The sequence below is a fragment of the Aotus nancymaae genome, unplaced genomic scaffold, assembly GCF_030222135.1.
Source record: "Aotus nancymaae isolate 86718 unplaced genomic scaffold, 86718_ANA_hifiasm-v0.15.2.pri h1tg000009l, whole genome shotgun sequence".
Classification (NCBI taxonomy): Eukaryota; Metazoa; Chordata; class Mammalia; order Primates; family Aotidae; genus Aotus; species Aotus nancymaae.
In genome coordinates, this window is record NW_026988420.1 from 6,520,248 (window position 1) to 6,633,450 (window position 113,203).

Sequence of the window (113,203 nt, forward strand, 5' to 3'; positions counted from 1 at the left end):
ACTCTCAGCCTGCAGAGGCTTCGCTGAGCTGCTGTGGGCTCCGCCCGGCTGCCATGTGAACTTCCCTGCAGTCCTGTTTATATGGGTGTAGTTAGAGCTGCTTCCGCAATGTTGGCCTGCCTCTGTAATCACGTAGTTTCTCTGTAATGGCGCGTTGCTGCAGCAACAGCAGGCTGCCTCAGTAATGGCGGACACCCCTCCCCCACAGAGCTGGACCGTCCCGGGTTCAGCTGTGTTTGCTGTGAAACTCTCAAAAGAGAGCGTTTCCAATTGCTGTTTTTTTGTTTTTGTTTTAGTGCAGGTGGGACCAGCCAGACCTGATCTCCTGGCTCCCTGCCTCAAAGCCTTTTATTTTTTCGTTGAAGGTCGGCTCTCTACCAGGTGACCTGGTCACCTGTTGAATAGGTGCCGGGATCTGTGTGTTTTCCCGTGCGGCGACCCACTGCGCCACTGAAACCACTGCTCTGAGATTCATGGCGCTTTTTTTGCCTGGGAATCTCCTGGCCTGGCTCCCTGTTTCAGCTCCCCTTGCTGGCTAAGTGGGAACACAGTTCCGTTTACTCTGCACCCGGAGCTGCTGCGCTGGGGCACAGGCAAAACAGCCGCGTTGGCCACACCAGCCACGCTGGCAACTCGTGGGGCTCCTCTGCCTGCAAATCTCCTGGTCTGTGGGCAATAAAAATCCATCTGGAAATGCGGCGTCCACTCACCCTCTGCACTTTCATTCGGAGCTGCAATCCTGAGCTGGATCTAACCGGCCATCTTGGAGCTCCCCGGATTTTAAGCATTCTGACAGCATTGATAAATGTTAAATTTCTAACATTCTGATACATATTTTATAATGCTCTGACTCACCAGGTGGATGGTCTTGACTTACGTTTAACTTCGTTGGATTCATTTCCCAAGTGTGAATCTGACTTTGGTTTTGGTTTCAAGGAAGGAAAGAATTTCCTCATCAGCTCTGATGTAGGAGGAGGACTTCTGCTCCTTCTAGATTTGCTCAAGTCTTCTCCCTTCTTGACTGGTGCAATCTTCCTTCTTAATGTTTTGTCCAGGATGCCTACTTCGTTATTAGGGTTGCATGTCTGCGGCGTCCCATAACTAGATTCATTCCCAAGAATAACATCATGATTACACAAATTCTCCTCAAGGTCAGTCCAAGTTCTTTCATCATTAAAGTCCATTTTACTCATACTTAGGGATGAGGAGCTTGAGGGCTCAGACACTTGATGTTTTCTGCTTTCTATGATAGACTCATCGCTACTGTAATCTTTATCAGACAAATCCAGATCAACATCTCTCCTTTTATCTTCTTGAGTCCCGGTGTCCCTAAAAGGCCCCTTACCATCACAGACTTGTGGGCTATCCTCTCTGCTGCTGAAGCCCCTTTCTCTATCTTCAGTCAATGGTTTTATGGTAACATCAAGCTGTTCCTCAGAGGCAGTGCTACTGTCACTGTTCATAACACCTTCATTGTCACCTGCAATCCATTCAGTTTGATTTTCAGAAGTGCTCTTTTGGAAGACTTTCCTACTGATTTTACAAGGCTGTTCCCTCGATTCATCAGCTGAGGACAATGAACGGTTTTGTTTGGGTGTGACCTCACACTCACTCTCCTTCTCACGTGCAGCGTGGGCCAAATCCTCACTGCGGTTACACTGACCGACGGGACCTGCCGGATTTGTCTTCTGCGGCACAGCTTTGACAGGGGTGGAAGACATCCGGTGACCTTTGCGGATCTCTTGATCCCTTTCTAAGATTTTCAGTACAAATGAAGAATTACTAGAAAATGATATTTCATCAGCAGCTTGTTCTAAAAACAAAAAATCATCCAACTCCAAATATTCCTTTTCCTTTTCTCGTTCCCAAGTCTCTAATATTTTCTGAAGAGAAACGTCAAGAGAAGATTCCGAGTCTTTCACAGTCTCCCTGACACAGCTCTTAGAAGCCAGGCGGCTGCCCAGCCCTGTTGAAAGAGGACGTCTGTCTTTATCTGGTGTCTCATTCCACCCTGTACAGCCAGTATCGCAAGGTTTTGGATGCTCAGGTACATTTTCTTTATTATTAGATGTAACTTTTTTTTTCAAATTTGATCTGGTCTCTAAATTGCCCATCACATTCCTTCACCGTCTGTATTTTCAATCCTGACAGAGAGAGATGTTTCCTGTTATTACACTTCAGCACTTTTGGCTTCTGACTGATGGTGACAGAACCCCTCCTGGTTCTAGCTTTGTTGTCCTTTTTAAGGGTAAGTTTCTCTGCACACGGTTCTTTATTTATGAGAGCAGTTTTCCACTGGAATTGCTGTCTATCCATTTTTTTTTTTTTTTTTTTTGAGATGGAGTCTCACTCTATCGTCCAGGCTGGAGTGCAGTGGCGCACTCTCTGCTAACTGCAACCTCCGACGCCCTGGTTCAATTGATTCTCCTGCCTCAGCCTCCCGAGGAACTGGGATTACAGGCATGTGCCACCATGCCCAGCTAATTTTTGTATTTTTAAGAGAGACGGGGTTTCACCATGTTGGCCAGGCTGGTCTCGAACTCCTGATCTTGTGATCCACCTGCCTCAGCCTCCCAAAGTGCTGGTATTACAGGCATGAGCCACCGCACCTGGCCTTTTGTCTATCCATTTTTAAATAGAGGCTGGTCCTCAGAAGTGCTCTGGTCAGTCACTAGTTTACTTCCTTTCCCTTTCTGAAACTTAGATTCAGCATTAGTAAATCTGGCTAAACCTTCTCCTCGTTTTAAAAATAGCTGTTTTGGTTTTGCTTAATTGGCAATGGGCCTTCTGCTTCTTAAAAGAATAATATTTGAATTAATTCTGGTATATCCAAGTCATCTCAAAGTTATTTTTAAAGCAAATTATAGATAAATCTCTAAAGCCTTAGAATGATTTAATCAACAGAGCACAATTGTTAACCCTCAGCTGTTTTTGCTTCAGTTCTTGCTCTTCCAACCGAATTTGTTCTTCTAAGTAGTCTTCAAAGGTCTGTTTCCTTTCTCTAATAGCAGCTTTAATGGGTCTAATTAGAAACACAAAGTTATTGAACATGCAAATCACAATGTGTAAATATGTTACACTTAGTGTGCCTGGTATGGAAACCCTAGACTACAGGGAGAAGTAACCTTTCCCAAAATCAGTGCCTCCCTTTAAGAAGCTAACTAAAGCCACAATCCTTTTCCACCCCTTAAATACAGGAGTATACAACACTCTTCACATGACTTTTGAGTTCTAAGAAAGCTTCTGAAGTCCATCTATTGACTACAGATTAACATATGGAATAGCATATTCATCAAATAACTTTAAAATTTATTTCAAAAATAGATCACTAAATATACATTTTTTTAAGAAAGGCCTTTAACAATGTGAGTAGAGCAATTATCAGAAAAGTCATTTTGTTCATATCATAACATACATTAAAAATATTGAAATATATTTTTAAATAATCAACCTATTTAAAAGATAAAATACTTTACCTTTGCCATATTTTAAAATTCTATAACTCATCTAATTTTGCAATCATAATTGATAAGTGACCAAATGGGAGATCCCAATACTTAATTTTTCCCTTCTCCAAAAATAGGATTTAACTATTTGAGAGAAGATTGATTTTATCCAGATGTTTCTCTTAAGTGAAAAAGCTTTGGCAACACAATGTCAAAGCAACTTTAACCAATGCATCTCCCCAACCTCCTTTGTTGTTGACAATACCTAAAAGGTTGTATCTTTCACCTTATATTTAAAAGCACAGTCAGGCAAAAACAAGAAACTATAGCTCTTTCAAACAAGGAAACTGTTCAATAACAAAGGCCAGCTATTGTATTAAATAGCATATTTCTCATTCCTTTCATTATGAACAATAGCTTTCTTCAATATTAGCCACTTCTGAGGAATCATCATCTCTCCCTGAATCTGTTCTATCATTTTCTCCCAATATGATAAAATACCTTCTCCTAAGATAAAAATTAGGAACAATTTTTCTCAAGAAAAACGATTCATATCTTAAAACATGAGAATTTTACAAGTTACTGTACTAAAAACTTTTTAAATTAAAAATAATGTATGTCAATGATTTTATGACACTCAAGGAATTCTTTAATACTTAAGAGAAACTACAAAACTCCAATTATGACACTTGAGGCCGGTTGTGGTGGATCAAACCTACAATCCCAGCACTCTGGGAGGCCTAGGAGGGAGAATTGCTTGAGGCCAGGAATTCGAGACTAGCCTGGCAGACATGTCCAAACCCCATCTCTACAAAATACAAAAATTAGCCAGGCATGTTGGTGCATGCCTGTAATCCCAGCTAGTTGGGAGGCTAAAAGACAAGAATCGCTGGAACCTGGGAAACAGAGGCTGCAGTAAGCTGAGATGGTGCCACTGCATTCCAACCTAGGAGACAGAGCAAGACCCTGTCTCAAATATTAAATTAAATTAAATTAAGACACTTGACATTTCTTCAAAAGGTTAACGTTATGAGAAAGAAAAAAAATGTGGGCTTTTCTGGTAATAAAAAGACTAAAGAGTTGCAAGAATCAAACAACTCATAACTTGACGGGATATGCATGAATTTAATTGGGTCCTTTAAAAACAAAGCACCTTTAAAAGACATTTTGGGATAATTTGGGGAATTCCAAAATAAACTTGAATATTAAGGAATTATTAATTTCCTTAGGTATGATAAAAGCATTGTGGTTATACAGATGAATGTCCTTATTTTTACTTGATGCATACTGAAATATTTGGAATGAAGTAACAAGATACCTTCATATTATTTTCAGTAAAATGGTTCAGCAAATTATACACAGAGGTAAAAATAAGGATATAAATGTAGATATATACACACATACATATATACATAAACTGACAAAGTAAATACAGCAAAATATTGACTGCTGAATCTAGGTGTTGGGTATATCAGTAATCAGGGCAGTGGTCTTTCAACTTTTCTGGATGTTTGAAATTTTCCAAAATAAAAGGCTAGGGAAGCATATTGTGTAAAAAAGAAAAACATATTTGAGCTTTCTACACCAAGGAATTAACTCTAAATTAGAAACAAGGCATTATGGCTGGGTGCAATGGCTCAAATCTGTAATCTCAGCACTTTGGGAAGCCAAGGCAGGCAGATCACTTGAGGCCAAGAGTTTGAGACCAGCCAGGCCAACATGGTGAAACCCCATCTCTACTAAAATTACACTAAATTATCTGGGCATGGTGGTGCATACCAGCTACTAAGGAGGCTGAGACATGAAAATCACTTGAACCCTGAAGGCAGAGGTTGCAGTGAGCCGAGATCATGCCACTGCACACCAGCCTGGGCCAAAGATTAAGATTCTGTCTCCAAAAAAAAAGCCACAGGGGACAAACACACACACACACACTCACAGAAAGGTCTGCTCTTATCTTAGGACAACTTCGTAGAGAAGTAGTTTGTTTCTCTCTTCTGTACGAGTTAAGTAGAGGAGAGAGAAACATAAGTCACTCACCTGTAGGATGGTTACTGTTTTCTTCTTTTGAATCATTTTTTTCCCACAGGTGCTTCTTGATACTGTGCCTCAGAAAATAAATTAGAAGAAGCACTTTTTGAAGTTAAGACAAAATCTTCATGAGCAGTTCTACAGAAGTTGCCTGGCTCATGGGATAAAATGTCAGAGGCGTATGTTTCTTCCTGGGCTGAGTCTGGGTAGATGTATAATGGGAAGCAACATGGGCTCTCTCTCTGGTGGTGGCATTTCCTGTATATCTGTGCTTCTGACTCTGATCATCAGGCAGTAAACTCAAAACTTACAATTAAGAAAAGCAACAGCCTGTAATCCCAGCACTTTGGGAGGCCGAGGCGGGTGGATCACGAGGTCAAGAGATCGAGACCATCCTGGTCAACATGGTGAAACCCCGTCTCTACTAAAAATACAAAAAATTAGCTGGGCATGGTGGCGTGTGCCTGTAGTCCCAGCTACTCAGGAGGCTGAGGCAGGAGAATTGCCTGAACCCAGGAGGCGGAGGTTGCGGTGAGCCAAGATCGCGCCATTGCACTCCAGCCTGGGTAACAAGAGCGAAACTCCGTCTCAAAAAAAAAAAAAAAAAGCAACAAAGCTGATGACTTACTTCAACATTTTCTCTTTTCTCCCCAGGAGTGACCCCACCCCACAAAAGCTTCTCCGCAGTGACAAAAGCATTTTTTCTCTTTATTAGGAAATGGTGTTTAACAAAATCATGATACATTTATTTATTTATTCATTCATTCATTTTTTGTTTGAGACAGTCTTGCTCTATCATCCAGACTGGAGCACAATGGCGCAATCTCAGCTCACTGTAACTTCCACTTCTTGGGTTCAAGCTATTCTCATGCCTCAGCCTCCTGAGTAGCTAGGATTACAGGCATGCACCACTATGCCTGGCTAATGTTTTTATATTTTTAGTAGAGATGTGATTTCACCATGTTGCCCAGGCTGGTCTCGAACCCCTGAGCTAAGGCAATCTGCCCACCTCGGCCTCCCAAAGTGTTAGAATTACAGGCATAAGCCACCACACCCAGCTAAAATCATGAAACTTTTAATTTCCAAAGTGACCTTCACATAGCTTTAAGTAAGAGTATATTTAGACACCGCTTCTGTGCAGTGTGGGTACTGCAGAGCTGCAGCTGCCCAACTCCGGTTCCACATGTGAGAACATGCAGGTGTCAACTCTGCAGCCCTGCAATCAGCACATCAGACCTGGAACATCCACCAGACAGTGATGCCAGTGACCTGAGCTGTTCTCTAGTTACCAAAAGCTGCCCTTTAGATTATCCTTAAAATTTTGGTATCATTGGTTGATGGAATTAAGGCTGACTTTTTCTTTATGCATGATCTCGGCTCACTATAACCAAACCTCCCTGGTTCAAGTAATTCTCCTGCCTCAGCCACATGAGTAGCTAGGACTACAGGTGCCCGCCACCATGCCCAGCTAATTTTTGTAATTTTAGTAGAGATGGAGTTTCACCATGTTGTCTAGGCTGGTGTCGAACTCCTGACCTCCAGTGATCCGCCACCTCAGCCTCCCTAAATGCTGGGATTACAGGCATGAGCCACTGCGCCCAGCCAAGAGTTGACACCTTTTCATTGCTGATCTGATGACAGCAGAATTTGCTCTATCCAGAGAGGACATATTAGGTGCAGTGGCTCACATCTATAATCCCAGCACTTTGGGACACTGAGTGGATCATTTGATTCCATTTGAATGTTAGCCAGGCATGGTGGCATGTACCTGCAGCCCTAGCTACTTGAGAGGCTGAGGCAGGAGGATCACTTGAGGCCAGGAGTTTAACGTTATGATCGCACCACTATACTCCAGCCTGGGTAATAGAGTGAAGTCCCCCAACTCTTAAAAAGAAAAAAGAGAGAGAGAGAGAACATAAGTGCTAGCCTGGCCAAGGGATGATCTCCAAGCCCATGTCATCCAGGCCAGAAAGGAGAATTCTAACAGGTTGGGAAGATGCACAGATGCATGGGTCTGGCCTTTAGGCAAACCCAAGAAAACCCACACCCTTTACCTGTAGGAAGAGTGAAGGAGTTCTTCACCAAGGCCTGAAACCTCAGATTTCTAGAATTAATTCAGTAAAGAAGTTTCTAACAACACTCTTGGGTGCCAAGAGACATTTTTTTAATCTCGGCATTTTAATACAGGTAAATCTATTGCTGGTACATTGGACTTACAACAAAAGATCCTGGAAACCTAATGAGTCTATACAACAAAGGGATTATCACATCCATTGCATTCTAGAATGCCTGACCAATGATGTTGAATAGACAGTAAAGGAGTTCCAGCTTGAATCTTTGATGTGATAATGGCAGAGCAACACCGTAACAGTTGTTACACCTGTATTTTTGCTGTCTTCAAAAATAATAATAATTACGTAGCAGTTGGATGGTTCTTCAAGAATTCTATAGGTTTTTATTACACATTTTTTTAGATGGGGTGACTCTATCACTCAGGCTGAAGGATAGTAGCACGATCACAACTCACTGTAGCCTCAACCTCTAGGTCACAAGTGGTCCTCCCACCTCAGTCTCCCAGCTAGCTGAGACCACAGGCATGTGCCCCACACCTGCCTAATTTTTGTATTTTTTTGTAGAGATGGGGTTTCGCCATGTTGCCCAGGTTGGTCTTGAACTCCTGGACTCAAGCGATCCACTTGCCTCAGCCTCCTAAAGTGCTGGGATTATAGGCATGAGTCACTGCACCTGGCCTCTCCATCATTTCTGTAGGATAGTTTTGATAGATATCAAATTCATGGTTACCAGTTTGTTTGTTTTCTTTCAGCACTTTATATCACTCCACTGCCTTCTGGATTCCATGGTAATAGATTGGCTGTTAATCTTATGCAAGGTCCTTTGTATGTAGTGATCATTCTGTCTAGCTGCTTTTAAGCTTCTCTGTCTTTGGTTTTCAACCATTTGATTATTAATATAATGCTATTGTGGACTCTGAATTTATAATACTTAAAGTTCATGGAGCTTCTTGGAAGTGTTACATTACGTCTTTTATCAAAGCTTCTTGGAAGTGTTACATTACGTCTTTTATCAAATTGGAGACTTTGGAGCCACTGTTTCTTCAGATACTCTTCCAGCCCCTTTTACCCTCTTATTTCTTTCTGGGACTCCCATTATGCATATGCTGGTACACTTGATGGTGTCCAGAAATCTTTTGGACTTTGATCTTTATTCTTTTACTTTATGCTCCTCAGATTTAATAATTTCAATTGTTTTATCTTCCTTCTTTTACCTGCTTAAATCTACTGTTGAGCATCACTTGTGAATTTTTCATTTCAGTTATTGTACTTTTGTTCTTTTTCTTTTCTTTTTTCAGAGACAAAGTGTTGCTCTGTCGCCTAGGCTGGAGTACGGGAGTGCAATCATAGCTCACTGCAGCCGTGAACTCCTGGGCTCAAGGGATCCTCCTGCCTTAGCCTCCTGAGTAGCTAGGACCACAGGCATGCACCACCATGCCCAGTTAATTTTGTAATTTTTCTGTAGAGATGGGGTCTCGCTATGTTGCCAAGGCAAACTCTTGGCCTCAAGCGATCCTCCCACCTTGGCCTCCCAAGGCGCTGCGTTTACAGGCATGAGCCACCATGCCTCATCCTATTGTGCTTTTTAACTACACAATTTCCCTTTGCTTCTTTTTAGTTCCAAAGTTTCTGTTTGGTTCCTTTTATAATTTCTATCTCTTTATTAATATTGTTTTTTAAATAACTTCATTTTAGATTCAGAGGGTACGCTGCAGGTTTGTTACCTAAGTATAATTCATGGTGCTGAGGTTTGGGGTATGATTGAGCCCCTCACCCAGGTACTGAGCATAGTACCCAATAGGTTTTCAACCCTTGCCCCCCCATCTAGTAGTCCCCAGTGTCTGTTGTTGCCATCTTTATGTCCATGAGTACCCAGTGTTTAGCTCCCACTTACAAATGACAACACGCAGTATTTGGTTTTTCTGTTCCTTCATTAACTCACTTAGTACAATGGCCTCCATTTGCATCCATATTGCTTTAAAGGACATGATTTCATTCTTTTTATGGCTTCAGAGTATCCCATATTGCATATGTACCACATTTTCTTTATCCAATCCATTGTTGATGGGCACCTAGGTTGATTCCGTGTCTTTATTGTGAATAGTGCTGTGACGAACATACTAGTGCATGTGTCTTTTTGGTAGAATGAGTTCTTTTCTTTTGGATGTGTGCCCAGTAATGGGATTCCTGGGTCGAATGGCAATTCTGTTTTCAGCTCTTTGAGAAATCTCCAAACTGCTTTCCACAGTGGTTGAACTAATTTACATTCTCACCCACAGTATATAAGCATTTCCTTTTCAATGCAGCCTTGCCAGCATCTGTTGTTTCTTGAGTTTTTAATAGTAACTGTCTGACTGGTGTAAGATGGTATCTCAATGTAGTTTTGATTTGCACTTCTCTGATGATTAGTGACGTTGAGCTTTTTTCATGTTTGTTGAACATTTGTACATCGTCTATTGCATATTCTCTATTTGTTGAGACATTGTTCTCCTGGTTCTCTTTCAGTTCTTTTTCTATATTTCCTTTCACTTTCTGTCCATGCTTAAGACAGTTTATGTAAAGTATTTGTCTAATAATTCCCATGTCTGTGCTTCCTCAGCTCAGGGACAGTTTCTGTTCATTTCTTTTTTTCCTCTGAATTGGCCATTTTTTTCATTTTTTGTTTTTTTGCATGCCTCATAATTTTTTGTTGAAGATTGGACATTTTGAGCATTATAATGTGGTAACTCTGGAAATCAGAGTCTCTCTCCTCCCCAGAATCTCTTGTTTCTTGGACAACCTTATAGTGTAGGTTGCAATGATGAAACTGGGTGAATTATCTTGTCCAAAAGCCCCTTGGTAATAAATTGTGGAGTCAGAATTCAACCCCATACCCTTTCCACTCTATTCTCTACTCTATCCTTTCTAGTCTCATTTTATTCAGTATCCTAAAAATCTGAATCTTCCCCATTGCTTTACTCCCATTTCAGTGAATCTCAAATCTGTATCTCCAGCCCCGCCTCTCTTGAATGGCAGATTAATATATTTCCAACTACTCACAAACACTATCACTAATTTCAAACTCAGGAAGGCTTAAAGTAAATTTATCTTACTCTCCTGTTTCCCCGATTTTCCCGAAATTTTCTTCTTTCTGTCCTTAGGAATCCCTTCCATTTCTCAGTTAAAGGACAGGACCATCCACCCACCTCTCCCGAGCTTTTGGATTTATCCTCACTGGCCAAATCCCTCCTGAAATATGAAACTGAAACAAACTCGTGAACCTTCGGGCTGATCTTGGAAGAGACACCCCCACCAGAGGCCGGGTGCCCCTCCCCACCTGGCGGACCGGATTTCAGGCGCGTTCTGGCGACCGTCCCCGCTAGGGACGCTGCGCTCGCCGGGTGCGGGGCGGGGTTCCGGCCGCAGGAGCCCCTGGGTCACGGAGAGCCCAGAATCCGGAAGCACCGAGAGCTAGCAGAGCCGAATCGGGGAGCGCCGGGAGCCTGCCGGATCCTCTGGCAGGTGCGTGGGCCCCGCGGGGTGGGGGGCCGCCAAGGGTCCCTGTAGTCCTGGCCAGGAAGTAGCCCGCGCGCCCTGCGCGGCGCCTTCTCCGCCCGTGGCTGCGCCCTCGTCCTGCGCGGCCCCTTCTCCGCCCGTGGCTGCGCCCTCGTCCTGCGCGGCCCCTTCTCCGCCCGTGGCTGCGCCCTCGACCTGCGCGTTGCCTTCTCCGCCCGTGGCTGCGCCCTTGTCCTGCGCGGCATTGGCGCTGTAGGCCTGACCCGGCTGTGGGGCGCGGGGTGGGCGCGGTGGTGCAGCCCGCGCCCTCGGGGACGGATGTCGCGATGGTTCCGCTCTGCCCCGCAGCGCACCCAGGTGACGAGAAACTGGGTGGGGTGGGGGGCGCCCACCGGAGCCAGCACTCACACCTGTGTCTGCGGACCCCTTGCCGTGCTCGAGAAAACGAGCGACTAGAAGTAGAAATCGGTGTTCCATGTTTCCAGAATGCCAAACGGCTTTCTTTCCTAAAGAAGGAAGGTGGTTTGGTGAATAATCGGGATTATCTGACCTTGCGAGTCACTGGGAACACAGTGATAGAAACAAAGTTGAAAACCTCTAACTCAGTTAAATAATTCCTGCAGGGAGGGCCGAATGATTCACCCAGGGATCGAGTTGGTAGATCTCGGCTTCTAGAAAACCAAGGCGCTGCTAAATATTCAAGCCCAAGCACTTTCGATTCTGGACTGCTGAATGACAATAATTATATGAAAATATCCAGGCATAGTGTTATGATAAAGTGGAAACTCGGTCTCAGTGTATGCGTCATTTGACTTGATCACTTATTAAATTAACATTTATTAGGTCCTGTCTGTGTGCGTAGAGCTGGTTAATGCCATGTAGGAATGGAATCAAAGTAGTACCTTTGTTGTTTAGGGGTTTAATAATCCCATTAGGAAGGTGCATTACTGATGTCATTTGAGTCCAAAACGCAAATAGTGTCAGAAGGCTTTCTGTAATCCTGGGCTTTAATTGATGCGTGAAATAGTTTTTAGTAAGCAACCTTTTATTGAATGCCCCCTGTATATCAAAAGTGATCGTCTGCGATGACTCATTTCGGAAGGCGAAGGCTCTAGAATCAAGACTGCCCAGAAAGGGACTCCTCGGGGTTTTCCGAGAGGAGGAAATGCTAGTGGGACAAAGACCTGTGAAGCAGGAAGCCACCTGATTCCACCTAGCCAATGATTTATAGATAGAGCAGCCAGGAGTTTGTGAGGCGACGTGTTGAGGGTGTCTTAGGAACTGGGGCTGTGCCCTGCTATCTTTGGATGAAAGACACTCCCTGAATGTTGTTTTGGGAAGAAGCTGGGAAGGGGGACAAGCTGGAGTGACCGTGCAGATTTGCCTTAGAGGATAACCAGCCCCTAGCCCGGTGTCTGCCACGGCTCATGTGTAAGTAATTGGTGCTGATGAAAATGTGAACTAACTCTGTGTTAGAGAACACTTTGAAACAAGGAAGAACTGGTGGCACATGTCGGTTAGGAAGCTGTTAACCCAGACGGGGCCTGGCATTTTAGAGAGTGTAGAGACGAATCTGTTGGAAAGACAGAAGTCAAGGCGTGACTTGACATTTCACAAAACCCAAAGTCTGCCTTTCCATAACTCCCATGCAGCCGCAGGTGCTAAGAACAGCCCAGAGATTTATATTTAAAGTGTTTGTACTCTGGCCCAGGCACCGCAGCTCACACCTGTAACCCCAGCACTCTGGGAGGCTGAGGCAGGAGGATCGCTTGAGCCCAGGACTTTGTAACCAGCCTGGGCAACATACTAGACCCTGTCTGTACAAAAATTAGCTGGGCATGGTGGTGCAGGCCTGTGGCCCCAGCTACTAAGGAGGCTGAGGTGAGAGGATCGCTGGGAGAGAGATCGAGGTTGCAGTGAACTGTGACAGTGACTGCACCACTGTACTCCAGCCTGGGAGACAGAGCCAGACCATTTCTCAAATAAAATAAAATGTGTATGCTTTGATTTCACAACTAAAATGGTTAAGATGGTAAATTTTACCTTCTGCACATTTTACCACAATTTTTTAAAGGCTAAAAAAAAATGTTTATACTTCTTGATTCAGTAATTCCACTTCTGACCATCTACTTTAAGAAAACAATGACAGAGATTTGGCCAAAAAATATATGTACAAACATTCTATTCCAAGTGTATTTCTAATAGTGAACACTTTTAAATAATAAAATATCTGATGACTTGGGGAAGGATGAAATCAATGCAAAGCTTATGTAACCACTAAAATTACCTTCAAAGCATATTTAGTGGCATGGGAAGCACGTCATTAAAAGCTAAATAAGCTGTGAAGATGAAAGTTCTGTTTTAAAAAAAGTTAAATAAGAGCAACTGTCTATAGCATTAAATATAGAATATTAATAATTTAGAAAATAGAATGATACAAGAAAGAATAATACCAGAAAAAAATATTAAAATACCAACAGTAGGGGCTGGGTGCGGCAGCTCACGCCTGTAATCCCAGCACTTTGGGAGGCAAAGGTGGATGGATAACTTGAGCTCAGAAGTTGGAGACCATCCTGGCCAACATGGTGAAACCTTGTCTCTACTAAAAGTACAAAAATTAGCTGGACGTTGCGGCACGTGCCTGTAGTCCCAGCTATTCAGAGGCTGAGGCATGAGATTGCTTGAACCTGGGAGGCAGAAGGTTGTGATGAGCTAAGATTGTGCCACTGCACTCCAGCCTGGGAAACAGAGCAAGACTGGCTCAAAAAACAAACAAAAACAGTAGCATGTTTTTTAAAAACAACTTTATTGACCATAATATGTACAACTATTATGTATCAAAAAAACGCTATTTAAAAAATGTATTGGGGTACAATTTACATACCATTAAATTTACTGATTTTAATTGTACAATTCAATAATTTATATATATTTTTTTTAATTGCATTTTAGGTTTTGGGGTACATGTGAAGAACATGCAGGATTGTTGCATAGGTACATACATGGCAATATGGTTTGCTGCCTTCCTCCCCATCACCTATATCTGGCATTTCTCCCCATGTTATACCTCCCCAACTCCTTACCCCCTGCTGTCCCTCCCCTAGTTTCCCCCACAACAGACCTCAGTGTGTGATGCTCCCCTCTCTGTGTCCATGTGTTTTCATTGTTCAACACCTGCCTATGAGTGAGAACATGCATGAGATAGGGTCCTTATCGCCCAGGCTAGAGTACAGTGGCATGATCACAGCTCACTGTAGCCTGGACCTCCCAGGCTCAAGTGATCCTCCCACATATGTCTCCTGGGTAGCAGGGACCACAGGTGCCACCACACCCAACTAATTTTTGTATTTTTTGTAGAGATAGGGTTTTGCCATGTTGGCCAGGCTAGTCTCAAACTCCTGGGCTCAAGTGATCCACTTGGCTTGGTCTCCCAAAGTGTTAGGGTTACAGGCATGAGCCACATTGTCTGGCCCAATTCAAAAATTTTTAATAATTTACCAAGTTGTGTACCATCATTACAGTCTAGTTTTGAACAATTTCCATCATTTTAGGTGTTTTGATTTTTTCTTCATAGTGATTAACTTTTAACACGAAAAAAATTGTTCAAACTTTGATTTGGTAGCTCTAGTTAAATATTATCTTCTAAGATGGTTGTAGGAGATGCAAACAAGGATTTGCAATGTAAGGATGTTTATCATAGCTTTTTATGATACCAAAAATTCAAAATGATTTAATTTTCCAACAATAAATCATTTACGGTTCCTATCTGATAGCCTCTATTAAAAATGTTTTCCAATAATATTTAATGACAAATTGCTAAAGATAAGATGCTGACTGATAATAGCAGGATAGGTATTATGTGTGTAGTGTGATTTCAATTTTGATTAAAAAATATATATAGTCTATGGCTGAGCATGGTGGCTCATACCTGTAATGCCAGCACTTTCGGAGGCCAAGGCATGTGGATCACTTGAGGTTGGCAGTTTGAGACCGACCTGGCCAACATGGTAAAACCCCATCTCTACTAAAAATACAAAAATTAGTCGGGCATGGTGGTGGGTGCCTGTAATTCCAGCTACTTGGGAGGCTGAAGCAGGAGAATCGCTTGAACCCAGGAGGCGGAGGTTGCAGTGAGCCAAGATTGTGCTACTGCACTCCAGCCTGGGTGACAAGAATGAAACTCTGTCTGAAAAAAAAAACAAAATATATATATACACATATATATACACACACATATATATACACACACACATATGTATAATAGTCTGTTATAAATAGACCTAGAAAAAAGCCCAGAAGAAAAACATAAAACAAGATGCTAACATAGCCCTAGGTTTTGAGATTTTTTTTTTTTTTTGCTGCTATACGGTTCTGTATTTTTCAGATTTTCAACAGTGACCATAAATCACTTTTCCAAGAAACACTTTTTAAACAGGTCAGAGGATTGACCACATCCAGGACCATCTGAAAGAAGTGGACTTGAGTAGCCACTCCATGTCAGCCAGCCTTGGCCAGCATAGGTGGGGGTGCAGTATCACACAGAGACTGCCCTGAAAAGTGTTTTGTCTTGTTTTTAATTGTCACAGATTACGACTAGCGTAGATTAACCTAAATAATATGGTGAAATCTCTTTTACAGTACCCCTCATTTCACCCTCCTGTCTACGCACAGATGCTAATTAGTGAATGTAAGAGGCAGTGAACGAATGAAACTTGTACATGCTGATGTTATGGAAAGGCAGAATTGCATCGAGAGACTTCAGTTTAACCCAACCTCAAACGAAAGACTAAAAAATATGAATCCCTAATGTGTTCATTCGTTGTGTCCTGGATGGGGGATACAGCATGGGGTGAGGAAGGGCTGGGGTCCCAGGGAGAGGGACTATAATATATAACAGCATGTGTCAAGACTTGGAGGACCAAGCTGTGAGTTTCTTCCTCCTGAAGAAAAGGCCAGCGTGGCCAGGAGGGAATGAGACAACCACTGGCCTTGAACCATGATAAGCAATTTGTATTTTATTTGAAATGTAATTTTTTAAAAATCAAGATTCCTCCAGGTACAGTGTGAAGAAGAGATTGAACACGGGTGCAACAGGAGTGGGAGCCAGTCAGGATGAGAGGGCATGGGCCAGGGTGGCAGCAGGAGGGACAAGTTCTATGGATTGGGGCTGTATCACCGGCTGTGATGGAAGAGATACAGCTGGCAGAAGGGGGCGGGGGGTGCAGCGACTCAAGAATAGCACCCAGTTGTTGTCTCCAGCTGAGAGGGCTGAAGAGGTCTAGGCTGAGGACCTGGCACCTCTGTGGTGCCCAGGAGACCCAGAAGTGAGGTGTCAGGGAGGCAGTGGCATTGTGTCCTCCATTGGAAGCCCAGGGAATGGGTACCGCCATCCAACACACACACAGCAAAGGTACTAGGTAGGGCAGGGCCTCCGGCCTGTAGGAGTGGGAAGTCCAAGGGCAGGCAGAGCAAAGGAGAAACGCGGAGCCCAACCGCGGTGCAGAGCGGTGGGCTTTTGGCGACTCCGCTTAGTCCCCGGACACGCGGAACCCACCGCAGAGAGCCTGACCAGCCTGCCCAAACTAACACAGGACCGAGAACGCGATCCCAAAACTTACACAGTACCCGGAACCGTGATCCGCAAACTAACACAGAACCCAGAACTGCGCTATCTCCAAACTAACACAGGACCCGGAACGCGATCCCAAAACTTACACAGGACCCGGAACTGCGATCCGCAAACTAACACAGAACCCAGAACTGCGCTGTCTCCAAACTAACACAGGACTCGGAATGCGATCCCCAAACTTACACAGGACCCAGAACTGCAATCCCAGACTGACATGGACCCGGAACCGCTATCGCCAAACTTACTCGGCACGTGAAACCGCGATCCCCAAACTAACATAGGACTTGGAACCGGTGTCGCCGAACGGCAGCTTACTTTGCAGGGAGCCTGTTAGACGTGACTCCTTGCTTTTTTTCGTTTTTTTTTGTTTTTTTTTTTTGTTTGTTTTGTTTTTTGAGACAGGGTCTTGCTTTGTCGCCCAGCCTGGAGTGCAATTGAGTGATCTCGGCTCACTGCAACCTCCACCTCCCGCGTTCGAGCAATTGTCCTTCCTCAGCCTCCTGAGTAGCTGGGAATACAGACACCTACCATTACACCCGGCTAATTTTTGTATTTTTAGTAGAGGCGGGGTTTCACCATGTTGGCCAGGGTGGTCTTGATCTCCTGACCTTGTGATCTGCCTGCCTCGGCCTCCCAAAGTGCTGGGATTACAGGCGTGAGTCACCGCGCCAGTCTCCTTGCTTTTAAAAATTGACAAATATCAGTCTGGGCAGCATGGCGAAAACCTGTCTCTACCAAAAATACAAAAAATTAACGGGGCATGGTGGCACCCGCATGTAATCCCAGCTACTCTACTCGAGAAGGAGGCTGAGGCAGGAGAATCGCTTGAACCCTGTGTTAGTCCAAACTGCACCATTTTGTAAGCTCCCGCTATTTTGCAGACCTTGGTCAAAGTGAAGCGTTTCTCGGTGGTTCGGGGGTTGAGAAGCATCCTTCCTAACCACCTTACCACAATTCCAACAAAGCCTTATCTAAAGAAACATCCCTATCATATCTCGCTGGGCAAAGGTCCAGGAACACCACGACGACATGCCGCCTATAAAAGGGCCAGAACCCCTATTCAGGGTTACAAATCAGTACAAATCATGGGAACATCTTATCAATATCCTGCCAGGCAACAAGCCATGCTGCCCAGACCCCTCTCGCTCGTAGCTGTAAGTACCCACCAGCCTGTAAGCAGCGGTGGCTGTGGCATTAGACTGGTCCCCTGTACGTTTTGGTTTTGTTGTTATTGTTTTGTTTTGTTTTTTTGAGACAGAGGCTCACTCTGTCACCAGGCTGGAGTGCAGTGGCTCTATCTCGGCTCACTGCAACCTCCGCCTGCCAGGTTCAACCGATTCTCCTGCCTCAGCTTCCCGAGTAGCTGGGACTACAGGTGCTGGCCACCACGCCCTGCTACTTTTTGTATTTTTAGTAGAGACAGGGTTTCACCATGTTGGCCAGGATGGTCTTGATGTCTTGACCTTGTGATCCACCAGCCTTGCCCTCCGAAAGTGCTGGGATTACAGACGTGAGCCTCCGCACCCGGCCTGTTTTGTTTTCTGAGACAGAGTCTTGTTCTGTGGCCAGGCTGGAGTGCAATGGCGCGATCTCAGCTTACTGCAACCTCCGCCTCCTGGGTTCAAGCGATTCTCCTGCCTCAGCCTCCCAAGTAGCTGGGATTATAGGCTCCCGCCACTGCACTCGGCTCATTTTTGTATTTTTGGTAGAGACGGGGTTTCACCATGTTGGCTAGGATGGTCTCCATCTCCTGACCTCGTGGATCCACCCACCTCGGCCTCCCAAAGTGCTGGGATTACAGGCATGAGCCACTGCGCCCGGCCTTTCTTTTTTTTTTTTTTTTTTTCCTTTGAGACAGGGTCTCACTTTGTTGCCCAGGCTGGAGTGCGGTGGCAGACCTCCCCTCACTGCAACCTCTGCCTTCCGGGTGTTAGGTTTCCAAGGGAAGGCAAGGGTTAAAGACACACACACACACACACACACACACACACACACAAGACAGAGAGAGAGAGTTAGTGCACACTGGACAGCAACTATCCAGCATAAAACCAGGAAATGCTGGACAGAAAGCCTGCATTTGCTGTCAAGCACTCTCATTTTCTCTCTCTCTCTCTCTCTCTCTCTCTCTCTGTGTGTGTGTGTGTGTGTGTGTGTGTGTATGTCTTTCTTTAACTCTTGCCTTCCCTTTGAAACCTAACACCCAGAAGGCAGCTATGAGTGGAGATCTGCCACAGCACTCCAGCCTGGGTGACAGAGTGAGACCCTGTCTCAAAGAAAAAAAAAAAGTAGGGGGAGGCCAGCCCAGTGGCTCACGCCTGCACCTGTAATCCCAGCATTCTGGGAGGCTGAGGCAGACGGATCACTTGAGATCTGGAGTTCGAGACCAGCCTGGCCAACATGACAAAACCCCATCTCTACTAAAAATACAAAAATGAGTCAGGCATGGTGGTGGGCACCTGTAATCTCAGCTACTTGGGAGGCTGAGGTAGGAGAATCACTTGAATCCAGGAAATGGAGGTTGCAGTGAGCTGAAATCACACCAGTGCACTCCAGCCTGGGCAACAGAGTGAGACTCTTTTCTCAAAAAAAAAAAAATATTGAAAAATAGTTACTGGAAATTAAACCGAATATTTCACCGTGTATTAGTTTATTGTTTAATACATGTTTCAGAGCAAAATATGCTAATTTTTCTTAGAAGTAATTCATTTCTGTATGTGAGAATGTATGTTACAGTAAAAGAATTAAATTAACCCAAACTGGGTGTGGTAGCTCACATCTGTAATCCTAGCATTTTGGGAGGCTGAGGCAGGCAGATTACTTGAGGTCAGAAGTTTGAGCCCAGCCTGGCCAACATTGTGAAACCTTGTCTCTACTAAAAGAACAAAAATTAGCCACATGTGGTGGTGCACGCCTGTAGTCCCAGCTACTTGGGAGGCTGAGGCAGGAGAATCGCTTGAACCGGGGAGGTGGAGGTTGCAGTGAGCCGAGATCGTGCCTCTCCACTCCAGCCTGGGTGACAATGTGAGATTCCATCTCCAAAAAAAAAAAAATACACAACAAAAAAAAACCCATTAAATTAACCCAACTGCAGAATATATATGTGTATCTACACACATACATATTCCATTTAAACACAGTTGTATATTTTTATTTCCAGTTGTTCAGTTTTTTCCCCAGAATGTCTTAACAGAAACCCATATAATGAGTCTTTTTTAATGCATAGGATTATATGTAAAATCCCATGGTTTCACTATCATATAATGTTAATTTTCAGTTTAGAAATAAATGCTTCCATGTTCTTGAGTCACACACTTGATCTGTAACTGAAATCTATCATGTTTTTATTAAGATGTATATTATGAGCCTATACAAAGGGGTTTTTGGTGTTGTAATATCAGCCATAAAAGCTAGAAATGATTCTTAAGCCAACAGACATATTGCAAGCTAGGATGTTATTCAACTTCACGATGTTCAATTTATAACATGATGACAATATCTTTCTTAAGATAAAATTTTCCCATGGTTTGCATGTATAATAATTCTAAATTCACTGTCAATTATGTTTACCTAAGAGAGAGTCCTTAAAACCTTTTTTCCCTACAGGATGATGATGGGAATCTTTGCAAATTGTATCTTCTGTTTGAAAGTGAAGTACTTACCTCGGCAGCAGAAGAAAAAGCTACAAGCTGACATTAAGGAAAATGGTGGAAGGTTTTCCTTTTCATTAAATCCTCAGGTATTTCCAAATCTCATAAACTACAGTATGATAAAACATTGTGCATTCAGGGAAGAGGGGTCATGGTTAGCAGAGGAAGCAGAGATTAGCAGCAGGAGGCACTGAGTGAGCTACTCCAAGTTCGTCAGGAGAGACTGTGACATGGCCTGTTGGAAGGCTGGGCCCCGAGAAGCAGAGGAGGCCCAGCCCAGCCGTGTCCTCTCTCTGTTCCCTGAACTGCAGGACAGTCCCACATGTCCTATGAAGCAGGATATTACTAGAGCACAGCCAAATATAAAAATAGAATTTCAGCCCAGCCAAATCTGTTCTTGAAGGGGAAAGTCATAGCTCACAGGATTTGCAAAAAGCGCACTGTCGTCACTCACCAGCGTGTCAACGCTGGAGTGATATACTGGTAAGCCAGGTTCCTGGGGGCAGAAAGAAAGACATGCAGTGCAGGCTCATCTTTGCAGCATAGCTTGTGCTGTCTGTTTTGTTCATTTAAAGGCTGCAGGAAGCCACCTTCCATCTCTTGAACTTGAAGGGGTGGCAGTTCAGATAATAGGATTTTACACCTGGATGAAATCTTGGAAATAATTCAGTCTAATCTCTTTTTTTTAAACCAGCTCACTGTAAGAACTAAAAATAGAAATCCAAAGACTCTAGGTGCCAGGTTGGCCTGCCCCTTCTCTAGACTTCAGCCCTGGGGCTTGGCCATGATGAGCCTCATCTGTTCTGTGCAGTGTGTTCAACTCCAGCTGAATACCAGAAGTGCAATGTCCCTGTTTCCTTCCAATTCAGGTAGAATCGTATATTCTTCCCTTACACAGCTTCCCATACTGAGCTGTCTCACCATCTCTGTGGACAGATGAGTAAATTGTGCCTGCTCCCCTTCTCAGTTTGTCTTCTGTGTGGAGAACTGCCAACATGGTTTCTCCTTTTTAGAAACTCGCATACTGTGAGTGCAACCTTGTGGAAGTCAGTGATGTACATAAACATTTGAAATGTGCATACCAGCTGCTGTAAAGAAGGAGGCAGCTCTAGATGTAATGGTGAGGAACGATCGTCAAGATAAATTCAGTGGAAAAGCCAGCACAGAAGAGGCTGAGTAGCACGGTGCCATGTGTCTATGCATAGTGTAGCTCTAGCAGGATACTTGAGGAGCAAGTGACAGCAGGTGCCTCTGGGGAGAGGAGCTAGGGACAACAGTGGGGAAGAAATTAACATGTCATTATTCTTTTATTTTCTAAATACTCTATGGTGTGAATTTATTAAAAACTAAATAAAATTATAAGCTGGGCATGGTGGCTTATGTGTGTAAACCCAGTACTTTGGGAGGCTACGGTGGGAGAATCACTTGAGGCCAGGAGTTCAAGACCGGCCTGATCAACATAGTGAGACCCCATCTCTACAAAAAAAACAAGATTTTTAAAAATTACAAAATAAATGAATAACCTTTGAACCCCCCTTTCTACTACTAAGAAAATAATTGAACAAGTGCACAAAGATGTGTACATGAGGATAATCATCACAGCATTGTTTACAATAATGAATTTAGAAATAACCTCTAGGGTTAATTAATTATGATATATTCATATCCATAGTCTATGATTTTTTACATGTTTATGTTACTAGAAACTGTGTTGTTTATAGAGGTTTTTAAGAAGTTTGAGAAAAATTATCGCAAACTACCTTAAAACAAGACTTTTTAAGAATGAAAATTTCAGATACAGATAACTTATTTAGATGTTTTTACTGATGTGTAATGTCTTGATTCTTTTTTTCTTAGTGCACACATGTAATCTTAGACAATGCTGATGTTCTGAGTCAGTACCAACTGAATTCTATCCAAAAGAACCATGTTCATATTGCAAACCCAGATTTTATATGGGAATCTATCAGAGAAAAGAGACTCTTGGATGTAAAGAATTATGATCCTAATAAGCCCCTGGATATCACACCATCTCCTGATCAGAAGGCAAGCAGTCCTGGTAGGTATTTCGTAGCAAGCTCTTGATGTATCATAGGTGCTATAGTACACACTTGGGTTTGTCAAAGATATTATAGACAGAGAATTGTCCAGAAATATGCAAAAACAATTAGACTTCTTATTACTTCAGAAAATGGACAGAAAAATGAAGGACAAAAGACGACTTTAGCAATAGAAATAGATTTCTTGGTATCCAGCCTAGTAGCATCAGATTCAAACTGGCCACAAAACATTGATCATCTCAGAAAACCTGATTGCGATTCTAACTAGGAGGAATGAAAAGCCTTTGTGTTAAACAATGATTACTATACTCTAATGACTGGAAATTCGATGACCAGCATTTTGCTAAAGAAATTCTTTCCAAACAAAAGATTGTCTCCTCAAAAGAAACATATTTTCTTTACAAACCAAGATTGTATTTTGGAATCTGTCCAAGAAGAAAGGCTTTCGACATGAGAAATGCACTCTTCCTGAGTCACATCAAAAAACAAACAGTTCTAATAAATATCAACTTACAGTAAGCACATGGTATGTGTTAGATATGTAATGACTTGGCAGGGCGGAGCCTCCTTAGACAATCATCCGGAAATGCTGCTGCAGTCATCAGACTTTCTCAATGTCCCAGCAAATGATAGTCACAACAGAAATAGGCAAAATAGTAGATTCCTTTCACATTGAAAACATATTGTATGACAGCCAGCATAATTTATTCAGATTCCAAATTACTACAAAATCCTGATGGTCTTTGGAATCTTGACAGTAATTAAAACTGGACAGAAGTCCTTGAATTAAGAATTATTCCTATATATCACAATACTATAGATAGTGTTACTGTTTCCCTGAATGAAAAATATGAAGAAAAGCTTGTGTACAGCCCTTGAGTTTCCGTCCTCTAAGCTAGAACATCTCCAGTTCCTTCACTTGTGATGTGCCAGCTCTCAGGAACTCATTCTGATCCTGTGCACTTCAAGAGGAAAGTGCCAATTGAAAATTGTATAACTATCAATGAGTTTCAAATAATAACAGACGAGAATTCTCCTGATATGCCTATTAAAATAGAATTAGAGTATGTTCTCACTATCTTATAATGTTGTACCTTCCTCTTACAATGTTACACCCTCCTCTTTTCCCACTGGGTTGTCCTTTGATCACCAAAATTATAACTAATTTAAAAATATATTTATGAATCTTAACAATTCCAGCACTTAGGTTAACTAATTATAAGCCTCTGGCAGTAAACAATTGTGCTGTTTGCGTTACTTCTAGAAGCAAAAACAGAAGATGTATGCCTGGACAGTGCTACAGAGGAGGAAGACACTATGGAACTCAATGAGTAATTTACTTCTTTCTGATTCCTAGGACTCTACAGAGTTTGCAAAATCTTGTGTAAACCTCAAGCACCGTATTAAAATTCTATTTGTAGACTTTTTTGTATTTTAATTTATTTTACATATCTAACTCTTTAGTGATTTTTTTATTTGAGACTTTTTACTTCAACTAGTATAGTGATCATTATTTTTTTCTTTTCTTTTCTTTTCTTTTTTAAGACGAGGTTTCACCATGTTGGTCAGGCTGGTCTTGAACTCCCGACCTCAGGTGATCCGCCCACCTTGGCATCCAAAGTGCTTGGATTACAGGCGTGAGCCACCATGCCCGGCCTAGTGATCATTATTTTTATCTTCTCAGTATTATGAGATTGGATGCAATTATTAGATTAACTGATTTTTAAGAAAATACAGTGATGATGAGATTTGGGTAGCCTCTCATCGTATTACTTTACTGAGCAATCTTTAGAGTTTGTTACTTTTGCCTGATATTTTCAAAAATGGAAATAACAACAGCCTTCCTCAAATGAAGTATGTAAGTCTAAAGTTCTGTATGGCTGCTTAAAGCATACCCAAAAGATCGGGTTAATTAGGCATCACATTTAGTCTTGTTATATTTGTTAATAATCATGTTTAAAGAGAAGAAAATCCAAAATGAAAACTACAGATTATGAGAAGTCTGACTCTTTTATTTTAGAGAGAATGGACTGTGGTCCGGAGAGGAGTGACGTAGCTCCTAAGAGTCAGACCTAAAGCGAACACAAGTAGCCCATCCCCAGAGTGTGGCCCACTTTTTTCTGCCTCTGCGTGTGCCGCGTGGACACCATCTTCCAGTGCAGAAGCTATGGCATTGGGCATCTGAGCTGGAGAAGTATGCAGAGGAGGCATCCAGCTCATTTCAAATGATCTTTTAACCATTTCTCCCTAAGGAGGCCTTAGGTACTTACCATGTATTTTGTAAGAAATCTATCATGTATTTTATAAGGATCTACAGAAAAAAAGTTATGAAATTCTAATTAGCCTAAAATCCATTTTAATGTTAAAATTTTAATTATACACTGTACAAATTTCAGGTTTTCTGCAGAGAATGTTGAAATTTCCCATCTTCCTCAAGATTTTGAAGTTGCAAAATATAACACCTTGGAGAAAGTAAGAATCTGATTTCTAGTTAGAAAAAAAAAAAAAAAACCTGTTTGAATGTCTTCTGAGTGTTTTTTTATTTGATCATTTTCTCATTGTTTTGAAAAATTGTGCATATCTCGAATATCATATATTCCTTAAAATATGAATCGATTTTAGTATTTGTTTATGACAAAATCTCACTATGTTGCTGGTCTTGAATTCCTGGGCTCAAGCCATCCTCCCTCCTTAGCCTATCAAAGTGCTAGGATTACAGGCCTGAGCCACTGCACCCAGACCCAATTCTTGCTAGTCAAGAAAATGCTTCTGTTTAGAACTTAATATCTAAATTTTTAGTATTTATATTATAAAAGTAATGCATGCTCATAGCAAAAATTTTAAACAGGACAAAATATCAATATGGTATTAAAAATAAAAGTCCTCTTCCCTGTTATCAACAGTTTCTTGTATTTGGAAAGGGAAGGTTTGACACTAAGTATGTACACTATTTTGCATTTCCATTCCTTTTGCATTACAAAGAAAAACAATTTTTTTTTTTATAAAGTCGTACAAACGAAAATCAACACTAGTGTCTGGTGTGGCGTCACTCACCTATGCTCCCAGATACTTAGGAGGTTGAAGCAGGGGGATCTCTTGAGCCCAGGAGTTTGAGGCCACCCTGGGCAACATGGCAAGACCTCTGTCTCTAAAATATATACACAGATATAAGTTGACGCTAGCCTTCAAAGTGATTTTTCATTTGTATTTTTAGATATGTTAATAAGACATAATTTGAAAATAACATTTCCCTCCTTGATAAGGAAAACATGAAAAATGGTATGGTATAAACATACACAGCTCTATCTATGGTAAAAATACAGGAGAGAAACATACCAAAATATTAATAATGATTGTATTGCTGTCATAGGATTTTAGGTGATTTTAATTTTCTTCTTGATACCTTTCTGTATTTTCTAAATTATATCTCTAAATGAACATATATTATTTTATAATTATAATCAACATTTTCAAATGGCAAATGTCATTTGATGTTTCAAGAGTTTAGCTTCTGAAAGTACATCCTCTTTTCCAGGTGGGAATGGCGGGAGGCCGGGAAGCCGTGGTGGTAGAGCTGCAGTGTTCACGGGACTCCAGGGACTGTCCTTTCCTGATATCCTCACACTTCCTCCTGGCTGATGGCATGCAGGTAATGCTGTTTAGATTGATTCCTATGTCCTTACTGACCTCTGTTCATGACTCATTTCAATAAACCAGGCATCCTGCCCACCTTTTTCTTCTTACCTGGTGTCCTAGCTCAGGCTGCTGTTCATAAATGCAACAGGCTGGGGAGCTTAAACAACAGACGTTTATTTCTCACAGTGCTAGAGACTGGAAGGCCAAGGCCAAAATGTGGCAGGGTTTATTTCTTCTGAGGTGAGGCCTCTCTCTTTGGCTTACAGATGGCTATCTGTGTCCTCGTCTCTTCGCTTGAGGATGGCAGTCATGTTGGATCAGGGCCTACCCCTGTGATCTCATTAATTAATCAAGTACCTCTTTAAAGGCTCTGTCTCCAAACACAGTCCCATTTTTGAGGTCCTGGGACTTAGGACTTCAGCATATGCATTTTGTAGGGGTACAGTTCATCCATAACACCTGGTAAATAATTTTGCAAAGGGGAAATGTGTTCCCTTTCGTAGTATGGGAGGTGAGGACCTCACCTCTGAGTAGATCAGCACTAGAAGGGAATGTTCTCTGGGTGCAGGGTGTATAGCGTTTCTGCTCTTGTTCCACATCACTTATGGGATATTTTCCTGACATTTACACCTCTGAAAGCATTCCACTGATACACTTCATTAAGCATCTGCTATGTATCAAGCAATCTACTAGGGCTGGCACTCAGCATTTAAAAAATGCTTCACATCTTGACTCTCAGAAATCACTGTCTAGAAAGAGCTAACCCTCATCATTGCAATCCACAGTGACAGTTCCAGTTCTGAATATGTATATGAGGTATTAAGGGCTCAAGGTTACAGAGCCCTGGGAACAACAAGGGAGGCTTTGCAGAGGCCGTGACCTTTGCCCTAGGTCAGTATCAGGTCAAGAGCACAGCTCCAATCTAAAACAATCATGAAACAAAAATAAATTCAGAATTAATGCCTGAAGTTTAAATAAACACCTACCAGGATCCTTTCTCAAGTAGATATTCAGAGTTACAGATCTTCCCTGGGGCCCCTGGCAGAGATAGAGTCTTCCTTTATTGCCCAGGCTGGAGTGCAGTGGCTCGATCTTGGCTCACTGCAACCCCCACTTCCCGGGTTCAAGTGATTCTGCTGTCTCAGCCTTCTGAGTAGCTGAGATTACAGGCACACGCCACCATGCCTGGCTAATTTTTGTGTGTTCACCACATTAGTCAGGCTGGTTTCGAACTCCTGACCTCATGATCCGCCTGCCTTGGCCTCCCAAAGTTCTGAGACTACAGGCGTGAGCCACCACACCCAGCCTACAAATCTGTCTTGGGCCAGGAAGCAGTCACTTCTCAGTGGGAGTGGCCCTCACAAAGGTCCACACAGGCTCCAGGAGCTTTTCCTTCTGTTCCCACTCTGGGTGTCAGCTCAGGTACAAGAGAAGGAGACTCACATCAGGTGGATGTGAGATCCACTTGACTTGGAAACCCTACCCCACGGAAGCCCATTGCTCTCATAACATTGTTTTGGGTTCCAGATGCCCTCAAGGGACATACACAATTATATGAGTCACTGCTCTCAGACAAGCCCAACGCTTGAGTTTCCCACCATCGAACCCTCAGTCTCAATGCAGTTTATCAATGAGAGGCCACAATTACATAAGCAATTTTGCCTGCTATTACAGCTGACATGCCATCTTTATCAGATTTCCATGGAAACAGAGCAAGAAAGCTAATCCATGGTCAGATATGTCCATAAAGGAGAAGGGTTTTTGTTAACTTTCTACCCCGAAATGTATACTGTACTTTGTGGAGGGTTTCGTTGTTTGGGTAAGGAGTAAGTAAAAATGCAGTGGAAAAACATGACAGAATGTGTTACTGTTTTCTTCATTGAGAAAAGAAACCGTAGCACTGTACAGACCAGGACATCCCTCAGGGTGCCTTCCTCCCTTAGCAAGCCTCAGTCTGCGTAGAGCACCCCTTGGGTGAGCCTGGTTTGCTGAGCAGAGCAGCCTTGATAGCAGTGAGCCTCAGCCAGCTGTTCTGCTGAAGAGGATTTTCCAGCTTGCCCTTCGGCTAAATAAAACCATTTCGATGGAAATCTTCCAAAATTATGTTAAACTCTACCTTCTTAAATGGAGTGACTTCAACAGGCACTTCTTTTTTCCAAGTTTCAGCGGCATCCCGCAGCCCCCCATCCGAGAGGGCGGCTTATCCTGAGTAGAGTGGCTTCCCAGGGGCCACACCCCCAAGCCAGGGGCTCAGCCAACACCTACAAGAACACCAGGGCTCCGAGTTGGGGCAAGTTCTCCCAGATTCTCTGGGGTTAATGTTAGGATCACTGCCCACTACAGGGCCAGGAGTTTCCCAGAAGAGCGGAAAGTGCTGCCTCCATAGATAGTTCGGGATGAGGGAGAAGCTGGGCCTTTCTTCAACACGTGGATGACCGAATAGCTTTCCGCTGTGATTTCATTTTTGCTGTGTGCCTGTCTCTAACGGTTCTTCCTTTCTGAAGTAGTTTTCTTTTCTTCCCCTCCCCTGATTTATTTTTCCCATTTCCAAAAAGCTGGAAAGCCAAATTTCAAAGCTAATTAGAATGGTTTGTGAACAGTCTGTAGGCTTGGAAGGAAGCTTTGAGTGACTCTCCAGTGAAACAAATGATCTTTTCTGTCTGCTGTGCTTTCTGAAGCTTTTTCCCCTTTACCTCCACGTTGTAGGCTTTTTTATTAAGAGTTTAGGCTGGGCACGATGGCTCACGCCTGTAATCCCAGCACTTAGGGAGGCCGAGGTAGGTGGATCAAAAGGTCAATAGACGGAGACCATCCTGGCTAACATGGTGAAACCCCGTCTCTACTAAAAATACAAACATTAGCTGGGCGTGGTGGCACACATCTGTAGTCCCAGCTACTCGGGAGACTGAGGCAGAAGAATCACTTGAACCTGGGAGGCGGAGTTGCAGTGAGCCAAGATGGCGCCATTGCACTCCAGCCTGGCAACAGAGTGAGACAACATCTCAAAAAAAAAAAAAAAAGAGTTTAAAATTTTAGTAATTCTGGCTGGGCACAGTGGCTTATGCCTGTAACCCCAGCACTTTGGGAGGCCAAGGCAGGCTGATTGCTTGAGGTCAGGAGTTATTCAAGCCAACATAGTTGAAACCCTGTTTCTACCAAAAAATACAAAAAAATTAGCCAGTCACGGTGGCACATGCCTGTAGTCCCAGCTACTGAGGAGTCTGAGGCAGGAGAATCACCTGAACCCTGGAGGTAGAGGTTGCAGTGAGCCAAGATCATGCCACTGCACTGCAGTCTGGGCGACAAAGAAAGACCTTGTCTCAAAAAAATAAATAAATAAATAAATAAAGGGAAAGAAAAAGAATTTAAAATTTAAGTAATACTTTGAAAAAAACTAATTTCTAAACTTCTTCATGTCAAGTAACTAATGCTTTATGTTCAATAAAGCTAGATATGTAAATAATTATCATACTTTTCCTATATACCGTAATTCACAGACTAGAAAACAGTTTGCTATAAAGAAAACCTCTGAAGATGCAAGTCAATACTATGAAAATTACGTTGAAGAACTGAAGAAGCAAGGATTTCTACTAAGAGAACATTTCACACCTGAAGCAACCCAATTAGCATCTGAACAATTGCAAGCAGTAAGATTGATTTATAATTTTTTGTTGTTATTGATTGAATATTTTTAATAGAAATTTCTCTATTACAAATAAAAAACGGCCAGGCCTGGTGGCTTGTATCCCAGCACTTTGAGAGGCCAAGGTGGGAGGATCACTTGAGGCCAGGAGTTCGAGACCAGCCTTGGCAACATAGAGAGACCCATTTCTTAGTTTTTTAGTTTTTAATTTTTGTAGAAATGGGTCTCTCTATGTTGCCAATGGTGGTGTGCCTGTAGTCTTAGCTACTCATGAAGCTGAGGCAGGAGGATCACTTAAATCCAGCAGTTTGAGGTTACAGTGAGGTATGATCATGCCACTGTATCCCAACCTGGGCGATACAGGAAGACTCTGTCTCAAATAAATAAATAAATGTCAGGAGGGAAGAGGAGTTCAGAAAAGGAAATGTGAACTCATGGGAAGGCATGGAAACTGAGTGGGGAATGCACTTTAGGATGAGCCATGAGATCTATTGCTTATTTCAGCAGCAGTCCCTCCCAGCTTTTGAGAGATCTCTTTACAACCTAGGCCATGAGTCAAGGGTCCTTAACCCTGATTGTGTGTGTTGAATGCCACGGACAGACCTAGAGCTTACAGGGTGAAGGAAAAAATAGAACAGGAAGAAAAGAGGGTAGGAGGGAATCAGAGAAGAGAGAATGGAGGAAGACAGAGAGAGGATCCAGCAGTTCCTGGCGATGACTCTCCTGGGCTGCAATCAATCATTTCTCCTCACACCTCTGTTGGCCTTCACACATGTTGACTTTTTGGTGGCGTTTCTGTTTTATTGTTGCAGTTGCTTTTGGAGGAATTCATGAATTCAAGCACTCTGAGCCAAGAGGTGAGCGATTTAGTAGAGATGATTTGGGCAGAGGCCCTGGGCCACCTGGAGCACACACTTCTCAAACCAGTGAACAGGATTAGCCTCAACGATGTAAGTCTGTGTCGCTGAACCGATGTGAGAAACCTGCCTCCTGGTTGATTGGCTTCAGTAATAACACTTGTGTTTGCATGCTGGTCTGACTGCTCTGAAATTCATTCCTGAATGTTCTTTCCTTGGACCCTGAAGAAAGGGACCACTAAGAGTACTAAGGAGAAAATAAGCGTCAGAGAAAACTAAACATCCCTGTCTGTAAAATGTGAGCCTCAAGATCCAATCAAAGGCAGGCTTCTGGTGCTGGCCAGCTAGGAGGACCGATCTTTTGTGCCAAGAAGTTTGCAGGAAGCTGGAGGGATATGGGTGGTCTTGGTCCTCAGATTTCCAGACCCCAGCCCACTTCCTCGTGACTCCACGGTCTCGCACCTTCTGACTGTCTCAGGAAAGGCAGGCATGCCTCCAGATCACCAGAAAATGTTCTTCCCTTCTTAAGTATAATTGCAACTGAAAGAGCAGGCAAACAAGATATCCCCAGTGGTACAACTTAAGCAACTGCATTGTTGTATTGAAATAAATAAGGACAATTTTCCTCCGTGGAATTAAGCTAATTTATCTCAAGGAGAAAATGGCTTCCTGGGGTAAAGCCCACGAAGTACTTGTGTAATTAGAAACATCTTTAGGAGATTTTTACCCCTGGTCTAATTCTGACATCTTCCTAAATTTCTCATGTGAAAAGCAAGTCTCTCGCAGTTGCATTAGTGTTTCTCTTTCTGTGTATATGTATGTAGATATGTCCACATATATATAGAAATATAAGACTCTGGTTCTTTCGTCTAGTAAAACCAAGCCCAGGTTTGCAATAATGCCTCATGGCATCATTGTCACAACTGAGATATGTCTCCAATAAAGATGGGCATTTGCTTTGTGATAGCTGTTCAGTAGAAAATGGATAGTTTTGACATGTCCAACAATCATTTTAGATATTTTTGTGCATGCTCCTTAATTTCTGTATCAAAATTTCATTTTAACAAGCATATATGATCTTCTGTTGAAAGGTAAGCAAGGCAGAGGGGGTTCTCCTTTTAGCGAAGGCAGCACTGAAAAACGGAGAAACAGCAGAGCAACTGCAAAAGATGATGACAGAGTTTTACAGACTGATACCTCACAAAGGCACAATGCCCAAAGAAGTGAACCTGGGACTACTGGCTAAGAAAGCAGACCTCTGCCAGGTAAACCTCTGAAACATAAAATTCAATTGATTATAAAGTATCTTGGGGGTGACGGTCTTTAAACATCTGATGAATAAGGTAACACTGAATCATGAAATTGTCTCCAGAGTTGTGCTAGAAAATAAATTGTTGAACCGTTTTAGAAAGCCCAGTGTCCTTATGAAAGTTACTTAAACCATATTTTCAAGTGTGAATATGTTGGCATGGTGACATAAATGCAGAAATAGGTTTAGAATTGCTATCTTCTGAAATAACTTTTCAGACCCTGGAATGAGTTAGGATCCGCTCTGCAGAAGAAATGGGAAACTGCCACTGACTTAAACAATGAGAACATTTATACCTCAGACAATAACAAATCCAGCTGTGGGCTGCCTGCTGGCCCAGGTCACCCCGAGACTCAGTGTGTCAGTGTTATCATCAGCGTCCCAGCCTCCTTCCATCCCTCAGTACTTCCTGTAGAGTGACAGCTCTGCTCTCGGCCCAGCTTCCTCATGATCCACAGATAGCTGCAGTAGTTCATAGCATCACATCTGTAATAGTTCTTTTTATGTCTCCTAGAGAAAACCCCTGGCTGACTCATATTTCTCTGGTCAGAATCAAGTCATGTGCACAAAGCAGTCACTGTCAAGGAGATTGGAGCCTCTGTGGCTGCTCAGAAATGGGCCATCTCTTCTGAGCTGCCAGGAGAGGAGCAGGCTCAGTGAGTAGAGGAAGGCGTCCACAGCAGCCAGCCCTGCCGTGGACGAGGCTGAAGTCACTCTTTGGGTCTGCATTGCCTCATCTGTGTATGCAGGGATTGGGACAAAGTCAGAGATCCATATCCTAGACTTCAGAGGAGTTTATAGACGTGAAATTTGGCATGTTTGGGAAATGATCGCTTTCAACAGATTCCTAGAGGAATCACTAATCCAAAATAAGGAAGGAACTGGTCAATGAGAAGATGTAAGACCCTTCCAAATTTGAAATCTGTGATTTACTTAACATCAAACATAAAGAATATCAGTGGGCCAGGTGTGGTGGCTCATGCCTATAATCCCAGCACTTTGGGAGGCCAAAGTAGGTGGATCACCTAAGGTCAGGAGTTCGAGACCAGCCTAGCCAACATGACCAAACCCATGTCTACTAAAAATACAAAAATTAGCCAGACATGGTGGTCAGGAGGCTGAGGCAGAAGAATCACTTGAGCCTGGGAGGCAGAGGTTGCAGTGAGCCGAGATCGTGCCACTGCATTCCAGCCTGGGCAACAAGAGCAAAACTCCATCTCAAAAAAAAAAAAAGATAATCTCAGTCATCAGTGTTGCTAAGAGGGAATGTATAGTGCCCATTCAAATATATTTTCTTTTTAATTTATATTTTGAATAGATAATACATCTGCACGATTCAAGAGGCAAAATTATGTTAAAAAGATATACTCAGAGAAATCCCTGTTCTACCCTACTCACTCCACCCTATTCCCCTCCCCAACTCCATAGGTAACTAATTTTATTCATTTCTTTTTGTCTTCAGAGTTCCGTTATACAAATACATGTATAAACATAAATTCTTTTTTTTTCTTTTCTGTCCTTGGGGCTGGAGTGCACTGGCATGATCTGGGCTCACTGCAGCCTCCACCTCCTGGGTTCAAGCGATTCTCCTGAGTCAGTCTCCTGAGTAGCTGGGATTACAGGCGCCCGCCACTATGCCCAGCTAACTTATGTATTTTTAGTAGAGATGGGGGTTTCACCATGCTGGCCAGGTGGGTCTCAAACTCCTGACCTCAAGTGATCCACCTGCCTCTGCCTCCCAAAGTGCTGGGAGTACAGTCGTGAGCCACTGTGCCCAACCTTATAAACATAAATTCTTATTCCCTTTGTAGAAAAAGACTATCTTTGCTGTTCTGCATCTTGCTTTTCTCCATGTGTCCTGGACACAGCTGCCCCTCGTTCTCGCATTCCACTGTGGGATGTGCCGCACTGCGGGATGTACCCTACTGCCAGGCCTTTGGATTCTCTTTGGATTTTGCTGCAACAAACAGTGCCCCAGTGAATAACCTTGTATGTTTGTCATTTTGCACTTATACAGGATTGTCTCTGGGATGGGGTCCGAGAAGTGCTGGCTTCAAGGGTAGATATTAGCTGATTCTCTCCTAAGCGCTGCACCCTTTTGCCCACCTACTCTCAAAGAACGAGTTTCTATTTCCCAGAGCCTTACCAAGAGCATGTTTGTCAAACTCTCATGCTTTTACTAACCTTAGGGATGAGACGTAACCCCTCAGTGCTGCGAGGTGGAGCACCTTTCCAGACGACTACGGGCCATTTGTTTCTCCTTCTGCAAACTGTCTGTTTTCTGTCCTTTGTTCTTTTGGGTCCTGCTGTTTTTCTTCATGATTTTTAAGGATTCTTCCTGTATTAGAGGGTAAGCCTCTGTGATATGAGTTGCAGATATTTTCCCGTTTGTCTTTTTACTTTGCTTACAGTGAGTTTTTTGTTATTAGTGGTGGTGGTTAACTTGTTTTATTTCTACCCTACTGAAGATTTTTGCTTTTATACAGAAAAATGCATCGATCTTTTATGGCTGGTAAGTTTGAGTTATAGTTAGAAAGGCCCTCCCCATACTACGATCATAAAGATGAGAGACAAGAATTGCTTGAACCCAGGAGGTGGAGGTTGCAGTGAGCCAGGATTGCACCATTGCACTCCAGCCTGGGCGACAGAGAGAGACTCCGTCTCAAAAAATCATAATAATAATAAGATGTGAAAGCAGCAAGTCCAGAGACTAAACATAACCCCCATCACTGGGGCTGCAGTTCCCTTCTCCAAGCTCCAGGATTTGGGAATAGACAAAGGAATACTTGAGTTTCCACTCAGGGAGGGAATCCATGCCTTATTCATCTATGTGTCTTTCTAACCTAATCCAGTGTCTGGCATAGCAAACACACCTACTGAATTGTTGAAGCAGAATTGGATGTGAAGTCTCGGGGTTCTGAGATCCTATTTGGTCACTGTCTGCTCCTCACCGTGGGGTCTGGAACAATCGATTAACATCGCAGAGAGTCACTTTGGTCATCTGTGCAATGAGGATAATAAAATCGACCTCAGTGTCATAGTGAGGAATAAATGAATAATGTATATGAAAACCCTTTATTAACAATTATGTGCTGTGCTGATGTACTCTACAACCACGATCATATATTTGCTATCAGTAAGGCAATTATATTAGCCTTTTTTTGCTTTTTGTTTTTGAGACAGAGTCTCGCTTTGTTGCCCAGGCTGGAGTTCAGTGGTGCGATCTCGGCTCACTGCAACCACGCACTCCTGGTTTCAAATGATTCTCATGCCTCAGCCTCCCAAGTATCTGGGATTACAGGCATGTGCCTCCATGCCTGGCTAATTTTTTATATTTTCAGTAGAGATGGGGTTTTGCCATGTTGGCCAGGCTGGTCTTGAATTCCTGTCCTCAACTGATCCTCCTACCTCAGCCTCCCAAAGTGCTAGGATTACAGGTATAAGCCACTGCACCCAGCTACATGAACTTTAATGCACCACTAATAGCAAATATTGATCAAAAGCTTTTGGAAAAGCTGAGTGCAGTGGTGGCTCATACCTGTGGTCCCAGCTACTCAGGAGGCTAAGGTAGGAGGATTGCTTGAACCTAGGAGGTTGAGGCTGCAATGAGCTATGGTCATGCCACTACACTCCAGCGTGGGTGAGATCAAGACCTGTCTCAAAAATAAATAAATAAATAAAGTAAAGCAAGCTTTGGGAGAAAATGGACTTTTCCCATCTTTTTGAGAAAGTGTTAATGTAATATAAATATGAATTTTGATATGTGGTAATTCTGATATCTATACATTATTTCCACCAACAGCTAATAAGAGACATGGTTAATGTCTGTGAAACTAATTTGTCCAAACCCAACCCACCATCCCTTGCCAAATACCGAGCTTTGAGATGCAAAATTGAGCATGTTGAAAAGAATACTGAAGAATTTCTCAAGGTTAGACAAGAGGTTTTGCAGAATAATCACAGGTAAGCCTAAAGGAAGTGTCTCAGGATCCATTACGATATAATGCTCTTTGAGACTCTGTTAGAGAGCTGATCACAGTAATTACCTGGATAATTTCATCTTGAGCAACAAGCCACAGTAGCAGTGGTATGCTGACAAATTACTTTCTTCTGTGTTCATAATAGTGCCTAGGGCAGTATTTTGTGCTTGAAAACACCCTCTGTATTCCACTCTGACTTCAAGGTTACCTAATCTTGTTGCAGATTAAATTTAAAATTTTTAATTCAAAAGGTGTTTGGGTTTGTATTTTGTAGGTTATTACAGAGAAAAAGCCACTTAAACTAAGATTTAAACATGCAGAAATATGTGTATGGTGTGTTCCAATGTGGCCTCTCTGTGTCAGGAAAAACTGCACCTGAAAGCCTGGAAAACATGTTCCTAAATACCAGTTACACTTGCGCCCTCACTCACTGTGCATACCTGGGGTCCTGTGTGATGTGCATTCTCCAGTAACACAAACATGATGGACCAGCTGTCCAGATGAGCCCTCACTGGGTGTGCGCACCCCTGAGGGTCACCGTGGCTGAGTCTGTGCCCAGCTTCTCGGTTCAGAAACTCCAGTGCATGTTTGTTCTCAAGCATGGGACTGACTCTTGTTGACCTGGTGGTTCGTTCCATTGCAGCAGTTCCTCTTCGTCAGCATGGCACAGCCCTTAGAACGAAGGGTGGTGAGTTGTAGCTGCACGTACCAGCTTATAAGAGCCAGTTGCCAACGTTTAAGAGATTTGGTGAACTGGTTGTTGAACAATTGGTAACTTGAAATTGGACATAGGGAGGATTTGCACCATGGAAATCAGCAAATGCTGCAAAGCAGGGCTGTGCAGGGGCATCGCTGCTGTTGTTTAGAGAGCTGGTTTTCCAGAGCCCCACTAAAACCACACCCGGCCACTCTTACCTTAGGGCCTGACTCAGACCCAACTAAAACTATGTTCTGCTTTCCTTGATCATCCTCAAAATCCACTCCCAAAACCACTTCACACCACTAAGATAGCTATGATTTATGTTTAATGGAAAATTATAAGCATTGATGAGGATGTAGAGAGACTCACACATTGCCAATAAGAGGGGAAAATGATGCAGCCTCTGTTTGATGATTCCTCAACAAATTAAACATATGATTTTGATAAGACCCACCAATTCCACTCCTAGTTCTATATTCAAAGGACTTGAAAGCAAGTACTCAAATAGGTACTTGTACATGAATATTCATAGCAACACTATTCAAAACAGCCAAAAAGTGGAAATAACCCAAATGTTCATCAACAGGGGAGTGGATAAACAAAACATGATAAATATATGTCATAGAATACTATTCAGCCATGAAAAAGGAATGAAGTAATGACACATATTACAAATGGGTGGACCTCAAAAATATTGTGCTGAGTAAAAGAAGCCTCATATTATATGATTCTATTTATATGAAATATCTAGAATAGGTAAATCCACAGAGACAGCAAATTGCCTGGTGCCATGAGAGGGAAGGATAGGGACTGATAGCCAAAAGGTATGGGGTTTTCTTTTGGGCAAATAAAAATTTTGGAACTGGAGGTGGTGATTACATGACATTTTCAGTGTTCTGTACTAAATGCCACTGAATTGTATACTTAATGGTTAATTTTATCTTTTTGAAATTTCACTTTAATTTTTAAAAAATCCGAGCCAGGTATGGTGGCTGATGCCTGTAATCCCAGCACTTTGGGAGGCCAAGGTGGGCAGATCACTTGAAGTCAGGAGTTGGAGACCAGCCTGGGCAACATGGTGAAACCCCATCTCTACTAAAAATACAAAAATTAGCCAGGCGTGGTGGCACACATCTGTGGTCCCAGTTACTCCGGGGACTGAGGCACAAGAATAGCTTGGACACAGGAGGTGAGGTTACAGTGAACCAGGATCATGCCACTGCACTCCAGCCTGGGAAACAGAGTGAGACTCCCTCAAGAACATTCATTCCCACCGACCTTCTCCAGACTTTGTTTTTATATGTAATCAAATTGGTTTGACTTTTCAGTTTGACCTTTGAGCCTCCCTTAGGCGTCCACTGATCTACACTAATTACGAGTCCAGTGACAAGGAAGGTAGAATCGGGAGGGGAATAAGCTTTTCCAGAAAGACGGGAAGAGCCACATCAAGCCCCCATGTGGCAGCTGCAGTTCAGCCCTCGAGGGCTACCTGAGCAAGCCCTTGGCGAGCCACCCCAGCCCCCAAATACAAAAGCAGTCACACAGCTAAAGTGGGCTTCTTCCTAAGGAAAGATCCTGCTGCTGTGAAAAGTTAGGTTTTCTTCATTTCATTTCACTAATCATGATTTCTTTATATTATTTTTTTCTAGTTATGAAACTCATGTTCTTTGCTGAAAGCGTAGAAAATATCTAAAAATATGAAGAAAATTAAAAAATTAAAAATCACTCAAAATCTCACCACCCAGAGACAACCCAGAGATAATATGACCACTGTTAACATTTGGGTGTCGAACATAACCTAGCCCAAATCATCCCAATGCTGCTCACCCTGGGAGGGGTACTGGTTAGCAAGCGCTGCGAAGGAAAAGTCCTGGTCTGGAATATTTGCTGAGCTCTGGGGAGCAAATACTCCCACCATAGCTAATGTCAAGGTACTGACCTGAGGCCGCTGGACGTGGGGTTGGGAAGATGTGCCCTTCCTCCCACCAGCGCTGCCCTCCGCCATACCCCAGTCTCCCCTGCCATTGCCCCACCTTAGCTACCCCCTCGGAACTAGTGTGGGGTCTCCCTGCCCCTCATCCCCACAATCCCGTGTTCTGTCAATTCTGCCTTCAGTGTCCTTCATCCGTTATCTCACTTCCATTCACTCTGCCGCCCTCTTTAGTCCAGGTCACCTTATCCCATCTACAGTGTCCTTCCAGATGTCCTCCACTCCTGCGGCATCCAACCCGTAACAACCAGTGAGGTCTTTAAATACACATTATATGGTGGCACTAATAAATGTCACCTCCCAACAGAGGTCTTTCTTGACAACACTCTCTTCAAACCTGATTGGTTTCTAAACACTTAAAATTAGGTATTTGCTAACTTTTTTTTTTTTGAAATGGAGTCTCGCCCTGTCACCAAGCTGGAATGCAGTGGCGCAATCTCAGCACACTGCAGCCTCCACCCCCTGGGTTCAAGTGATTCTCCTGCCTCAGCCACCCGAGTAGCTGGGACTACAGATATGCACCACCACGACCCGCTGATTTTTGTGTTTTTAGTAGAGGCGGGGTTTCACCATGTTGGCCAAGCTGGTCTTGAACTCCTGACCTCTGGTGATCCCCCTGCCTTGGCCTCCCAAAGTCCTGGGATTACAGCCCTGAGCCACTGCGAGAGGCTAGAAGTTGCATTCTTTTTTATTTATTTATTTTTAAGAGACATGGTCTTGCTCTGTCACCCAGAGCAAGAACAATATATTCTATGTATTATATATTTGACAAAATTGGGATCATACTATGTATAAAGTTTTGTAATCGACTTTTAAAGTTTATATTTTACTGTACACTTTACCACATATCCTTGTTTTTTTGAAGAATTTGATTTTTTTAAATAGCTGCATAATACTTCCAAGATAGGCTGTGTTGTGGCTCATTGAATCTGTTTCCTGATAATGGACATTTGGGCCCTTTTGGGATTTCTTCTGCTATAATGATTCTTTGTTTTGTTTTCAATTATGTAATCTAAAGGCTTTTCTTCTAATTCTTACAGTAAGAGCCTGGTGGATATCTTGCAGATATTTAGAGTTGGCAGAGTGAACGAAACCACAGAGTTTTTAAGCAGACTTGGCAATGTGAGGCCCTTGTTGCACGGTTCTCCTGTGCGAAACATTGTGGGAATCTTGTGTCGGTAAGAGTCGCCATCTTTATTTCTCAAAATTTTCAACCTCACAAATGTGAAATATTTTACTTTTTTCTTTCCTACTCTTTTCTCTTTTACATGAGTCTTTTCAGTTAAAATCAACTGGTTTACTGCATTCTGGAGAAGATTACACACTTTATAATTAAGTGTGTAATAATTTGTAATTGAGTGTGTAATTTAAATTATGTATTTATGGCTGGATGTGGTGGGTCACACCTGTAATCCTAGCACTCTGGGAGGCTGAGGCAAGAGGATCACTTCAGGCCAAGGGTTCAAGGCCAGCCTGGAAAACCTAGCAAGACCCCATCTCTATTTTTAAAAATTATGTATTTATTATTTTTAAATATAGTACATAGGTATAAATTGCTTCTTGAAGACCGTATCATATGAAGAAAGTGATTCTATATTCATGACTCTTCCATGTGTATCTAATCTCAGGATAGTCCAATATTTAAAGAGAAGAGTCCAGAAGTTAGAGTGTGCACCAGACAACATGAGTTATTTATTTGAAATATAACTGTAAGATTCTGTTTGCTTTGAATTACTACGTAATATTGGGGCTGAAACTGAAGTCACAGGAGCAGGAGAAGATATTATTAAATTTAGATTCTTTAAGTACTTAAAAGAAACTTAAGAAACATACAAGATCCATTAAAAAACAAAATCCATTAAAAAAAAAAGAAAAAAAAACAAAAATCCATTAAACTGCTACTGAGGGACCCAAAAGACAACTTGCATTAATCAGAGGATGCCGGTTTTTCTTGGATTAATCTGTGAATTTAGTGCTTTCATGATAAAATTACCAACAAGATTTTTATAAAGAAATGAAAAGCTGATTCTACAACACATAATTTTTTTAATTCTGAAATTACCAGAATAATTCTGGAAAAGAAGCCTAATGAGGGTGATACTAAAATTAAAAACACAGAAGATTTAGGATATGATACTAGTAGATCTTGTCTCTGTGGACGAAAGACAAGTCCTTCAATACTAGCTATAGAGATAAATGGGTGACCACAAGGAAAGAATATAAAGTTCAACGCTTACCTCATTTCTCATCCGTGTACTCTACACAGAACAAATATTTAAATATTTAGAATCAAACCATAAAAGTATACTAAATGAAAAATGGAAGAATCTTTTTAAAATAGTCCTTAAGTAGGGATGAGCTTTCTAAGTAGGACAAAAACCCAAAAGCCATTTTACTAAATTCATTCAATCTCCTAATACAAAATTCAAACAATAGATACTTACCTAATAAAAGGCAGAAATCCCCCTTTACCTGTGTTCCCAGAAACAACCATGGTGTCATCCCAATTGCAGAGTTCTCTGGAAGCCAGAAGTTCAGTAGGAACCTGCCAAAGTTGGGAGCAAGGGAGGATGCAGTCAGCATCGGGCTTACACCTTATCCTGCCCTTGTCTTTTCAGAGGGTTACTTTTGCCCAAAGTAGTGGAGGATCGTGGTGTGCAAAGAACAGACGTCGGAAACCTTGGAAGTGGGATTTATTTCAGTGATTCACTCAGGTACGTTTGATCCTTAATCACAGAACCGTTACTGAGTTTTCTTGCTGTGTGTTTTCTTCTGTCTTTTCTTGATGAGGGAGTTTCTCACCCAAAACACAGGCGTATCTGTTATAAATGACCTCAGTATGCCTGGAATACTATTTCATCTTCAACATCCTTGATAATGTTTAAATCTGCCTTTGGGCCAGACATGGTGGCTCACACTGTAATCCCACCTCTTTGGGAGGCCAGGGCAGGAGGATCGCTTGAGCCCAGGAATTTAACGCCAGTCTAGGCAACATAGTGAGACCTCACCTCTATAAAAAATTTTTGAAAATTACCTGTGCATAGTAGCATGAAAAGAACCCATAGTTGTAGCTATTAGGGAGGCTAAGACGGGATGATCACTCGAGTCCAGGAGTTCAAGGCTGGAGTGAGTTATGATTATGCCACTGCAGTCCAATGTGGGCAACACAGTGAGAAGAACTCCATGTACATCATCTGCCAACCTCATAATTGGTATTGTGACATCATTTTATGCAAGGAAACAGTCTCAGGGAGGTCAGGCAACTTGCTTAAGGTTGCAGAGCTAATTAAAAGATGAAGACTGAGTTCAGGCCCAGGATAAAGGATAATGAGCCAGGATATTTAAAAAGTTCCTACAAATCAATAAGAAAAAGACAAGCAACCCTAGAAGCAGATGGGCAAAAGGCATGAATGGAAACCTAATAGCAAAGAAAATGAGCTGGGGCCAGGCACAGTGGCTCATGCCTGTAATCCTAGCACTTTGGGAGGCTAAGGCGGGTAGACTGCTTGAGGTCAGGAGTTTGAGAGCAGCTCGGCCAAAGTGGCGAAACCCCATCTCTACTAAAAATATAAAAATTAGCTGGGCGTGGTGGTGCATACGTGTAGTCCCAGCTACTTGGGAGGCTGAAGTAGGAGAATCACTTGAACTGAGGAGGCGGAGATTGCAGTGAGCTGGGATCACACCGCTGCACTCCAGCCTGGGTGATAGAGCAAGACCCTGTCTCAGAAAATGAGCTGGGTGTAGTGGCAGACACATGTAGTCCCAGCTACTCAGGAGTTTGAGGCAGAAAGATCGCTTAAGTCCAGGAGTTTGAGATTAGCCTGGGCAACACAGCAAGACCCCATCTCTGAAAAAGACATTTTTTAATTAGCCAGGCATAGTGGTACACACCTGTAGTCCAAGCTACTCAGGAGGCTGAGGCAGGAGGATTACTTGAGTCCAGCAGTCCAAGGCTGCAGTGAGCTGTGTCTGCACCACTACATCCAGCTTGAGAGACAAAGCCGGACTCCAGCTCTTAAAAAAAAAAAAAGAAAAAAAAAGAAAAGAAAAAAAAACAGAGAGAGAGAGAGAGAGCTTTGTAATAACAGAATGCTGGAAATGATGCAGACGTCCGTTGACAGTGGAATGGATCCATAAATTTTGGTGGAGTCCTACATGAAGTCCTGTCCTAAAGTTTAAAGAAATAGACTGTGGCTACACATGTCAAATGGATGAGCCTTAGGACCTTAGTGGAGCAGAAGTTGCTATTGCGGCATAGCTTGGAGATACTGAGGGTCTGGTTCCACACTAATGCAATTAAGCGAGTATTGCAATAAAGTGAGTCACACACATTTTTTGGTTTCCCAATGAGTGTAAAAGGTTTACACTCTAGTCTATTAAGTGTGCAATAGCATTGTGTGTAAAAAAAACAAAAAAATAATGTACATACCTTAATTTTAAAATAATACTTTATTACTAAAAATGCTAATGGTCATCTGAGCCTTCAGTGAGCCGTTGTCTTTTTGCTGGTGGAAGGTCTTAGTGTTGATGGCTGCTGACTGATGAGGGCGGTGTTTGCTGAAAGCTGAGGTGGCTGTGGCAATTTCTTAAAATAAGACAACAATGAAGTTTGCCTCAGCAATTGACTCTTCCTTTCATGAAAGATTTATCTGTAGTATGTGATGCTATTTGATAGCATTTACCTGTACTAGAACTTCCTTGAAAATTGGAGTCAATTATCTCAAACACTGCTGCTGCTTTATCCACTAAGTTTATATAATATTCAAAATCCTTTGTTGTCATTTCAACAACATTCACAACATCTTCACCAGGAATAGATTTCATCTCAAGAAACCACTTTCTTCACTCATGCATAAGAAGCAACTCCTCATTCATTCAAGTTTGATCATGAGATTGCAGCAATTCAGTCCCCTCTTCAGGCTCCTCTGCTAACTCTAGTTCTCTTGCTGTTTCTACCACATGTACAGCGACCTCATCCGCTGAAGTTTGAACCCCTCAAAGTCACCCAGGATAGTTAGAGTAAACTTCTTCCAAACCCCTGTCAATGCTGATATGGCAACATCCTCCCATAACTCATCAAATGGTCTTAAGAGCAAGGAGAATGGCAAATCCTTTCCAGAAGGTTTTCAATTTCCTTTGTCCAGATCCATCAGAGGAATCACTGTCTATGGCAGCTATAGCCCTACAAAATGTATATATTTTTTAGAGTTGGGGCTTTCTCCATCCTTGTGCAGGTGAGAGTACAGTAAGATGCAACTGTAGCTCCCTGTAACCTCAAACTCCTGGACTCAAGTGATCATCCCACTTCAGATTCCTGGGATTACAGGCATGCCTGGCCAAAATGTATTTCTTTTTTTTTTTTTTTTTTTTTTTTTTTGAGATGGAGTTTCACTCTTGCCCAGGCTGGAGTGCAATGGCACGATCTCAGCTCACTGCAACCTCTGCCTCCCGGGTTCAAGTGATTCTTCTATCTCACCATCCTGAGTAGCTGGGATTACAAGCACATGCCACCACACCCAACTAATTTTTGTATTTTTAGTAGAGACAGGGTTTCATCATATTAGTCAGACTGGTCTCGAACTCCTGACCTCAGATGATCCACCCAACTCAGCCTCCCAAAGTGCTAGGATTACAGGCATGAGCCACTGCACCCAGCCCAAAATGTATTTCATTTTCTTGCAAGACTGCAGAGTCTTGCACTGTTGCCCAGGCTGTAGTGCAATGGCGCGATCTCATCTCACTGCAATCTCTGCCTTCTGGGTCCAAGCAATTCTCCTGCCTCAGCCTCCCAAGTAGCTGGGACTACAGGTATGCGCCACCATGCCCAGCTAATTTTTTTTGTAGTTTTAGTAGAGACAGGGTTTCACCATGTTGGCCAGGATGGTCTCGATCTCCTGACCTTGTGATCCACCCACCTTGGCCTCCCAAAGTGCTGGGATTACAGGCATGAGCCACCGCACCCAGCCCGTATTTCTTAAATAATAAGACTTGAAAGCTGAAATTAATCCTTGATCCCTGGCTGCAGGATGAAGTTGTGTTAGCAGGCATTAAAACAGCAAACTCGTTGTACCTCTCCATTAGAGCTCTTGGATGACTGGGCACTTTGTCAATGAGCAGTCATATTTTGAAAGGAAACTTTTTTGTTGAGCAGTAAATGTCTACATTGGGCTTAAAATTCAGCAAACCATTCTGTAAACAGATGTGCAGTCATCCAGATTTTGTTGTTCCATTTATAGAGCACAGACAGAGTAGTTTTAGCACAATTCTAAGGGCCCTGGGATTTTTTGAATGGCAAGTGAGCTCTGGCTTCAGCTTGTAGTCACCAGCTGCATTAGTCCCTCACAAGAGTCAGCCTGTCATCTGAAGCTTTGAAGCCAGCATTGACTCCTCTCTAGCTGTGGAAGTCCTAGATGGCATCTTCTTCCTAGAAGGCTGTTTGGTCTACATGGAAAATCTGTTGTTTGCTGAAGCCACCTGCATCAATACTCTTAGCTAGATCTTCTGAAAACTTGCTGCAGCTTCTACATCAGCACCTGCTAATTCCCCTTACATTTTTATGTTATGGAGACGACTTCTTTCCTTAAACTTCAGCCAACCTCTGCTGGCTTCAAGCCTTCCATGGTTTCCTTACCTCTCTGAGCCTTCATAGAATTAAACAGAGTTGGAGCCTTGCTCTGGATTAGGCTTGGCTTAAAAGAATATTGTGGCTGGTTTGATCTTCTATCCAGACCATTAAAATTTTCTTCATATCAGCAATAAGGCTGTTACACTTATCATTCCTGTGTTCCACTGGAGTAGCACTTTCAATTTCCTTCAAGAATTGTTTCTTTACATTCACCACTTGGATAACTGTTTGGCACAAGAGGCCTACCTTTCAACCTGTCTTGGTTTTCAACATGCCTTCCTCACTAAGCTTAATCATTTCTAGCTTTTGATTTAAAGTGAGAGACATGTGACCCTCTCTTTCACGTGAACACTTAGAGACCACTGTAGGGTTATTAACTGGCCTAATTTCAATATCATTGTATCTCAGGGAATAGGGAGGCCAGAGAAGAAGGAGCGAGCTGGGGAAACCACTGGTCAGTCAAGTAGTCAGAACACACAAAACATTTAACAAGCTCACCACCTTATATGGGTACAGTTCATTGCACCCCAAAACAATTGCAGTTGTAACATCACAGATCACTGACCACACATCACCATTACAGCTATAATAAAAATGAAAAGGTTTGAAACATTGTGAGAATTACCAAAATGTGACATAGAGACACAAAGGAAGCACATGCTGTTTAAAGAAGAAAAAATGGCACCAGTAGACCTGCTCTACACGGGGTTGCCGCAAACCATCAACTTGTTAAAAAAAAAAAAAACAGAAAAGCAATATCTGCAAAGTACAATAAAACAAGGTATGCCTGTATGTGCAAGGCTCAAAAACAAGCAAAAGTATACGTTACATTGTTGCGGGACATACATCTGTGCATTAATACTAGGAAAGAAAACAGGCCAGGCATTGCGGCTCAAGCCAGTAATCCCAACCCTTTGGGAGGCCAAGGCGGAAAAATTTCTTGAGGCCAAGAGTTCAAGACCAGCCTGGGCAACATAGTGAGACCCCATGGCTACAAAAATGTTTTTAAAATTAAGCCAGGCACAGTGGTGCACACCTGTAGTCCCAGCCTCAGGAGACTGAGGTGGGAGGATTGCTTGAGCCCAGGAGGTTGAGACTGCGGAGAGCTCTGATTGCACTGCTGCACTCCAGCCTGGGTGAAATAGTGCAAGAGCATGTCTCAAAAAAAAAAAAAAAAAAAGATGAAACTGTTATTTTAAAAAAGGGACACAGTAAAACCTCTCCCACCTACCCAGGGTCCCCTCTGTGGCTCCTTATGGAATAAATTCCACATGGGAAAAAAAAAGAGAAAATAATATACACAAAAATCAAGACAGTGATCAAATTACCTCTGGGTGGAAGAGGTGAGCTGTGGGGCAGCATAGAAGTTTTAGGGATGTTCTAGTTCTTAAGCTAAGCTGTAGCTATATGGATATTTATCTTATTATTCTTTAAATATGTATATTATAAATGCTTTTCCCTATGGACAGTATATCAAAGTAAAAATTTTTAGATGTGAATTGAGCCAGATAGCCATGGATTAAAGAGTAAATGAGCCAGAAGAGATGGTCACTGGCCTTCTCTGCCAGAGTGTGGTAAGCTAGGAAGGAGTAGAGAGAGTTCCAGGGAGAAGGCCAGGATGGGGCTTAATGAGAAGGAAGGAAGAATGCTTGAAAGTTGCAGGGAAAGGGCTCTCCAAAGGGGAGAGGGTTATACAAGGAATGGGGGACTTATATTTTTTCGGTGGGTGAAACAAAGAAAGATCATCTGGCCATACTTTTGCATTTTGAACTTGATCTCTAAAAAATAGAGATGCATCGGCCGGGCGCGGTGGCTCACGCCTATAATGCCAGCACTTTGGGAGGCCGAGGCGCGTGGATCATGAGATCAAGAGATTGAGACCATCCTGGCCAACATGGTGAAATCCTGTCTCTACTAAAACTACAAAAAAATTAGCTGGGCATGGTGGCGCGTGCCTGTAACCCCAGCTACTCAGGAGGCTGAGGCAGGAGAATTGCTTGAACCCAGGAGGCGGAGGTTGCAGTGAGCCGAGATCACGCCATTGCACTCCAGCCTGCATAACAAGAGCAAAACTCCGTCTAAAAAGAAAAAATAGAGATGCATCTCCAAAATGTTGTCCCCAAAGGTGTGTCCTAACCTGTGCTCCTAATAGCAAGAGTTGCCTTATTAAAGCTGCTGGCTCCCGAAGAAAGATAAAACATTTCTCATGTGGATATCATTTAAAGTGTTTGTTTTTCCATTCAGGAGGCTTTGTGGGAGCTCATCTTTCCCTTTGACCAGTTCTTACTCACTTGGTACTCCCGGTTCTTACTCCTTTCTGAGCTTTAGTGCAGAGAATTAAATCTACCTTTTCCTAATTAGTAAGGTGGTGATTTTTCCTTCTCTTTCACCACCCTGATATTTATGATAGCAAAATGTGTATGTGTTAGTAGCTAAGAATATTGAGGAGAACAGTAGAATTCATTTCCCTCTGGGAACGGTGCTTTGAGCACTGCCTAGCAAAACATAAGGGCAATATACATATTGGTCACATAGAAATGTGAAAGAGGCCAGGCATGATTGCTCATGCCTGTAATTGCAGCACTTTGGGAGGCTGAGGAGAGAGGATCACTTGAACCCAGGAGTTTGAGACAAGCCTGAGAAACATAGTCAGATCCCATCTTTGCAAAAAAATTTAAAAGTTAGCCAGGTACGGTGGTACGAGCCTGCAGTCCCAGCTACTCAGGAGGTTGAGATGGGAGGATCACTTGAGCTCAAGAGTTCGAGACTGCAATGAGCTATGATCGTCCCACTGCACTCTAGCCTGGGTAGCAGAGCAAGATTCTGTCTAAAAAAGAAAAAGAGAAGAAGAAGAAATATTAGATAAATAAGTGTATAATAAAGTTCTAAATTGAGTCTTTGGAGATATTTCAATAACAGGAAAATTTGGAACAGTTTACCAGAAAAGTCTTTCAATAATATTTCCTGTTTATGCAATAAAATGTTATTGACAGGTCACTGTAAGCTATAAATATGTGTTTATTTCCTTTCACATGCAGTACAAGTATCAAGTACTCACACCCGGGAGAGACAGATGGCACCAGACTCCTGCTCATTTGTGACGTAGCCCTCGGGAAGTGTATGGACTTACACAAGAAGGACTTTTCCTTAACTGAAGCACCACCAGGCTACGACAGTGTGCATGGAGTTTCACAAACAACCTCTGTCACCACAGACTTTGAGGTATTTTCATATCAAGGAACATGCAAAGAGGGTCTTGAATGCTCAAAGAAGAGCCTCAGATTTTTGCTCCTATTTTCATTAAATATGCTTGTTTAAATAATTATTATATATTTACCGTATGAATTCAACATATTCTAAACTAGCAAGCATGCTTTTATGAAAACATCTGCCAATACAGGCTTTTTGTTGCTGTTGTTACTCACCTACTGATTTCTGTTTTCTCTAGGATGATGAATTTGTTGTCTATAAAACCAATCAGGTTAAAATGAAATATATTATTAAATTTTCCATGCCTGGAGATCAAATAAAGGACTTTCATCCTGGTGATCATACTGAACTAGAGGAATACAGACCTGAGTTTTCAGATTTTTCAAAGGTTGAAGGTAGGACAATTTTCTTGAATGCTGTTTTATGTTATTATATGTATAGACTTCAAATGTTATATTTTCAATGGACTGTATATTTGCATTTGTTATGTCTATGACCTGATCCATAAGTGTTTCATTTTCTTTCAATCTCAGAATTGTTTCCCACAAATTTCTCTTAATGTGAACATCAGTGCCCTGCCTAATGTCAAAATAAAGCACTTAATTTTAAAATATAAATACAAATTTTTTTTGAGACAGGGTCTCACTTTGTCCCCCAGGCTGGAGTACTGTGGTATGATCAAAGCTCACTGCAGCCTCAAACTCCTGGGTTTAAATGATCCTTCTGACTCAGCCTCCCAAGTAGCTGGGACTGCCATATGTGACTTTTTTTTTTCTCACTATGTTGCCCAGGCTGGTCTCAAACTCCTGGCCTTAAGTGATCCTCCTGCCTTGGCATCCCAAAGTGCCAGGATTACAGATGTGAGCCACCATGCCCAGCCTTATTTCCTTTTTTATCTTGCATACATAAAAATCAGGATGTTTGAGAAACATTGAGCGATCTCAAAATTCCATGTGACTTCATTAACCCATTGCAGTTGAGCTTATCCTCTTCAGCAATAGTCAAGGCTAAAACCTGTGGAAACTTGCTAAGATGTCATGGTGCAGAAAGTATAATGGGGTGTGCAGCACAGACAGCAGACCCGCTGTCGAGTGAGGAAGCCCAGGGTTTGAGTGTCACCCTGCCACCCTGCAATTTTGAAACTGCAAGACGTTTTGCATTCCATCTTCTCTCCGATGGGAATGAGAGGCAGTACCCGCATGACAGAATTGCTGTAAGGGTTGAAGGGGAAATTGAAGGCTGAGTAAATTGTCACATGTGGTACATGTGTTAGCAGCAGTAGTGCACACATACGAGAGGGTGTTCACTTCTCAGATCATCACGAGCCCAAACAATTACAGTATTAATTAGTAGGACCGTAAAAACACATTAACACTTTTGGCCGGGCTCAAATTCTTTTTTATCAGAAATGCGTGAGTTCATGTGTGCTCAGAGGTGACTCCAATTTTTTCTCTGGGAGTCATTAAATGAAATATCTGGTAAGATGATATGTATTTATATTTCCTAACCTTATCTGTATGTTTGTACCACTTAGAATAGGATGTGAACGTTTTTCAACATGCTGTCGTAGGAGCTGACTCAGTCTTCTGTAGGTTGTTTCATGTCATGCCAGAATGCTTGTGTAGTACCATAAATGATAGTGACTGAGCCTTTCTACATTACAAACCAGGGAACGCAGACACCTGGATTCAGGCTTCAGCCACGTTCGAGACAGTCTGAAGACCTCCGTGTATTTGTGTGTATATTTAAATGTATGTCAAGTAATGCTAAGTTTTCAAGAGGACATGCCACAGTCTCTACATTAAAAAGGCAGAAGAGCACATGCCTGTAGTCCCAGCTACTCAAGAGGCTGAGGCAGGAGGATTACTTGAGCACAGGAGTTCAAAACCAGCCTGGGCAACATAGTGAGACCCCCATCTCTACCAAAAAAAAAAAAAAGCGAAAAGGAGAAAAAAAAACTAAGCAGAAGTGTCTTTAAAAAAAAAAAAAAAAAAAGGGCAGGCCAGGTATGGTGGCTCACACCTATAGTCCCAGCACTTTGGGAGGTCAAGGCAGGTAGATCCCTGAGTCCAGGAGTTCAAGACCAGCCTGGGCAACGTGGCTAAACCTCATCTCTACAAAAAAAACACCAAAACATTAGCTGGACATGGTGGTGTGTGCACCTGTAGTCCCAGCTGCTCAGAAGGCTGTGATGGGAGGATTATCTGAGCCAGAGAAGACGAGTCTACCATGAGCGGAGATTGTGCCACTGCACTCCCACTTGGGTGACAGAGTGAGATGCTGTCTCAAAAAAAAGGCAGAAGGCAACTCCCATTTTTCTCACGTGGGTTCACTTGCTTTTCAGAATTGGCTATTGAAAATCATAAAATGCTATTTGCCCATTTTCCCTAAAATATAATGCATGAAGGCATGGAGAGGAATAAAGATCAAAATTACAGAAAGTAGACAGGGATGGTTTTGAAAGCTAATGGTAACATTTTTAACATTTAGATTATCAGTTACCAGATGCCAAAACTTCCAGCAGCAGCACCAAGGCCGGCCTCCAGGATGCTTCTGGGAACTTGGTCCCTCTGGAGGATGTCCACATCAAGGGCAGAATCATAGACATTGTAGCCCAGGTATGTTGTTCGTGGCTGTATAATACTTAAACTACATGGATGTAAACCATAAATGAGAATCTGATTGCAGTTAGGTGAACTGAAGGAAACAGATACATTTCTAAATTCATTTATTCAAGAGGTATTCACTGCGCACTCCGTGCCAGGGACTATCTAGGCTCTAGTTATCCAGCAATGCACAATACAAGAGCTCTGCCCATGTGGAGCACACACCGCGTGGGGGAACAGGCAGTAAACATGATGAATGAGTGAAACACATCACATGTTAGATGGGGACAGGTGCTAAAGAGAAAGATGAAAGCAGGAGGGGATAGGAGCTGTGAAAGACGGGGCTTCGAACCTGTAAATAGAATGGCCAAGGAGGCCTCCCTGAGAAGGTGACGTCTGCATACAGACCTGAAGGAAGTGGGGGCTCACCTGTGTGGACATGGGGGGATGCTTATCCCAGGCAGCGGGAGCAGCACATGCCAAGGCCCTGAGGTAGGAGGCTGGTCTGGTCCAGGCAGGCCAAGGAGGCCACTGTGGCTGCAGTGCAGTGGAAAGGGGAGAGTGCGTGGGGACTGAGTCAGAGACGTGAGGGGCTCTCACATCAGGACACAGGTCATGCTGTCCTTGACTCTGAGTGAAATGGAAGCTTCTAGATGTTTGGCAGAGGAACAACAGGAATAGACCTATGTTTTAACAGGCTTACTCTGGCCACCATGTTGGGAACAGGAACAGGACCAGTTGGAAGAAATGTTAGGTCAAGTTCCCTGGAAAACAGATTCTGGATGGAATTCATCTTCAGGAAGCTTGTGGGACTGTGCCTGTGGGAACGACATCTGTGACGGAGTGAGGGAGGCAGGATGTGGCACAGGAGACAACAGAGTCCTCAGATGATCTTGGGGGAAGCTCTGGGCTAGAATGGTCCTTGAGAGAAGGTCTGAATGGGCAAGGGGGTTGGGCTTTATATCCCCACTGGGGCCAGGCCTGGGATGTGGGCTGCTCCGGGAGGGGTCAGAACCTTGGCTAAGGCTGTTTGTCTTTGGCTGAGGATGGTTCCTGGGGAGGGGCCCCACGGGTGACACTCCTAGCAGTCTCGGACCTGAAGGGGACACTGCGGGCCCAGCGTCACATCACATAGAGGAGACGATTGACAGAATTCAGTTAAGGGAGCTGGCGATGTGAAGAAGAACGTTTGCAGTGGGGGTGTAGGAAGTGATGGACTCTGCCAAGGCCAGAGCGCAGGGCTAACCAGATCGATGGGGATGGGACACGAGAGAAAGACAGTGGCCCAGATGACAGCAGGGTGTTTGCCCTGAACAACTAGAAGGATCATGTTTGCCCTTTCTAGAATGGGCAGAGTCACGGGAGGGCAGGTTGGAAGCCATCAGGAGTTTATCTTTGGCCAAGTAGGTCTTGTTGACTACCTAGGACCAGGGAGGAGACCCAGGCTGTACTTACAACTGGGGAGTCAGCAGCATTCAGGTAGTGTTTAAAGTCAGCCCAGATTGAACACCCAGAGAATCAGTAGAGAGAACAGAGACCAACATGGAGAGGTGTGGGCGCAGGCTGAGTCAGACATGGAGCCCAGGAGGGAGTGGCTGTGGAGACACGAGGCCAGCTGACCAGGGAGGGGAGGAAAGGCTGCTGTGGGTCTCGCGAATAACAACCCAGCCCTGACCTTTGGATTTACTGGTGAGATCGTTGGTGACCTTTGCCTTTTGATGGTGTGGTGGGGGTGAAAGGCTGATCACAGTGAGTTCAAGAGAGAATGGAAGGAAGAATTGGGAGACAGAGGAGAGAAGATGAGACAGCAGCTGAAGAGAAGTGGGATTGAGTGTTTTTCTCCTTTTAAGACACAAGACACCCCAGGATGCACCTCTGTCTCATCTTGGGCAGCTGGCCAGAACGGAATTCCAGGAATCCCGTTGGCAAGGGATTCTGTCTCCAGGAGGGTGCTGACCTGCTGATTTGGGGAGACTCCAATAGCTTATATTAACAAGGACTCCTTGAAAAATTGTGCCTGGCACCCTGCACACTCTAGGGGCAGCCCAGCTTGCAGCAAATCTAGGTGTGGACAATATTTTCAAAGAAGTTAGATTCTATTTTCATTTTGGTCTCTTCCCTGGATTCTTGATTACAGATTGTTAAATATTTTTGGCTTATTATTGTCACATGTTTAAAGTCTTACTGTTTATTATGCATCTGAGTAGTTTTTTCTTTATTTTCAAATATTTAAAGCCTCCTGCTTTTCCTGAGTGAAGGAGTGTGAGAAGAGTCTATTAGAAAGATGAATTAGATAATAGAAACCACAGAGAGGAGTGGAGAAGACTTGATTCTGGAAGAACCAAGGCCTGAAGAGATGAGGAGCTAGATGAGGGCTGTGTAGAGAGGGGAAAGCCACAGAGAGGTCCCCAGGAGGAAATACCAAGACCTGAGAGCCGATAGGATAGAAGGACTGTTCTGAAATCTTTTCCAGCCCACATGGCACTAAGGAGGCATCAAAGCCCACAACACAAAAGGGGTGATTTTCCAGCCATCTCAACAAAAGCCATATTGCCCCCACTAAGCCAGGGTTGGTAAGACTTCAGGTGACTTATATTCCAGTCGGACATGTATGAACCAAACTATGGGAATGGTGTATTTTATCACATGACACAGGCTCTCCATTGTAGAACGGAAGCCAGGGTTGGGAATTTGAGGGATGTGATACAAATGCAAGGCATTTCAAATAAATACGCAAGATCATTTTCACTCATCGTTGTTCCTGCAGATGTTGTCCATGTGGTCTCATCAGATGTATGGATTGTTTTCTTCTTCAGGTCATTGTTTTTCAGACATACACAAATAACAGTCATGTGCCCATTGAAGCAAAATATATCTTTCCTTTGGATGACAAGGCTGCTGTGTGTGGCTTTGAAGCCTTCATCAATGGGAAGCACATAGTTGGAGAGGTAAGGGGAGAAGATGCATCATGCCTGTGCTCTGCTTTCGAAGTCAGCTTCCATTTCCTGGAATCTTCATTTTCTGAGTCCCCGTGGCTATAAAGTTGAATAGCAGCCTTATAAAACGAGAATATTCTTTGAAGAACCAGTTCCTGCACAGTGAGCCTCCCTGAGACATCCCTCCCTGATGAATGATTTCTACCCCTCTCCATCCAATCTTCGTCGTCGGTGTCTTGTACATTCTTAGCCTTGGCACTGTAAGAGTGATTTCAATATGAAAAGTTTAAGAGGGCCAGGTGCAGTGGCTCGTGCCTGTAATCCCAGCAGTTTGGGAGGCTGAAGCAGGCAGATCACTTGAGGTCAGGAATTCAAGACCAGCCTGACTAACATGGTAAAATCCCAGCTCTACTAAAAATACAAAAATTAGCCAGGCATGGTGGCATATGCCTGTTAATCCCAGCTACTCAGGAGGCTGAGGCAGGAGAATCACTTGAGTCCAGGTGGCATAGGTTGCAGTGAGCCAAGATCATGCCACTATACTCCAGCCTGCGCAACAGAGTGAGACTTTGTCTCAGAAAAAAAGAAAAAAGTTTAAGAGAGACACATTGGAAAATTGGTGAAGCCCTTATTATATATTTTTGTAAAACCTGATCCCTGGAATCCTGTTACAAAAGTAAAGCTGAAATGAAAGCTATTACAACTTTCTAAAATCAAACAACAACAACAGCAACAAAACAGCTGATTAATTTTTTGTTTATTGTAAGGATTAGCCCACAGTTGCAATTATAAACTACAATTTACTAAATTTAAAGTAGTTATTATTTTTTTGTTCAACATAAACTCCCAACCAAAAAAAAAATTTTTCACTATTGATTTTGAAATATATTGGTCCCAACTTAAAGAGAATTCTCTTTAGTTGGCCTTTTCTGGTTCAGATTCTCATCAAATAAGTATATTTCAATGATCACTTTAAACAAGTTTCCATTCATCTTACTTAGACTTAGTTTTCAGTTTCTGCCTGGGTTTTAATAAACATTGATGTTGTTTTCTTTATTAAAGACTGAATTCACTCTTCATGTAAGGAATGATTGAAAAATCATCTTTTCCAGATTAAGGAGAAGGAAGAAGCCCAGCGAGAGTACCGAGAAGCCATGAGCCGGGGTGACGGCGCTTATCTGATGAGCCAGGATGCCCCGGTATGGCTTGGTGTGCGTGCTGCATGCATACACGAAAGGGAAAGAGTCCAAACGGGACTTGAAATACACAATTCATGCTAGAGGCTGAGATAATTTACACTGTTGTAGGCCCCAGAATTTCACTTGCTGTAAGTTAGAGGAAGCCATGCCAGTTAGACCCATTTGATTTATCTAAACAAAGGAAGAAATGGCCTCAGTAGTTCCAGACAAACAGGAAGAGAGCTAGGCCCATCATTGGGAACTGAGTCTCCCAGAAGGAATGACAGACAAAAATATAACATTTGAGGTATATAACTTTCATCTTCTGAAAAGAGTGTGATATATTGTCCAGGCACGGTGGCTCACACCTGTAATCCCAGCACTTTGGGAGGCCATGGCAGGAGGATCATCTGAGGTCAGGAGTTCAAGAAGAACCTGGCCAACATGGTGAAACCCCGTCTCTACTAAGAATACAAAAATTAGGCCGGTGTGGTGGCGAGCACCTATAATCCCAGCTACTGGGGAGCCTGTGGCAGGAGAATCGCTTGAACCCAGGAGGCAGAGGTTTCAGTAAGCCAAGATTGTGCTGTTGCATTCCATCCTGGGCAACAAGAGCAAAACTCCATCTCAAAAAAAAAAAAAGTGTGATATATTTACAGTTTTCCTGGACATAAGCTCACCTAGCAGATGGTCCAGTCATAAAGCAGGGAGACATTTCTGCCGGGTCCTGCGCAAGCCCAGCTCCTGTGCTTTTAGGTGATTAGCTCTAGCAGGGACGTGACGTGGACAGTGTGGAAGAGGGAACAGCTGGCAGGTCCACTAGACTACTTTCCTTAAATACCAGATGTTTCCACGAGGCCTCTGGCAGGTGCTAGATCGTGTGTAGTCAGCATCTAATTCTACTGCAGGTATTTTAGTTGTTTTTGCAGATGGGGCCGTATGTTTGAGTGTCACCTCTGAGGGTGACACATTGCCATGGTGTTTTGAAAATTTAATGTTTGCCGGGGCTATGGGCATGTTGAAGATTAGTATAGATCTAAGGGGTAAATTATTGCTTTTGACATCTAAGATATCCACTTTCAGGATGGGAATAAGCAATGAAGAGGTGATTATTGAACAGTTAACAATGTTAGTTCCATGTATGGCCAAACTATGTATAGAAGCCTGGGGTTCATTTGAGAGGCTGCCACTTAATACTGTCACGTTATCCTCCTATGTGAGTTGGTGAAATGTTTCCTCCTCAATACCTACACATTTCCCTAGGAATATGGTCACAAGAAAACAGTCTTCGCAAAAGATATTACCTATGGGTAAAGTCTGATCAGAACTATTGCTAACCCAAGCCTTCAGGTCTCCCAGAATGTATTGACATCTTGTGACTATAATGTTCTCATATCATAATATATGGTTTTCATGTGTTGTTATATAAATACCATATATGCTAGGTGCAGTGGCTCATACCTGTAATCCCAGCAGTTTGGGAGTCCAAGGTAGGAGGATCACTTGAGCCCAGGAGTTTGAGGCTGCAGTGAGCTGTGATCATACCACTACACACCAACCTGGGCAACAGAGCAAGATTCTGTCTCTAAACAAACAGATCTTAGCGTAGGAATCCCTCCATCTAAGCTTTGCCTGCCTTCCCCCAGGAAAGATCCATGGTTTCATTTTCCCATGGCAACCTGAACATATTTGTCTTATAACTCTTAATATACTATTTGTAAATATAGATGTCTAGCTTGTAATCCCCAATATTTAAGTGTGGAAGTAACAGAAAGGGATGGTTAATGGTAAAATAAAGAGAAAATGGCGGTGCCGAAACCAAGGATGAAGTCAGTGCCCTGCTGGGATGACTCATGTCCTCCCGATTGCCAGATTAAATGGCAGTGTTTCCAAGACCTCGATTTGTGTGACCATTTGATGATTTTCTCCTTTTCAAAACATCTAGACTGACTTATTACCATAAGCCTATACTATTTAGATAGCATACTGTCGAGTTTTGTTACTTTATCCAATCTGATAGTTTCTGCACTTTGTATTGTTTAGATCATTTTCATTTCATACAATGACTGATCTGGTGGGATTTATATCTACCATTTTGCTAGTTGTTTTCATTTGTACTATTTGTTCTTTGTTCCTTTCCCTCTCTTTTCCTGCCTTCTCTTGTGTTTGTTTTTAAATGATTCCATTGTATCTTCATTATTGGCTTATTAATTCTCTCTCTCTTTCTCTCTCTCTCTTTTTTTTTTCTTGAGACAGAGTCTCACTCTGTCACCCAGGATGGAGTGCAATGGTGTGATTTTGACTCACTGCAACCTCCACCTCCTCAGTTCAAGTGATTCTCCTGTCTCAGCCTCCCAAGTAGCTGGGACTACAGGCACATGCCACCACACCCAGCTAATTTTTGTATTTTTAGTAGAGATGGTGTTTCACCATGTTGGCCAGGCTGATCTCAAACTCCTGACCTCAAGTGATCCTCCTGCTTCTGCCTCCCAAAGTGCTGGGATTACAGGCGTAAGCCACCATGCCCAGCCAATTCTATCTCTCTTAAAATGTTTTTATTGATGGTGTGCTAGCTCATGCCTGTAATCTCAACAATTTGGGAAGCCGAGATAGATGGATCACTTGAGCCCAGGAGTTCAAGACCAGCTCGAGCAACATGGTGAAACCCTGGATCTACAAAAAATACAAAAATTAGCCGGATGTGGTGACATGTGCCTATAATCCCAGGTACTTCAGGAGCTGAGGTAGGAGAATCACTTGAGCCTGAGAGGTTGAGGCTGCAATGAGTTATAATGGCACCACTGTACTCCAGCCTGGGCAATAAAGTGAGATCCTGTCTCAAAAAATTAAAAAAAAAAAAGTTTTGATTGTTGCTGTAAAACAACGTGTTAAATATGTGTTAAATATGGTAGCCACTGATTACATGTAGCTATTTACATTTAAATATAAAATAAAATGTTTCACTTGGCCAGTGGCTATCTTATTACTTAGTGCATATATAGAACATTTTTATCATTGTAGAAAGTCACATTGGTCAGCACTGCTTTAGGGTTTACTGCTATATACATTTTAACTTACTACATTCAGCCTGCAACATTATACTACTTCATGTATAAGAACCTTACAATCAGTATACATTACATTACAACTAGTCTATTTTCGTTTTTTTCCAATACCCTTTGTGATATTGTTGCTGTGTATTTTATTTCTTCATATGTTATAAATCCTACAACGTGTCATTATATATTCAACTATCTTTTTTTAAAATTTTAAGTTCTGGGATGCATGTGCAAGACATGCAGGTTTGTTACATGGGTAAATATGTGCTGTGGTGGTTTGCTGTACCTATCAACCCATCATCTAGGTATTAAGTGCCACATGCATTAGCTATTTATCCTGATGCTCTCCCTTCCCCCTTCCATGTCTTTGCTATTGTGGATAGTACTGCACTGAACATACACATGCATGTATCTTTATAATAGAATGATTTATATTCCTTTGGCTATATACCCAGTAATGGGATTGGTGGGTCAAATGGTATTTCTGGCCAGGAATGGTGGCACATGCCTGTAATCCCAGCACTTTGAGGGGCCAAGGCAGGTGGATCACCTGAGGTCAGGAGTTCGAGACCAGCCTAACCAACATGTTGAAATCCCATCTCTACTCAATACAAAAATTAGCCGGGTGGTGGTGCATCCTTGTAATCCCAGCTACTTGAGAGGCTGAGGCAGGAGAATCACTTGAACCCAGGAGGCAGAGGTTGCAGTGAGCTGCGATTGTGCCATTGCACTCCAGCCTGGGCAGCAAAACTCTGTCTAAAACAAACAAAAAGGTCTTTGAGGACCACACTGTCTTCCACAATGGTCGACTAATTCACATTCCCACCAAGAGTGTAAAAGCATTCCTATTTCTCCACATTCATGCCAGCGTGTTTCTTGATTTTTTTTAATAGTCACCTTTCTGACTGGCATGAGAAGGTATCTGATTGTGGTTTTGATTTGTGTTTCTCTAATGATCAGTGATGATGAGCTTTTTTTCCATATGTTTGTTGGCCACATATATGTCTTCTTTTGAGAAGTGTCTGTTCATGTCCTTTGCCCACTTTTTAATGGGGTTGTTTGTTTTTTTCTATTAAGTTTGTTTTAGTTACTTGTAGATTCTTGATATTAGACCTTTGTCAGATTGCTAGACTGCAAAAATTTTCTCCCATTCTGTAGGTTGTCTGGTCACTCTGATGATAGTTGTTTTTGCTGTGTAGAAGCTCTTTCATTTAATTAGATCCCATTTGTCAATTTTTGCTTTTGTTGCAATTGCTTTTGATATTTTCATCATAAAATCTTTGACCATGCCTATGTCCTGAATGGTATTACCTAGATTTTCTTCTAGGGTTTTTATACTTTTTGGTTTTATATTTAAGCCTTTCCATCTCGAGTTAATTTTTATGTAAGTTTAAAGAAGGGGTTGTTTCAATTTTCTGTATATGGTTAGCCAGCACCTACAGGGAATCCTTTTCCCATTGCTTGTTTTTGCCAGGTTTGTGAAGATCAGATGGTTGTAGGTGTGCAGTCTTATTTCTGAGATTGTTATTTTGTTCCATTGGTCGATATGTCTGTTTCGTACCAGTAACATGCTGTTTTGATTACTGTAGCCTTGTAGTATAGTTTGAAGTCTGGTAGCATGATGCCTCCAGCTTTGTTCTTTTTGCTTAGGATTGTCTTGGCTATACAGGCTCTATTTTGGTTCCATATAAATTTTAAACTAGTTTTTTCTAATTCTGTGAAGAATGTCAGTGGTAGTTTAATGGGAATAGCATTGAAGCTATAAATTACTTTGGGCAGTATGGCCATTTTCACAATATTGATTCTTCCTATCCATGAGCATGGAATGTTTTTCCATTTGTTTGTGTCCTCTCTGATTTCCTTGAGCAGTGGTTTGTAGTTCTCCTTGAAGAGGTCCTTCACTTCCCTTGTTAGCTGTATTCCTAGGTATTATATTCCCTTTGTAGCAACTGTGAATGGGAGTTGATTCATGATTTGGCTCTCTACTTGTCTGTTGTTGGTGTATAGGAATGCTTGTGAATTTTGCACATCGATTTTTGTATCCTGAGACTTCGCTGAAGTTGCTTATCATAAGCTTAAGAAGCCTTTGGGCTGAGACGATGGGGTTTTCTAGATATAGGATCTTATCATCTGCAAACAGAAACAGTTTGACTTCCTCTCTCTTTCTATTTCAATAATCTTTATTTCTTTATCTTGCCTGACTCTCCTGGCCAGAACTTCCAATACTGTGTTGAATTGGAGTGATGAGAGAAAGCATCCTTGTCTTGTGCTGGTTTTCAAGGGGAATGCTTCCAGCTTTTGCCCATTCAGTATGATATTGGCTGTGGAGGTTTGTCATTAATGGCTCTTATTATTTTGAGGTGTGTTCCATCAATACCTAGTTTACTGCAAGTTTTTGACATAAAGGGATGTTGAATTGTATCAAAGGCCTTTCTATATCTATTGAGATAATTGTGGTTTTTGTCTTTAGTTTTGTTTATGTGATGATCAACTATCTTTTAAAGCAATTAAAAATAAGGGGAAATGTCTTCTACATTTATTCTCAATTTTATTATTTCTGGTGTCTTTCATTTCTTTTTTTTTATTTTTATTTTTTTTATTTATTTTTTATTTTTGAAAGAAAGAAAGAAAATGAAGAAGAAGAAGAAAAAGGAAGAGAAAGAGAGAGAGAGAATGGGAGTATTGCTTTCTTGCCCAGGCTAGAATGCAGTTTAGTAATGGGTATTGAAAACCTCTTTTATACCAATAATTATACTTGATGCAGACAGGAAGGAATAAGGGAAGAAAATAACAAACAAGCAGCCAACCAATATTTCATTTAAACCTATAAAATGCTATGCGATTACTGAGGAGTGATTTACTTCCAATTATGTAGTCACTTTTGGAATAGGTGTGAGGTGGTAATGTATGTTTTGTGTATTTGAAGTGGAGAGTTCTGTAAATCTTTATTAAGTTTACTTGTTCCGGGTCTGAGTTCAAGTCCTGAATGTCCTTGTTAATTTTCTGTCTCGTTGATCTATAAAATTGTTAGCTCTTCTTGTTACATTGATCCTTTTGCCATTATATAATGTCCTTCTTTGCCTCTTTTGCTCTTTGTTGCTTTAAAGTCTACTTTATCAGAGGTGAGAATTGCATCTCCTGCCTTTTGTTTATTTGTTTATTTTTACTCTCTGATTGGTTGATAAATCTTCCTCCTTCTCTTTGTTTTGAGTCTTTGTGTATCGTTGCATGTGAGATGGGTCTGGATGCAGCATACCAATGGGTTTTGGCTTTTTATCCAATTAGAATATATATATAGGTTTAATACTGGCATTTGATGCTAGCTGGCTGTTTTGCCCATTAGTTAGTGTAAATTTTTCATTGTGTTAATGCTCTTTGCTTGTTGATATATTTTTGGAAAGGCTGATATTGGTTGTTCCTTTATATGTATAGTGCTTCTTTCAGAAGCTCTTGTAAAGCAGACCTGGTGGTGGTGAACTCTCTAAGTACTTGTTTGTTCTCAAAAGATTTAATTTTTCCTTCGATTATAAAGCTTAGTTTGGCTGGATAGGAAATTCTGGGTTGAAAGTTCGTTTCTTTAAGGATGTTAAATATTGGTCCCCACTCTTTTCTGGCTTGTAGAGTTTCTGCTGATAGATCTGCTGTAAGTCTGATAGGTTTCCCTTTATGAGTAACCTGACCTTTCTCTCTGACTGCCCTTAGTATTTTCTCCTTCATTTCAACCCTAATAAATCTGGCAATTATGTGCCTTGGGGTTGGTCTTCTTGAAGAATATCCTTGTGGTGTTCTCTGTATTACCTGGAGTTGAATATTACCCTGCCTTGCCAGGTTAGGAAAGTTTTCCTGAATGATATCCTGAAGAGTATTTTCCAACTTGGATTCATTCTCTTCATCACATTCAGGTACACCTATCAAACGTAAATTAGGTCTTTTCACATAGTCCCATATTTCCTGGAGACTTTGCTCATTCCTTTTCATCCTTTTTTCTCCATTCTTGTCTTCTCGTTTCATTTCACTGAGCTGGTCCTCGACTTCTGATATCCTTTCTTCTGCTTGATTGATTCGACTGTTTAAACTTGTGCATGCTTCGTGAAGTTCTCGTGTTGTGTTTTTCAGCTCCATCAATTCACTTATATTCTTCTCTAAATTGTCCATTCTCGTTAACATTTCGTCAAACCTTTTTTCAAGGTTCTTAGTTTCTTTGCATTGGGTTAGAACAAGTTCTTTTAATTCACAGAAGTTTCTTATCACCCACGTTTTGAAACCTGCTTCTGTTATTGGAACACACTCGTAATCTATTAAGCCTTGTTCCGTTACTGATGAGGAATTGCGATCCCCTGTAGAGGGAGAGGCATTCTGATTTTGAGTATTCTCTGCCTTTTTACGCTGGTTTCTTCCCTTCATTATATATTTATCCATCTGTCGTCTTTGCAATTACCGACTTTCTAACTAGGTCTCTGAGCTGACGTCCAACTTGTTGATTCCCAGTGCCAAAATCTGAGCAATCCACTGCGCCGGCCAAAACAGCGGTGTTAAGATTGATGGTGCTTTTCTGCCCGGGAATCTCTGGACTCTGCACCAAGAACTGGCGCACTAAGGCACCAGCAAAACCGCCACGCCGGCCACAAGAGTCGCCCTGGCGACCTATGGGGCTCCTCTGCTGGGAATCTCCTAGTCCGTGAGCAACAAATATTCATCTGAAAGTGTGGCGTCCTCTCGTTCTCTGCGCTTTCACTGGGAATTACAAACCTGAGCTGCTAGTGATCAGCCATCTTGGATCTCTCTCTCATTTCTTTGTATAGATACAAAGAAATCTTCCTTCTGCTTGAGAAGTTTGATTGATTGATTGATTGATTTTTAGTGCAAGCATGCTAGCAAGGAGTATGTTCATTTTTTATCTAACAAGACCTTTCACCTTCATTTTTTAAAGATATTTTTTGCTGAACATGGGATTCCAGGTGACAGTTTATTTGTTTTCCTTTCAGCAGTTTAAACATGTTACTTCGTTGTCTTCTGGCTTGTAGGATTTCTGACCAGACGTCAGCTCTAATTTTTGTGTTGTTCTTCTGTATGTGAAAGTATGTTTTCTCTCAAGCTCCCTTCGAGATTCTCTTTATCTTTGGTTTTCAGTAGTTTGACTATGATGTATTTATGTTATTTTGAAAAATTATTGCTTATCTTGCTTGGAGTTCTCTGAGTTTGGATTGTCTCACATTCATTTTGGGACAGTCTTGACCCTTATATATTGAAACATTTCTTCTCCCTCATTCTCTCTGTCTCTTTTCTCCTTCCGAGACTTCAATACATATATGTTAGACCGTTTGATATTGCACCACAGCTTTTGGAGCTCTATTTTTTCACTTTTATTTCTTGTTGCATTTTATTTTGGATAATTTCTATTGACCTAACTTGAAGTTCATTCATTCTTTTCTCAACTATTGTCAGTCTGCTGATAGGCTTGTCAAATTCTTCAACTTTGATAATATGTCTGTTTCTAGCATTTCTGACATTTAAAAAATACAATTTAATTTCTCTAATGAAAGGGTCCATCTATTCATATGTATTCCTCACCTTTTCTCTATGTCTTTTCATATATTAACTATAGTCCTGTCTGTTTATTGCAGTGTCATGGTCATCTCTGAATCTGCCTGTTAATTGCTTTATCTTGACATTGAGTCATTTTTTTGCTTGCTTTTTTTAAAAAAGGGTATATTTTGGAATTTGTGATTGAATGCTGGACATTGTATCTAAAAGAAGAAGAGAGACTGAAATAAATGGCATGTATGCCCAGAAATGGCAACTCCCGTTCTTTCAGGTTTGTGTAGGGGTTGAAGAGTTGAGTTTGAGTTTTGCTATTGTTATCATTACTCTCCGTTGTTATTATTACTCTTGGTCTCAAATGCCTCCAGTGCTGGGACGCCACTACCTTGTGCCTGTTGGGCCTGGATACGGAACAATTCTTACTGGGGTTCATGCTCCACTCCCACCTTTCAGCAGGCGCTGCACACCGTCCCACAGAGGTGGTTACAGCAACTCTTCCCCTCCCCAGTGCTAGGCTGCTGTTGCTTGATATGCTGTACTAGGCTCCTGGTGGGTCAGGGGCATTCTCCTGGTTCAGCCTCAGTCAGGCAGGGCCTGCAGTCCTGGACCTTAGGGTGGGAACTTCTTAGTATTTCTGTTCATTCTTCTACCTTAGTGGCAGCCAAATTCTGCCTTGTGTCTGTTAAGAGTTATCTAGGGGACAGTTTCCTGCCTTTCCCCCCGTTGTAGCAACCCTTGCTTTGGACGAGTACAGGGTCCTGGGCCTAGGAGGCTGTCATTCCCTGCCCCATCGGGAGGTAGCTATTTCTCTCAGAAGCATGAAGCTTTACCTGGGCACAGGGGTAGTAAGGAAGGCTTCTGATCCCTGGTTTGCTTCTGCCCCTTCCCGGCAGCCCTGTAAGTGAGAGTTTGCTGCCCTTCCCCCTGCAGCTGGAGGTTTTTGCATGTGGGGGAGGATCCAGGGAAGTGGTCCCAGCACATCCCCCACACCTGCTCCACAGAGAGGTGCTCTACGTGGTCTCCTGCCCTGCCGAGCCTTTCCGGTGGGCCCAGTGGAAGGCTGGAGAGATATGGGGAAAGGCCTGCAAGAGAATGCAAACTCCCCTTGGCTCAGGAGCTCCCAATTATCCTAAACCAGTAAGCTCACCCACTGTCAGCCAGGAGGAGTTCACACAGCTCCTGTGTCCCACCTGTCCCCTCTTTGGAATTCAGTTCACTTGGTTGATGAGTTCAAGACGAGTTATGATTTTGTATATTACGTGGTGTGTTATAACAGAAGTGACATCATCTGCATCCACCTATTCTACCCAGAAACAGAACTGCAATCCCATGCTATTAAGTGGCAGTCTCTTAAATGAACCCCAGATTTTGGGCCAGGCGCGGTGGCTCACGCCTGTAATCCCAGCACTTTGGGAGGCTAAGGAGGCCAGATCACAAGGTCAAGAGATGGAGACTATCCTGGCCAACATGGTGAAACCCCATCACTACTAAAAATACAAAAATTAGCTGGGTGTGGTGGCACGCACCTGTAGTCCCAGCCACTTGGGAGGCTGAGGCAGGAGAATTACTTGAAACTGGGAGACGGAGGTTGCTGTGAGCTGAGATTGTGCCACTGCACTCCAGCCTGGCACCTGATGACAGAGCAAGACTCTGTCTCAAAAAAAAAAAATGAACCCCAGATTTTTATACATACATTTCTTTTAAATGCTAGCACTATTAACTATTTAATAATCACCTATTTTTCATTTATTTCCATACAGCAAATGGATGTCTTTGATGTCAAAAGTAATAATTTAACCTTTAAGCCTAAATTAGTCCTAATCTAAATATACAAAATGTTCATGATACGGCGGTCAACTAGAATGGTGAACATAGTTGGGAATGTTGAGAGGATCTCTGCGAAGTTACCAGAAGAAAATATATCTAGCCCGTTTGTTCTGCCCTAGCTAGTCGTGGGGTTGTTGCCTTGTATAGTGATTATCAATATCCCATTAAAAGAAAGCTAAAGACTTTTTATTAGAAAATAACATGATAGGCTGGGTATGGTACCTCACACCTGTAATCCCAGCACTTCGGGAGCACAAGGTGGAAGGGTCACTTGAGGCCTGGAGTTTGAGACCAGCTTGGGTAACATAGGGATGCCCCATCTGTATTTAAAAATCAGCCAGGCATGGTGGTGCATACCTGTAGTCCCAGATACTTAGGAGGATGGCTTAGACCTGGGGTTTCAAGGATATATTAAGCTATGACTGCACCACTGCCCTCCAGCCTGGGTGACAGAGCAAGATCCTATCTCTAAACATTAAATAAATAAAAATAACGAGAAATTACCATAAGGTAAAATAATTAAGCAAGGGCCAAGCCTAGAAAAAACTGCCATGGTTCTACAGCTGCTGGCAAAAGTGGTGTTGGGTGCCATGGTGGTCAGGGAGGGTCTTCAAGAAAGGGCTTTCTGGAGGCCACTTGTGCAGCAGAGCCCACCTGAGCAGGGATGTCATACATACAAGCCCCCTGGGGCAGAGTCCATGAGTGCGTCTTCCCAGTTGAGCTGCCAAGGGGACCCCTCTCCATCCGGCTGCCACGGATATCACCCTGTTCCCACCACTGGTGAATGGCTTCAGGAGTCTCCGTTAGTCCCACCAGTGTGTCTTTTAGGTTTTATTACTGTTTTCTGAAGAAGAATTTGGCAGATTGTCATTCAGGTTGCTTAAGAAATATGTGGAGTTAGCTGGCATGCTTTCAAGTTGCAAGCTAAGTCATATGTTTCTGTTTCAGGACGTTTTTACTGTAAGTGTTGGAAACTTACCGCCTAAGGCTAAGGTTCTCATAAAAATTACCTACATCACAGAACTCAGCATCCTGGGCACTGTCGGTGTCTTTTTCATGCCTGCCACTGTAGCGCCCTGGCAACAGGACAAGGCTTTAAACGAAAACCTTCAGGTTTGTATGCATAAGATTTGAAGAAGCATTTTAGTGGCAGTGGAGAGAGAGTGGTGCAGGGATGTGGAGGAATTTATGCATGGGGAGAAAAAACGTGTAAAATGATATTTTAGGCATCAAGTCAATTTTACTGACATTTATGCATTTAGATACATTACGTTTGTAAAATGAAAAGAACAAAAGATACAGATATGATTAATAAGCATATTTTTATTCTGCTTAATCACTCAAAAAATGTTATATCTGTAGTGCATGTTCATCATGAAGAACTAGATAAGCATAGAGAATACAAATAAACCAAAATAAGAAAATTAAAACCATCATCCTTTATCCCATCGCCCAGATATTGCTACTGGCTAATGCTTTGGTATATCCCTCCAAACTTCCTACTTTGCATAGCACATGTATAAAATGTGTGTGTGTGTCTCTCTGTGTGTCTGTGTGTGTATACACACAGAGACATATGTTGAGTTGAAAATCTCTGTCAGAATGGTCAGTTGTATTTTAAAGTTCCTGTCATTCCATGAGCAAACTTTCTGTGTTTCACTACTTGAAAGTGAAACCAGCTGTCTTGCTGACAGTTGTGGCCTTGCCAAGATTACAAGCAGGTTAGAGTCTCATTGTGAAACTGAAAATATGCTTAGTTATACAAATGTATTTTTCTTTTAACAGGATACAGTAGAGAAGATATGTATAAAAGAAATAGGAACAAAGCAAAGGTTAGTACCTAAAATATAAAATCTATCAATTAATCATTCAATGGATATTAAATTTCCACTTAGAATTGTTTGAAATAATTTCAGATAGAAATTATTTGATCTTTCATATAGACTAAGATAATTTTCTCTTCATTTTTGGTAGCTTCTCTTTGACTATGTCTATTGAGATGCCATACGTGATTGAATCCATTTTCAGTGATACACATGAACTGAAACAAAAGGTTAGTGAATCTTTTACTTCTTAAGAGCTCTTCTTTAATACTACTTTTATTTTATGAAAGCAATGCAGGCATGTGGTTTAAAAGTGAAATAATGCTAACAACAGCTTCTAACAAGAAGCAGCAATCCTGCCTCTGACTCTCCCCAGTCCAGTTTCCAGAGGCAGTGAACCACTTAGAATATTTGAGCTGTTTCTCTGGTTTTGCCTACAGTTTTCAAATATTAATTTTTAATGCTTTTTCTTGATTCATCTGTTTCAGAAATTGTCTTTTGACTTCCTGTTATGGAAGGTGGACGTGTAGCTCTTACCCCCTTCACTCACCCTACTCCCTACTTTTCCTCTGCCCTTCAGGTCCTGAATAGCTAGGGCTACAGGCCTGTGCCACCACACCTGGCTAATTTAAAAAAAAAAATTGCAGAGACATGGTCTTACTATGTTGCTCGGGCTTTTTTCAAACTCCTGGGCTCAAGCGATCCTCTTTGCCTCGGCTTCCCAAAGTGCTAGAATTATAGGTGTGAGCCACCACACCCAGTCTATTTTCCTTTTTAAAATTCTGCAGGAATTTCCAACCTTCTCTTTATCTCTGGTATTCTGAAATTTCATAATAATATATTCATTCATTGTATGTAACTGGTGGTCTTTAGTTCTGAGAAATTTTGTTGTATTAAAAAAATTGTTCCTCTCTCTTGTACCTTTCTGCAGCGCCTTTCTCTCTTTTTTTTTCTTTATTTTTTTTTTTGAGACAGAGTCTCACTCTATCACCCAGGCTGGAGTGCAGTGGTGCTATCACAGCCCACTGCAACCTCTGCCTCCCGGGTTCAAGTGAATCTAGTGCCTCAGCCTCCCGAGTAGCTAGGACTACAGGTGCCTTTCTCCACACCTGGTTAATTTTTGTATTTTTAATAGAGACGGGTTTCCCCATGTTGGCCAGGCTGGTCTCGAACTCCTGACCTCAGGTGATTGTCCGCCTCAGCCTCCCAAAGTGATGAGATCACAGGTGTGAGTCACCACACCCAGCCAATAATTATGAAATTTCAGAATACCAGAGATAAAGAGAAGGTCTGAAATTCCTGCAGAATTAAAAAGGAAAATAGGCTGGGTGTGGTGGCTCACACCTGTAATTCTAGCACTTTGGGAAGCCGAGGCAAAGAGGGTTACTTGAGCCCAGGAGTTCAAGAAAAGTCTGGGCAACATAGTGAGACCCCTGTCTCTACAGAGTTAAAAAAAAAAAATTAGCCACATGTGGTGGCACAGGCTGTAGCCCTAGCTACTGCCTCTGCAGTGCCTCTCAGTCAGGCATCCCTGGAGCAAGCCCCTTGTTTTCTTATGTTTTTTTCCTATTGCCCATTTTTGTTGTCTTTTTGTTCCACTTTTGGGGCATTTTTTTTTCCATTTGCAATTCCAGCTGTTACACTGAAATTTTAATTTTAGTTCTCTTATGTTTCATTTGTCAGAGCTGTTTTCTGTTCTATGAGTATTCCTTCTTTCATAGCATCTTTGTGTGTTTCGTGGATACGCTATCCTCTCTCATCTCTCTAAAAACATTCATAATGCATTTTTTCTTCTCTTCCTCATGTTGTGTCTCCTCTCTTTGAGTTCCTTTTTTTCCCCTTCTGGCTTTTTGTTGTTTTTTGGCCTCCATGTTTCCTTAAATGTCTGGGTACCTCTCTCTGGATCCATCATTAAGACTGAAATGCAAGAAATCGACTGGAAGCTCTGGGGTGCTTACGGAGTTGACCGGGTCAGGTGACTGAGGGGCCCACGTTTTGGGATGCTGACCTCGCTACCCTGAAGGAAGCAGACTGTGCCCCAGTGCCCCGTCATGCCTAGCCTTCCCTGGCCTGATTCTATTTGGCTGAATTTCTCCAAATGATGAACTCCATATTCCCTTAGTGAGAGAATAGGGTGTCAGTGGTGCTAGCTGCTTGCTCACTTGGGTTGGGGAGGGGCCAGGGCCTGACAGCTTCATCCACATCTATTCACTAGGACCTGGTGGCCTTAATTCCCAGGACGAGGCCGGGCTGACCAGCCCATGGGTCTCCATAAGAGCCTCCACCACTCTGGCTGAGCTCCTTCCCATGCCTCCATCCATTCCCCTCCCATTTGTTGGCATCTCGTATCTGGTGTTGTCTTTGTTCCTGTTTTCAGGGTCTGTGTGGGTCCACACCCTTTTTATTGGTTGCCTTCCTTTCATTGTAGGTAGGCTTGGGCATTTTGCTGGGGAGTGGAGATAAGTGTATATTTCTAATCTGCCCTCTTCAAAGAGTCCTCCTCTACATCACTTAGCTTTTGCCATATAACAAACAGTCCCAAAACTTTGTGGTTTAAAACAACAAGCGTTTATTCTCACAGTTCTGTGGATCGGCTGGGCAGTTCTGGGCTGGGCTGGGCCAGGACGACCTAGGACAGCCTCATCCACCGCTGGCTGCCGGCCTCGTTTCAGCAGGGCAGGGGCTGTGTCTCCCCTGCAGAGCTTGGCTCGGGTAGATTCTTATAATCGGGAAGGAGTCCTCAGTAGCAACAAGAGAGCGCCAGCCCCGTTGCATGGACACTTTTCACGTACTACTTGTATCTCATTGGCCACAGCAAGTCCTACGGCCAACTCCAGATTCAAGGGTGTAAATATAGCTACTGCCTCGAGGCAGGAGGAACTTCAAAAGTCACATTGCAAGGGGGCACGCAGACAGGCGTGGAGAGACTTTGTGGTCATGTTACAATCTAGCACATTGCCTTTGCCTTTGTTGTTGTAAAGCTTATCATTTAGATTTTCAACAGCTTTTTTATATTCATGAAAATATATACAACTAAGGTATAATTCTAAGATTTCTGTTGAATTTTCTATTTTATTCTTCTAGGTTTTAATTATCTGATGTGCTGTCTGCTATACCCAGATAAGTCTAACTGAATGGACAGATCTATAATCTTTGGATCCAGGGTTTGAGACTGTCTCACACTTACCTAAATTTGACTGTGTGATTGCAGAAATCAACCTTAGGATTGCAGAAGGGTGTCTAATATGCTCGTGGTCTTCTAAAACCTACATTTCATTATTTAGGGTTTTTTTAGGGGGGTTTTTTTGTTTTTTTTTTTTGAGACAGAGTTCTGCTCTTGTTAACCAGGCTGGAGTGCAGTGGCATACCCTCGGCTCACGGCAACCTCCACCTCCTGGGTTCAAGTGATTCTCCTGCCTCAGCCTCCTGAGTAGCTGGGATTACAGGCACCCACCATGATGCCTGGCTAATTTTTTGTATTTTTAGTAGAGATGGCATTTCACCATGTTAGCCAGGCTGGCCTCAAACTCCTGACCTCAGGTGATCCACCCACCTTGGCCTCCCAAAGTGCTGGGATTATAGGTGTGAGCCACTGCACCCGGCTTACATTTCATTATTTTGGAATTTATCACTACTTTGTTGATTCTTTTTTTTTTTTTTTTTTTGAACTGATGAATTCTGGTGATATTTTATTTAGAAGAAGATAATCACTTATTTTAACATTTTAATTTTTCTTTCTTTTAAATGCCACACTAATTAGACATAAGTAGTATTGGATAATAAAAGTATTTACACATTGAATACAAAATAAATATAAAATAACTGAAAAAAAATCAGGTTTTCATTGACTTATTTTGTTTTCCCTCTGTCTATTCTCTGTTTCATTTTTCTTTGCCTTTTATAAATCCGTTTCTTTCGTGCTTTCAAATCAACTTTTGGCTCTGGGTTTACCCACTGTATTTCTATTGGTTTCTCCTCAGCTGGCCTAACGAAAACATCTGCAGTGGGATCGTGTGGAAGAAGAGTCTTCAGTTCTTTCTTTCTCAGTTTCTGCACATCTTTCACTTGCTGTTTCTCTTTGTATTTTGCAGCTGTGATGGATCTTATGACACGCCGATGCATGTCTGGTGACTGGTAGTGAGGGTTTTCATATAAAGTTGTCCTCCAAAACTTCCCTGGAAAATCTTTATGAGATTTAAGACAAAACGAGGTCCTATTTCTACAAGAGCAGCATCTTCTTCTATAATCTGAAACTTCCGAAACCATATCCTATTATCCAAAATGGTGAAAGTAAACACATGGTCCACGAATGGTTGGCTTTTGGGATGATACCATGGTGTACTAAAGATCTGAATTAAGAATTCTTTTAACAAAGCATAATGTGGTAATTCATCAAAAGCCAGGTCAAAAGACAAAAGGAGCCGAGAACCTTTCAAACAGTTTCCAGTCATCTTTAGTTCAGCAAGGGTATGAATATTTTGAACTAGGAATTTAGCAGATGGTCCATGAGGTGAATCTGAAAGCCACATGTAGAGTTCCTGTTTTTTCTTAGCTTCAAAATAGATGCATTTATTACAGTTTTTCATTTCACAAACCTTGTTAATCACAAATAGCTTATCCTTACGATCCATTTTAGTATCTGCTTTAGAATGAGGCATCAACCTTCTCAAGTCCTGCATTAAATGTCTTGTTCTGAAATTTATTCCTCTGGAAGAAAAGATGAGAATCCGTTCCTTATTTTTCCACTTGCCCTTGCAAACGGGGCCCGGGATCCGGTTTCTCTCTTCCTCCACCTCCTCTGCAGTGGCGCGAGACTTAGCTGGCGGCTCGGCATCTCTTTCGTTTCTTTTTGGCTTCTTCGCCTGAACTGCTAAGCCTCCACGTTTCCTCTTGGTTGCCGCCATCTTGTCTCGCCGCCATCTTGTCTCGCTGCGAGCCACTTTGTTGATTCTTAATAGTTACGTAAGCTTTGCAAGGGTTTGCTCCATGACAGGTAAGTGCAGACTGCTAAAACAGTGTTTCTGCATTACTCACCCTGTTGTCGTGGTGTTTGTTTTACAGCGCACAGACTGCAAAGCTGTCATTAGCACCATGGAAGGCAGCTCCTTAGACAGCAGTGGATTTTCTCTCCACATCGGTTTGTCTGATGCCTATCTCCCAAGGATGTGGGTTGAAAAACATCCAGAAAAAGAAAGCGAGGTATACCCTTTCTTACTTAGAAATAGGAGACGCTATTGGAAAAACGTTTCAGAATAAGTTGGTTAAACTTGGAAATTATTAATTGTCCTGAAAAACTAGCATTACAAAATGAGCTCTCGCACCCCAAGATTCTGCAGCTAAAAGTATTTATGATATCAAGCATGCCAAACTTCTGATATTTCAACCAAAACCCTTATGTGCATGACTTGCCTGTACAGATTGGCATTTTTACCTTAAGCTCCACCACAAAGAACATGTGCTGTCAGACATTACATTGGATATCTGTATGCTTTTTATACTTTTAAAATACTGATTCTGGAAAAACGTGAACAATTATTTATGGTTGGTGATAAGACCATTTTGTGTGACTGTGACAAAGAGTCTCTTCTTAAGTTAAAATTAAAATGGAAGCTTACAGCCGGGTGCAGTGGCTCACACCTGTAATCCCAGCACTTTGGGAGGCCAAGGCAGGTGGACTGCTTGAGCCCAGGAGTTTGAAACCAGCCTGGGAAACATAGTGAGACGACCTCGTCTCTACAAGATATTTAGAAAAAAAATTAGCCAGGTGTGGTCACATGTACCTGTGCTGCCAGCTTCTTAGGAGGCTGAAACAGGACAATCACTTGAGTCCAGGAGGTTGAGATTAAAGTGAGCTGTGATCGTGCCACTGCACACCAGCCTGCACAACAAAGAGAGACCCTGTCTCAAAAAAAAAAAAGGAAACTTCTATGATAGTAGTTATTTTAAGTATTGGTTAATTAATGGAACAAAAGGTATGTGTGTATATTTTGGTAATCACAGTGGCATGTATATTCCTCTTAGAATAGTGTGTATGAGATATATAGATATTTGTTCTCTAATGTCAATGCTGTATGATTTTTTAGGTACTAATTTTTGACCTCTCAGGAGTTTATGTCTTCTCCATTGGAAACTCCCAGCTCTAACATTCTGCTTTTGACTGGAACTCCTAGTAGGCCATCTTGTTGTAAATTAAATCTTATTCTTTTGGTTTTTATAGCGTTAGTTACCTCACTAGAAAGTTTTGGAGTTTTCTAAGTAGATCTTTTCCTGTTGAAGTGACGAGATGCTCCAGGCCAGCACCTTCTTTCTCCTTTCAGGCTTGCATGCTTGTCTTTCAACCCGATCTCAACGTCGACCTCCCTGACCTGGCCGATGAGAGCGAAGTGATTATTTGTCTGGACTGCTCCAGTTCTATGGAGGGTGTGACATTCTTGCAAGCCAAGCAGATCGCCTTGCATGCGCTGTCCTTGGTGGGTGAGAAGCAAAAAGTAAACATTATCCAGTTCGGCACAGGTGAGTGCGCTTCAGCCCTGGACCTGCAGGTGCTTCCCCCATGTGTGACTCACGCTCTGTAGAACTGATGACTATGAGTACCCGGCCCTGCCTGTGCAGTGTGGGGCAGCCTAGTATAAAGCTGAGGAACAGGCGCTCTGGAGCTGGACCCTTAGGTCCAGATCCCAGCTGTATCACTCACGGGCTCGGTGTGTCACCTTGGGTGTGCTGCTTGAACTTCTCGTGCCTCCGTTTCCTCCTCTGCCATCTGAGGATAATTGTCCCTACCTCACAGTATTGCTGTGAGGAGGATTGAGCTAATGTATGTAAAGGATTTTTAAACTGTGCCTGTTTCACGGTAAGGTGAGATATAAATGCTACTGTTGTCATTAGCAACTGATCCAAATGCAAAACCCTTGGTCTGTTGAGTAGGAGGTCCCAAGTCTAAAGACAAAACATTTGCCATCAGCACAGTCATAGGAAATCCATAAGGAATGGTCTCAGGAAGCATCTGGCCAGCACTGCTAGAAGGGAGATAGTGCCACCCTCCAGGTGGGGTCCAGAGACATCTCAGCCACCAGAGGCAGCACCTCAGAAAAGAGGGGTGCATAGAGTGGAGTGAGGGGACAGTCCTGTCCTACTGATTCTCATCCTCTGTGCCATCCAGCCAAAGGCCCAGACCCTTTTCCCAGAGCTAACGTCTGCTGCTGCTCCAGCAGAGGTTGGATAAGCATGGGGAGTGCAAAGGGCTTGAGCAGAGACAGTGGCCTTCCAGGGGCTGAGCTGCCCAGGCCATCACAGTGCCCTGCACCTTTCTTTGCACAAACAATCTGCATGTACACATGGAATTCGACTCAACATTCTGCATAGTAAAGCACCACAGTGTGGATGCTCTACAATGTATTATTTAGAAGAATAGTGTGGTGACATTTTTTTTTTTTTTTTGGAGACAGAGTCTCGCTTTGTTGCCCAGGCTAGAGTGCAGTAGCATGATACCAGCTCACTGCAACCTCTGCCTCCCCAGTAGCTGGGATTACAGGTGCCCGCACCATGCCTGGCTAATTTTTATATTTCTAGCAGAAATGGGGTTTCACCATGTTGACCATGCTGGTCTCAAACTCCTGACCTCAGGTGATCCTCGTACATCAGCCTCCCAAAGTTCTGGAATTACAGGCGTGAGCCACCATGCCCAGGCTGGGGTAAAATTTTTGTATGTTAAAATTATCAGGCCGGGTGTGGTGGCTCACGCCTGTAATCCCAGCACTTTGGGAGGCCAAGGCGGGCAGATCACTTGAGGTCAGGAGTTCAAGACCAGCTTGACCAACATGGAGAAACCCCCTCTCTACTAAAAATACAAAATTAGCCAGGCATGGTGGTGCATGCCTGTAATTCTGGCTACTCAGGAGACTGAGGCAGGAGAATCGCTTGAACCCGGTAGGTGGAGGTTGCGGTGAGCCGAGATCATACCATTGCACTCCAGCCTGGGCAACAGTGTCTCAAAAAAAAAATTATCAAACAGTTTTCTAAAAAGGAAGGTACACACATAAATATATAACATCCTTTATGACAACGGTGGTGGTATGAAGTAACATTATTGTTTGTTAGTGCCAAGCAAGTAAATGTGTGGAGGCAGCACCTCATGCTGATCTTATTACACAGGTTCCAAGGAGTTATTTTCGTATCCTAAGCATATCACAAGCAATACCGTGGCAACAGAGTTCATCATGGTGAGTGCAAGAGGCTTCCTGTATCTCTTGGGTCTTTTCCTACCATGCTTTGGGGGGACCTCCAGGGCTTAGGCCCCTCAAGCCACTATCAGATCGCCTTTATTCCTTCATTTTTGTATGTTGGTGGGCTCTTATTTCATTAATTTAATGATATAAACTCATTAAGGAAGAATTGGAAATTAAAAAGAATAGAAAGAAAAAAATCACCCATGTCCCACCACCCTAATACAACTAGCATTAACAGCTTTGAGAAGTTCTCTTCTGTCCCTTGTTTTTTCCTCTTCAAATGCAGCCAGCTTCATCTAAAAGGCTTGAGGCTAAGAAAGAAGGAAATGCCAGGTGCAGTAGCTCATGCCTATAATCCCAGCACTTTGGGAGGCCAAGGCGGGTAGATCACCTGAGGTCAGGAGTTTAACACCAGCCTGGCCAACATGGTGAAACCTCGTCTCTACTAAAAATACAAAAAATTAGCCGGTCGTGGTGGTGGACACCTGTAATCCAGCTACTTGGGAGGCCAAGGTAGGAGAATCGCTTGAACCCAGGAGGTGGACATTGCAGTGAGCCAAGATTGCACCACTGCACTCCAGCAAGACTCCATCTCAAATTTAAAATAAAAGAAATAAAATAATAACAAAATGGAGCAAGCTGAGACTGACCAGATGAGACTGACGAAGCATGAGGTGATAATATTACAGTTATATTACAGTTACTGTGTGACATGAAACAAACTAAAAGGACGTAAGTTTAGTTGTTTTGCAAATGTTAATTAGGGAAATAAAATATTTTCCATGTCACTATATCTCTACACAGTCCTTAGATGTGTCAATGGTGACTGCGTCCAATAAGGAGAACATAATCTTTCACTTCATTTCTTCCAGTCTGCCACACCTACCATGGGGAACACAGACTTCTGGAAAACTCTCCGATATCTTAGCTTACTGTACCCTGCTCGAGGGTCCCGGAGCATCCTCCTAGTGTCTGATGGGCACCTCCAGGACGAGAGCCTGACGTTGCAGCTTGTGAAGAGGAGCCGCCCCCACACCAGGTTGTTTGCCTGCGGTATCGGGTGAGTCTCAGAGAGCTACTCACACAGTCCAGACGTGGGTGGAAAAGGCAGCCTGCGAGGAGGCCTTCTTGTTGGCCTGCACGGGACTTTTTTAAGCTTGGAAGTTGAAACTAGAATACAGAAGCCTTAACAGCACAGAGGAATGGGGCCCCGGGCTCCCGGCCAGACTGCCTTAGTCTCAGAACCTGGGTTGGCCACTTATTAGCTGTAACCTTGGGCAAGTTCTTAACCTCTCATAAAACCAAGACTATAATGAAAATACCTACATCTTGGGGGGTTGCTGAGGATTAAATGAGCTCATGTATAGAAAGCACGCAGAACAGAACTGACCCAGTTAGCGCAAATCAATGTTAGATGTTATTATTTAGCATAAGAATCCAAATCTCCAGCTTGTCCTGAGCAGCCTGGGCATACCTCCTCACTGGCTGTACTGGACTCGTGCTGGGGGCACATGGCCTCCAGGCAGACCCCACCTAGCTGCTTTGCTCCTTGGCATCTCTCTTCTGGTCATTATGAGCATTTGCATTTGCAAACCCTGTGGTATGCATAGAAGCTTTCCATGGGATGCTAACACCCATAGATTGTTGGAATTGCCCCCTCCCCAGTAAAAATTAGCTCTTTTGGATTGCACTAAGGTATGTGGCGTATGTGTAAGGAAAATAGAGGGGCCACTTGGTGTCTGCATAGGCCCCCTGGACTCCTGCATGTGGCCACCACCTGAGCAAGTGGTCACCAGGTGTCTCTATTCTAAGGCAGTGTATGGAGCAGATCCTCAGCTTCTTCATGGAACAGAATGGGGGCCCCTGTGCTGTCCTTGCCCCTGAACCTTGACCAGGACTCACCCTAAGCTCCAGGAGCCAGCACCCCCAATGCCCCTCTGTGGCCCCAATGCCCCTCCATGGCCCACAGTGCCCCCTGTGGCCCCCACCACCCCTAGCTGCTGTACCCAAGCTAGCCCTGCTTGCCTCGAGGGCTTTCTTCTGTCCTCCACAGTCACAGCTCGTGGCTCTGTTCTCTGTAATCTAAGGCCTAGCCCAGCATCACAGGCCAATGAGGAAATATATCCAGCCTGAGCAGCTCCACTAGGAGTTGTTCCTCATGGGACTTCACCTGCTGAGTCAAAGCTGCACTCAGGGCAGCCCATGCACTGTCTCCTGGTCTCAGCAGCCCCTCCCTGCCCCCGCTTCCAGGTCAGGGCTCAGACACCACAGAGCAGAGGCGCTGGCACCTATTCATGCCTTCCTCAATGACGGTCTGTCCTGAGATGAACATCAGGCCCCCACTCTGGGGCTGGGAGGTGGGATTTTCCCATGTGCCAGGGAGGAAATCAAGGGAGTGTGATGAGGTCAGGCGCAGTGACTCACGCCTGCGGTCCCAGCACTTTGGGAGCCCAAAGCAGGAGGATTGCTTCAGCCCTGGAGGTCAAGGCTGCAGTGAGCCATGGTCGGGCCATTGCATTCCAGCCTGAGTGACTGAGCAAGACCCATCTTTAAAAATTAAAAAAAAAAAAAAAAAATTAGAAAAACGTAAGGCATGCGATGGGGAGTCTGGGTTTGCAGTGGAGGAGCCTGCTCCCATAGGAGACTGTGCTGGTTAGCACCACCCATGCCTGCAGGAGCTGGGATCTGTTCTGCTTTTCTGTTGAGTTTTGGGGATCTAAGTGTTTCTGCCTCGCGTCTTCCACGCACGTGTTTGCAATTACAAACTCTAGTAAAGTGAGCTTCCCAAAGGTAGAGACCATTCACCCTCCTCCCTGGCGTGAGTCCTGGTCCTCTGAGAGCCACACAGAGGAGCACAGGAAGATTCCAGCCTGCCTCACTAACAGACAGAAGGTGTAACTACCAATAACCCATGTTAAGGATCTTCTAGTCCTTGTTATGATCATCACCAATTAATATGGAGGATAAAGACAAGTCCAGTCTTTATCAATAGGTTGAAAAACATCTTGGAAACTACTTTCATAAGCTCTTTTTCTGAAAAGTAAGTGATCTTTTCTTTAGTATTTCAGGAGGCACACCTCTAAGCAAGGAGTCGATAGTTACAGAATTATTGTAGAGAGAAAAGTAATAGGGCATTTGTCATCTAAATGTCAGAGATGCTCTTTGCTATAGTGAGAATTGCTTCTTTATGCCTTTTGCTGTGTTGATGTGTATCAGAGTTTAAGAGGTAATCTTCACTCTTTGCCAGCTTTAGGCCTTTGGGATCAGATTCAGGTAATGTTGTTATTTATTGAAATTAAGTTGATATCTTTCTCAGCATTCTGATACCTTGTAGGGTTGTTTTTAGAGTCATCTACTCCCTCCTTCAGTAAATTGAAAGTCAAGAATTTCAACCTTTTTCTATTTGAAGGATAACTCAGTGCTCTGATATATGGGAGCTTAAATTAGCCAAACTTTCAGATGTTTCCTCCAGTTACCATCTTCTCTGTTTAACCTCAGCTACACAAGAGTACATTCTTCCATGTAATGTCTCTCCTAATGAGTTGTGAGCTTTCTCAACGCTGTTAACATGTACTTCAAAAATATTTCTCAAATGTCTTGAATATTAAAACATATGAAATGTGATCAGTTCTACAGCAAATCGTCACATCTTAAGGATTTTGTCCCAGTATGGTGCCGGAGTATTTGAATATTTTAATGCAAAATCCAAGCATAGTTGGAGAAAACAGGTATGTTTTTTTAAACATCTGGTTTTATATTTACGTGTGGAAATCTCACATCCTTCCAAGGCTAAGCAATAGGAACATCTGTGTTTTCTTGAATGAGATGGGAGCCACGAAGAGGCAAGAGCTGCCGCAGGTGTGAGCCCTGCCTCAGAACTGCACCAGCAGGAACACGGGAGTTCTTAATCAGGCCATTCTCCCAGCTCATAGTTTGATTTCTGCCTGAAAATTCTGGACTGAATTTTTTTAAAGTGAATTATCAAATATATTTTGCTGAAATTAATTTTCTTTACTGTGATAAAATTTAGCATTTTAACCATTTTTAAGTGTACAACTTAGTGGTATTAGCTACATTCACAATGCTGTGCAACCATCACCATCTTCACTTTCATCATCCCAAACAGAAGATATGTACCCATTAAACTGTAACTCCGCATTCCCTCCTACGCCCAGCCCCTGCTAACCACGACTCTACTTTCCATCTCTATGATTTTGCCTATTCTGAGTATCTCATATAAGTGAAGTCATCACATTGTCCTCTTACATCTGGCTTATTTCACTTAGCATAGTATTTTTAACATCCATGTATGTTGTAACGTGTCAGAATTTCCCTTCTTTTTAAAGCTGAATAATACTCCATTGTATGGATAGACCGCATTTTGCATATCCATCCATCTGTTGGTAGACATTTAGGTTGTTTCTAGCCTTTGGCTTTTGTGAATAATGCTGCTATGAGCATTGGTATACAAGTGTCTGTTTGAGTCTGCTTTCAATTCTGGATATAAGCGCAGCACAGGAGTGCTGGATCATATGGTCATTCTATGTTTAGTTTTTTGGGGAATCGCCATGCACTCTTCCATAGCAGCTGTATCATTTTACATTCCCACCACCAGTGCACCAGGATTCCAGTTTTTCTACATCCTCATCAACACTCATCATTCCTTTTTTTTTCCATATTGACTGAAATCAATCAGCTTTTCTTTGGTTTTGTTTTGTTTTGTTTTTGAGACATGGTGTCGAGCGGTCATCTAGGCAGGAGTGCAGTAGTGCAATCATAGCTCACCACAACCTCAACTTCCTGAGCTCAAGTGATCCTCCCACCTCAGCCTCCAGAGTAGCTGGGACTACAGGCCTATGCCACCACTTTTTTTTCTTATTGTTTTTCATTTGGTTGTTGGTTGTTGGTTGTTTTTTTTTTTTTTAAGACAGGGTATCACTTTGTCACCCACGCATACTTGGCTCACTGCAGCCCTGACATCCTGGTCTCAAGCCATCCTCCTGCCTCAGCCCCCCAAGTAGGTAGGACTACAGGCTCACACCACCACACCAGGCTAATTTTTTGTATTTTTTGTAGAGACAGGGTTTCGCCATGTTGCCCAGGCTGGTTTTGAATCCCAAGCTCAAGCAATCCACCTGCCTTAGCCTCCCAAAGTGCTAGGATTACAGGCATAAGCCACTCTGCCCAGCCACCACCTGTCTTTTAATAACAGCCATCCCACTGGGTGTGAAATGAGATCATTGTGGTTCTGATTCGCACTTCCCTATTGACTAGTGACATCAAACATCTTTTCACGCACACTTTTCATGGCTTTTGTGTATCTTCTTTGGAGAAATATCTATTCAAGTACTGGAATCTACTCCTACCAAAGTTGCATATTAGTAATTAGCTAATGAAATAATTTCAGGATGCTCTGTAAATGTAAAGGATGTCATCATACTATTATTTAAAATTCTAGATGGGTGTGGTGGCTCACACCTGTAACCCCAGCACTTTGGGAGGCTGAGGCAGGTGGATTGCTTGAGCTTGGGATTCAAAACCAGCCTGGGGCTGGGCGCAATGGCTCACGCCTGTAATCCCAGCACTTTGGGAGGCCGAGGCGGGTGGATCACGAGGTCAAGAGATCGAGGCCATCCTGGTCAACATGGTGAAACCCCGTCTCTACTAAAAATACAAAAAATTAGCTGGGCATGGTGGCGCATGCCTGTAATCTCAGCTACTCAGGAGGCTGAGGCAGGAGAATTTCCTGAACCCAGGAGGTAGAGGTTGCGGTGAGCCGAGATCGCGCCATTGCACTCCAGCCTGGGTAACAAGAGCGAAACTCCGTCTAAAAAAAAAAAAAATACCAGCCTGGGCAACATGACAAAACCCTGTCTCTACAAAAAATACAAAAAATTAGCCTGGCGTGGTGTGGGCCTGTAGTCCTAAGGTCAGGAATTCGAGACCAGCCTGGGCAACATGGCGAAACCCCATCTCTACTAAAAATATAAAAATTAGCCAGATGTGGTGGCACATGGCTGTAGTCCCAGCTACTTGGGAGGCTGAGGCAGAAAAATCAGTCGAACCTGGGAGGCGGAAGTAGGAGTGAGCCGAGACTACACCACTGCACTCCAGCCTAGGCAACAGAGAAAGACTTCATCTCAAAATAAAATAAATAAATAAATAAATTCTGTTTAAAATCTTTTCGGAAAAGTACTTTGTAGCAGGAAGGAGAAAAAATACCAAAGAGTTATAAAATTCCCAGAGGATAGAATGTATACTTTATTTTAAATGTGAAGTAACTATTTTCTGGATGGGGCATTGAAAGAGAAATAATTCCTCTTTTATAAATAGATAGAAGACCAAATGACCAGGCTATGCTCTCCTAGTTGCCACTCTGTCTCAGTGAAATGGCAGCAACTCAATCCAGATGCGCCCGAGGCCCTGCAGGCCCCAGCCCAGGTGCCGTCCTTGTTTTGCAATGATCGACTCCTTGTCTATGGATTCATTCCTCACTGCACACAGGTAAGAAGGCGCAGAGTTTCTTATTCTATGGGAAGACCAATATATTTTGCTGATTTTTTTTCCTCTTTTCTTCCCTCACCTTCTCACCAGCAGATTTTCTTCTTCTGGGAATATAGCTGGTGGTTAGCCAGGACTTCGGGGAGGCTTCTAATTTTTATTGAAAGGGGAGAGAAAATAACCAAAAGAATTTCTGTTAAACCAAGAAACTGCAGAGTGGAAAGACTAGTGAAGAATTTATTTTATTTCTTCCCATTTCAGGCAACTCTGTGTGCATTAATTCAAGAGAAAGAATTTAGTACAATGGTGTCAACTACTGAGCTTCAGAAGACAACTGGAACTGTAAGATTCAAAACCTAAACTATTGACCATTATTTGAAAGTTATTATTTTATATTTCCATATATAATGCTCTATTTCAAGCTTGTCCAACCCATGGCCCAGGGCAGCTTTGAATGCAGCCCAACAGAAATTCGTAAACTTTCTTAAAACGTTGTGAGATTTTTCTGCAATTTTTTTTTAGCTCATCAGCTATCGTGTTAGTGTATTTTTTTGTCATCTGTATAAATGGTATACTTTCCTTTAGTTTCTAACTCAGCACTTCTTCATCTGGGGTCGTTGGGTCTGGGCATGTCTATATGGGCATCAGTGGGTGGCAATAACTGCAATTAAATATGGTATTTATGCATGGAGATGTTTCTAGAGATCTTCTCAAAGATGTTCATAACTCAACAAAAGTTAATGACACTGGTCTATCGCCACTATTTAGAAGTATTAGTTATAATAGTACTGAACTAAGAGTAGATCATATCATATATTGAGGATGTGGGTTTTTTCCATTTTTTTATTAAAAGCAAATGAATTATGAAAGAAAAACCTCCTGTTTTTCCATAATCACACCATTTCTGGTTCTCAGATAAGTGTTTTTCCCAGCCAATTCTCTGCCATCAGTTGCATGTCCTACAGTTTAATTCAATTCTGACACTGGCTGCCTGGGGTTGGCACAGACCTCACAGGGTAAGGGCTCAGTCCCACAAGACTGGCCCCTACTCTAGATATCAGTTGTAAGTAGTGGTTCCCCAGGTTATCCACACTTCTGATCAGCTTCAAGTCAGCGTTCCCACAACCCTTTTTCAGTTTCAGTAATTTGCTCTAACAGCTCACAAAACTCAGGAAAAGTTTACTTAGTATTACTGACTTATTCTAAAGATTATAAAGTATATGAATGAACAGCCAGATGAAGAGGTACATAGGGTGAGATCCAGAATAGTCCCAAGCACAGGAGCTTCTGTCTAACATAGAGTTGGGGTGCACCACCTTCCTGGCACATGAATGCCAACCCAGAAACTCCCTGAACCCCTTTAGGTGGAGTTTTAAATGCAGGTTTTATTACAAAGCCCTGGTCGATTAAATCATTGGCCATTGGTGATTAACTCTGCCCTCTCTGGGGGCTGGGGAGTGGGGCTAAAAGTTCCAGCCCTCTAATCATATGGTTGGTTCCCCAGCAACCAGTCCTCATCCTAGGGAGTTTCTAAAAGTCACCTCATTAACATAAACTCAGGTGTGGTTGAAGGATCTTGTTAGGAATAACAAATATACACATTTCTTAGGTCCATAGAGAAGTTTAAACTTATGTTTGGTCTATAAAATAATCCAACAGGGGAAAAGACATGCACATTTTGTTTTATGTGGAGGAGCCCCATGAGACTCAAAGAAGGGCCAGATGAGTGAAGTTTTATACTGTACAGAAGTGGGTAGGGGCATGGGGCTCCTGTGGGGAGGTGGGAACAGGCTATGGGAGGGTGAGGGGAGGAAACACATGGTGAGCAAAGGCTTTCTTGTGATGCAGAGGAGGTCTGGCAGGCAGCAGCACTCAGAGAGAAGAGAAGCACCTCTGGTAACTGTTTCTCTATCACCCCTTTAAAGTATCAGACTTCAGTCTCTTCTTCCTAGGAGTTCATCTTTCCTAGATCGGGATAAGGCAAATGAGGGGGTCTCAGAGAAAGCCTATTTGCATCTGCTGTTTACTTCACTGGCATAGGATTCCTCTGCAGATGCAGATATTCCCCACAAAAGGACTGCTTTGCAGAGCTATTACTGTGTCTGCTGTCCCTCTGAATAGCCATCTCAAAATATGCCACAAAAGTATCTTTTGGGGTGGCCTATTTTAGCTTTCTGCATATCACAATATCATAAATTATTACCAAGAAGTTTACAATATTTGCACTGGTACTGAATCCATTATAGTTTAGCCTTGAAAGTTCCTAGCCTATGTATGCTATTATGTAGTTTTGTTTTGTTTTTTTTTTCATTCAGAGGAGTATTAGTATAGCCAGATAAATCATTTCCCAGACATTGCTGGTTTTTTTCTCAAAAATGTATAGCTTACTTTTCAGCACTAAATGAGTATCATTGACGTATTAGTTGCCAGTGACTTACATATAGAACTTAAGCTCTGTATTGCTTTAAAAATTAGATCTTTGTGGGTAATGATAAAGGAGAATAAATTAGAAGTATATTTTTTAAAATTAGATCTAGAAGGAAAGAAGGTAAAAATATTTCACCTGGGAAGAGGCCGTTTTCCGTAAGTCACAGAAAGTTGTACTTCCTCTGTGAGAAGCAGCCTTATCAATGACAAAATTACAAAAGTTGAAATTACTGAAAGTTCCATCTCTTAGTTGTTGGAGAGGAAGCACCTGGTGGTGCACACCGTGCAGTCCTCACCCTGTAGAGTGTAGACCATGTTCATGGATGGGCATCCCAGCACCAAGGTGGCTCTTCCTATGGTAGAAAAAAAGTTTTGAATTTTTTAAATAAATTGAATTGGCAAAATGGCCTTTTATAGAGAAAGCAAAACTTTAGGGACATAAAATAGATAAGAAGCTGCCAGAGCTGGGGGAAACTGCATAGGGGTACACAGGAACTTTTTCAGGGTAAAGTGAATGTTTTGTGTCTTTGTTTCAACAGTGGTCACATAATTGTATATATCCATTAAGACTCATCAAACTGTACACCTAAAAGAAGTGTATTTTACTATATGCAGGTTATACCTCGATTTTTAAAATGATGTTCTTTGCAAGTCTTTTATTAGAAGCCATGAGAATCTTTTTTTCTTCTTTGCTACTTAAATACAGATGATCCACAAGCTGGCAGCCCGAGCTCTAATCAGAGATTATGAAGATGGCATTCTTCACGAAAATGAAACCAGTCATGAGGTTTGTTCTTTTCATTGTAAAAACTATTAGACATTATTCTTGCATTCTTACATTGATTTATCTGTGGAAATGGAAAGTGAGGTCAGCTGCATGGAAAAGGAAACTGTGGCATTAGAGCATTCATCACTGTGTCTGTGACACTGTGCCTGGGATGTGGAGTGTGCGGTAAATGTTTGTTGAATGAATTAACAAAAGATTGGATGTCAGTGGTTTCCAGAAAGTTCTGTGTTTTTTTGACTCATCAGAAAGAAGCCTGAGGAGAGCTCAGTGAACACTCACTGAGTGACTATAGCAGACGTCGTCTCAGATCTTGCGTGTGGTAGCGTTAATATTCCCATCTTACTAACGAGAGGCCTGGGTGCGAAAGGCTGAGTGACCTGCCAAAGTCCACCTGACTCCCCCCATGCTATGTGGACCAGGGCTTCAGCAGAGGGGCCACTCAGCCAGGCCACCAGGACTGCCTAGCTGGTCTCTCAGGGATGAGATCTTCAATAGCTGCGAGCATTAGTCCTCAATGCCACCCCCACAAAAAGGTGCCAGCATGACAGCAGGCCCTGGAGACCCCACAGTCAGTCTGGTGACAGGTAGTCACCTGGTGGTCTCCCTATTCTCCTCAGATGCCCATGGCTTGGCAGCCTCTGTGTGCTGTTTTAAGGCCCTTTTATCCTGAACAAGTTACTCTGTCTTTCCAGTTCCTCAGCTTTAAATTGGGAGCCACAGGCTGTGAAAGAATGAGGAAGTCCACTGCATGTGAGAGCTCTCTGTGAACTACTGAGAGCTGAATAATGGAGAGTGAATTTTCTATGACTAAGTCAGTTGATCCCATTTTAAAGGGAACATTGAGTCACCTATTTAGATGGGGCCTGCGATTCAATATTTAGTCTGAAATACGAATCTTAAAATGACTTGCTGACATAGCTAAATAGAAATAATAAAACAGGATATGACTTACATTTTATTCTATCCTAGATGAAGAAACACACCTTGAAATCTCTGATCATTAAACTCAGTAAAGAAAACTCTCTCATAACACAGTTTACAAGCTTTGTGGCAGTTGAGAAAAGGGTATGTATCATTGTTAATTCGAGGTTAAATTATTTTATTTATTTATATTTCCACATTAAAAGAAAGTCACCTTTGCTCTGATGGTAAATGACAACACCCACTCCCTGGGCCTGTGAATCATGAGTTGCAGACAGGCCAGCAGGCCCCATGAGTCCCAACCTCCCATTCATGAGGGGCCTCGGTGTTAGGACTTCCGGTGATCTTTCTAAATGAGTTGAGTATATTATCATTTTTAATGTTACAATTATCGTTAATAATTAGCTAATATGTATTTTTCAGATATACTATAATTTTGTTCAGTTTTGGCATTTCTTGTCTTTTATTCATCCGAGACCCTCAAAATATAGAAAAGGCCTGGGTTCTCTGAGAGCCCCTTACCCCTTCACAAGTTTAAGGGGAAAATTCATGTAACATGCCCAGCGCAGTGGCCAGCACCTGCAAACGCTCCATGAAGAGGAAAGCCACTCTACCTCCTGCTTCCCCTCACACTTGTGGCCCAGGGCACACGCTCCAGTCTCACACACCAGCGTTCCCCAAACCAGCACCCACAGGCTTTAGAATGTGTAACCATCATTTAATTGGATAACATATGTTTGATTTAACCTATTTGTAATTCGATATAGGATGAGAAGGAGTTGCCTTTTCCTGATATTCCAAAAGTTTCTGAACTTATTGCCAAAGAAGACGTAGACTTCCTGCCCTATATGAACTGGCAGGGGGAACCCCAAGAAGCTGTCATGGACCAGGTAAATGCTGATTACCAAATAAGTTGATATTGTCCTTTTGTTTTTTCGTGAAGATGAGGGGAACCCTTTGCTAAAATAGCTCTCTTACTACCTGTATATAAAGAGATTGTTGTATCGCTAATGAGGGAAAATATTCACACATTTATAAAATATTGAATTGCTTCTGTTGCGTTACAGAAACTTCACAATGTGTGAATGGAGCTGTGTAGTACAAAAAGAGAACACCTGTGGCTGTGCTTCTGTTATGGGCAAATAGATTGTCATCCAGGAAGCTAAAGTCATTTAGATACTATGATAGGTTTGTCACGAAATTATCAATAAAAGTCCTATCTAATAATTAAATTCACCACCAGTATTTCCTAAAGTTATAGTGCTTTATACTGTGGCCCTTGTAACCAGAAACTCAATAGAAATGGAAAAACGTGGCTTAAGCCAGGTGCAGTGGCTCACACCTGTAATCGAAGCACTATGGGAGTCTGAGGTGGGCGGATCACCTGAGGTCGGGAGTTCGAAACCAACCTGACCAACATGGAGAAACCCTGTCTCTACTAAAAATACAAAATTTGCCATGTGTGGTGGTGCATGCCTGTAATCCCAGCTCCTCAGGAGACTGAGGCAGGAGAATTGCTTGAACCTGGGAGGTGGAGGTTGCAGTGAGCTGAGATTGGGGGGAAGAGAAGCAGGAGGGAGGGAGGGAGGGAGGGAGGGAGGAAAGGGAAAGTGAAAAGGAAAGGGAAAGGGAAGATGTGGCTTAAATAAAAATTAGAAGACAAATTCAAGAGCAAAGGAGCAAAGTAGTGCTGACAACAATCTTAGGTCTCTAAGTTAAAAAACAAAAATTTCCAAAATTTAAGAATTTTAAATCTGGTTGGGCACTATAGTTCATGCCTATAATCCCAGCACTTTGGGAGGCTGAGATGGGAAAATCACTTCAGCCCACGCGTTTGAGACCAGCCTGGGCAACAAAATGAGACCTCATCTCTACAAAAAGTTTTTTAGACCAGGCACAGTGGCTCATGCCTATAATCCCAGCACTTTGGGAGGCCGAGACAGCAGATGGCTTGAGCCAGAAGTTCAAAACCAGTCTGGGCAACATGGTGAAACCCCATCCCTACAAAAAATACAAAAATTAGCTGGGTGTGGTGGAACGTGCCTGTAAGCCCAGCTACTCAGGAGGCTAAGGTGGGAGGATGCTCGAACCCAGGAGGCAGAGGTTGCAGTGAGCCAAAATGGCACCACTACACTCCAGCCTGGGCGACAGAGCCAGCATTTGATCATAAATAAGGAAATAATATATGAAAGATGTGCCACCTTGTTGCTAAAAGAAGTTAAAATGTAAACTGCCGTGAGATTCCTTTTTATTTTTTAACTCTGTCAGGTTGGCAAAGATCACAAAAGGTAGATGATTGAAGTCAGTAAAATAGAGTGGTTAAGATCACAGGTGCTGTGGCCTAGTGCTCAGGTCTGAACCCCAGCCCACACTTCGCTCTGTGGGACTTGACCTTCCCAGTGCTCCAGTCCTAATGAATGCTCTAGTGGGAGAGCAATAAAATCAGCCTTAGGTGGTTGTGAAACGTTCTAAGACCATTAGAACATGTCTAGCTCATGACAGACATTCAATAAATATTAGCTGTAGTTGTTATTAGCCAAGGTGTCTGAAATGGGCACTGTCTCCCAAACAGATGGGTCAGAAAGCTGACAAGTGGGCTTGGGTTTGGAGGGAGACTTGCTTTTTTTTTTTTTTTTTTAATTTTTTTTTTTTTTATGAGACGGAGTCTCACTCCATTGCCCAAGCTAGAGTGTAGTGGCACAATCTCGGCCCACTGCACCCTCCACCTCCTGGGTTCAAGCAGTTCTCTGGCCTCATCTCCCAAGTTGCTGAGATTACAGGTGCATGCCACCACATCTGGCTAATTTTTGTATTTTTAGTAGAGATGGGGTTTCACCATGTTGGACAGGCTGGTCTCGAACTGCTGACCTCAAGTGATCCACCCATCTCAGCCTCCCAAAGTGCTGGTATTACAGGCGTGAGCCACTGCACCTGGCCTTGCTTTCTTACCCTTTTGTATATTTTGAATTTTGAACCATGGGCATGGATTGCCCATTTAAAACATAATACTTTAAGCAAACACAAAGAAAGAGTTTGGGGAGTCAGAAGGAGTAGGAGGTGCATTCAGCCAGGCTCAGGCAGCCCTGCAGGCTCACCCACAGGCAGGGCAGATGCTGGTAACATCGTGGGCTCCCACACTGGTCCAGACTTTCAGGTCAGCCAGAGAACAGAGCTCAGGGCTGCTTGAAGGAAAGCGAGAGACCCATCTGAGGGGCTGCGACCCGTGGCCTCTCCGTGACTGAACAAGGGGCCCTTGGAGTGCATTGTTTTGGGGGAAAAAAACTCTGATGTACAAATAAGAATCAACTGTTTGTCCTGGAGACAAGAGGGCCTTATTGTTAAAATGGGCCCTGGAAAATAAAAACTTATCTTACATGTGTTTCAAAAATGCACACCCAGCAGAAGCTCTGCAGTTGGAGAGTGGTCATGCTTGCACTTCAGTGTGAATGAGCTTCATGCCACTGGACTCTAAAAATGACTAAAATAGCAAATGTTGTTACATACAGTTTCCCACAATAAAAAATTAAATTAACACCTGCCACATACATAAATACTTTCTTCACAGAAGAGGTCTAGAGGGAAATATGCCAGAGATCAGACACACATTCTGTATGATTTTTATTTTCTTCTTTGTGTCTGTCTACTTGTGTCTACTTGTATTTTCTAATTTTCTCATATTTTGTATTGTTTTTAGATTTTTTTTTTAAGAGACAGGGTCTCACTCTGTTGCCTAGGCTGGAGTGTAGTGGCACCAACATGGTTCACCAGAGCCTCAACCTCCTGGACTCTAGAGATCCTTCTGCCTCAGACTCCCAAGTGGCTGGGATTACAGGAGTGAGCCACCATGCCTGGCCTGTTTATAGAAATTTTTGAAGTTATTTTCAAAATCGGTTCTAAATTAATTTGGGTTTTATACAGTGTGGTGATAAATTGTTTCATACTAAATTTGCAAATATTTTGGGTCTGAATATTTCTAGATCCAAATATTATCAGATGAAAAATATTATTCATTAGCTTGATGACTTGAATGTTTATATTTATGTTAGCTGCAATAGTTTTTTTGAATGAATCATCTAATTTAGCAAAAATGTCAAGCCTCTGTCACTCTCCTTTGGTATGTGTTTTACTTACCAAAATGTGGCACCTGCAGCATTCCGCCTGTAGTCATTCCACTGAATTCAGTAACAGAAGCCAGCTGCAATAGAGCCCGGGACATCTGAGTCTGTTTGGTCCTTCCCGACTCAGTGAAGCTTGGGGCATTTTTTTTGATACATCTTCATTGTGAAATGAGACCCTCCAGGGAGCGCAACACCTTTTCTGCTGGAAAGCACTCAGGAAGGACAGTGCTCAGTGCTGGGTGCTCACGCCCTCCCACAGCTACCCCTGAGCTAAAGCACAGTGTCTTCTGCACCAACCCCAAGTCCACTTCGTTCTCTCCTGCTCATGAAAGCACATTGAGAACAAGCGAGAGGCAGAGATTTTTTTTTTGTTTTTTCTTTTTTGAGACAGAGTCTTGCTCTGTCGCCAGGCGCCAGCTTGGCTCACTGCAGAGGCAGAGATTTTTAAAACATACCTCCTAATCCAAGTTTTTTAAGTAAATCATTTGAAAAATTCAATGCTATATCTCTTAGCAAGAAATTGAGGGCACTGAAGCTGAGGGTCCAGAGTCCACACTATTCCTTAATCAGGGGTCCCCAACCCCCAGTCCACAGTCTGTTAGGAACCAGGCTGCACACCAGGAGGTGAGGGGCGGTGAGCATTACCGCCTGAGCTCCGCCTCCTGGCAGATCAGCAGTGGCAGTAGATTCTCACAGGAACCTCAACTCTATTGTGAACTGCACGTGGAGTAATCTAGTGCTCTTTCTGAAAATCTAATGCCTGATGATCTGAAGTGGAATAGTTTCATCCCAAACCATCTGCCCCACCCCTGTCCATGGAAAAATTGTCTTCTATGAAACTGGTCTTTGCTGCCAAAATAGTTGAGGGCCACTGCCTTAGGTGTTCAAGGTGTGGGTGTACAGGTAAGCAAAATAAGAGATTGTGAACTTGAAGGGAAACAGGAAGCAAGTGAGTGATTTTGGCAAACAGAAGAATCCTGCTGAGGCCAGGCATGGTGGCTCACACCTGTAATCCCCACACCTTGGGAGGCCAAGGTGGGTGGATCACCCAAGGTTAGGAGTTCAAGGCCAGCCTGGCCAACATGGCAAAACCCGGTCTCTACTAAAAAATACAACATACTATCCAAGAAGAAATTTTTTAAAATAAACAAAAATAAATCATATTTCTCAGTATGATTATTATTTTTTTTTTCTAATTTTATTTTGAGATGGAGTCTCACTCTGTCACCCAGGCTGTGGTGCAGTGACTGTTCATGGGCTCTATCACAGAGCACTGCAGTTTTGAACTCCTCTCACCTCAGCCTCCTGAGAGCTGGGGTGCTCTACAATACCTGACTTATTCAAATTTTGTATCTTTGCAAATCTTACAGGTGAAAAATGTATTGGTGACATTTAAGTTTTTGTTTCTTTATGAATGAAGAGGAGTATGTTTTATATTCTTACAGCCCTATGTATCTCTTCTTGTGTATCATCCATTCATGTCTTTTATCTTTTTTATTGAGATTTTAGTAATTTTCTTGTTTATCTTGGAAAAACTTTTTATGTTAGGAAAATTAGCCCTTTGTGATATGAGTTGTGAAAATTTGTTTCCCAGCATTCCACGTGTTATTTTGAAGTTGCTTATTGTGTTTTTCTCATGCAGAGTTTTTAATGCAGACAAATTTTTAGTCCTTAGGTTTCTTCTTTTTGTTTAGTGTTGTTTTGCTTTTCGTCATGCTTAGAAATACCTTTCTTAGTCAGAGATTACGCTTTTAAAATTTTTCCCTTTATTTCTTAAAATAGTTTTATGTTTTTATGTTTACATTTAATTTTTCACCTGATTGAAATTTAGCATAGGATAAGAGATATGAAACGAACTTTATTCTTTTCCAGATGGCTACTACTTTTTCTCCTATTAACTTGAAATGCCACCTTTTTAATCTAGTAATTCTCAGGTTTTAGGAGCTATTGCTGGACTTATCTACTCTGTTTGATTGATTCATCTACTAGAATTATTGTAATTTTATAAGAGCCTTTAATATCTGATAGGTCTAGTTCATTGCTATTGGCCTTTTTCAGTTTGCTTTTCTAATTTTTTTTTTTTTTTTTTTTTTTGAGACGGAGTTTCGCTCTTGTTACCCAGGCTGGAGTGCAATGGCGCGATCTCAGCTTACCACAACCTCCGCCTCCTGGGTTCAGGCAATTCTCCTGCCTCAGCCTCCTGAGTAGCTGGGATTACAGGCACGCGCCACCATGCTCAGCTAATTTTTTGTGTGTTTTTAGTAGAGACGGGGGTTTCACCACGTTGACCAGGATGGTCTCGATCTCTTGACCTCATGATCCACCCGCCTCGACCTCCCAAAGTGCTGGGATTACAGGCGTGAGCCACAACACCTGGCCGCTTCTCTAATTTTTAAAAATTTAACGAGATAGAGGGACAGTGGGGGTAGGGTTGGGGAGGGACAACATGGGGAGTAAGGCCAGATATAGGTGATGGGGATGGAGGCAGCAAACCACATTGCCATGTATGTACCTATGCAACAATCCTGCATGTTCTTCACATGTACTCCAGAACCTAAAGAGCAATAATAAATATTTATATATATATATATATATATATATATATATTAAACCAGATAAGCATTGTTTTTAAATATTATTTTTAAGTGTGTCTTTTCATATCTTCTATAATATTAATTATTCAGGTGTTTTCGTGAAATTTGACTGAGCTGGGAAAGGACTACTCCTTTTTAAAATAGTTATTATTCACAGGTAAAATGACAGGCTAATTATCTCAAAGATGTCAAGGACTTGTCATCCATGCAAAACTGGATTTGATTTACATTGCAACTTCTTAAGGAACACTCTTTACATTTAAATTGGGACAATAATAGTAATATAACATCCCTCAAAATTTGTTTTACATAGATAGTGTTCATATTCTGGTATAATTATATGTTCATTTAATTACTTTAAAGCTTTTGGATGGAAAGAGTGTCTCATGACTATAATCCTAGCACTTTGAGAGGCCGAGCTGAGAGGATCACTTGAGCCCAGGAGTTCAAAATCAGTCTGCCAACATAGCGAGACCACATCTCTAAAAAAGAATAATTTAAAAATTAGCTGGAGCCAGGCGCGATGGCTCATGTCTGTAATCCTAGCTCTTTGGGAGGCTGAGGCAGGCGGATCACCTCAGGTCAGGAGTTGGAGACCAGCCTGACCAATATGATGAAACCCCGTCTTTAAAAAAAATAAAAAATAAAAATAAGTAAAAATAAAAATTAGCTGGGTATGGTGGCACATGCCCATAGTCCCAGCTACTGAGGAGGCTGAGGTGAGAGGATCTCTTGAGCCCAGGAGTTTGAGGCTATAGTGAGTTGTGATTGTGCCATTGCACTCCAGCCTCAGGCAACAGAGCAAGACCCTATCTCAAAAAAATAAAAATAAAGCTTTTGAGAATGTTTTTCCATTTTTTCATTTTCTTAATATTGCCGTAAAACAGCATAAAAGACTGGAATAATTTACTTCAAATGACTCTCTTATTTCAGGCCTAACTCACACAGGATGATACTGCTCATTGTGAACTTTGAGCAAGTCGCTTCTGTGCTCCTCAGTTTCCTCATGTGTAAAACGAGGGGTGTTCAAAATTCCACAATTCTAAGAACTAAGAGAGAAGGTCTTTCAATATCTTGATAGCTGATACTCTCTCCAGGTCTCAGCTTTCGCATCTAGAAAAGAGAGCCTTGTACTGAAATGATTTTGAATGTCTCAATGGTGTTATTTTCTTTCTTTCTTTTTTTTTTTTGGAGACAGAGTATTGCTCTCTTGCCCAGGCCGGAGAGCAATAGTGCAAATCTGCACTCGTCACTGCCTCAGCCTCCCAGGCTCAAGCACTCCTGCCTCAGCCTCCCAAGTGGCTGGGACTGCAGGCGTAAGCCACTATACCTGGCTAATTTTTTCTTTTTTGTAGAGATGGAATCTTGCTATGTCGCCCAAGCTGGTCTCAAACTCCTAGCCTCAAGCGATCCTTCCTTCTCAGCCTCCCAAAGTGCTGGGATTACAGGTGTGAGCCGCCACACCCAGCACTGGTGTTATTTTCAACATCTCAATTCATATTGATGAGCCCTGATTCTGGATGAGCAATTGCCTGATGGGTGGGAGGTCAAGTGCCAGGAAGAATGTTTGCTTGATTGTTCTTTTTATTTTGTGATTTCCCCTTATGTTAATAATTCTTTCTTCCGGGCAGCCTCTTTTTGCGTCCTCTGAGTGGCAAGAATTATTTTCATTCAAACGAAAAAAACGTCTATCTAAAAGAAAAATGAAATTATCTAAGTCACAAGTTTCTGAAGATTTTGAAGAGGATGGCTTAGCTGTACTACAGGGTTTCACGTCAAATGTGGAACATGGACATGAGGAAAAGCTATCAGATTTAAGTTGGACACAGTCATTTAAACCAGCAGCACCTGAGCGACTATTGAAGAAAGTCAGTTCACTGGAAACATCTACTTCCAGCCTTTTTGATTTTTCTGCTCCAGCCTCTGGGTCCTCTTTTTTCCAGGCTGCCCGCTCTCACAGTCCTGCTTCCATGCCTCTCGCCTCATTTCCTCAGTTACCTAGTTTGGGTTTTGCTGCTCCTCTCAGACAGTTTGATGCATCTGAGTTCAGAAAAGACCCTGTGCCTCGCAGTGGTGCTGACTGGATCCCGCAGTCCCTGTCTTGTCCCATAGGGCCTCCTCAGAACACACCCTTTCCACCCCTCTGTGGCTCTGGTTATAGAGGGAGCTCATTGTTCTCCACACAGTCTGCTCCACCGAAACCTCCTGGGGGCCTTATGACCAGGCCTCTTGCCGGCACCTTCCCTGAGCTGGGTTCTCTCCAGCGTCATTCCTCTCTTCCTACAGACCCTGATCCCATCAAAGGTTTTGAGTCTTATCAGCCCTCTGTTTCCTCTCCTTTTCATTTTCAACCTTCCCCAGCCTCTTTAAGTACCAACGACGGGCTGTCAGTAGTTTTACCTCAGGCTCTTTGCCGTCTGTCCTCAGCAGCTCTCTCTGTTCAAGATAAATCAGTGGGCAGTCTCGAAGGAAGTCAGTGGCTTGACTTTGGTTTTCAAAGTTCTGAAACAGAAAGTATTGAGCTATCAGAAGTACCTGGAAATTGTGGCTATTTACAAATGCGTAGTGACACAGTAGTTGACAGTACCCCGTGCTTGCTGGAAGTAATAGAGGAGGGTGAAATAGTGTGCACACAACCCTGGCTGGATGCTGTGCCTTGGACAGAACTCTTCAGTCTACAGACAGAGGTATGTGTCTTATTTCTCCTTAGATCTGTGGTTTGCTGGCTTCATAGTTTAGAACAGTGCTACTCAAAGCAGCTGGTCAAGGAACTGTCTCTTGTCAGTCTGTACTGAAGTAAGGGGCTTGTGCACTGGGGTGTAAATCATACTGCTTCCTTCATTGATGAATTCTTGCTACAAAACAAAACAGACAGCTAAACAAAACAGTGTGCTTGATGCTGGCTGGTGTTTCCTCACCAACATTAGACCAGAGCCTCATGCTGGTGAATGTTACTATTCCTCACATGAAAATGAACATCCCTGAACAGATGATGGGGTGAGATCTTAATTTCCTAGATTTTAGAACTAATGGATTGTAATCCATATGAATTTCCCCTTGTGAAGTAGAGCACAAGCACTTGTACATATACTCTAAATCTTTTCACATAGGATCGTGGGAATATGGATATTACTCAACATGTATATTGTGTTAGAGCTTATCATTCCATTTGTTAAGCTAATAAGCACCCTGTAAATTTGGCCCCTGCACTGGGACTAAGACCCAATCTTCCATCTGCAATTACTTGTTTTGATGTAAAGTGGTTTAGTGAAATGGAAACGCCTTGATATAACATAAAACTAAGTGTAAGTAGTCCCATTCCACTTCCTGATTTGGGGCAAGTCAGATAACCTGTGTGGGCCTCAGTTTCCTCATCCATACAGTGGGGATAATGATAGTATCTACTTCAGAGAATGGGTTTGAGGTTTAAACAGGATAATCACAGCTGCCCAGCTTCCCTACTTGAGACAGTGCACGTGAAAGCCTGCCAGGAGCATACTGCAGATGGGCAAGAGTGTGGATCCCATGGCCACTCCTGGCTCTGTTGCTTGTTAGCTGTGTGACTTTAGACAAATTGCTTAACCTTTCTGTGCTTCCGTGTTCTCATCTGCAATGTGGGGGTGATAATAGTGCTCCACAGGAAGTGGCTAAACATATAAAAGAATAGCACCTGGTACCAATTCTCTGTAGGTTGGTACATATTATCACTGCTGTCATTTGTCAAATTATTGCCATAGATCCTCCAGCCTGTGTGCCTGCCTAGGGCTGCACCCTACTTTCTGCTCCGTATGTTAGTTTCCCTGAGGCCTAGATTCTGTCTCCTTTGAGGTTAATATCCCCAAGCTCAGGCTCAGCACACTCTCCTATGCATAGGATGGGGTAGGCAGATGATGTGGTGGGTGGGGGCAGGGGTTAAAGGAAGGTACTTTTAAAGTACATGTTTAATATAACAATTTTATACTTAGAAAAAAGCTGTCATTGTCCTATTTCAGACTACATCAGGATACGTTGTTCTGGTAAACAAAAGGAATCATGCTGGAGATCTACTATATAATACAGGGCCTATGATTGACAATCCAATATCGTATACTTAAACATTTGCTAAGAGGTCTATCTTATGTTAAATACTCTTTCCACACAATGGAATAGAACAAAACAAAAGGGGAAGAAGAAAAGTTCTGGAAGTGGTGACTAAGTTTATGGCCTTGATAAGTGATGGTTTCAGGGGTGTACACTTATCTGCACATCAAGTTGTATACATTAAATACGGTGACATTTTGTGTAGCAATCTTATTTCAACAAAGTGGGGTTTTTTTTAAGGAGGGAATCATGCTATTTAACAGTTTGGAAATACTGATTCAATGCTCATTGCTAGTTGTTAATGCACTAGGATGACTATCGTTAACAATACATAGTATACATCCAAATAGCTAGAAGAAAATATTTGAAATGTTGCCAACACAAAGAAATGATAAATGTTCGAGGTGATGGAGATCCTAAATACCCTGACCTGATTATTTCACATTCTATGCATATATCAAAATATCATGTGTACCCCAAAATACATGCAAGTATTAGTATCCATAAAACATGAAATAAAGCATTGCTAGAAGAAAAAAAGTACCATTTTTAAAAAGCTCTACACGAGCCTCTTTCCACATTTTTTATAAATGCCATCACATACGTAGTGTTCATAACATTTATGAAGTTTCAGACAATACTATGTCACTAGTGTATGGAGAACTTGATTTTACAGTAATAAAAACTTTAGAAATGCCTTAATTAACTGAAGTTAAATAAATGAACACTTATTTATCACATAACTTCTTTTATTATTTACTTTGTTAAAATTCTATTTTAGATGCAGGGGTACACAGGTTTTAGATGCAGGTGTACACAGGGGTGCAGGTTTATTATATGGCCATACTGTGTGGTGCTGAGGTTTGCACTTCTAATTATCTTGTTGCCTGAGTAGTGAATGTAGGTTTCCAACCCTTGTCCCTCTTGCTGCCCCACAGCATAACTTCTTATGTGATAAAATGTCAATAACTTAAATTTGTTTTCTTAATTTTGTAGGATGGCTTCTGGAAACTTACACCAGAACTTGGATTTATATTAAATCTTAATACAAATGCTTTGCACAGCTTTCTTCAACAAAAAGGCATTCAATCTCTAGGTAAGTCACTATCATTTGATTTATTAAGTCATTATTTTCATTCATTCATAAGCATGCTCCTATTATAACTGTTTTATAAACTAGTGTATTAATGTAATAATTATGAAAGTTATATTTGAATGGAATTATACTTAACCATCAAAGGAAATGGGAGATGGGTTTCTAGTCATATTTTTACCACTAATTAGGGTATTGTCTATTCAAATTGATTAGCATAAATAGCACCAACTGCTATAAAAAAAAAAATACCAGTAGCTTAACATCATCAAAGATTACTTTCTTGTCCATATCACAGTCAAATATTGGTCAGGAAAAAAGTTCCACTTATGCAGTCTTTTAGAGACCTTGACTCCTTCCATATTGTGGCTCCACCATCTTCAATATGTGTCTTTAAAATTATCCTGATGAGAGAGAAGAATGAAGATTACCCTGGCATCATCCCCCTGCTAGACAAGAGGAAGAACACTAGTCATATAGCCCCATCCAAGTACGAAGGCATGTACTGTTAAGCTGTGTGTCCAGGAGGAGAAAGCAGCTCTGATGAGCACCTAGCCAGCCTCTGCCAGAGGCAGTTGTTCAACCTCTGGATCTGTTTCCTATCATGACAACAAAGGGAATAGGCGAGGAAGTCCTGAGCATCCTTTACCCAGCAAGTGGTTTGAAGGTCAAATGTAGCCTCAGGACAGGAGTTGTTTTTTTGTTTGTTTGTTTGTTTGTTTGTTTTTAGACAAGATCTGGCTCCATTGCCCAGGCTGGAGTGCAGTGGTACCATCTTGGCTCACTGCAATCTTCACCTCCCAGGCTCAAGGGATCCTCCCACCTAAGCCTCCTGAGTACCTGGGACTACAGGCATCCACCACCATACCTTGCTGATTTTTGTATTTTTTGGTAGAGGTGGGCTTTTGCCATGTTGTCCAGTCTGATCTTGAACTTGTGAACTTAAAGCAATCTGCCTACCTCGGCCTCCCAAAGTGTTGGGATTATAGGCATGAGCCACCGTGCCCAGCCTGGAGATTTAAAAAAAAATGCACATTATTAAACAACTAGCCAATATTCATGAACAGATAGAACAGTAGTGTCTCACTGCCCCACCTTCATCTCTAAATGTCAGCGTTTTCATGTTCCAGGCTAGGTGAGTGGGCAAATGCATAGCCTGTTTGACCTGCACTAAGCCAGAAAAGGGTGATAACAATTTACATGAGGAGTGAGTGCTTGTTCCTGGAATAATAGAAGAGCCTGTATCTGACTAACTCTCCTGCCAATAACATTTATTAACTTTGAATCAAATATTTAAAACCATTCTTTGAAGGCCAGGAGAATAATCAAAAACAGGCAGAAACTAGAGTGAACATAATCTTTGAAAGAAAGAAAGCAAACTAAGTGAGCTCCATGTGTATCCATCCAGCTTGTCATCTAAAGGCATTTCTCAGCTCATGAGACACAATGGGAGGTCAGAACTAAAACAGAAAGTCTTAACAGAATGAGGACACAGGGTTGGAGTTTGAGATTGCCAACGTGGCTGGAAATAAAGGATTAAAATCCTATAAAGGAGGGAACCATAAAGCAGGAAGCTCTCCAGTCTGCATCCAAATACCCTTCAGATCCTTGGCTCTCTCTAACCTACATGCAAATATACAGGGTGTAACCTCAAGGAATCCAGAAAAAAAGCAACAGCTGGGAAGCTACAGAGCTAAGCAGAGATTTCAGCTGCTGCCTAGTAGTGGCCAGACAGAGTTTAGAGTTCAAATTGCACCAAATTAGAGAGACTTTGTAAATATCCTTCCGCAGAAACCATAAAAGGGTCATAAGGATCATATCTCATGATCAAGGACTATACCCCAGGACAAAGGGGTAAGCTGAAATAGACCCATCCTAATAAAGCCTAAAACAAAGCCTACACAGGATCCACCAGAACAAAACTGAACACTGTTCAGAGTAAGATAGCATATAAGATAGCATAACTGATAGTCTCTATAAGGTATCATTTTAACGTTCAGTATAGAATGAAAATTTAATAACATATGAAGAAGCAGGACAATATGACTTGTGATCAAGGGGAAAGTGGGCTATAAATGCTGACCCACAGATGACCCAGATGTTAGAATTAGCAGACACAGACTTTAAAACTGCTATTAAAAATATAGTGAGGGATTGACGTACCAGAAAAGGATGGAATGGGTGAACAAATGACAGGGTCATAGCAGATAGCTGGAAACTATAAAGAAGAACCAAATGAAAATCCTAGAATTGGAAAATACAATATGTGCAATGAAAAGGTCATTGAATGAGCTTAACAACAGAATGGACACAACAGGAAAAAAAATCATTTAATTCAATTTACAATGTACTCCATAAACTTATCTAAACTGAAATATAGAAAGAAAAAAATAGAATGAAAAAAGAACAGAGGAGCCAAGACTGTGGAATGATATTAAAAGGCTTAACATTTGTGTTACTGGAGTTTCAGAAGGTGAAACGGTAGACAGAAAAATATTTGAACACTTTTGTAAAATTGATTGAAGACAGCATCTTCTAGATCCAAGAAACTCAGTAGAACTCCAAGTACAGAGATATAAAAACAAGTCAGAGAAAAAAATCTGATAAGTAGATAAGATTTTGGTCTATCTAAATGTGGTCATTTTTGTACTTATCTGAAAGACGTCAGATAAGTACAAAAATGACCACATTTAGATAGACCAGAGTCAAACTGTTGAAAACCAAAGATAGGCCGGCACGGTGGGTCATACCTGTGATGCCTGCACTTTGGGAGGCCAAAGGGGACAGATCACTTGAGCCAAGGATTTTGAGACCAGCCTGGCTCACATGATGAAACCCCGTCTCTACAAAAAATACAAAAATTAGCCAGGCATGGTATTGTGCACCTGTGGTCCCAGCTACTTGGGAGGCTGAGTTGGGCAGATTACCTGAGCCCTGGGATCTTGAGGCTGCAGTGAGCCATGATTGTGCCACTGCACTCCAGCCTAGGTGACAGAGTGAAATAAAAATTCAAGATAAATATATTGTCATGTGAAGCTAGAGCTCAGGGAAGAGGTCAGAATTGGAAAAGACTGGGAGAATTCTCAATGTCAGTAGTATTTAAAGCCTGGCTCTGGATGAGGTCACCCCAAGAGAGAGGGTGGTCTGAGCAGAGCAGGTGCTAGAACCAGGCAGCAGCACAGCAGCGTTTATTGTTCAGACAGGACAGAAAACAGCAGAGACACTGAGAAGGAGTGGCCCAAGAAACCAGAGGAAAACTGGAGAAAATTGAGATGAGATTTCATGGATGTACCTTTTCCATGGGCTTTTCCTGTGTTTCTCTGTATTTCTCCATATTATCCGTGTTATTTTTCTTTTAGTGTGTGCTTTTCTGCCTTTCTTTCTCTACATAGAGTCTCAAGCTCTCTGATTTTTTCTCTGACTTGTTTTTATATCTCTGTATCCAACTTGTCTTTTATCCTCTTCTTCGTTTCTCTTTTATCATCCCTTCTCTTTCTGAATTTGTTTTTTAAATGGTGCTGATACACATTAGGCATTTTATCAGTTTATTATTTATTATATTATTCTTGGAGTCCTATGTTGCTTATTCTTAATATTGCTTAAAAATTAGTCTAACATTTTGTAAATAATACCCAAAAAAAGCCACAAAAGAATCCAGCAAATTCAGCTGCTTTTGTCTCCACTGATTTTCTTTAGTGGGACAATGGATTGGGTTTTTTTGTTTTGTTTATAAAATTTTATTCAATTCCTTTTTCTCCTATTAAGAACATTATATTATTTAATAAAAGCCTTCTTATAAGCAGTTTAAGCTACCTCAATGATTTAAAATTAATGGTGTATATGCAGATATGTGCATACTATTGCCAGGTCTTTTTTTCTTTACTCAAAAAAAGTAATTGTATATTCTTAATTATAAGACAAAGATTTGGGGTTTTTTTTCTTCCCTAAAACCATTTTTGACTGGGTGCAGTGGTTCATGCCTATAATCTCAACACTTTGAGAGGCCAAAGTAGAAGGATCATGTGAGCCCAGGACTTGGAGGCTATGGTGAGCTCTGATCACACCCACCACTGCACTCCAGTGTGACAGAGTGAGCCCCTATTTCTCAAAAAAAAAAAAAAGCCTGAATTTTTTAAACAAAAATGAGTTAATTCTGAGTTCAACACATGTAAACATTCATTTTTCAATTTTGACATTTCATAATATAGTAAAATACCTTGATCACTAGAAATAATTTGATACACTGGTGTAACTGTTCATATCTGTTGTTTATCTGTTGAATATTTAGGTGTACTCTTCTAAGCTAATTGTAACAGGAGCCTAAACACTGGATTTCTTTCGTTGTACTTCCTGGCTCTCTGATTATTGCAGATGGCAAGCAAGGGGGATGCTGGATACAGTTCCATTTGCTGACAGCCATCAGGATAATATGATGGGCACATGTTCCAATCATCCTCATTTTTTATTTAAATAGCAGGCTAATTAAGGACCTTGAAGAGTGTTAGAAAGTTTCACGATCTGCTTATGTACTGTGATTTAACCGTATTATAATTCTTTAATGGGAATTTTATAAACAGGCATAGTTTGAGAGGCAGAGTTTCCAACAGACCTAATGGAGTTTTTTCCCTTTAGGTGTAAAAGGAAGAGAACATCTCCTGGACCTAATTGCCACAATGCTGGTACTACAGTTTATTCGCACCAGGTTGGAAAAAGAGGGAATAGTGTTCAAATCACTGATGAAACTGGATGACGCTTCTGTTTTCAGGTGGCTTTAACTATAGTATTATGCAACTTATTTATATTTTCAACCATTTATTTAATAAACCTTACAAACAGCTATAGGGGATTAGCTTACATGTGTAGACTACTTTTTAAGTATGTAGGAAGAGAATTTGTTTGCAGGTGACAGCTTGCCCACAGTCTCCTGTGGTGGGTAGGGCTGATGTGGTAATTGCACCTTGGGCTGGACAGGAAACGGGCTTAGAGATTTTCAGTGCAGCTCCTGCTGGAGGCTGGCACTTCTGGCTCCTGATGTGGTACTCTTCACTGCAGTGTGCTGATCCCGGGGGCCTCCAGAAGACCCACAATATAACTGTTGGGTCCAGCCGTGTTCCCAAAAATGGCAGGGCCTGGGACAAGGATACAAACGAAAACCCACATACTATATGTCTAAGTATCTAAAAGTTATCAATCAAACTAGCAACCTATTAGATTAAAAGTGTTCTAATTTCCTACTTTGGCAAATACAACTTCCTAACCACCTGGAAAGCCAGGTTCAAATTCAGCCCTTGGCTCACCCCTAGCACCCTAAGAGACCTTGCATGCACACATGAATACCACACCCCACTCATCAAAATGCCATCCAGACCCCATGCCAGTGCCCCCTCACCCCAGCCACCTTGCAGCACGAGTGAGATAGCAGCACAGTTCAAACTCAGAATGGCAGACCCAGGGAAGACCCTGGAAGTGGACTTAGGGCCATGTGGTCAGGGATACTGGAGGTACAGGGTCTGAAAAGGAGGATATGGGCTCTGGGGTGAGCACATTCTCTTGTCCCTACAGACCCCCCACCCTATGGCGACAGGGGCATGACCAGAGTAGGATCCCTCTGACATATATACGTATATAAGTATATACATGCACATATGCACACATATACACATACACACATAGACATACACATGCAATTGGCTTATGTTCTTTTAAAGGCAAGATAAGGGGAAAACTAATCAAACTAATAAAAATATTATTATGAGGGGTCTTTGGTAGAGGGGACAAGGATGGAAGCTAGGGTTCTCCTAGTGTACTTTGTTTTGCAGTTTTGACTTTGAAGCTATGTAAATATTTTACATAATAATGGATAAGATTTATTTATTTATTTATTAAGACAAAATCTGACTCTATCACCCAGGCTGGAGTGCAGTGGTGCAATCTCAACTCACTGCAACCTCCATCTCCTGGGCTCAAGCCATCCTCCCACCTCAGCCTCCTGAGTAGCTAGGACTACAGGCATGCACCACCATGCCCTGCTAATTTTTGTATTTTTTGTAAAGACAGGGCTTCACCATGTTGCCCAGGCTGGTCTCGAGCTCCTGAGCTCAAGCAATCCTCTGACCTCAGCCTCCCAGAGTGCTGGGATTACAGGCATGAGCCACCATGCCCAGCCTGGGAATTAATTTAAGGTGACTTTAAAGCATAGTACGTAGGCCGGGTGTGGTGGCCCATGCCTGTAATCCCAGCACTTTGGGAGGCCAAGGCGGGTAGATTGCAAGGTCTGGAGTTTGAGACCAGCCTGAGCAACATGGTGAAACCCTGTCTCTACTAAAAATACAAAAATTAGCTATGTGTGGTGGAGCACACCTGTAGTCCCAGCTACTCAGGAGGCTGAGGCAGGAGAATTGTTTGAACCCAGGAGGCAGAGATTGCAGTGAGCTGAGATCACACCACTGCACTCCAGCCTGGGCAACACAGTGAGACTCCGTCTCAAAGTGAAAAACAACATAGTACATAATTTGACTATACTTCCTTAGTGGGATAGCACCTCAGGATTAAAAAATATTACAAAGAAATCTCACTGGGAGTAGCCATGGTGTTAATAATACTTTTGATTTGTTATTTTGGGAGGTAGATATTAATATTGTTAGAAACTAATATGTATAAAATCAAAGAAGTTAAATTAAACCCCTTGAATTCTAAATTTGAATTAGATGAGAGGATAGAGAAACATGTTACATGACACCATGGAAATGCAGTCAGCAAAGTCTGGAATGTGGGGAAATAAATGGCAAGAGAAAAAAAGGGTTGAGGAGTGGAACCTGTAAATCAACTTTTAGAGACATACCAACCAAAAGCAATGGTAGACCTTGTTAAGATCCTGATTTGACCAAAACCCACTGCATTTTAAAAAATGAGACAGGGAAAATTAAACACTACCTGGGGATATTTTATTATATTAAAGAAATATTGATAACTATTTTTTAAGTGTCATGATTAAGAAAAAGTTCTCAAACACGAAACAGGTGTTCAGGAAGTTCTGGGCTAGACCCATTGGCTCATGCCTATAATCCAAGTACTTTGGGAGGCTGAGATGGGAGGATCACTTGAGCCCAGCAAGATCAAGTCCAGGAGTTTAAGACCAGCCTAGGTAACCAGCAAGACCCTCATCTCTACAAAAATGTTTTTTTTAATTACCCAGGCATTGCTGGGCACTGTGGCTCACACCTGTAATCCCAGCACTTTGGGATGCCAAGGCCAGAGGATTGCTTGCATCCAGGTGTTTAAGACCAGCCTGGACAACATATCAAGACTCTGTCTCTACAAAAAATTAAAAATTAGCTGAGTGTGATAGTGTGTGACTACTTGGGAACTGAGGTGGAGAGATTACTTCAGCCCAGGAGGTCAAGGCTGCAACGAGTTGTGATTGTGCCACTGCACTCCAGTGAGACTCTGTAAAAAAGAAAATCATAATTTACTATATGTAATTTATACTTCAATTTTTTAAAAAGCAATACCTTCTCATTTTGTTGCCAAAACACCACCTTGAGAAAAATTAGAATTTATTCTTTTTTTTCTATTTTGAGGGTTTTCTTTTTTCTTTTAATTTATTTTTGTTTTGAAATAGGGTCCCATTCTGTTGCCCAGGCTGGAGTGCAGTGGCATGATCTCAGCTCAGTGCAACCTCTCCCTCCCAGGTTCAAGCAATTCTCATGCCTTAGCCTCCCAAGTAGCTGGAATTACAGGTGTGCACCACCATGCCCAGCTAATTTTTATATTTTTAGTAGAGATGAGGTTTTGTCGTGTTGGCCAGGCTGGTCTCAAACTCCTGACCTCAAGTGATCTGCCCACATTGTCCTCTCAAAGTTCTGGGATTACAAGAGTGAGCCACTGCACTGGCGTATTTTGGGTATTTTATTTTAAAATAAATCAATGCCACTTGCCAAGAGAATTAATTAAATGAATATCAAAGAAAAAAACACTTTGAACAGCTAGGAGATGGGACTGAAAAATTAGTATTTGACTTAATAGACATATCCAAAGAAGTACTTATTCTATTTAGATCATTTCCAATTATTAATATTATAGCTGTTAGAACAAGCATAAACTTTGAAGCTACTTTTGAACTGTAATATCACAAAGTATTAAAGATTTTCAGAACTGATCAAGTATACTCCAGCATATTGTTCTTACTACATTACTGCTGTTGTGCTAGCAAAATAGTTTGTTGGCACTTTAATACATAAGACAAAATGATTTTAGGCCAGGTGCGGGGGCTCACGCCTGTGATCACTTTGGGAGGCTGAGACGGGTGGATCATGAAGTCAGGAGATCGAGACCAGCCTGGCCAAGATGGTGGAACCCCATCTCTACTAAAAATACAAAAATTAGCTGGGCATGGTTGCATGCGCCTGTAGTCCCAGCTACTCAGGAGACTGAGGCAGGAGAATCGCTTGAACCAGGGAATTGGAGGTTGCAGTGAGCTGAGATTGCACCACTGCACTTCAGCCTGGTGACAGAGCAAGATTCTGTCTCAAAAAAAAAAAAAAAAGATTTTAAATATTTTTTATTTTTTGTTTATTGCATATTTGAAACTTTTTTCTATATTTTCTGTTTCAAGATGTACATAACATTGGTGCAGGAGCACATTACATGGGAGTGTAGGCACAAGATTTTCTTACTAGTGGAATGGTGAACCAAAAAGTATAGAAGCCACTAGACTGAAGGAGGCCAGCTGAATTAGTGAAAATATTCAAAACCAGTTTTGTTGCTTTCAGCAGTTAGTAACTATAAGTAGATGAATATTTACCAGGAAATACTGGTCTTTTAACCACTTTGGGCATGCTTCTTATTTAGTATGTTCATTCCATCATGACATTTAGTGAACATTTGTTGAATGCCTGCTGTGTACCAGGGACTAGTAATCATGTTAAATTTATAAGCTTTGTTAATTTCCACCACAAACCCATAGAACCTCATGTTATTCTCATAATTGAGTAAACTGAGATTCCCAGTGTTGAATGAAAGCCACACAGTATCACATGGCCAATGTCATGTGATTGCAGAGTCAGAACTCAAACTCAGCTCTTAACCACCACGCTATACTGATGGCCCTTTCTCAGTTCACAAGGAAAAATCAGGAACAGGGAGAGGATTTTCAAAATATTAAGTTTCCCCCCATAGAATTTTCTTAAGAACTTTTGTGTATGTTGTCACTGTTCACTAACAATTTCTAGCAGATGACAGAACAAATGAGGAAGTAGCTAATTAATATTAAACAATCTCAGAATTTTCCTGAGTGTTGAATAGACTTGAATATTCAACAGTCTCAAATATTCGACACCATTTAGTGGACACAGACTTGGCTCTATACGCTTATTCTACCAAGTTGTTCCTGGTTTACATGACACAACTGAATATACGCCAGTTTCATGGGGGACTCAGATATTCTGAAGGTACCTAGGCAAGTTGGTACAGTGGGAAGGAGAGAGAAACAGATGCCTCATTTGTAAAATAGTACTTGAGTTTGTACGTGAAGAATGGATAGGATTTCGATTGAGAAGCATGAAAAGGGGACAGCCATAAACAGCTGTAAAGAGGCTGGAACTTGAGCTGTCCTGCAGGCAGCGGGGATGCCCGGAGGCACGTGGAAGCCAGGAAGTGATGGGCATAGGACACTTGACAACACAGTTCCTCAGTTCAAGGTCAGACGGGTAGAAGAACTTCCATAAGATATCAAGGAGAACTGCTTTTATTAAATATCTTAATTTTTGGCAGAATCATTTTGTCTGATATAATGTGATGGGTTTAAATGTAGTATTTCACGTGTAATTATATTCTGATATCTGAAACATTTATTTGTTTTAATCTAGGACTATTCCCTGGGCTTTTGAGGCAACAGAGAAAGCAAGTGAATGGGTAAGAAGAACTGAAGGACAGTACCCATCAATCTGCCCGCGGCTTGAACTGGGGAAAGACTGGGACTCTGCCACCAAGCAGCTGCTGGGACTCCAGCCCATAAACACTGCATCCCCTCTTCATAGAGTCCTTTATTACAGTCAAGGCTAAATCAAATGAAACTGAATTTTAAACTTTTTACATGCTTCTATGTAGAAAATAATCAAATGTTATAGATACTTATAATGAAACTTCATTAAGGCTTTATTCAGTGTAGCAATTAATCTCTTTAAAAATAAAGTAAGTGGAAGCAGAATTACTTTAATCAACTAACAAGCAATAATAAAATGAAACTTACAAATTACAGTTTTCTGTGTTTCAGTGTTTTTTGTTTTATTTATTTATTTATTTATTTTTGAGATGGAGTTTTGCTCTTGTTATCCAGACTGGAGTCTAATGGCGTGATCTCAGCTCACTGCAACCTCCGCCTCCCGGGTTCAAGCGATTCTTCTGCCTCAGCTTCCCGAGTAGCTGGGATTACAGGTGCATGCCACCACACTCAGCTAATTTTTTGTATTTTTAGTAGAGACAAGGTTTTACCACGTTGCCCAGGCTGGTGTCTAACTCCTGACCTCAGGTAATCCACCCACCTCAGTCTCCCAAAGTGCTGGGATTACAGGTATGAGCCACTGAACCCAGCTTGTTGTTGTTTTAGAGATGGTCTCGATCAGTCTCCCAGCCTGGAGTACGGTGGTGCAATTATAGCTTACTGCAGCCTCAAACTCCTGGGCTCAAGCAATGTTCCCGCCTCAGCCTCCCAAGTAATTGGGACTACAGGCGTGTACCACCACACTCAGCTAATTTTTGGGGTGTATTTTCTGTAGAGATGGGGTATTGCTATGCTGCCCAGGCTGATCTTGAACTCCTGGCCTCAAGCAATCCTCCCACCACAGCCTCTGAATGTGTTGGGAGTATGGGCATAAGCCTCTGCACCCAGCCAGTGTTTCAGTGCTTTAAGGTGATAAGAGATGCTTCTGGATGGTCCTGGGATCCTGTGTCCATCTCACATTCAGGAGTCCAGTGAAAAGCTGGCTCAGCTGGACTGAGCAAGCTGAGAAGAAACATGGTCTTTGGCTGATGTCAGCATCCCTGACATATGCCTGGTTCCAGAGCCTGGCTACCTGGACTGTGGCCCTCAGTGTGCAAAGCCTGCAGATCCCTTGATCCATTTCTTCTTACATAGGGAAACTAGGTATCCCAAGCAATTATTTCATGAATCTTACTTTTGATGTTGCATATAAAATCTCATTGCCAAATCCAATGTCATCTAGATTTTTTGTTTCCAGAGACAGAGTATCCCTCTGTTGCCTAGGCTGGAGTGCAGTGGCACAATCATGGCTCATCACAGTCTCGAACTGCTGGGCTTAAGCGATCCTCGTGCCTCAGCCTCCCAAGTAGAAGGGACAAGAGGCATATGCTACCACACCCAGCTAGTTTTGTACTTTTTACATTTCAGACTATGATCATTTCGATTTATGTTTTGTAAAAGGTGTAAGATCACTTTCCATCTTTCTCCACACAACCACTTGCAAGCCATTCCCCCTCTGCCTTATGTAAAATGCAATTTCTTTGACATTCCCTACCTGTTCTCATCACCATCATTCACCAGCCATCCAAGCCCTCCCTCATTCCTGTGGTTCCTGCCTTCATCTTCAGTGACTTCCAACATCCTGAGCTATGGCCCGGCCTAATGCTCTGGCCAGTCACTACTAACATTTTTAGAAGTCTTGTTTGTGGTGATCTATACATATGAGCACTGAAATTCAAAGAAAAAGTGAAGAATTTTTGCCTGTATTTGGAAACTTTTCTTTTTATATATATATAGAGCAAACTTTATTTTTTAAATTTATTTATTTAACTTTAGGTGCATACTATATCTGGCATTTCTCCCCATGTTATCCCTCCCCACCTCCCACTGTCTCTCCCCTACCCTCTCAACTGCCCTCAGTGTGTGATGCTCCTCTCCCTGAGTCCACGTGTTCTCATTGTTCAACACCCATCTATGAGTGAGAACATTTGCTGTTTGGCTTTCTGTTCTGGTGTCAGTTTGCTGAGAATGACGGCTTCCAGATTCATCTAAGTCCCTACAAAGGATACGAACTCATCGTTTTTTATGGCTGCATAGTATTCCATGGTGTATATGTGCCACATTTTCTTTGTCCAGTCTATCATTGATGGGCATTTGGGTTGGTTCCAGGTCTTTGCTATTGTACACAGGAGTGCAATGAACATACGTGTGCATGTGTCTTTATAGTAGAATGATGTATAGTTCTTTGGGTATATGCCTAGTAATGGGATTACTGGGTCAAATGGAATTTCTATTTCTAGATCCTTGAGAACATATGAAAAAATGCTCATCATCACTGGTCATTAGAGAAATGCAAATCAAAACCACATTGAGATACCATCTCACGCCAGTTAGAATGGCGATCATTAAAAAATCTGGAGACAACAGATGCTGGAGAGGATGTGGAGAAATAGGAACACTTTTACACAGTTGGTGGGAGTGTAAATTAATTCACTGTGGAAGACAGTGTGGCGCTTTCTCAAGGAAACTTTCTTTTCAATAGGTAATAAACAGAAAGACAAAGAAAGAGAACTCTGCCTGGGTCTTATGAATAAATAAACCCACTGAAGGAGACGATCTTCCTATTTTAGATTAGTCACAGGAAGAAGAAATCCAGGAAAACCTCTTCTGCCATGCTAGGTAGGGAGGAGTGGGGTGAGAGTTAAGATGTCTCATGACAGTTGCATCCAGACATGACCACGTAGACAGAGGGTGGCCCAATCAAAAGGGACACCAGCGACTGGGTGCAGTGGCTCATGCCTGTAATCCCAGCACTTTGGGAGGCAGAGGCAGGTGGATCACCTGAGCTTAGGAGTTCAAGACAAGCCTGGGCAACATGGTGGAGACCCTGTCTCTACAAAAAAAAAAAAAAAAAAAAAAAAATTAGCCTGGTGTGCTGGTGTGCACCTGTAATGCCAGCTACTTGGGAGTCTGAGGCACGAGAATCACTTGAACCCAAGAGGTGGATGCTGCAGTGAGCCCAGATTGCACCCCTGCATTCTAGCCTGGATGACAGAGTAAGAGTCTGTCTCAGAAGAAAGGGATGTCAGCTCTAAGCAACTGATTATACTGGGTATCTGCCAAATATCTGCCCTAAGGCCAAAACAGTATGAGAAGCCTCAATTCTGGAAAGATTGCTAGAGGTTGGTATTGGAAGCAGAGAAGGCTAATTGTCCTCCTGTGTCAATTCCCAGGATTGGATTCTGGCCATCCATCCAACTGGAGTGCACGCCCTTGCATCTGGGGGTGGCCATGACACTAATTTCTAGCCAATGGGATATGAATAGATTTGATGATTACAACTTCCAGGTCAGGTCCTCAAAAAGGGAAACTACTTACTTACCACATCCATTTTCCCTACCCATGGGCTTTGAGTCAGCTCCACCCTGCAGCAGATGGCACACCCTGGCGGAGCTACGGGCCCCAAAACAAAAGGAACCTTTGTCCCTGGGTGAAATGGAACAAAAACACCTACTCACCTTGAACCACCTGCCCACTTTCAGGCCGCCAAGTGAGAAAGAAATATGCTTTATCTTGTTTGAGCTACTATTTGGAGAATTTTTGTGACAGCAACTTAGCCAGTATTGTAAAGAAACAGCATTGTATCTGTCTTATAAGAACACCATAGTGGCAGCAACACTACTCCTCCTCTCCTCCCCAGGACTACAGAGAGATAAAGCCCACACTGAAAACCCCATCAGGCCTGAGAATCATACTCAGACCTGAGGCTGAGTGAGGGGAATAGGCAATTGAGCAACTGGCGTCATTTCCTGAAAAGGCATCTCTCAACCTCACCTTGTCACCTGCCCTCCAGCTGTCACTGGATTCATTTCTAACCTTTACGAATTTGTCCAGAGTGGCTTATCTTTCTATCTCACCCTGCAATCTACTCTCTACTAGTATTATCTTATGCTTCCTTCTGTCTCGGACTATTCCAAAATTCTCATCCAAAGACTTTTTGTTGTTATTGTTAGAGAGAAAAAGACAGGGTCTTGCTTTGTTGCTCAGGCTGGTCTTGAACCCCTGGCTTCGAGTGATCCTCCTGCCTCAGCCTCCCAAAGTGTTGGGATTACAGGTGTGAGCCACCACATCTACCCCAAAAACCACATTTTAGTCCTTATCTTTCTATACCTCTCAATAGCTTTCTTTTTTTCTTTTTAGAAACAGGGTCTTATTTTGTCACCCAGGCTAGAGTGCAGTGGCACGATCATAGCTTACTACAGTCTTGAACTCCTGAGCTCAAGTGACCCTCCCACCTCAGCCTCTCAAAGCACTCGGGTTACAGGTGTACCACCATACCCAGCTAATTATTTTTTTATAAAGAGACAAGGTCTTGCTATGTTGTCCAGGCTGGTCCTGTACTCCTGGCCTCAAATGATCCTCCTACCTTGGCCTCCCAAAGTGCTGGGATTACAGGCGTGAGCCACCACACTTGGACTCAATAACTTTCTATATTGTTAATCATGTAATTGATGATTTTTCACAAATTGAACACATGAAACTGACATCCAAGTCAAGAAATAGAACCTCACACCCCAGAAGCCTCCTTCCTGCCTCCTTCCAGCCATGCCTGTTTGTGTACTCAGTATTAGTGGAATCACACAGTATGTGGTTGTTTGTGTCCAGCATATTTTGCTTAACATTATGTTTCTGCCCTTCGGCCACGTTGTCTTGTTGGTCACTCATATCCAACTCGGGGAAACCACCCTGAAGCCCATCCACAGAATGAGTAGTTACATTGATATCCATGTGTACCAAGTGTCAGTTTGGGCTGTCCTGAATAGCGTGCTATAAGCAATATTCTAGTGCAATGCCCAGGACCTTACTGAGGACGCCCACTGCTCCCCGCTCCTTGATTCTGCCTTTGTTCTTGCCTCCGATTTGGCCAGTCACTTCCAGGCTCGTTTGCAGGTCCTTCCTCTGCCACTTCCTAAGTGATGGCGGGGCTCAGGATCGCAAGCCATTTCCTAACTCTACATTCATTTCTGGTGTCCTCATCCCTTCATGGATTAACTGTCATCAACAGACTGGTTATTTTCTAATCTATATCTCAAGTTCAGATCTCTCTCTTGAGCTTCTCTTGGACCAAATATCTATTTGGGCATTCTATTCTTTCCTTTTTTCTTTTTTCAATTATTG

At 42.3% G+C, this 113,203-nt stretch overlaps 2 protein-coding genes and 1 pseudogene across 6 annotated transcripts; 1 reads left to right on the top strand and 2 right to left on the bottom strand.

Annotated features, from left to right (window-relative positions):
* Positions 1-808: 808 nt before the first annotated feature.
* LOC105710144 (centromere protein J-like) lies at positions 809-10,132 on the bottom strand (annotated as a pseudogene).
* Positions 10,133-10,953: 821 nt separating this feature from the next.
* PARP4 (poly(ADP-ribose) polymerase family member 4) lies at positions 10,954-108,303 on the top strand. 5 transcript variants are annotated; one of them, XM_012441900.2, is made up of 35 exons: positions 11,034-11,050; positions 13,997-14,038; positions 20,277-20,409; positions 22,178-22,379; positions 23,645-23,711; positions 24,777-24,852; positions 25,916-26,029; positions 29,514-29,663; positions 30,472-30,609; positions 31,608-31,781; positions 35,628-35,788; positions 39,536-39,673; positions 41,114-41,209; positions 48,159-48,342; positions 48,569-48,725; positions 50,821-50,948; positions 53,753-53,884; positions 54,985-55,071; positions 66,426-66,590; positions 67,263-67,309; positions 67,452-67,530; positions 72,362-72,499; positions 73,618-73,813; positions 75,452-75,519; positions 76,398-76,585; positions 79,154-79,253; positions 81,859-82,029; positions 82,288-82,368; positions 85,160-85,240; positions 86,210-86,305; positions 86,929-87,051; positions 94,505-95,560; positions 97,950-98,049; positions 102,679-102,811; positions 107,913-108,303. In XM_012441900.2, exons 3-35 carry the CDS (start codon positions 20,278-20,280, stop codon positions 108,106-108,108), a joined length of 5,154 nt encoding a protein of 1,717 aa, XP_012297323.2. In that variant the 5' UTR covers positions 11,034-11,050; positions 13,997-14,038; position 20,277; the 3' UTR covers positions 108,109-108,303. The 5 variants fall into 5 exon arrangements, with proteins under 5 accessions (XP_012297315.2, XP_012297323.2, XP_012297348.2 ...); XM_012441892.2 differs by lacking the exon at positions 13,997-14,038 and having other exon boundaries at positions 10,954-11,050; XM_012441914.3 differs by lacking the exons at positions 11,034-11,050; positions 13,997-14,038; positions 20,277-20,409; positions 23,645-23,711 and adding an exon at positions 24,401-24,642 and having other exon boundaries at positions 22,316-22,379.
* On the bottom strand, positions 71,139-72,204 carry LOC105709812 (ribosome biogenesis protein BRX1 homolog). The gene is given in 2 exon segments (XM_064373522.1): positions 71,139-71,460; positions 71,463-72,204. Coding segments are annotated over 2 exon segments (1,053 nt in total). The 3' UTR covers positions 71,139-71,149.
* Positions 108,304-113,203: the final 4,900 nt, after the last annotated feature.

What these genes read in the sequence shown, in the direction of transcription:
- PARP4 (XM_012441892.2), top strand. Translation starts at nt 20,278, where the DNA reads ATGATGATGGGAATCTTTGCAAATTGTATCTTCTGTTTGAAAGTGAAG. An exon ending in AGCATAGTTGGAGAAAACAG is followed by an intron (nt 79,254 to 81,858) that starts GTATGTTTTTTT and finishes TTTTATAAATAG; the next exon opens with ATAGAAGACCAAATGACCAG. An exon ending in AAGAAGCTGTCATGGACCAG is followed by an intron (nt 87,052 to 94,504) that starts GTAAATGCTGAT and finishes TCTTCCGGGCAG; the next exon opens with CCTCTTTTTGCGTCCTCTGA.